The sequence below is a fragment of the Myxine glutinosa genome, chromosome 5 (genome assembly GCF_964187855.1).
Source record: "Myxine glutinosa chromosome 5, kmMyxGlut1.1, whole genome shotgun sequence".
NCBI lineage: Eukaryota > Metazoa > Chordata > Myxini > Myxiniformes > Myxinidae > Myxine > Myxine glutinosa.
In genome coordinates this window covers 13,763,817-13,907,995 of record NC_136265.1, presented here as the reverse complement: position 1 = coordinate 13,907,995, position 144,179 = coordinate 13,763,817, and the positions used below count along the sequence as shown (strand labels likewise).

The 144,179-nt window shown below is 47.9% G+C and overlaps 1 protein-coding gene across 5 annotated transcripts; it reads left to right on the top strand.

The window, feature by feature from the left end:
* The first annotated feature begins 25,286 nt into the window (after window positions 1-25,286).
* On the top strand, window positions 25,287-112,764 carry CRAMP1 (cramped chromatin regulator 1). 5 transcript variants are annotated; one of them, XM_078777600.1, is made up of 22 exons: window positions 25,287-25,513; window positions 32,651-32,904; window positions 35,649-35,869; window positions 44,335-44,488; window positions 44,658-44,741; window positions 45,132-45,180; window positions 48,616-48,701; window positions 48,903-49,026; window positions 49,191-49,272; window positions 50,583-50,825; window positions 53,699-53,843; window positions 56,283-57,064; window positions 73,906-74,044; window positions 82,580-82,842; window positions 84,745-84,819; window positions 85,172-85,253; window positions 85,752-85,838; window positions 85,975-86,123; window positions 86,245-86,509; window positions 86,600-86,749; window positions 111,108-111,253; window positions 111,416-112,764. In XM_078777600.1, exons 2-22 carry the CDS (start codon window positions 32,652-32,654, stop codon window positions 111,590-111,592), a joined length of 3,756 nt encoding a protein of 1,251 aa, XP_078633726.1. In that variant the 5' UTR covers window positions 25,287-25,513; window position 32,651; the 3' UTR covers window positions 111,593-112,764. The 5 variants fall into 5 exon arrangements, with proteins under 5 accessions (XP_078633726.1, XP_067973892.2, XP_067973893.2 ...); XM_068117791.2 differs by having other exon boundaries at window positions 25,301-25,513; window positions 73,906-74,077; XM_068117792.2 differs by having other exon boundaries at window positions 25,461-25,526; window positions 73,906-74,077.
* Window positions 112,765-144,179: the final 31,415 nt, after the last annotated feature.

The window sequence follows — 144,179 nt, the reverse complement described above, 5'->3', positions numbered from 1 at the left end:
ACAGATTCGTCACTTCCGTTGTGGTGGTTTTCATCCACTTGAAACATTTCTGGTTCCATGTATTATTATTATTGTTGTTTGAGGGAAATAGCAATTATTATTGTCAAAAGGTAAAAAAAGTTAATGTTAAAAGAAACAGGAAACCGGATCGGGAACCGGACGACGAAGAGGAAGAAGAGAAAAAAAAGAAGGCGGAGCGAGGGAGTCGGATAAGAAAGCCGAGCCGCTCCGAGTTCTGAAGCGAACTTTGTCGAACGGGCATCGCCAGCGAACTTTCGGGATTCCCGGGAAACGGATTCCTGTGGCAGAGTTGTCATCGCTGTGACCGATCAACTTGCGTGTCTGTCAGGTTTTTGGTGGTGGATTCCGAGGAGAATTATCGACGGTCCGTTACGTCTCAAGAACGGGTCGTCGGTCATTTTGACTCACGCGCTTCGCGCGTCGAGCAAGGTTTCTTTGCTTCGTCAGCCGTTTTCACCGCTTTCAGCCATATCTGGTGTGCGCGTGTGCACCGGGGCTTTTGATGATTAATTTGCGGTTCGCCGACTGTGAGCCGTGAAAGTCCATACCCGAGGGTGTGATCTCTCAGTCGCCTGGAGGGCGCCTTTGGATTTCTCAGTCGCCTTGAGGGCGCCTTTGTGCAGCTTCGGCTGTGTGACTGTACTTGCCATCAGCACGGGATTCTGGTCTCGATTGGACGTCGTTCTGGCGATCGCTGGAGCGAATCAACGTTGGCTTGAAGCCGGGAATAAGAGACATTGGGAAATGTTCTTGGTTCACTCACTGGGAGCACAGTGAGTTATATATTACGAAACTGATGGTACCATCATAGGACATATTGATTGTACTTTTGATTACTATTATTGTTGCACTGTTATTCTTGTGTGATCTTAATACAATATGTGTTTGTGAGTAACAATTGGGGTGGCTTCTCCATTGATCTTTGACATACAGAATAACACATTTTTCTGCCGTGACTCCTCTCGGGGCTCGGTGGTACACCGTGACCAGGGGGTCGGGGAGGAGCACGTAACAGAAATTGGGGGCTCGTCCAATTGGCTCGGGGGCTCGAAATTGGGATCCTTGTCCGGGATTAAATTCCCTGATAACTCGTCTGGGATAGAATTCCCTAACATTCCCAAAATTCCCGAATTTGGAATTTTTTTCTAACATCCCCAAATTTTTCAAAAAAATTGGAATTTTTTTTGTGTGAATGTTAACAGGTGTTAACTGATAGTCACCATGGTGTTTGACACGGAACAGTTTGCGGCGTCCCCTAATGAGGCACAGTTCCAAGCGTTAAAAAAATCGGAACTCTTGATATTGGCCAGATATTTTAACTTGGAGGTCCGAGTTAATATGAAGAAAGCAGAGATGCAGACATTGGTGGTAGAATCTCTGGTGGGACAAGGAACATGGACAGAGGTAGCCTTGGATTGGTTACCCGAGGAAAAAGAAAATGTGGAGCTCCGGAAAATGGAGATGCAACTGCAGAGCCAGGAAAGGTTAAAAGCAGAGGAAAGGAGAGCTGCAAGAGAACTCGAGGAGAGAAGAGCAGAGGAACGGAGAACTGAAAGGGAACTCGAAGAAGGAAAAGAAAAGGAAAGAGCAGAGGAGAGGAGAGCCGAAAGGGAGTTAAAGGAACGTGACATAGAGCATCAGAAGGAAGTTAAACTCAAGGAGCTGGAATTAATGGGAGAACGGGGAGAAGTAGCATCCATGCCGGCTGGTTCGACAACTCGTCAGAACACCTGGGATGTTGGTAAACATGTGAGGCTGGTTCCACCCTTCAATGAAAAGGAGGTAGCCAAGTTTTTTTTACACTTTGAGAAAGTGGCTCAAATGCTAAAATGGCCTGTGGGGTCCTGGACTATGTTAGTGCAAAGTGTTCTGGTGGGTAAAGCTCAAGATATATTTTCGGCTTTACCGATTGACAAATGTACAGATTATGAGGAAGTGAAGAAAGCCATTCTCAAAGCCTATGAATTGATTCCTGAAGCTTACCGGCAAAAATTCCGGAATGCCAGGAAGAGGGAGAGTGAGACCCATGTGGAGTTTGCCAGAATGAAGGAAACCATGTTTGATCGGTGGTGTGATTCGAAGGGGATTGGGAAAGACTTCGAACTGTTGCGACAATTGATCTTGGTGGAGGAATTCAAACAGTGTGTCCACGAGGACATTAAAGTACATCTGGAGGAAAAGAAGGTACCAGAGTTGTATGAGGCAGCAACCGTGGCAGATGACTATGCCTTGACACACAGGATGGGGTTCCACACACCTAACTTCCCGCCTAGAGTTCGCCAGGGGAGTTATGGTACATCCGGTGCGGAGAACGAATATTCATGTGGGCGGCCTAGAGATGACTATGAGGACAAATCTGATACCGTGACTTTTAGGGATCAGAAGACTACTTTTCCAAGACAGACTTATCTTCCGGGGGGCTCGAGGCAGACCACGAGTTTTTCCTCCGGGCCTACTTGCGCTTTTTGCAAGAAACCTGGACATTTGATGTCCCAATGTTACGCCCTGGAAAGGAAAAATCAGGAGCGGAGTCAGACTAGTACAACTCCGAATGCATTGGCAAATGCGAGAAATCATCCTTGGAGGACAGTGCCTTGTGAAGGTTCCCATGCCAAAGTTACGGCATCACAGAACGACCTTGTTCAAGAGGGTTACAAACCTTTTATTTCAGAGGGGTTTGTGTCACTGGATGGAGACTTGATTAACCAGAGACCTGTTAGGGTATTGAGGGACACAGGAGCACATCAATCTTTGACGCTTGAGGGCATTTTGCCATTGTCAGAGAAGACGGCAACTGGTGTTAGTGTTCTTTTACAGAGGGTTGGTGGCTGTGTTAAAGCCCCACTTCAGGTCATCCATTTGAGGTCTGATTTGGTGTCAGGACCGGTCACCGTAGGGTTACAAGCCACTCTACCTGTAGAGGGAATATCTTTTGTTATCGGGAATGATTTGGCCAGTGGTCAAATTTCTGGTAACCCGATGTTTGTTGAAAAGCCTAGTATGGAAAATAACACTGCACAGTTAGAGCAGGAGATTCCGGGTATCTTTCCATCCTGTACCGCGACTCGTGCTGTGGGTAGGAAGCGCTCTGAAGAGAAGGAGAAGGTACTGACGTCACGCTTTGCACAGGCACGTCTTTTCAAGTACCCTGAAACTAAGTGTCAGCACACACGAGTCATGAATGGAGGCAATGTTGGCAAGCTCTTTGTAGGTGGACTGAACTTCAAAACAAGGGAAGATGTTCTGGACTCTGTCTTTGGCCAATATGGACCGCTCTTGGAAGTGTGGCTGATAAAGGACAGGGAGACGCAAAAGTCAAGAGGGTTTGGCTTTGTTACATTTGAAAACACAAAGGATGCCAAAGATCCAGAAAAGGATTTGAATGGCAAGGATTTGGATGGTCGGACCATAACAGTAGAGAAGGCAGGCCATGGGCGTCGAGGGGGCTACAGAGGAGGAAAACGTGGAGGTAGTTTCAGGGGTGGCTATGGCTCCCGGGGTGGGAGTAGTAGTTTGGGTGGTGGCCGTAGTCGAGATTACTATGGAGGCTTCCAGAGTTACGGCAGCTCCCGAAGGGATGACCGAGAAGGAGACCGCTATTCACGTGACTACAGCGACAAGCGCTCCAACCGTGATTATTATGAGAGTTAGGAAGAGTTTGAAGCACTGAATGCTGCGGAGCAGCCGAGACAAGATTCCTACATGGATTAACCATGAACTCCACGTTCCTAAAGGCGTCCATGTAGGGAATACTTCCAGGCCTCACCACCCAACCACCATGAAACCTGGCTCTCAGCTCGGCCTCCCTAAAAAAGTGCTATAGATTTGCTTGACTTTGGATTTTTGATCACAACCCCTTAACCTTCATTCAAAAAATGAAAAATAAAAACCAGAGGTTGATCAGATGGAGTTTGGCTTTGCAAGAGTTCGGCTTGGAAATTGAGCATGTAAAGGGCAGGGATAATGTCGTTTCTGATGCTTTGTCCAGAGTGAACTAACTTTGGAAATCTCTGTCGGTTGTTTGGAAGTTTTGTTGCTTTATTTTTGGGAAATATTAATTATTGTTGCTCACGTGAATTGATGATTTGGGTGTGAGTTTTACTTTTGTTTGTTAAAAGAGTTTTTGCCTGCAAAGAAAGTTTTCACTATGCCCAAACTTTCTTTCTTGAGTGGGGGAAGTGTTACGGATTCGTCACTTCCGTTGTGGTGGTTTTCATCCACTTGAAACATTTCTGGTTCCATGTATTATTATTATTGTTGTTTGAGGGAAATAGCAATTATTATTGTCAAAAGGTAAAAAAAGTTAATGTTAAAAGAAACAGGAAACCGGATCGGGAACCGGACGACGAAGAGGAAGAAGAGAAAAAAAAAGAAGGCGGAGCGAGGGAGTCTGACAAGAAAGCCGAGCCGCTCCGAGTTCTGAAGCGAACGTTGTCGAACGGGAGTCACTAGCGAACTTTCGGGATTCACGGGAAAGGGATTCCTGCGACAGAGTTGTCATCGCTGTGACCAATCAACCTGCGTGTCAGGTTTTTGGCGGTGGATTCCGAGGAGAAATATCACTGGGCCGTTACGTCTCAAGAATGGGTCGTCGGCCATTTTGACTTGCGCACTCTGCGCGTCGAGCAAGGTTTCTTTGCTTCGTCAGCCGTTTTCACCGCTTTCAGACGTATCTGGTGTGCGTGTGTGCACCGGGGCTTTTGAAGATTAATTTGCGGTTCGCCGACTGTGAGCCGTGAAAGTCCATACCCGAGGGTGTGATCTCTCAGTCGCCTGGAGGGCGCCTTTGGATTTCCCAGTCGCCTTGAGGGCGCCTTTGTGCAGCTTCGGCTGTGTGACTGTACTTACGATCCGCACGGGATTCTGGTCTCGATTGGACATCGTTCTGGCGATCGCTGGAGCGAATCAACGTTGGCTTGAAGCCGGGAATAAGAGACATTGGGGAATGTTCTTGGTTCACTCACTGGGAGCACAGTGAGTTATATATTACGAAACTGATGGTACCATCATAGGACATATTGATTGTACTTTTGATTACTATTATTGTTGTACTGTTATTCTTGTGTGATCTTAATACAATATGTGTTTGTGAGTAACAATTGGGGTGGCTTCTCCATTGATCTTTGACATACAGAATAACACATTTTTCTGCCGTGACTCCTCTCGGGGCTCGGAGGTACACCGTGACCAGGGGGTCGGGGAGGAGCACGTAACAGGAGTGTGAGCGAGAATGCACACCGGAGTGTGAAAAAGAGTGTGCACCGGAGAGTGCGATGACTGAGTGTGAAAAAGAGTGTGCACCGGAGTGTGCGAGAACTGAGTATGTGGAAGAAGAATGCACACCGGAGAGTGTGTGGGAGGAGTGTACACCGGAGTGTGTGAGAGACGAGTGTGCACCAGAGTGTGCGATAGCGGAGTGTGTGAAAGGCACGTGTGCGCCTGGGTGTGCGAGTGTGGAGTGGGGCATGCATGGTGAGGACGCGGCTCATGCATCGACACAGACCGGGGTAGCGCGTAGTGGGACTGGTAGCGTACGTGAGCCCCTGGTGAGTTGTGTGCTGCAGGGACCGGAGGGGATCGGTGCTGCGTCGGTCTCCCAAGGACCGGCATGCACGATTCGTGCCTCTGGCCCCCGCACTTTATGGTTGGTGGCGTATGGCGGCAAGGACGATTGGCCGGGTTCAAGGGGAGGTGTTGGTTATCGGAGCCATGCACCTTGTCGGGTGCGGTGCTCCGACCGTGGCCGGCTGGGTCATCGTGTGTGGGACCATGAGGCCCTGCGCAGGGATGGAGCCCGGCACCTGGGCCCATCGATCCCTCCCCCCTTGGATCAAAAATGCCGGACGGACACCCCATACAGGCGACCAACCACCCGCATGGATCGTTCGGCCCTTCGAGGCCGAGCCGTGACAATGTACTTCCACACGGAGGGGCTCATAGCGTAGAGGACTGGGGAGTAGTGTACCCCACGTGGGGGGATGGTAGTGTCACCATTCATCACACGGGGGGGGGGGGGGGGCATGAGCATTGGTTTAGGGGGGTGGCAGTGTGAGGCCCATGGAGGGGCCAGCAATGGTTGCCTTCATGGGGCAGCGAAGCTAGCCGAAGGAGGGCTAGGATAAATGATAGGGATTTAGAAGACCTTAGGGACTGAGAATTAAGTAGTGACACCTGAACAATAGAGGGGATGTCGAGAGTTTAGGTGGATGTTAATAAAGGGTGTTCGTAGTTTAAAGGGACGACGGGGGAAGCACGAGTTTAGGGGAAAGTAGGTAGGTGGATGATGCTGTGTGGTCAGGAATTGTGTGTGGAAAATCAATGGAATTGTGTTGAGGTGTAGTGTGAATTGAATTGCATGGTGTGCAGGATAAATGGTGTGGAATGATTGGGGTGGAGTGCATGGTGCGAAGGAGTGAATGGGGGTAAGTGGAACCCATTCACGAAAGCCCGGTGGGGTAGTGTAAAGCCAGGTAGAGGGCATAGGTAAATTGCATGGATATTGACACCTGTGGTGCGGGTAGTAGAAAGTAGTGCTTTGTCGGGTGCAGGAGACAGTGAAATGGCTGGGTGAGTGGCTTAATTGGTGCGTATGGTTATTGGGGCACTCCACCACTGGCAGCTTGTCGGCCAGGTGAGGCCGCAAGTAGGCTCTGGGAGCCGGTTAGGTTAGTTTGTGAGTGGGGCACGAGGATCCATGGGAAGGACCCGGGTTGCTCAATGCCGAGGTGGGCATAGAGGGGGTAAGTGCCAGGGAGGGCCTTCCCCAGTTAGTGTAGTCGCAGGAGCAGGCAAGCTCGGGAGGCAGCTTCAGTGGCGGAGGTGCGCAGGTAGATAGACCTGCTGGTGGAACCACACGACCCAGCCCCGAAATTGTGCGAGGGCACAGTGAGAAAATTCGTGGGGTGAGACCCAAATTTGGAGGGCACCACAGTGTGGGCAATGGGAATTCGTGTTCTTCGAACCACTTAGCTTAAAGAGGCCGATTGGCAGGGTACGACCCCGGGTAGTTTAAATGAGTAATGCTATTAGAGTAGTTAGGATGTAAGAAATCCCTTCGCACCATCTTTAGCCAGTCACCGAGGAGGACGAGCTCCACACCGAGGCTCTGTAAGCCGGTTGGTAGTGAGATGCATCATGACATGGGTGAGACATTGTTGTTGTCCCATCCCTTCCTTCCTGGGAGGGATTGGGAGACGAATTTGGAGTTAGAGGGGGATATGGGAGACAAGACGTCGAGACGGATTGTAAATACAAGGGGGGCTAGGGTAGTGTAGCCAACGGTGGGGGGTACGGACGGTTAGTGACGAGTTTGCTCTGCTCGCTCTACGGCGTCCCTCGCACCGCACCAGGGATGGTGGTGCCTGGTCACCTTGTTTTTTTTTGCGTGCCACTGTGTCCTTTCCGTTTTGCTTGTTGTGCCTTGTCTTCCCTCCCTGCCCCAGGACCATTTTGGAGGCCGAACTGTGCAGCATCCATTTTGCTGCACCCTTGTCACACCTGTGCAGCTGACCTGTGCAGCACCTTGCTGTCAGTCCTTTTGCTGCACCCTTGCTACACCTGTGCAGCCAAACTGTGCAGCACTCTGCTGCCAAACCCACCTTGCTGCACCTTTTGCTGCAATTATGGACCACAAGCCTTGTGGCCTCGCACCTCTGCTGTGCAGCATCTTGCTGCAACTTACCTTGCACCTTCGGACCACTAGTTGAGTGGCACTGATGCCACGCAGTTGGACCACAGGAGAGTGGCCCTGCTGGCCAATGAAAAAGCAATTGTTTGCTATTGTGTGCCAGGAATGAAGATGTGGAAGATTAGATGGCCCTGATGTTTCACATGGTCTGTATGCCGGTCAGGGCCAGCCGGTTTTATTAGCCGTACACAGAAGATGCAAGATGCAAGCAGCAAGTGCCACATTGAGTGTTTTGATATTTCTTTCCTCCAATTATTTCCTCAAGTCCAGGTCCTGGGTCGTAGAATTGTAAATAAAGTTAAGTTCTGTGGTTGTAAATATAAGAATGTACCCACCGGCTATGTGTGTAGTTTGAAAATTCCGGAAATACTCGGGAAGTTGTGGGTGTGAGTCTGTTAGAATAGCTGCTCAACGCATTAGGGGGGAAATATCTAATGTTAAAAATGTCGCACACATGGGTCAGAATAAATGTTAGGGGGATTACACCTATGTGTCACACTAATGGTAAGGGTAAATTTGCATGCCAGGCTCTACCGGTCGTTCCACTGTTGGGGTCGACTCGGGATGAGTCTGGTGAGAGAGGGGGGTAGTGTTGCAGTTTTGCGAATAGAGGATAACCCCTCTTGTAGGTAGTTGCACCACACCATGTAGCCTCGCTTAGTTCAGTTATTTCTTATTAAATGTAAGCATCGTCTCCTTTCCTGTGTTAGTATTGTTACGGATTCATCACTTCCGTTGTTGTGGTTTTCATCCACTGTAAATATTTTTGATTCCATGTACTATTATTGTTGTCCTTTAAGGGAGATAGAGGTTACTATTTTCAAAAGGTAAAAAAGTCAATGTTTTAAATGAAACCGGAACCGGACGAAGAGGAGGAGAAGAAGGCGGAGCGAGTGAGTCGGGGAAGAAGCCTAGCTGCTTCGAGGTCTGGAGCAAACGTTGACGAACGGAGGTCACTAGCGAACTTCGGGTTTCCTGGGAAAGGGATTCTTGCGACAGAGTTGTTATCGCTGTGACAGATCAACCTGCGTGTCAGGTTTTGGCGGTTGATTCCGAGGAGAATAATCGTCGTGCCGTTAGGCCTCGAGAATGGGCCGTCGGCCATTTTGACTCACGCGCTTTGCGCATTGCGCAAGGTTTTTCGCTTCGCTTCGACCATTTTCACCGCATCCAGACGTTTATCTGGTGGGTGTGTGTGTAACGTGGATTTTGAAGATAAATCTGCGCTTCACCAATTTGGAGCCGTGAAACATCCATACCCGAGGGTGTGATTTCCCAGTCGCCTGGAGGGCGCCTTTGGATTTCCCCGTCGCCTTGAGGGCGCCTTTGCGCAGCTTTGGCCGCGTGACTGTGACTGTCATCCGAACGGGATTCTGGTCTCGATTGGACATCGTTCTGACGATCGCTGGAGCAGATCGACTTGGGCTTGAAGCCGGGAATAGAGACATTGTGGATGTTCTTCTTTTCACTCACTTGGAGCACAGTGATTTATATTGTACGAACCTGATGATACCATCACAGGAAAATATATTGGTTGTACAATTGAAATTGAGGTTTCTGGTTCCTCAGGCGAGTGAAGCGTACTTCGAGCTCTCCACGGCATCGAAGTTTAAGTGTTTTCCCATTCTTGTCTTTGTCAAATTTCCACTGGTTATTTTGCTGTGTACGTGTTATTGTGTGTTTCTGGTTGGTATTGGTTTGTAATTCGTACAAACTTGTGTGTAGTTAATCGTTTTCTGAGTCGTACCTCGTGCGCGGCCTGGTAACTTGGGGCTTCCCTCCCCCCGTTGGTGTTTTGTCGGTTTGGGTTATTTCCTTCGCTGTATTGCTTGTTTCTTTTATTTTATTTTCTCCCCCTCACCTCACCTCCCTAGACAAAGAATTCTATATTGATTCTTTCTCTCCTCCCGGACACGTGCTTGTTCGCTCTCCTCCTCGTCTCGGCTTGTACCCCGCCCCCTGTATCTCGTTTCTCTTCCGCCTCTGCTCCTTCCTTCTCAAATCCACGTTCTCGCTTGGAGACTTTTCCCAGATTGTTTTTCATGGTTTTCATGGTTCTGTTTGGATATTGTTGGAATATGTTTAAACCGCAGCCGTGATGCTGACGCCCCCCCCCCCCCCCCAGAATTTCCATGTTTTAAACGTTTCCCAGTGTGTACCCTGGTCAGAATAGGTACACCGTATCCCTGTGTGTCGTAAGAGACGACTAAAAGGGTTGGCGTCAGGAAGGGCATCCGGCCATAAAAACATTGCCTCAAAAAGAGAACCATGACAATTACAACAACATATTGGCAGGGTGCAGCCCGAAGTGGAGATCGGTTTCTGAGGTTTGGGACCTGGAATGTAGGGACAATGACAGTGAGATCAGGAGAAGTGGTGGAAGTATTGGTCAGAAGAAGAGTGGACATATGTTGTGTGCAAGAGACGAGATGGAAGGGAAGTGGTGTGAGAATGGTGAAGGGTAGGCAGGGACAGAAATACAAGTTTGTGTGGCAAGGGTGCCCGGAGGGCGTGAATGGTGTTGGTGTTCTGTTTTCTGAGGAGTTTGTAGACAGTGTGGTGAGTGTGACTAGAGTGAGTGATAGGTTGATGATGGTGAAAATGATGATTGGAAAGCTCTTGGTGAACGTCATCTCGGGATATGCTCCGCAGGTTGGTCGAAGCAATGAAGAGAAGGACAAGTTCTGGTGTGCGATAGAGAAGCTGATGGAAAACGTGAAAGATGAGGAAGTTGTTGTGGTGGGAGGAGACCTGAATGGACATGTGGGAAGGAGTATGGATGGTTTTGAGGGAGTTCATGGGGGTTACGGATATGGTGTGAGAAATGGAGAAGGTGAAAGGATTTTGGAGTTTGCTGATGGAACTGATTTGTTGATTTGTAATACTCAGTTCCAGAAAGAGGATAATAAGCTTGTTACATACACGTCAGGTGGGTCGACGACAACCGTTGACTACCTGATGGTGCGTAGGCGAGATAGGGGGCACCTCCGGGACACAAAGGTGATCCCGGGGGAGGAGGGTGTTTCACAGCACCACTTGGTTGTCTGCGACATAAGGGTGAAAGGTGCGAGGAGAGCTCGGCAGGTGAAGTACCAACCAAGAATGAAGGTGTGGAGGTTGAAAGAGGTGACAGTAAGGGAGGCATTAAAAGAGAGGCTGAGTAGGGTAGAGGATGATGTGGTTGAGCTTGAAAGTGGTTGGATGTCAATGAAAGCTAGTCTGTTGGGAGCCGTTGGTGAGGTATGTGGATGGACAAAAGGACCACCGAGGCACTCGGACACATGGTGGTGGGATGATGAAGTTGGAAAGAGGATTGACGAGAAGAGGAAGAAGTTCAAGGAGTGGCAGAAGGCGAAGGGTACGGGAGCAGAAAGAGCAGAGCATGAAAGTTATAAGGCAGCCAGGAAGGCTGCAAAGAAAGAGGTAGCAAAGGCGCAGGAGGTATGTAGGAAAATGTTCGGAGAACGCTTGGATTCGGAAGAGGGTCAGAAAGCAGCATTCAGGATTGCAAAGCACATAGCGAAAGAGAGGTGTGATGTGATGGGGGTGAGTTGCTTGAAGGATGAAGTGGGACAAATCGTTGTCGACCCAGATGGAATTAAAGGAAGATGTAAAAGATATATGGAAATGCTGTTGAATACAGAGAATGAATGGGATGGCAACATAGAGAGTAACCCAGTTTTAGGACCGGCAGAGAAGATAACTGAGAAGGAAGTTGAGGAAGCGATAAAAGCAATGAAGAGTGGAAAAGCTGGAGGGCCGACGGGAGTTGTGGGAGATATGTTGAAGGCAGCAGGAAGTTGGGGTGTGAAGAGAATGACAGAGATCTGTAATCTGGTGGTGAAAGAAGGCCGCATTCCAGTGGATTGGGAACTGAGTACCCTCGTCCCTCTATACAAGGGGAAAGGTGACCCTCTGGAGTGTGGCTCGTACCGAGCGATAAAGTTATTGGAGCATGCAATGAAGGTATTGGAAAGGGTGTTGGAGAGGAGGATAAGGAAGAAAGTGAAGATCGACGAAATGCAGTTTGGATTTATTCCAGGAAGAGGAACGACAGATGTGCTTTTCATTGTGAGGCAGTTGCAGGAGAAGTACATGGAGAAGAGGAAGAAGTTGTTTTTTGGGTTTGTTGATCTGGAGAAAGCATTCGATAGGGTTCCCCGCAAAGTATTGACATGGGCATTGAGGAAGTTAGGAGTGGAGGAATGGTTGATCAGAGTAGTGATGGCAATGTACAAAAGAGCGCGCACAGCTGTAAGGACGAAGGACGGGAACAGTGGTGAGTTTGAGGTGAAGGTGGGAGTGCATCAGGGGTCGGTACTAAGTCCACTACTATTTGTAGCTGTGATGGAGGTGCTGGCTCAGAACGTAAAGGAGGGTTTACCGTGGGAGTTGTTGTATGCAGATGATCTGGTGTTGATTGCGGAAAGTATGGATGGACTGAAGGAAAAGATGAACAAGTGGAAGGAATGTATGGAGACAAAATGTCTGAAGGTGAATATCGGAAAAACGAAGGTGATGGCAAGTTGTAAAGCATGTGGTGAGGTGGAAAGAACTGGGAAGTGGCCGTGTGCTGTGTGCAGGAAGGGTGTCGGAGTGAACTCCATTCAATGTACAAAGTGCGCTGAGTGGGTTCATCAAAAATGTAGTGGTCTGAGAGGGTCATTTACCAGTGTGGCAGCTACATTCAAATGTAAGGTGTGCACAGAGGGAGCTGCAGATGGAGGAAATGTTGAGTTGGATCTTGGAGACGGCGTGAAGCTGGAAGGTGTGAAAACATTTTGCTACCTCGGAGACATGCTGAATGGAGAAGGTGGATCAGACTCGGCAACGGTTGCTCGAGTGAGATGTGCATGGAAGAAGTTTCGGGAACTGAGTGGCGTGCTGATGAGGAGGAGAGTGTCGCTGAAGCTGAAGGGAAAGGTGTATGCTGCATGTGTGAGAAGTGTTATGATTTATGGGAGCGAGACATGGGTAATGAACGTAGAGCAGCAACGAAGGCTGGAAAGGGTGGAAATACGAATGGTTCGATGGATGTGCGGAGTATCGTTGAGAGAGAGGAAGACAAATGATGAATTGCGAAAGATGATGGGAATATTGCCTGTGATTGATGCTGTGAAGAAGAACAGGCTGAGATGGTTTGGTCATGTGTTGAGGAAGGATGAAAGTGACTGGTTGAGAAGAGTGATGGAAATTGATGTAGAAGGAATTAGAGGATGGGGAAGACCGAGAAAGACTTGGCTAAAGATGGTGGAAGAAGAAATGTGGGCAAGGGGGTTAACAAGGAGAGATGCAGAAAATATGGCAAAATGGAGAAGATTGTCATGGGGACCGCAAGGCTAACCCCCGCTCTAGCAGGGAAAATGGCCTTAAAATGCATGTTGTTGTTGTTGTACAATTGAATACTATTGTTGTTGTACTGTTATTCTTGTGTGATCTTTCATACAATATTTGTTTGTTGGTAACCATTGGTGTGGTTTCACCATTGATCTTTGACACAGAATAACACATCTTTCTGCCGTGACTCCTCTCGGGGCTCGGAGGTACACTGTGACCAGGGGGTTTGGGGAGGAGCACGTAACAGTATGCGTTGAGCATGCCAGTAAGTGTCGGCTTCGGTGCTCCTTGGGCTGGAATGCCCTGTGTTATTTTGGGCTGAAATGCCACGTGCTAGGCCTGGAACAAGTCTGGCATGCCCGAAGGAGGAGCTACAGGGGAGTGGCCGGTAAGCAGCAGGCAGCCAGTGAACGCTCAAGGGGAGTGGATAACAACAACAGCCAGAGGAGGGGCTTGGAACATTCAGGTAAGACTCTGGGGCGGGGCTATAGAACTCTGCCCCGGGGCCCCCGCACCAGTGGGCCCAGAGCTGAGTGAGAGGTGTGGTTGAGAGCCGGAGCCAGTCACCCAGTGAGTCGGAGTGAGTCTCAGTCGCACAGTCACCCAGTGAGTCGGAGTGACTTTCAGTGGCCCAGTCACGCAGTGAGTCAGAGTGAGTGAGCCAGTCTCCGAGTGACCGAGTCGGAGTCGCCCAGTCCCTCAGTCTTCGAGTGCCCCAGTGACCCAGTCCGTGTGATAGTCAGAGCTGGTAGGAGAGTGAGGTGTGATCGAGGAAGAGCACGAACTCTCCCTGTGCCCTGCTGCCTGATAACGGCGCTTGCGAATACGATCCATCCCGGGGCCACAGATGCCAACGAGCTCCCTGCACACGTGCCGCGAACATCCCAGGGACACGCCGAACGAGCTGACCGGGGCGACCGGCGCCAAGGACGCGTTTGGAGCGCGTACCTTTCCTTCCTTCTTTTCCCTGTGTGAGTGAGTGGGCCCTTGTCCGGGGATTAAGTAAGATTGACTAAGTATCTGCTCTGTTTCTCTTCTCTTTACCCTAATCACTGTATAATTGTAAATAAACCTGTGTTCTTCCTTCCATTTGACCGTGCACGTCATTTCACACCATTGGCCTAGCATCGCACGAATAAGACCGCTCAATTGGGTTCAATAAGAATTAACGGCACGAGTCACGTGACACGCAAACCACTCGGCGTATTCGATTAGCGTGGCCCATGCGAGGTCCAGCACCCGTCTTCATGGCAGCGTGTGTACCGAAGGTATGTGTGGATTCGACCCGATACCCTTCCGCACGCTCGCGACGGGGGTGGTGGCTGGAATTGCTCTGCAATCCGCCCCACGAGTATAAAGTGGGTCGTGGACTCGTGGACTCGAAGGCCCGAAGGGGGAAAAGGGTTTAACCCCCCCCCCCCCCTCTGTACGTCGACGGGATCGAGAGATCCGCAACAATATTAATCTACTTTATATGGATATAGACCGTTTTATTTTGAAAATCAATACAGAGGACATTTATAAGGATATGTCTCAAGATATTGATACATTTGATGCAAGCAATTATAAATCAGATCACAAACTATTCTCTATAAAGAATAAAAAGGTTATTAGAAAGTTTAAAGATGAATTGGGTGGAAAGATAATGAGTGAATTTGTGGGATTGAGAGCAAAGGCTTATGCTTATAAATATATTGATAATAATATTGAAAAGAGTGATAAAAAGTCAAAGGGAGTAAAGAAAAATGTAATCAAAGAAACAATAAACTTTGAACATTATTACAACTGTTTAACCTTTAAGAAAGAAGGGAATAGAAAAATGAATACAATAAGAAGTTATGAACATTAATTATACTAGGGCGTGCCCGCACGTACGTGCTTGCCCGTACGTGCGTGCAAAAAAACATGCGTGCAAACAACAACAACAAAAAAAAACTTTGAAACCACGTGGCAGTAACGACCACAGAACCCCCCCCCCCCTCTATTTACATGAAATGGTTTGGTCCATTCGCAAAGCCAAAGCGAACGGCTTGCGAGTACGGTGACCATACCTTGGGAACCACTTGTCCGATTAATTTCAAACCTTGAAAAGGCACATCCTCGGGTCCCCAGCAATATACCTGGCAAGTTTCAAGTATATCGGACCGGTAGTTGTCGAGAAACAGCGGTCGCATACAGACACACAGAGATTACTGGAATTATAGATAGATACAGAGGAGGTAAATAAGAAGGCTTTGGGGGCTTTTGAAGATAAGAGGTTTATTTTAGACAATGGAATTGATCGTATGCCTTATGGAATTGATAAGTATTAAGATAAGTGAGAAGCTAATATAAGTGTTAAGATAATTTAAGTGTTAAGATAAACATAAGAGTTATGATAAGTATAAGTGTTAAGATATACATAAGATTTAAGATGTACATAAGATTTAAGATATACATTAGATTTAAGATATACATCAGATTTAAGATAAACATAAGATTTAAGATATACATCAGATTTAAGATATACATAAGATTTAAGATATACATAAGATTTAAGATATACATCAGATTTAAGATAAACATAAGATTTAAGATATACATCAGATTTAAGATATACATAAGATTGAAGATATACATAAGATTTAAGATGTACATAAGATTTAAGATATACATAAGATTTAAGATATACATAAGAGTTAAGATAAATATAAGAGTTAAGATAAACATAAACATAAGATTTAAGATATACATCAGATTTAAGGTAAATATAAGAGTTAAGATAAACATAAGAGTTAAGATAAGTATAAGATTTAAAATATACATCAGATTTAAGATATATATCTATCCATATTATAAAAGAAAGTTTTTGTTTGTTTGTCTGCTCGCGCTAATCTCCTGAACCGTGAAAGATAGGAGGAAACCTCTAATACGTCATCTTTGACCAAACCCTCTCCTTCGACAAATACACTAAACAGATCACAAAGTCAGCCTTCTTTCACCTGAAAAACATTGCCCGTCTCCGCTCATCCCTCTCCTCCACGGCTGCAGAAACCCTCATCCACGCCTTCATCACCTCCCGTCTGGACTACTGCAATAGCCTCCTCTATGGTTCACCCTCAAAAATCACCAATAAACTCCAATACATTCAGAACTCCGCTGCCCGTCTACTCACCCATTCCCGGACCCGTGACCACATCACCCCCGTCCTTTACAAGCTTCACTGGCTCCCCATCCCCCAGAGAATCCAGTCAAAATCCTCCTCTTGACATACAAAGCCCTCCATAACCTGGCCCCATCCTACCCGGCTGACCTCCTCTCCAGACACACTCCCACCCGCAACCTCCGCTCTGCTGGTACCAACCTCCTGACCCCCTCCATCCAGACCAAATTCAGATCCTGGGGGGACAGGGCCTTCTCCATCGCTGCTCCCACCCTCTGGAACTCACTACCTCACACCATCAGAGACTCCTCCTCACTCACCACATTCAAAACATCACTAAAGACCCACCTGTTCAACACTGCATTCAACATTCAACCCACAGCATTTAACCCCTGACTATCTCTTCTCCTTCTCCCTCCTTTTGCTTTAAATATTTCCCTATTGATTCTTGTCTTTTTGCAATTGTTGTTTTCATGTATTGTTATGCATTATGTTTTCCACTCTGTCAAAGCGCCTTTGGGCTCCTTGAAAAGCGCTATACAAAATAAATGAATTATTATTATTATTATTATTAATACAAAAAATGTCGGGACAGGCCCTGGGAAGGTTTTAGGCTAGGTGGCGAGACCGGTTGCGGCCCACCTTGGCCGGGCTGGGCCCATTTCACAATTAAAAGCTGAGCTGAATTATAGTAGTCAATCTTCTACGGCCGTGAGTAAAAGCTGAATTATAGTAGTAAATTCATTCAAAAAGAACCCGGGCAATGCCGAGTGCTTTCGGCTAGTATATATATAAGATTTAAGGTATTCATAAGATTTAAGATAAATACAAGAGTTAAGATAAATATAAGAGTTAAGATAAATACAAGAGTTAAGATAAATACAAGAGTTAAGATAAATACAAGAGTTAAGATTTTTTTTTTTTTTTTTTTGTATACTGAATCGAGGCTCGTGAAAGAGCTAACTAACATTTACTTCACAAACAAATCAACCAGACAAACAAAATATATAAAAAGCGGGAGCGGAAAACAAGATGGGGAGAGAAGGTGAAGCACACAAACACAACATTTGAGAGCAGGGAGATGTGTGGAAGGGAGAGGGCTTGGGGGGAGGAGGCATGGGAAGGGGGGGGGGGGGGGGGAGGGAGAAGTATAAAACACAAGGACACCAATGACTTCCAGGACAGAAGTTGGTATTTCAAAAAAGTGGAATTGGGGTGAAATTAGCGGGGGTAGAAAAGATCAAGGTTTTGGATGGAGGAAGATAAGAGATGGTGGTGAACAGCTGTTTTAAAGACCTGGAGGGTGGAGTGGGATTGAAGAGAGTGAGGGAGTTTGTTCCAGAGGCGGGAGAAAAGAGGAATGAAGGAGTGAAGGTGAGCAGAGAGTCTTGATTTTGGCAGTTTGACCATAAGAGGGTTGCAGGCAGATCTTGTGCGACCTGTAGGAATATTTGCGGGACAGAGCCCAGAGAGAGCTGGGGGGGCAAGGCCAGAGAGGAGTCGGTAGAAGATGGAAAGACCACCAACCTGCCTGCGGTGAGTGAGTGAGAGGCCCTTGGAGTTAGCTTCATCGCGGGAGATTCCAATGATTCTGAATGCTTTGGTTTCAACAGCGTGAAGACGAGCTAGGTGTGAGGCAGGAGCACCAGCCCAGAGGGGAGAGCAGTATTCCATTGAGCTGCGGATGAAAGCCTTGTATGTGGTGAGGAGCTCAGGTGTGCCAAGGAAGGACTTCGCACGACGGAGGATGCCCAGTCGGCGACTGGCTTTGGAGGCCAGATTTGAAATGTGGTTTTCCCAGGAAAGATCATGGCAGATAGTGAGACCCAAAAGCTTGAGTGACAGAACTTCTTGGAGAGGATTATTCAGAAAGTGGATGGGAGGGTTGTCCAGTCGGTCTTTTCGGAGAGACATCGTAAGAGTGTGAGATTTGTCAGGATTGAAAGACATGTTCCACTTGTTTGCCCAGTCTGTGATTTTGTCCAGGTCTGCAGAGAGTGAGGAGGCAGCAGACTGCCGATCTGAGGGATGAAGAATGGAGCGACAGAGAGTAGAGTCATCAGCAAAGAGATACAGAGGATTTTCAAGAGAGTCAGAGAGATCATTGATGAAGACCAGAAAAAGGACAGGGCCTAGAACACTGCCTTGTGGAACTCCAGCCTGAACAGGAAGAGGAGATGAGAGAAACCCATTCAGGGCCACACGTTGACTACGACTAGAGAGGAAGTCCGCCAGCCATGCGTGGAGATTTCCATGGATACCAAAAGAGGAGAGTTTGGTGAGCAGAGCGGGGTGCCAGACCGTATCGAAGGCACGTGATATGTCAAGGGAGACTGCTCTATTTTCCTGTTTGGCATTGAGGACCTCCATCCATTGTTGAGAAAGCAGAAGCAGCATGTCCAGAGTAGAGTGTCCTGGTCTGAAACCAAATTGATGATCAGAGATCAAGCCATTGGAGAAGAGGAAAGATTTCATATCTGAAGCAATGATGGATTCCATGACTTTGCTGATAATTGGGAGAAGGCTGATTGGTCTGTAGTTGCTGGGATCTGTTTTTGCACCTTTTTTGTGCAAAGCGGTGATGTTGGCAGATTTCCAAGCAGATGGAAGATGACCTTGAGCAAAAGAGAGGGTGAAGAGAACAGAGAGAGGGAGTGAAAGAGCGGAAGAACAGGATTTTAGGACCCGTGGGCTGATGCCGTCAGGTCCAGTTGCAGAATCCGAGTCGAGGGTTGACAGAAACTTTTCCACCTTGTCAGGAAGAAAGGACGCAGAGTCCAGGAGCAGCTGGGTACGACTGGGTACGGTGGGTACAGAGAGGGATGGGTTTGGGACACAAGATTTAGAGGCAAACACAGAGTTGAGGCATTCAGCTTTTTCACGTGCGGAGTCAGCCGTGTGGCCATTTGAGGTGAGGGAGGGGATGGAGGGGGAACAAACACCAGAAACAGATTTGACCAGACGCCACCAGGATTTGGAAGAGGGAGACAGATAAGAGAGTTCGGTCCTGAGAACGGAGAGATATTGTTTCCTGGCTCTCCTGAGGGTGGACACACACTTGTTTCGGGCTTTGTGAAAGGAAATGAGATTTCCTTCCGTTGGATTTGCTTTCCAGGAGACGAAAGCAAGTTGTTTCTGGGCAATAGCCTCACCACAAGATTCTGTGTACCATGGACGGGAGGAAGGGTATGACAACAGAAGACGAGATGGGATAAATCTGTGCATGAGAGAGAGCAGTTTGCTTTGGAAGAATTCCCAGGAAGAATTTATGTCAGAGGCAGTAGAGATGGGAGACCAGTCCAGATGATTGATGGCTGCTTGAAGACCGTGCCAGTTGGCCTGAGTGAAATGCCAGACTCGTCGACGCTGAGGAGGCTCTCGGAGAATGGTCAGAGAGATGTCCACTTTAACAAGCACATGATCAGAAGAGCCAATTGGAGCAGAAGAAGAGCAGCAGACATTTTCAGGGAAGTTAGTCATAACCAAGTCCAGAAGAGAAGATGCTCCGTTGACTGAAATCCGGGTCGGGAAATTGACAGTTTGTGTCAGTCCCAGTGAGTCACAGAAGTCCTTTGCTGAAGAGCCATGGCTGGTGAGAGAGGTACCCACACCCAGCCAACTGGCATGGTGACAGTTGAAATCACCACATATGAGGAAGAGAGAGTTGGGATAGGTAGATAGAAGTTGGTCCATATTCTCAGACAGTGAGATGTAGATGGAGTCATCACTGTTTGGTGGACGGTACAACACACATATGAACAAAAGGTGGGAGCGAAGGGGAAGCCGTAGCCAAAGGTATTCCTGGGGGTGAGGTGGAGAGAGGGCAGTGCAGGGCGAGTGAGGAAGAGAGTTTTTTATAAAGATAGCAACCCCACCTCCAGGACGAGGCTCAGGTCTATCATACCGGAGTAGGGAGTAACCTGGGAGAGATACCAAGGAATCAGAGACATCATGAAGGAGGAAAGTTTCTGTTAAGCAGATCACGTCTGGTTTGTCAGAAGCAACCTGTATGGAGAGATCAGACATGTTTGAGCGAAGGCCCCGGATGTTTGAGGTCCATACTGTTAAGGAAGAGGAAGGGGGAGCATCGGATACAGAACAGGGGGGGGGGGGGGGAGCGGTAGGGTAAGATGTGGAAGAGGAGGAAGAGGTAGGGAGAGCTGTTGAACGTGTGTCAGAGATTACAGAATAGCTCGGAGAAAGGGAAGGATGGGGTAGACAAAAGGTTTGATGGTGATTGGGAGAGGCGCAGTGAGGTGTTATTTGACGAGGGGGAAGAGCGAGGCAGAAGGTTGAGGGAGATGAAGGTGAAAGTTGGAAGGGGGAAGAAGCGGGGAGGACGCTTTGAGGGGGAGGGGTGAGAGGGGAGTCTAGGAGGGGAGGAGCGAGGGAGAGTCTCGGAGGGGAGGGGTGTGGGGGGGAGATTTGAAAGGAATGGGTGATTGGGAAGATTTGGAGGGGAGGGGCAAGGGGGAAGAATTGAAAGAGATGGGTGATGGGGATGGTTTGGAGGGGGATGGGCAAGGGGGTAGATTTAGAGGGGAGGGGTGATGGGAAATGGGGTTTTGGGGTGATGGGATTTTGAAAAATGTACGATTAATGGGAAACGAACATTTATTGCAAAATGAGTTTCTTGAGACATTCGAGTCAAAAATACGTTTGAGGACGCTGGAGGGAGGATGGAGTGCTGGAGAGTTTAGGGAATGAATGAAAGATGCACTATAAGAGATGGAATTTTTTTTTGGAATGAATGGATTTGGTGAGCAAGTCGAAAGCATCCTTTTATAAAAGAAAGAAGAAAAAGATGTTATAGAATATGACAGAATACAGGTCTTCAGGGTTCAGATGAGACATTTTTTAACAACGTGATCACAAACAGCGTGGTCGAAGAATAAACGAACGAACAACTAAGAACGAATAAACGAATAAAAACGGAAGGAAATGCTTTTGGGGGTTTTTTTTTTTTTTTGAGATTTTAAAACAAGGAAGTATGGGATGAAAAGACCGTGAAAACAGAGACCGGAAAAAAATTTCAGCGTGATCGGAGAACCGCTGAGACAAAAACAAAGCCTAAAGCCAAGGTTGGACACAGTAGCCTAGTACTACACTTAGGCCTCAGATACACGATGAGAAAGACCGACGATTCTGTACACAGGTACAAAAATCCAACGCCAAGAATACTATTAAAGACACCCCAATAGGTACATACAAGACCAGTTTCGACAAAAACACAATTGTGAAAAGTTACTTACTTCGAAAGCGAGCGTGCATGGACAGCTTTGAAGAGACGAGACTCCAATCTTGCGCATGCGCAAGATAAATACAAGAGTAAAGATAAACATAAGATTTAAGATAAACATAAGATTTAAGATAAACATAAGAGTTAAGATATTTAAAAGATAAGTATAAGTGTTAAGATATACATAAGAATTAATTTTAAAAAAGGAATGTGGGGTTTAACGGGTTACCGCCGCCTTTTTACTGGTAGATAAATGATAGAACCAAGCAATAACCAAACCAAAGAGTGGAGAAAATCACAACCTTGGTATAAAAATGGAAAACATCACGATTGTGAGAAATATCAAATACGTCTTATTGAAGAAATAACGAAAACAAAAGTAGATGAAACAAATAAGTGGATACATTTAAATACAAATACGTTAGAGGAGGATGTAAAGAAAATAAACATCCTTGAATGGACAGAAAACATTGATGGTTATCAAAAGTTCAATGGAAAAATAATTTACTAAAATCTCAAAATGATAGGTGGCTCAGGAGGTGCTCAGACAAGAGCAATAAGAGAGGTTTATCATTTCATCTCTGCCCAACAAAGATACTGAAAGCAAAAACCAAGTTTAAACGTACTATTTATCAATATACTCGATGGTGATGAGTGCAATAAGAAAATTATGTTATTCCCTAAAACAAAACACAGTCTAATATTAATTGGCTCTCCACATGAGTTCAAAGAAAGTATGGGAGAAAATGAGTGGTATGAGTGTTTTAGAATCAACAAATATGAATTGGTTCTCCCATAATGAGAATGTATATAAAATGATATGTGGTTTTTAGTCCCTATGGATTTTGGTTTAAAAAATGCGTGGAATAAATGATTGGATAAAAATGGGAAAGTAGGGAAGTGGTTCATAAGTTCCAATGCATTTTCCCCATTCACTTCAATGTAAAATTGGGTGTGTTTTAGAACCCCCATTTCCCAACTTCTAGCATGTGGCACTCAACGGAATCCTTTCATCTCCTCTTCTACCTCTCAATGGAATTCTTCCTTCGAGTGAAACTCCTGGAATCCAGGATCACTGTTCACCTCCATTCAACTCTTCCTCTTTTCGACTACCTTGTGGAACCAACTTCTGTGTTCTCTTCAATCTCGAGCCTCCCTCCAGGACTTCAAGACAACTGTTCTCAACTATCTCAGGTCATCCCCAATATAAAACGATGATCTTTCTTCCCCTCTTCCCCGACCTCCCCTCTACCACCAACCCACCCCTCTTCCCCTACCTCTCCTCTCCCCCTACCACCCCTCTTCCCCTACCACCCCTCTTCCCCTACCACCCCTCTTCCCCGACCACCCCTCTCCCCCTTCCTCTCCTCTTCCCCTACCTCTCCTCTTCCCCTACCTCTCCTCTTCCCCTACCTCTCCTCTTCCCCTACCTCTCCTCTTCCCCTACCTCCCCTCTTTTCCTACCACCCCTCTCCCTCTGCCTTCCCTCCTCCCCTAACCCCCTCTCCCCCATACCACCCCTCTTCCCCTACCTCTCCTCTTCCCCTACCACCCCGCTACCCCTACCACCCCGCTTCCTCTACCACCCCGCTTCCTCTACCACCCCGCTTCCTCTACCACCCCTCTTCCCCGACCTCCCCTCTCCCGCTACCACCCCTCTTCTCCGACCACCCCTCTCCCCCTACCACCCCTCTTCCCCGCTTCCCCTACCTCCCCTCTTCCCCTACCTCCCCTCTTCCCTTACCTCTTCTCTTTCACCCTACCTCCCCTCTCCCCCTACATCTCACCAACCCCCCACTCCCCTCACCCCTACCTCCCCTCCCTTCCCTCCCCTACTTCCCCTCCCCTTCACCCCTACCTCCCCTTCACCCCTACCTCCCCTCTGCCCGACTTCCCCTCTGCCCTACTTCCCCTCCCCTCTCCACCTGCATCTCACCAACCCCCCACTCCCCTACCTCTCCTTACCTTTACCTCCCCTCTCCCCCTGCATTTTTCCCCTTCCCTTCCACCTCATTTCCATTCCCCCTTCTCCCTTCCCCCCCCTTACCTTTCCCTTTCCCCCCTTTAATTTCCCCCTCTTTCCTCCCCCCCTCCATTCCCCCATACATCCCTCTTCACCCCCTCCCTTCCCCCAACATCCCACCTCTTCCCTCTCCCCCTACCTCTCCTCTTCTTCCCTCTCCCCCTACATCCCTCCTCTTCCCCTCCCCTACATCCCTCCTCTTCCCCTCCCCTACATCCCTCCTCTTCCCCTCCCCTACATCCCTCCTCTTCCCCTCCCCTACATCCCTCCTCTTCCCCTCCCCTACATCCCTCCTCTTCCCCTCCCCTACATCCCTCCTCTCCTCCCCCTCCTCCTCCCCTACATCCCTCCTCTCCCCCTCCCCCACATCCCTCCTCTCCCCCACATCCCTCCTCTCCCCCTCCCCCACATCCCTCCTCTCCCCCTCCCCCACATCCCTCCTCTCCCCCTCCCCCACATCCCTCCTCTCCCCCACATCCCTCCTCTCCCCCACATCCCTCCTCTCCCCCACATCCCTCCTCTCCCCCTCCCCCACATCCCTCCTCCCCCCATACCCTACATCCCTCCTCCTCCCCTACCCTACATCCCTCCTCCCCCCTCCCTTAAATTCATTCCTTCCCCTCCACTACATCCCTCCTCCCCCTCTCCACTACATCCCTCCTCCCCCTCTCTCCTACGATGATCTCCTACATCCCTCCTCCCCCCTCCCTTAAATTCATTCCTTCCCCTCCACTACATCCCTCCTCCCCCTCTCCACTACATCCCTCCTCCTCCTCTCTCCTACGATGATCTCCTACATCCCTTCCTCCCCTCCCCTAAAAAAGGTCGGTCCAGTGTGTGCCAACTCCTCCAAGCACCTTGACATTGATCATTGTCGAGCTAGTCCTGATCCCTGCACCTCTTGTTGCTGTGGTGTGTTGCTCATCTGTGTAACCTCCCTCTACAACGTTAAGGTTGGTACCAGATCAACAAAACTCGCATCACTTACTCACCGACATCACTAATGAAAGCAGAAATAGGAAACCTACTTATTACGAATGCACATGGAGGGTGGTGGTAAATTGAGATAAGGAGGATGATGGAAGAGAGTGGAGTATGGAAGGATGCTTGGTGGTTGGTACGAGTACGGGGAGACAAGGGAAGGAGCATGTATCGGTATGCACAACAAAATACCACATTTGCGTACGTAATAAGTGAATGAACATGTTTGGGTTATAATGGCAATTTTATAATGGCAATTATGTTTCCGTGAAAGCGTTTAACAGGAGCTCAAGACCATTTTTAACTGCAGAAATCGATGAATGAAACATTATCCTTTGGGTAAAATGAATTGGAAGCAATCGAGCGAATTAGAATGATTACCGGTAACAAATAACAGGATTTTGAAAAGACGTTTTACACTACAAGCTACAACTACAAGTAAACGGTACTGCTGTTTTTTTTTCTCAAAAGGATCGTCGGAATTCTTATTCCCTCTTGAATGATTTTAAATGTTGTAATCATCACTTATTTGTATTTTTGCATCGTTGGATGATATTCGTTTGAAATTATCCATATGCAGTTGTTACAAACCCCGGCGGAGTTATTAGCTGCAGTGATGAAAAAAATTTTTCCCCTCAGATCTAATTATTTACTTGACGAATGCAGTGTGGAAAGCACCTTGTTCATGACGTATTCAGTGTCTCATATCGTCATATCCAAACGATGGCTCCACTAAAAGCAACTGGAGCGCGGGAGGGAAAATTTTACGCAGCAAATTGACGTCGCGTTTCCATAACGGACCTCACGAGCCACCGTACCCGCCGGTCTGTCAATCCCTTTTCACCCGAGGGCACGTGAACACGGCGAGCCAATCAGGAGCGGCCGCGGGTTGCGGCGCGGTGCGGTGGGCCTTCACCGGGGTCCGATCGCTACCTCAGTCCGGTGTTGTCACCCGCACACCTTCCATTCCCAACGTCCCTCCTCGCCTCAGTAGTCAACACCAGTCGTTCAAATCACGTTCCCTTTCTTTAATTCCAACTGCACTCGTGTCCTTTCTCCTCCTCATCAGGCATCTCCGGTGAGGTAAGACTAAGAGGTACGAACGTTCGTGACAGACGGGGAATGACACTGACAGAGCGGGATCGTTAGACGGGTCTCCCTCGGGGACCGGGGCAGGTCGGCGTGTGGGAGCACCTTTGGCAAAGGCTTTGCTCGTGTCGCAAGTGTCGGCGGACAGGTGTACCCATGGGGATAGGTGCATTGAGTTTGTACTAAAATTGAGGATGGAGGGAGGAATGCACATGACATGGTCTTCGCGTTGAGGGACTTGGGGTGGACCCTTTTGACTCTTCTTTACACTCCTCGTCGTCCCTGAGGTCACGTGCGCCTTGCGATCCACCCGGTCCGATTTCCGATTTTCTATTTTTAAAGCGGGCATCCTCCCCTCTCCAGGTAGACAATCCGTTGTCCATCTCCGAAGAACGTCCGCTCGCAGGGTCGTTTTTGAGAGTCGGGGGGGGGGGGGGGGGTTTGCCTGTGCCGGGTCTAAGGGTCGTTTTTGAGAGTCGGGGGGGGGGGGGGGGCGGTTACCTGTGCCGGGTCTAAGGGTCTGTTTTCAGAGTCGGGGGGTTACCTGTGCCGGGTCTAAGGGTCGTTTTTGAGAGTCGGGGGGGGGGGGGGGCGGTTACCTGTGCCGGGTCTAAGGGTCTGTTTTCAGAGTTGGGGGGGTTACCTGTGCCGGGTCTAAGGTTCGTTTTTGAGAGTCGGCGGGGTTACCTGTGCCAGGTCTAGCGGTCGTTTTTCAGAGGAGGGGGCGAGGGGGGAGGGAGGTTACCTGTGCCGGGTCTAAGGGTCGTTTTCACTTCGGGGGGTTACTTGTGCTGCAGCGCCGACGATCGAAGGTCTCAACCCGTCGGAGTCGCGGACATCGCGTACGTACGCAGACGGACCAGCTGTAGGAATCGGCGGAGTGCGAGCGCCGGACTAGGACGCGTCGAGGGCGGCCCCCCATCCCCGCCACGCCTCCTCCCCGGGGTCCCACCAGGTCTCTGCACCTCGGGCCGTCTCGTCCCGCACGTGTTGCATAGGTCGGCCCCGCGGGTCTCCTCATGGCCGGTTCCGGGCGGCCCCTCCCTCCCCGCAACGCCCCCCCGGGGTCCCACCGGGTCTCTGCACCTCGGGCCGTCTCGTCCCGCACGTGCTGCATAGGTCGGCCCCGCGGGTGTCCTCATGGCCGGTCCCGGGCGGCCGCCGATGGCTCACACGATCGTGGTGCCGATGCGGAATCGATGACGTAGCTTCGCCCCGGACTCGACTCGACTCGAGCGTCGGGGACTCCGGGCTCGGTTTCCTCACGTTCTCTTGTATCCCAACTGTCGGCGGCCACGCTCGGGCCTTCCTCCGATCATCAGGTCCGGCGTGTCGGGGTTTCCGAGGCTCCGGTGAGTCGCTCCGAGGCTCCTGGACGAAGCGGAGGGGAGGGACGGCGAGGCCGAGCTTTGTGCGCCGCGTCCCCCAAGCCGCTCGCACCATCATGCTCCATTGACGGTCTCCCGCTTGGGACACTCATGGTCCGGAGACGCAAGGTCGCCCTGCCCGGGGACGAGGTCAAGTCGCTCAGGGATGGGTGAGTCCGAGTCCGAGACCGTTTAATCTAAATCGAACGTTTTCTGCATTTCGAGCCTTCTCTCCGCGGACCTCCATTGCCTCTCTGTGTTCATGTATCCCCGCGGGTTCGTCCTGTCCGCCGTGGTCTCCGGACACCCTCGAGCCCCGATGTCTGTCCGCGTCGGTTACTTCGACGAGAGCGGGGAAGACTCGACAGTGTCGGGAATGGGAAAGTGAGAACGAGGGCGAAAACGGGATCTGCTCGGGATCTTGGAGAGGAACGGCGGCCATGTTAGGGCGGCTTCTCCTCCTGTGTGTGTGTCTTTCTCTGTGTCCGACGTCCCTCGCATCGCGTCCGTGTCCCGTTTCCGTCGAAGGTTTGTCCGACTCGGTGCGGACATCGTTTCCTCCCTTTTTACCGAGATTCTCGCCGAGTCCTCGGCCGCGCTTCCCGCGACGTGCTGCGCTGCGAGCGGACGGGGGACACAGATGCACAGAGAGGACAGATGTACAGAGAGGAGGACAGATGTACAGAGAGGAGGCCAGAGGTCGAGGCAGACAGACGGGGTCTTCTTGTACATCGGCTCGCTCGGCACGGAGTCCTTGTTGTACCTCGGAGGTGACCCGTCCGCTCCATAAGTAAACACCTCACAAGTTGTTTTCAAAAACCGTTCGCACTTTCACCAAAACATGGGAAACTTTGCTTCTTTCTCCTTCGCTCTCTCCGACTGCTCTCCTGGGTCCCCGAACACCCTTCTGCCTAGCTCCGGCATGGTCTCCTGCATATGGGTGAACCTTACCGTGTCATGGGTCCCCGAACACACTTCTGCCTAGCTCCGGCACAGTCTCCTGCATATGGGTGAACCTTACCGTGTCATGGGTCCCCGAACACACTTCTGCCTAGCTCCGGCATGGTCTCCTGCATATGGGTGAACCTTACCGTGTCATGGGTCCCCGAACACCCTTCTGCCTAGCTCCCGCATGATCCCTGAACACCCATAATAAACCTCATGACAAAAAAACATTGCCTCAAACAAGGAACCATGATTGTCATGGGGCCCGCAATGCTAACCCCCCTCTAGCGGGGGAAAATGGCCTTAAAATGATCATTCATTCATTCATTCACCGTGTCATGGGTACCCGAACAAACACCCTTCTGCCTACCTCCCGCACGGTCTCCTGCATATGGTTGAACCTTACGGTGTCGTGGGTCCCTGAACACCCTACTGCCAAGCTCCCGCATGGTCTCCTGCATTCGGGTGAACCTCACTGTGTTGTGGGTCCCTGAACACCCTTCTGCCTAGCTCCCGCACGGTCTCCTGCATATGGGTGAACCTCACCGTGTTGTGGGTCCCTGAACACCCTTCTGCCTAGCTCCCGCATGGTCTCCTGCATATGGGTGAACCTCGCCGTGTCCGAGGTGCCTGAACACCCTTCTGCCTAGCTCCCGCATGATCCCTGAACACCCATAATAAACCTCATTAAAAAAAAACATTGCCTCAAACAAGGAACCATGATTGTCATGGGACCCGCAAGGCTAACCCCCCTCTAGCGGGGGAAAATGGCCTTAAAATGATCATTCATTCATTCATTCACCGTGTCATGGGTACCCGAACAAACACCCTTCTGCCTACCTCCCACACGGTCTCCTGCATATGGTTGAACCTCACTGTGTCGTGCGTCCCTGAACACCCGACTGCCTAACTCCCGCACGGTCTCCTGCATTTGGGTGAACCTCACCGTATCGTGGGTCCCCGAACACCCTACTGCTAAGCTCCCGCACGGTCTCCTGCATTTGGGTGAACCTCACCGTGTTGTGGGTCCCTGAACACCCTTCTGCCTAGCTCCTGCACGGTCTCCTGCATATGGGTGAACCTCACCGCGTCGTGGGTCCCGGAACACACTTCTGCCTAGCTCCCGCATGGTCTCCTGCATATGGGTGAACCTCGCCGTGTCCGAGGTGCCTGAACACCCTTCTGCCTAGCTCCCGCATGATCCCTGAACACCCATAATAAACCTCATTTAAAAAAAAAATAGCCTCAAACAGGGAACCATGATTGTCATGGGGTCCGCAAGGCTAACCCCCTTCTAGCGGGGGAAAATGGCCTTAAAACGATCATTCATTCATTCATTCACCGTGTCATGAGTACCCGAACAAACAACCTTCTGCCTAGCTCCTTCATGGTCTCCTGCATATGGGTGAACCTCACTGTCGTGGGTACCCGAACACCCTTCTGCCTAGCTCCCGCACGGTCTCCGGCATGTGGGTGAACCTCACCGCGTCGTGGGTCCCTGAACACCCTTCTGCCTAGCTACCGCACGCTCTCGGGCATGTGGGTGAACCTCACCGTGTCGTGGGTCCTTGAACACCCTTCTGCCTAGCTCCCGCACGGTCTCCGGCATGTGGGTGAACCTCGCTGCGTCGTGGGTCCCTGAACACCCTTCTGCCTAGCTCCTTCACGGTCTTCTGCATATGGGTGAACCTCACCGTGTCATGGGTACCCGAACAAACACCCTTCTGCCTCGCTCCCGCACGGTCTCCTGCATTTGGGTGAACCTCACTGTGTCGTGGGTCCCTGAACACCCTTCTGCCTAGCTCCCGCACGGTCTCCTGCATTTGGGTGAACCTCACCATGTCGTGGGTCCCTGAACACCCTTCTGCCTAGCTCCAGCACAGTCTCCTGCATATGGGTGAACCTTACCGTGTCATGGGTCCCCGAACACCCTTCTGCCTAGCTCCGGCATGGTCTCCTGCATATGGGTGAACCTCACCGTGTCCTGTCCCTGAACACACTTCTGCCTAGCTCCCGCATGATCCCTGAACACCCATAATAAACCTCATTAAAAAAAAACATTGCCTGAAACAGGGAACCATGATTGTCATAGGGCCTGCAAGGCTAACCCCCCTCTAGCAGGGGAAAATGGCCTTAAAATGATCATTCATTCATTCATTCATTCACCGTGTCATGGGTACCCGAACAAACGCCCTTCTGCCTAGCTCCTTCACGGTCTCCTGCATATGGGTGAACCTCACCGCGTCGTGGGTTCCTGAACACCCTTCTGCCTAGCTCCCGCACGGTCTCCGGCATGTGGGTGAACCTCACCGTGTCCGAGGTCCCCGAACACCCTTCTGCCTAGCTCCCGCACGGTCTCCTGCATATGGGTGAACCTCGCCGTGTCCGAGGTCCCTGAACACCCTTCTGCTTAGCTCCGACATGGTCTCCTGCATATGGATCAACCTCACCATGTCGTGGGTCCCTGCACACCATTCTGCCTAGCTCCCGCACTGTCTCCTGTATGTCGGTGAACCTCTCCGTCTCCTGGGTCCCCGAACACCCTTCTGCCTCGGTTCCACACGATCTCCTGCATGTGGGTGAACCTCACCGTGTCATGGGGTGCATGGTTAGCCACCCCATGAACATCCCGTGGGATGTGATTCTGGAAGTTTCCTGACGCGTTCTTTACAGACACCTCTTAATGTTGCACAAGTAATTACCGCTTGGGAGATGATTGTTTTGGCCATTTAAAAAAAACATCAACTCGACAAACATGTCACATGTCACACACGTACTCAGACTTGATGTTAGCGTTCATCCCTGATAACCCAAGTTAAACGCTGCCATCACAGGTTCTACCATAGTAATCCTGGGTTCAATTCTGGTTTAAATCTGATAACCAAGGTGTTCAACTCCTATAGCCCGGGTTCAACCCTGTCAGCTCAGGTTTAACTCTGAAAATGCGGGTTCAACTCAGTCAGCCCGTGTTCAACTCTTTCATTCAACTCTTTCAAATTCAACTCTTTCCCCCCCCACCCCCCCCCCCCTTCCCACGCCTCCTGCCCCCAAGCCCTCTCCCTCCCGCACTTCTCCCTGCTCTCAAATGTTGTGGTTGTGTGCTTCCCGTTCTCTCCCCATCTTGTCTTCCGCTCCCTCTTTTTGTATATTTTGTTTGTCTGGTTGATTTGTTTGTGAAATAAATGTTAGCTCTTTCACGAGCCTCGATTCAGTATACAAAAAAAAATCTCTTATCCTCCCCCATCCAAAACCTTGATCTTTTCTACCCCCGCTAATTTCGGTCCCCTTGTGTTTTATACTTCTCCCACCCCCCCCCCCTTCCCACGCCTCCTGCCCCCAAGCCCTCTCCCTCCCACACTTCTCCCTGCTCTCAAATGTTGTGGTTGTGTGCTTCCCCTTCTCTCCCCATCTTGTCTTCCGCTCCCTATTTTTGTATATTTTGTTTGTCTGGTTGATTTGTTTGTGAAATAAATGTTAGCTCTTTCACGAGCCTCGATTCAGTATACAAACAAAAAAAAAAAACAAAAAAAAAAACTGATAACCCGTGTTCAACTCTGATGACCTGTGTTCAACTCTGATGACCCGTGTTCAACTCTGATGACCCGTGTTCAACTCTGATGACCCGTGTTCAACTCTGATGACCCGTGTTCAACTCTGATGACCCGTGTTCAACTCTGATGACCCGTGTTCAACTCTGATGACCCGTGTTCAACTCTGATGACCCGTGTTCAACTCTGATGACCCGTGTTCAACTCTGATGACCCGTGTTCAACTCTGATGACCCGTGTTCAACTCTGATGACCCGTGTTCAACTCTGATGACCCGTGTTCAACTCTGACGACCCGTGTTCAACTCTGACGACCCGTGTTCAACTCTGACGACCCGTGTTCAACTCTGACGACCCGTGTTCAACTCTGACGACCCGTGTTCAACTCTGACGACCCGTGTTCAACTCTGACGACCCGTGTTCAACTCTGACGACCCGTGTTCAACTCTGACGACCCGTGTTCAACTCTGACGACCCGTGTTCAACTCTGACGACCCGTGTTCAACTCTGACGACCCGTGTTCAACTCTGACGACCCGTGTTCAACTCTGACGACCCGTGTTCAACTCTGACGACCCGTGTTCAACTCTGACGACCCGGGTTCAACCCTGACGACCCGGGTTCAACCCTGACGACCCGGGTTCAACTCTGACGACCCGGGTTCAACTCTGACGACCCGGGTTCAACTCTGACGACCCGTGTTCAACTCTGACGACCCGTGTTCAACTCTGACGACCCGTGTTCAACTCTGATGACCCGGGTTCAACCCTGACGACCCGGGTTCAACCCTGACGACCCGGGTTCAACTCTGACGACCCGGGTTCAACTCTGACGACCCGGGTTCAACTCTGACGACCCGGGTTCAACCCCAATGTCCTGAGTTCAACCCGAGTAATCCGAGGTTAAACTTTGGTTTCAAGCAACTGTGCTAGGTTTAAACTTAATAAACCAGATTGACCTTGTTTACTTGGGTTTAACCCTCATTTGACCCTGTTAACCTGGGCTTAAACCTATCTCTCAGGGTTTAACGTTATCAACCTGGTTTTAACCCAAACATTGTGGTTGAACAAGTTTCCTCTCTTACCTTAATGCACTTAGCACACAGTTCTGTTGTCTCCTGATAACGGGGGAGAGAGATGTCCAGAGCGAGTTGCCTCCCTCCTTCCCCCCCCCCCCCACGCCCCCCCCCCCCGTTAGCCCTCGTGCGAAGGTTACTAGCAGGTTGAGTTTGTAGCACGAGTAGAATGGTAATTTGACGTTCTCTCCTGAGCAGAATGACGGTGCAAGCAGAAGATGGCATCGACGGAACACCGAAGAAATCCTCAAAAAAAGTCCCAACGGATTCTTGCAATAGCAACGGAGAAACGTTTGCGGCAGCTCTTCGGCCGGAGCCTTTGCTCCCGGCCTCTTCTCCGAACCGAGCTGGACCGTTGCCAGTCGACGCTCAACGTCTCCTACGCTCGAGTGTTCGGCCACCGGTCAAGAGGGCTCGTAGCGATTCGTCTTCAACTTTGGGGAAAGGCAGAGGTACGAATCCCGATAGGATCTGGTTGTACACATCCAGCACGGTAACTTCAGCAAAGCAAGCCTTGTCGCATTAAAAATTTCACCTCCTCAAGCTATTATCACTTATTATAACTTTTATTATTGTCATATGTTCTCGAAATGTGAAGGGTCGTGAAAGGGAACAAAGGTGTGCGTTGATCTTGGTTGTGTTTGGCGGTTGAGTTGCCACCACAGTCGTAAAGGCGACAATCTTTATTTTTGTGCGGGAGGTGGGAGGGGCTTCTGGCGATACAAACATGTTATCCACTTTGGCAGAATGGAGGATTTGTTTACTTATTCATCAATTTTTAAAGGCGAGGGGGGGATTTCGGTGCTATTGTCCTGTTATCTGCTTTGTAGAATAGGGATGTTTATTTGTTTGTTTATTTGTTTTTAGCCGCGTCGCAGACGCTGCTCATAGAGTGCCCTCTGCTGTTGTTGTTGTTGTTCTTCTTGTTCTTGCAGAGAAGACAAAACCTCAAAGCTCCACCCATTCTGGGAACCATAGCTCCACCCATTCTGGGAGAGCCTTCATATAAACAAATATCCACCATTTTATTAACTCGCATAGCTTTGAGGCCTGTTTTGTAGGCCCGTGGTGTCTTCCTCTCTCACACAGTTTTATTTCAAATCAAATTCGATATATCATTTCATTTTTCAGTCGCTAACATAGTTTTAGACTCGGTTGAAAAAAAACGGGAAGAAAATCCGATGAAAGTTGCCCTTTATAGAACGAAATGAATTCTCAAAGGCCTGTAACTTCAAGTCCATTGAGATATATTTTTTTAAAATCGCGGCATGGTCAGTCATACACCGCCCGAAATAACACGGGAATTCCCGAGATATATTAAAAATTCGTCCATTTGATGACGATCGTCACGATGAAATATTTAATTTATACGTCGTCACAATAATGTGGAGAGAGGAGCATAGCTTCATTCACGTGTCGCCACACACGGGAAATTGCCGAGATATATATTTTTAAAATCGCGACATGGTGTCATACACCGCCTGAAATAACAGACGGGAAAATGCCGAGATATATAAAAAATTCGTCGCCACACACGGGAAATTGCCGAGATATATTTTCACTTTGCACAAAAATAACATCAAGTAATCGAATCAATAGGAATGTCCTGTGCCTATAACATCGACGTTATAGGCACAGCTGCATCTAGGCATTGTGTAACATCGACGCGGCTTTTGTTTTAATTAAAACTTTTTGTACTTGTTTTATGACAAGCGATTATTCTGGTGAAGCATTCATGTTATCTTTTCTTTTTTTTTTTTCTGTATACAAGATCGAGGCTCGTGTAAGAGCTAACATTGATCACAAACTGACACATCATGCATAAAACATGATAAAGGGAGGGGGAGAACAAGATGGAGAGCAGGCACATCGGGAGATCTGTGGGAGGGAGAGGACTTGGGGGGAGGTGGGAGAGGTAAAAAAAACACATGGACACTGCTTTTACTTCCAGGAAAGAAGTCGGTATTTCAAAAAAGTGGATCTGGGGTGAATTAACGGGGGTAGAAAGGATCAAGGTTTTTGATGGGGGAAGATAAGAGATGGTGGTGAACAGCTGTTTTAAAGACCTGGAGGGAGGAGTGGGATTGAAGAGAGTGAGGGAGTTTGTTCCAGAGGCGAGCAGAAAAGAGGAATGAAAGAGTGAAGGTGAATAGAGTCTTTATTTTGGCAGTTCCACCATAAGAGGGTTGCTGGCAGATCTTGTGCGACCTGTAGGAATATTTGGGGGACAGAGCCCAGAGAGAGCTGGGGGAGCAAGGCCGGAGAGGAGTCGGTAGAAGACAGAAAGACCACCAACCTGACTGCAGTGAGTGAGTGAAAGGCTCTTGGAGTTGGCTTCATCACGTGAGAATCCAATGATCCTGAAAGCTTTGGTTTCAACAGCGTGAATCAAGAGCTAGGTGTGAGGCAAGAGCACCAGCCCATAGGGGAAAGCAGTATTCTATTGAGCTGCGGATGAAAGCCTTGTATGTGGCGAGGAGCTCAGGTGTGCCAAGGAAGGACTTTGCACGACGGAGGATGCCCAGTCGGCGACTGGCTTTGGAGGCCAGCTTGGAAATGTGGTTTTCCCAGGAAAGATCATGGCAGATAGTGAGACCCAAAAGCTTGAGTGACAGAACTTCTTGGAGAGGATTATTCAGAAAGTGGATGGGAGGGTTGTCCAGTCGGTCCTTTCGGAGAGACATTGTCAGAGTGTGAGATTTGTCAGGATTGAAAGACATGTTCCACTTGTTTGACCAGTCTGTGATTTTGTCCAGGTCTGCAGACAGTGAGGAGGCTGCAGATTGCCGATCTGAGGGATGAGGTATGGAGTGGCAGAGAGTGGAGTCATCAGCAACGTGATGGAGAGGATTTTAATCTTGTGGCAGAATGAGGCTATATTTTATTTTTTTAAAGGAGACTTGCATACACTTCTGAGACTTGTGTTTTGCCTGTATGGCAGGGACGATTTTTATTTTCTCTTGATTGAAAGTAATACGTGCAGCAGAAAAATGTGAAGCGAAGCCAGGTGCTGTGCAATTTAACCCAAGAGGTTTTTAAATTTTTATTATTATCTGTTTTAAAAACCGTATTCTTCACCTTACGATTCATTTGCGCAGTCACTGTGGGTACGGTGGTGGGGATTGCAACCAGAAATGCCAATCCATAAACTGCGTGCAATGAACCAATTCGGACCTATTGTCGCTTGCTGTTGCAGCGGAGGCGGTCGCCGGCAGCGTCGATGCAGCCGTGGTGACGGCTGGCTGCGGAACCAACACCAATGCCGGCGCAGCGCGGAAGGAACAAGGCTCGGTGGGTACGCTTGCAAGCGACTCAACAGAGGTAGAGAAGGCAGAGGGGCCTCAGAAGAAAGTCCGCAGACAGTGGGAGTCGTGGAGCACCGAGGACAAGAATTCATTTTTTGAAGGACTAAATGAGGTTTGTTGTTTTGTTGCCATTCATTTGGTTCACCTGTCCATTTTATTTATTGCCCCCACCACCAAAGTTGGATGGAGGTTATGTTTTCACCTCTGTCTGTTTGTGAACAACATATCTCAAGTTGTAGACGGATTCAGACGAAATTTGGCAGAGATGTAGCGTATGTGACAAGGACGAAATGATTAGATTTTGGTGAAGATCCGAATTCGGATTCGGCTACTATAATTTTTTAAGTGATTCTTCACCATTGGGAGATTGGGCCAAAAACGATGTACTGTATATCAGGATATCTCAAAACGTTGTGGATGGATTTGGACGAAACTTGGTGGACAGGTTGTGTATGTGACGAGGAAGAATTGATTCCATTTTGCTGAAGATCTGAATATGGATTCGGAAACGAGAATTATTTAATTTCGAAGCGATTCTTCACCATTGAGAGATTGGCCTAAAAGCGGTATAGAGCATGATATCTCAAACTGTTATGGAGGAGTTATGACTAAACTTGGTGTACGAGTTGGTTTGATGACTAGAACAAGCCGATTCGATTTTGGTTCAGGTCGGAATCCAGATCCAGCCTATCAGTAGGATACAAAACGTAAACTGTTCTGCCTGGTGGAGGTATGCGTTCTACTGAGTGCCGTTCTAGTTGGTTCACGAATTATCAAGTGACCATTATATTCGGTGTGTGTGTGTGCGCGTGTGCGTGCGTGCGCGCGCGCGTCCGTCCGCAGCATAACTACCCGATGATATCATCCGATCTTGAAGGAAACGGGTGGGAGGTTGATGTCATGGTCTAGTTGTGTCCTGCCTTGAGTGGGCGTATTGCATCCCGCACGCGCCCCGCCATCCCGCACGCGCCCCGCCATCCCGCACGCGCCCCGCCATCCCGCACACGCCCCGCCATCCCGCACACGCCCCGCCATCCCGCACACGCCCCGCCATCCCGCACACGCCCCGCCATCCCGCACACGCCCCGCCATCCCGCACACGCCCCGCCATCCCGCACACGCCCCGCCATCCCGCACACGCCCCGCCATCCCGCACTACGCCCCGCCATCCCGCACCCGCCCTGCCATGCAGCACACGCCCTCCCACACGCTCCCCTTCCTGCCACACATGCCCCTCCCTGTCACACACACACCTCCAAATCCTGATCCCTCTCAGGTGATTCACCTGCTCCTCCTAGATTTCTGCCACTTTGTTACAATTTCTCTCCGATTAATTTTATTTTCTTTCCAATGCTGATCTGATACCAAGAGTAACTTGAGACCATTTGGACCATCTCACAAATTTTGCACGTTTTATTATTATTTGTTTTCCACTTTTTATTTTCCAAAATGCAAGCATAGAGTATTGTTACGGATCGCGGATTAGATGTTATTTACCGAGCGGTGGTATTGCCGCGACCTAACAATTCCCCCCGATTCTTCCCCAACTCACCCGATTCCACCCGACGTTGACCAAGTCGCGCTATGCTAAATCAATGATTGGAAAGGACACAACGACTGGGATAGATGAAACGACACAAGGGGTACAGTTCTCAAGACCTCCGGAGGAGGATATAATTGGTGGTGGAGAAAAGGGGTAGATTACAAGGTAATGAGGTAAAGACACAGAAAAGATGGGCACTTAGTTACAGTCTTATCTTATCCCTGACAGACCACAGACAAACGGATCAAGACTGACTTACACAGGGATTGATGGCAGGGAAGGACAGGTCGGTTGATAGCACAAGGTGCACCTTGGCTCAGGGACAGGATACAGCTCAGTCTTTGGGAGGTCTCTCGGCGCTCGGAGGGTGCGTCCTTTCTCCTTCAGCTCAGCGCGCATCTGACGTCACCTCCCTCTTCCTGCGCATGCTCAACGGGGAGTGACACGCCCTCGGCTGCTTGGCTCCACCCCAGATGGGACCGGTCCGCCGCTCCCATTGGGTGCGGGGGTTACCGGGCTCCGCCCTTGACGAGGAGCTGACAGCGAGCCCCTACGTGGTAACCCCGTCGAGCACATGTTCAATGGCGGCTCGTTGGAAAGGCCTGGTGTTGCTCCCAACACCCCCTACCAACCAAGCCGGAGTGAGGACGCGCACTCCCCGCGCCGCCGCCGTTGTTGTTGTTGTTGTTGTTGAACCGTGAGGAAGAGCTGCGGGGAGGTATTGGGAGGTCCTAAACTTCCTAACGGTGCCATACAATCACATTCTGGTGCAACGAAGAGTCAGAATTAATGGAAACGAGTCCTTAACTGACATAGACTAAGAATAACTAGCAAGATGTCCTATAGTTGTCTACGTGAGATGCGGTGGACCTGGATGCAACATTTAATGGGGGAAATAGGGGGAGGTCGGGTCTACAGAGTGTTGTTTACAGAAAATGGGACTAGGGAATGGGGGATTGGGGATAGTTGGGAAGTATTGAGGAAATAGGGGAATATTTACAAGCGGATATGGATGGATGTAAATCCCATATCCGCAACATTGCACCCTTCTCTACCTCGGGGCGTCCCGACCCGATAAATTCTTACCTACGTTAGTGTGGCACTCAGATGTAGTTCCCTCTACTATGAACTCAACCCTGAGTGCGACAGTTTTACAGATGTTCACAAATGAGTAAATATGTCCCCCTGCGACGTTGCACCCTTCTCCTACCAGAAACACACCCACAGGATAACCGAATCGCGGAAAGCATCCTCAAACTAAGCATACAGCCGGTAGGGAGCATCATTTATACAACACTACACTGATATTTACACTACGATCCAGGACCTGTTCTTTGAGGAACACATGCAGATGTTATGCATAGAGAGAGAGTACGCATGCCAGCATCGATACACCAACCCACGAGTGCCCTGTGGCCCTACGGCCTTTAATAATGTGCAGAGCACCCCATACACACAGTCAGCACCATCCGGTGCACCAATAAAGTGTTCAGTAAAAACAAAAGCACAATCAAGTGTCCATGGTCACCGGTGGTTTCGCAGCCGGCCGATGTTCTGCCGCTGGTCTTGCCTTCATGGAGTGCACTTGGCCTTCTGGCTTCTTTAGAAATAAAGAAAGGCGCCAACCGCGTCCATTTCTAAATTGTGGCCGTCAGGGGGGCCAACTATAAGTGGTTCACCTGTATGGCATAGGTGCCACGTTGACCCAGAGGTCCATCAACGGGTGGTGCTTGCCCGCAAAAGAACTGCGGTCCATTGTGGGCGGCCACCAAAATTGCGGTCCATATGGTGTATCGATCCAGGCAGCAAGCAGCGAAAGTACAGGCCCACAACTGCGGAGCCAGCACCTCTCTCTCCTCTCTCTCTGCCCCAAAGCCAGAGCCTCGGAGGTGGGAGACAAAAGAAAACAAGTGAGTAAGGTGGTAAGGGCGCAAAAGTGCACGCAATATTAGGTAATGCACACTAGGGGCACATGGGAACCAGGTGAGACAGGTACGTTCCTACCGTACGCCCCCCCCCCCCACCAGGTAACCTACATTGCCCCTCCCTTACCCCTTACTGTATCCACAAAACACAACACTACCCATAAACATCTACTTTACACATCAACAAACGTCCCTACTGTCTTCCCCGTTCCTCCCATAAACCAAATTCGTCTTCTCTCCCTCCTAACCAATCAAATTTTCCATTTCCAACTCAACATCAAAATTTGCCATCTCCAACTCAACATCAAAATTTGCCATCACCAATTCATCATCAGTCCCTCCTAAGGAGGGAGAGATGGAATCACCCCAATGTCTCATCCACGTCGTGATGCGTCTCACAAATCCACACAGCAATTCTCCTTTCCTGCAACACAAACAAAGGAACACAGGTGTGGAGTCATCATCACCACAGGTAAGTGGCTGCGTATGGTGCGACAGGTTCATCAATCCTAACTATTTCCTAAATGACTTTAACAACTTTACATTACCCGGGGTCTTTCCCTGCCAATCCATTGGCCAACTTACACTATGGGTTCTAAAAACCAATTCCCATTGACCAAACTGTGGTGCTTCTCAATTTGGGGTCTCACTCCCCCGATTCATCTCCCGGTGCCCTCGCACAATTTCTGGGCTGTGACGTGTAGCTCTCCCAGCAGGTCTACCCACCTGCACACCTCCACCACTGTAGTTGCCACCCGAGCTTACCTGCTCCTCACCCTAACCTAACTAACTGGGGAAGGCCCTCTCGCACTCTCACCCCCTCAGTGCCCTCTCTGGCACGGGCTGCCCGATCCACACCCGGGATCCTCAGGCACCCACTGACACTAACGGCTCCCAGAGCCCACCTGCGGCCTCACCTGGCCGACATCCTCACAGTGGTGGAGTGCCCAAACCAACTACACACACTAACAGGCTACACGCCCAGCCATTTCCACAACACTAATGCACCCATCCACAATACCATTCTGCAACCGCACCACAAATGCCAATATCCAACCACAATTTACCTATACCCTCTACCTAACACATACACTACCCGCCCCGGGTACTCGTGAAAGGGGTCCACTCTTCCCCCATCCACACCTTCGCACCATGCACACCACTCCGTACCACTTACTCCATGTATTCCACACACCTGTCCTTGCACACCTGTGCTCTCATACTTGGTGCCGCCTGCACCCTTCTCTCCCCCAAGTGCATTCGCGCTGATCCACAACACTCACTACTCATACACTGCGCCACACACCTGTCCAGTTCTCACACAGCATCATCTCATCTAACTACTCCCCTCTGAAACTTGCGCTTCCCAGTCGTCCCTTTAAAGTATTGCGCTCCCTCGTCATTATCATCCACACTAAACTACCTGCGTCCCCACTACAGGTATCCTTGTCACTAACTAACCTTAACGTTACCTAATGTCATCTTCGCTAGATCCCTACACACAATATCCTAACCCACCCGGGCTAGTTTCCACTGCCATACACCCCCTAATCTATAGCGCATCTGCCCCCCAATCATGGGAAGGGTGGCAGGGATGCCACCCTTACCCACCGTCATACGGCGCGAGTGGGACCTTGTGGGACCACCTCATATGCGAGTCGTTGCCTGCCTGCCGGACCCCGTGCGTCGCCCCTTGCGGGGTCAGCGCGGGGCCGAACCGGCCGGGCCCCCACAGTACATTACCCCCAAGGGGCTCTCGTGCCTCCCCTGTCCCTCTAAAAACTACCCCTGTTGGTGTCGATGCATGGGTCACACTTCCGCAACCCGCTACCCATTCCATACCACCACAACCTTGCTCACTCACACCTCGCACCTCTCCCATCACCGGACCCTCTCGCTCGCACCCTCGTTCCATACCCTCCGGACCAGCCATACACCTCACTCTTGGCCTCTCACGAACATCCGGGTCTATCTCGACCCCCAAGCTTATTAAATCACCTGGCGCATCATACGCACGACCATATTGGTCACCACTTACACCGGGTCCTCTTTCTCTTCGCTTCTCCTCCATCACCTGCGAATCCCTCATCCGGTTAATGAGCACATCATCACGATCCGAACACAGACTTTGGACCAATTCTTTTACTTCCTCCTTTATCTCTTTCTTATCCTCTCTCCGTCGCTTCTTAATTTCGCTCACCCCTTCTTCCACTTCTTCTAATTTCTGCTTCACCTCCTTCATCTCCTCGTGCGCCCCCTTAAGTTCTTCCTCTAACTCCACCTTATTTTTTTCTATGTGCTCCCGCACCTCCCGCTCTTTAACCTCCATCACCTCTACCACCTTGTTCATTTTCCTCGTCAGGTCCTCATGTACCGTCTGACACTCTTTTTTAATTACCCCTACGTCCTTTTTCATCTCCTTCTGTGTCGATTTTAAACCCTCTATTACCGCTGTGTTCTTCTTTACCTGGTCCCCCAACTCCTTTTGTCCCACTGTCAGTTGTTCTACTCCCAGCGTCAACTCCTCTATACCACCTTGCAATTTTACAGTCCCCTTTCTCACCTCCTTCTCCATGCGCTCCTTACAGTGCCTCACCTTCTCGCGCACTCCTCCGACCTCCTCACTCACACCTCTTCTGATCTCTTCTCCCATCACCTGCATCTCCTGCCCAGATGCCACCCTCATCTGCTCCATTTCCTCCCTGTGAGCATCCAATTTAGTTTCTACCCCCATTCTGACCCCCTGTATCTGCTGCCCCATTTGTTTAACTTCCCTTTCCGCTTGGTCCCTCATGTCCCTCAATTTGCCTTCCATACTAGTTTCTAACCCCTCTAACCCCTTTTTCATCCCTTCCATTTGATTCTCTTGAGCGGCCATTCTGTTTTCTACCCCCGTTAACCCATGCTTCACCCCTTCTATCCCATTGTCTAACCCCTCAAATTTCTTGTCTAATCCCTCAAATTTCTTGTCTAATCCCTCAAATTTCTTGTCTAATCCCTCAAATTTCTTGTCTAATCCCTCAAATTTCTTGTCTAATCCCTCACCGGTACCCCTCGCTTCGTCCCTCATTACCCCCATTTGGCCCTCCAATCGCTCACCCAATCGCTCACTATCAGCCCTCATTTGCTCACTATTAGCCCTCATATCGTCCTTCTGCAGGTTGAGGGACGCCTGCATTTGTACCATAAATTGCTCCATGAGGGCCTGCATTTGGGCCATCCCTCCCACTTGTGCAGCGGGTGCGGCCACCGTAGCCATGTGCGAGGCGCCATTTTGCGCGCCCGCAACCTCGTGCGCGAGGACGCCATTTTGCGAACCTGCCGCCCTCACTGCTTCGCTCTCCTCATGTCCCTCAATTTGGTCCTGGATCGACCCTGCCTCACTCTCCTCTACCGGAACCCAGCCGTCTTGATCCGCCATAGCGCGACTTTCAAAATTCGGGTTTTTATTTTAAAACAAAACAAATTTCGGTTACTTGTAATTTTGAGTGCGTTAAGCGCGCTTCGGGTCCGATCTCACTCCTCGACACCAGTTGTTACGGATCGCGGATTAGATGTTATTTACCGAGCGGTGGTATTGCCGCGACCTAACAATTCCCCCCGATTCTTCCCCAACTCACCCGATTCCACCCGACGTTGACCAAGTCGCGCTATGCTAAATCAATGATTGGAAAGGACACAACGACTGGGATAGATGAAACGACACAAGGGGTACAGTTCTCAAGACCTCCGGAGGAGGATATAATTGGTGGTGGAGAAAAGGGGTAGATTACAAGGTAATGAGGTAAAGACACAGAAAAGATGGGCACTTAGTTACAGTCTTATCTTATCCCTGACAGACCACAGACAAACGGAACAAGACTGACTTACACAGGGATTGATGGCAGGGAAGGACAGGTCGGTTGATAGCACAACGTGCACCTTGGCTCAGGGACAGGATACAGCTCAGTCTTTGGGAGGTCTCTCGGCGCTCGGAGGGTGCGTCCTTTCTCCTTCAGCTCAGCGCGCATCTGACGTCACCTCCCTCTTCCTGCGCATGCTCAACGGGGAGTGACACGCCCTCGGCTGCTTGGCTCCGCCCCAGATGGGACCGGTCCGCCGCTCCCATTGGGTGCGGGGGTTACCGGGCTCCGCCCTTGACGAGGAGCTGACAGCGAGCCCCTACGTGGTAACCCCGTCGAGCACATGTTCAATGGCGGCTCGTTGGAAAGGCCTGGTGTTGCTCCCAACACCCCCTACCAACCAAGCCGGAGTGAGGACGCGCACTCCCCGCGCCGCCGCCGTTGTTGTTGTTGTTGTTGTTGTTGTTGTTGTTGTTGAACCGTGAGGAAGAGCTGCGGGGAGGTATTGGGAGGTCCTAAACTTCCTAACGGTGCCATACAATCACATTCTGGTGCAACGAAGAGTCAGAATTAATGGAAACGAGTCCTTAACTGACATAGACTAAGAATAACTAGCAAGATGTCCTATAGTTGTCTACGTGAGATGCGGTGGACCTGGATGCGACATTTAATGGGGGAAATAGGGGGAGGTCGGGTCTACAGAGTGTTGTTTACAGAAAATGGGACTAGGGAATGGTGGATTGGGGATAGTTGGGAAGTATTGAGGAAATAGGGGAATATTTACAAGCGGATATGGATGGATGTAAATCCCATATCCGCAAAAGTATTTAATTATTATTTGATGTCTAGAATTGGTTTTATCCACCTGGCTTTAACAGTGTATGCTCTAACAGTGGGAATCTTTATTTATTATCCCCACTCTTTTTGGGGGAAAAAAAAAAAACAGGGGGATATTGTAATCGGCTCTGTCTGTCTGTGTATCCGGCTGTCACGCTATCTCCTCACCAAACTTGGCAGTTGTGATCACATGGCACGAAGGTGCAAGTGCAGTATCACTTTTGGCCCCACCTCCGAGGGCGGGTAACAGGTCAAATCCCGAAAAATGCAATTATGTTTTAAATCATTTTTAATGAAACTTTGTACATGCAATCAACATTGTACTTTATTGATATAAATCTATTCTTCGGCTGCAGATCCTAAACTCGATTGTTTTGGTGGCATGTTTGAACCGGAATCCCATGTCACCTTCCCATTTTCCACCCCGAAGCATGGTAAAGACTTTGAAGCAATCCAGAACTCGTTTGCACAGCGTTACCGCAAGAAAGGCAGGCCCGCCAACATGGTAAAGAACAAGGAACAAGTCCGGCATTTCTACTACCGGACGTGGCACAAGATCTGCAAGTACATCGACTTTGATAACGGTAAACATCGGTAATTGTATCTTCCCCCACCTCCCACTCTCCTCATCGGTGGTGTATTGTGAACCGCTTCACAGAATTCCCCCAACGGGGTTGTCTTTTTCCGATTACTGCACAGCGTTTGATGCACTTGAATTGTCAACATCTAGACATCTACTTCCTTTTCTCTCAGTGTTCTCTCAGGATCTCAAGAAATCTTCACAGGAGCTCTACGGACTGATTTGCTATGGGGAGCTGCGTAAGAAGATCGGAGGATGTGAGTCGTCCACTCGGCTCCGTGTTCACGCGAGATTCGGTGCCATTCATCCTTTGTGATGCGCAAAGAAAATGAATCGCCATTAATGGGCAATGCTTCTTCTTGCTGCGGCTATCTGGGCCTTCGATGATTTGCAATAACTTTTAGCCTCGCAACTCTCTTGTTGCTGATAGGCCGTGACAAGCGTGATCGTAAAGACCAATCCTGACACAACACCACTACAGACTTGCAAATGGCAGCTGTTGGCCAAAGGTGTCAGCAAAGTTAAATCGAAGTAGAGTAAAAATAACACAATAGATTTTTCTTTCTCCAAAGGAGATTGCTGTATCGCTTTGTACTATCCTTCTGCTCTTTGCTCCTCACAGAGTGTGATTTGTGTGTGCACTCCAGGCATGGATGATAAGAAAGCAAGCAAGCTGAACGAGCTGATTCAGATTGGGTGAGTATTCCAAAGCGGCTGGCCCTCTCTCATCAAATGGCAAACAATTTTGGTGTTTATCCACGTTAGTGCTGATTTGGGCCAGATTACAGTTAGTCTAGTAGGAAGACTAGGTCCCCCTGCACCCCCCGGAGATATACTTCTAATCAGTGTTTCTAGATTGGAAAAAATGTGTAGAAAATGACTAGCTATGGCCCCAAGCTGAAAAAATGTCCCACATACCATTTTTATGCAAATTACTGCTGCAAATTTTATGCAAAATTATGCAAATTCTATGCAAATTTTTGATGAGGAGTAGAGTTGAGGGGTCTTTGAGGGCTTCATCGAGGTGCTCTCGGTTGCAAGACTGGGTCATTCTGAGAAGCACAGCAGGGTCAGAGATCATGATGTTCTCCTCCTCAGTGAATCTCTCCATCAACAGCCTCTCCATTGCCTCACACACTGTTTTGAGGCAAAAGAGGGACTTTGCGTAGGCCTTTCCACTGAGAACACCTTTGAGAGATCCACTTGTTACTAGTTGTGCCTCAAAGAGAATCTCTGCATATCCAGAACCACGCATCTTGTGTCCAGTGAGCATCCCGATGTAGTTCATGGATGTGTGGAAGGGTCCAATCGTTACTACATGACTAGCAAATTCATTTGGCCAGCGCCAGATGATGGGAAGGGCTTTCATGCAGACACCCAGATCAAATGTATTCAGGACCCATCTCTGACCCACCTCAGCAGTTGCTGCCTCGGAACGCTTCAGTAGCTCACGAACAACTGCGTTGTCTGTGATCGGTCTGTGCCTGGTGCCTGCATGGCATGGCAATGGCCTGGCAATGGCCTGCAGCCTGTGCCTGGGCTAGGGGGTTTCACCTCTGCAACTGGTTCTCCCCCACCCAGCAAATCAACAGTCGACTACTGCACGCCTATCCACCAACCGATCACAGACAACGCAGTTGTTCGTGAGCTACTGAAGCGTTCCGAGGCAGCAACTGCTGAGGTGGGTCAGAGATGGGTCCTGAATACATTTGATCTGGGTGTCTGCATGAAAGCCCTTCCCATCATCTGGCGCTGGCCAAATGAATTTGCTAGTCATGTAGTAACGATTGGACCCTTCCACACATCCATGAACTACATCGGGATGCTCACTGGACACAAGATGCGTGGTTCTGGATATGCAGAGATTCTCTTTGAGGCACAACTAGTAACAAGTGGATCTCTCAAAGGTGTTCTCAGTGGAAAGGCCTACGCAAAGTCCCTCTTTTGCCTCAAAACAGTGTGTGAGGCAATGGAGAGGCTGTTGATGGAGAGATTCACTGAGGAGGAGAACATCATGATCTCTGACCCTGCTGTGCTTCTCAGAATGACCCAGTCTTGCAACCGAGAGCACCTCGATGAAGCCCTCAAAGACCCCTCAACTCTACTCCTCATCAAAAATTTGCATAAAATTTGCATAATTTTGCATAAAATTTGCAGCAGTAATTTGCATAAAAATGGTATGTGGGACATTTTTTCAGCTTGGGGCCATAGCTAGTCATTTTCTACACATTTTTTCCAATCTAGAAACACTGATTAGAAGTATATCTCCGGGGAGTGCAGGGGGACCTAGTCTTCCTACTAGACTAAGTGTTTCCAATTGCCTACCTGCAAGAACTGCTACATGCATGCATACACGACTTGCATGACGTACACACATGGTAGTCTCATTTTGATGACGATATACTTTCAATGGATTCGTTTTTGTTTTGAAAATACCAGTTGTGCCGACTTGTCACTTTGCTGACGGGTTTAATCATGAGACAGTATGTTGTACTTCACAAACATTTGTCCTTGTGATTATTGTTACAGCGCAATTAAACCAAGATCATTGAAAAACGTCCACGGCAAGAAAAATAGCTCTTCTTTGATCTTCCCTGAAATTTTGCTTTTAATACAATGTATTTTAAGAGATATTAAACAATAAAGATTGCGAATCCATGAACACAGTTCGCCGCCACCGAGAGCGAGATTTCATGAGAATGTGACGTCACAGCTCCGGTACAGAATGCACGACGCTGGAGTGTCAATGAGAGGAAAATGTAGTAAAAGCCTTTTCCAGATACCAAATATGGATAAATATCCAGAGAAGAGAGTTGGTAAAGAAATGGCTTCACAATACAGGAACTGGTCACACTGTTGACAAATTTTCTTTCGGAATCCACGGAATAGTTTGCAAAGATCGATTCGGATACGACGTGAAAATGAAGACATTGGTAGAAGATGTGGATTGTGTATCCAATCATTTTTCAACATAAAGCTCCGAAAACTGACGAGCCGAGGCAAGGGCTGATAAATGTGACACGGGAAAGGTAAACAATGTTACGGCAGGTGTTTTCTTGGACGTTCTGTATATACATGCGTAGTATCAAGGTAAGAAAATGGAACAATACCTGTTCTCCAAAGTATCAAGCGCCAACTCGCCCGACTCCTTCCACGTCAAGGAATTGATGAAAAGAGCAACCAAAACACCCGGGTTCACCGTGTGCTCGACCCCAGGAACTAGATTTGCACAAGAACAGTCTTTTTCGTTCAATTTATCGCATAGCACATCCCAGTCCTGACGAGGCAGCATTCCCTTGCTGTACGCAAGATGGCATCGACCTTCACAGTATCCGCATTCACACCTGTCCAATTATTACCTGCCCACATACTTCACACCGTCACTTTGTTCCTCTGAAGTTGATGCAGTTTGAATATTATTTCACTCTGTTTCAAAGAATGTATTTCTACTCCAGCAGAAGAATCCATTGCTTTGGTGAGGTGCATTCCAGTAACGGTCAACCCAGTACAAGGGATTTACACCTGGAACCAAGCAAAATGAACAGTGCTCAGATGAGAACGCCAAACAGACCAATGGTTTGATCAATATTCTGGTGTTAGTAAGGTATACATTTATGCCTTTTGACATCTATGGCCTTGTCGGTTACAACTACAACGGCACTCGGTAGAGCACATACCTCCACCAGGCTGAACAGTTTACGTTTTGCATCCCGATGATAGGCCGAGTCTGGATCCGGACTTTAACCCAAATCGAATTGGCTTGTTCTTATCACCTACCCAACTCATTCAACAAGTTTTGTCATAATCCGTACACAACTTTTTGAAATATCATGTTGTATATCCTTTCGGCCCCATCTCTCAACAGTGAAGAATCACTTAACAAAATATAAAAATTTTCAAATCTGGATCTTCACCATAAACCATTCAATTTGTCTTTGTCACACACCCAATCTATCGACCTAGTTCCATCCGAATCTGTTCATAACTTTTTGAGATATCCTGTCAATTACCTGATTTGGTTCTGCCATCACCTGCCTTCTCTGAACTGATTTTGCTGGGCCGGTGGATTTTCTATTGTATATCGTGTTGTTATATTGGCAACTAAAGTGTGCTTGCTTTCCTGTGTCGTAGTGCCACGACGGTGCGTTACAAGGGACGGAACCTGCGGATCAAGATGCCAATGTGTCGATCCCTCAAGAAGATCTGTGATCCTTATGGTGCGTGTCTTTCCAATATCCTTTTGGACAGTCCACCTTTCCACTCCCCACCCCACAACGTACTGCATTTATGACTTATAAGATCTTGGTATTTGGTCTTTGAGTGCCGTACCGAGAGACCTCAATTAATCTTTTTCTGTGGGGTTTTTGAAAATGTCATTGAATTCACTCGATTTGTTGAGAACTTTCTGTGTGTCTCAGGAGCAAGTGATGATGAAGATCAGAAGCCATCAAAGCTTCCCCCCAAAGTGTGTCTGGAGCTGCTGCCAAAGACAAACAAGGCCTGGGCACATGTACAGAACACGGCCCACAATCCTCGCCTTAGGTCAGACCTTCACCACGTTCACCCTTCTTTGCCCAATATCCTTCGTCTTTATACTCGAGCATATTTTTCCATGTTTCTGCACCAGTTGTTAGCTAAACGGTCGCCTTTTCAATTGTACTTGATCTTACTTTTGAACCCACTGCAATATGCTAACCCTTTGACAGAATGATTGTGGAGCTACATCGGAAAGTGGCGAGCTTGATCGCGTTTCTGCGGGAGAAATGGAGCCCCAGAGCAGCCAGACTTGTATCCTTTTCCCTTGTCGAGTGATGTAGTAAACTATTTCGTTATTGGAAGTGGTATTTTAGAGCATCAGACGTTCCATTTCTCTTCCTGGTCTTTTTCCTCCCTTTGGTGCAGTCGGACCCCGCTATTCATGGGGGATACGTTCCTGAGGAATGCCGCGAATTGTAAAACCGCGAATGGCGGGGCATTGTTTCAATGGAAAAAGGGGGAGATTGGTTCCCTAGGCGTGAAAATCCACGAATAGAGAGGGACATACCGCGAATGGCGAGGCAAAATCCGCAAATGGTGAGGCAAATCTCGAGAATGCCGACGATAATCCTCGATGGTCGATGAAAGTCCTGGAAATGGCTAGACAAAACCCGCGAATGTCGGCGATAATCCCGCAAATGGCGAGGCAAATCCCGCGAATGTCGATACTCCGCGAAGGTCGATGAAAACGCGAAGCACATGCAGCGAATGTATAAGTAGGTCATGCTCGGGGCCGGCTCGTAGATGTTGTTTTGCGTACGGCCAGCTGCTTTGTGCATGGCTGGTGAAAGATGGGTTTTATAAATGGCAAGCTGGCAGCTCGTGGAAAAAAAATAAAAAAAATTGCGCCCTCAAAAACCGCGAATTCGTGGGACACGGCTGCGAATTGAAAAAAAAATCGCGAATTCGCAGGACATGGCGCGAATATAGGGGAAAAAAAATCATGAATTCACGGGACATGGCGCAAATAGAGAAAAAAAAAAATCGCGAATTCGTGGGACATGGCGCGAATAGAGAAAAAAAAAAATCGCGAATTCGCTGGACATGGAGAAAGAATAGAGAAAAAAAAAATAGGGAATTTGCGGGACACTTTCGTGAATTGAGAAACAGGTCGCATTTTATCAACCGTGAATACGCGGAACCCGCAAATAGTCGAGTCTGACTATTGCTCTTCTTTACATGTTCCGTAGTTTGGGGTTGGTGGCTCGAATTGCTGGCATGTAAAGTTGGACCAAGTCTTAAAATAATTCGCTGGCCAGACATGACCGTCAATGAGAGTTGGTTAGGGCAGGAATTTGAAATTGGTCTGGGTGCCAGCGATAACTCGCCTAGTCTTCATCGTACGATCATTGATGGCTACCAGCAAATGAGAGCAGATAGGTATACAGCATAACGTCCATCCGAGGGACGGAGCACTCATTGATGCAAAGCGCTGCCTGCAAAGTGCCAATCTGACGGTTTTAGTCGGATCGGTAGTAAAACTCAGGCTAAACAGTTCAATGGCAACCTCTACACCATTCTGATGTACCCCAGGAGTGCCGTACTTAATTCTGCACAAATAGCGATCAAACCTCTCCGAAGGACTCCAGAGGACATCCTTGGATGTTCAACCTCCGACACTGGATGTACAGCACTCGGAGCTTCGACTTTATCCCCCAAAAGAGGCGGGCGTGACCCTATTGGCTGGTGTAGCACGTATTGTACACACTAAGGCCCTGTGTACCGTGCATTGGCACCAGGAGGGACGCGCAAGGCATGCACCTCACCGTGAGGGTCATCACGTCGCTAAAATGACATCCTGCAAGGTAAAGGTGTTATCGTATTTGTTTTGGGTTCTTTGATGATGCTTTTGCTTCACATTTTTCTTCTGCCTCTTCTGCTTCTTTTTTTTAAATTACCACAATGACTTTCATTGATCTTTTTTTGCACGTGTATGTATCACTGCTGATGGTGTTACTTTTGTTTTTTCATTCTTTCCGTCGTGGCAGTAAAGGCATTGGTGGTGTCATACCTGGCCACATATGGGGAAAGGGAGGAAAGGATGGGGGCAACCATTTACATGAAATATAACTTTCTTCAGGGTTGTTAAATCTATTCATGCATCACATCATAGTCACAACATACAGTTGCACCAAAAGCTCTTTTTAAATTTTTTAAATTCTTCAGATGTCGAAAACAAAACGGCTTGGTGTGGAAGGGAGGGTTAGACAAAAGGCGAGGAGTGAGGTCACGGGACGTGTAGGTGATGTTTAATGTCTCCTTCATGCGTGTATTCCATGCTGCTGTAGTGCAGAATACTGACGAGCCTCTTTCCTTGTGGTATGCCAGGCTGTAGTAGTGTAGAATACCAACAAACTTCCTTCCTTATGGTCTTCCAGGCTGTTATAGTGTGGAATAACAAGCTTCCTTCCTGCATGTCTTCCAGGCTGTTGTAATGTGGAATATTGATGAACCTCATTCTTCATGGTATTCCAGGCTGTTGTAGTGTAGAATACCGACGAGCTTCCTTCCTGTGTGTATTCCAGGCTGTTGTAATGTGGAATATTGATAAACCTCATTCTTCATGGTATTCCAGGCTGTTGTAGTGTAGAATACCGACGAGCTTCCTTCCTGTGTGTATTCCAGGCTGTTGTAATGTGGAATATTGATAAACCTCATTCCTTATGGTATTCCAGGCTGTTATAGTGTAGAATACCGACGAACTTCCTTCCTGTGTGTATTCCAGGCTGTTGTAATGTGGAATATTGATAAACCTCATTCCTTATGGTATTCCAGGCTGTTATAGTGTAGAATACCGACGAACTTCCTTCCTGTGTGTATTCCAGGCTGTTGTAATGTGGAATATTGATAAACCTCATTCCTTATGGTATTCCAGGCTGTTATAGTGTAGAATACCGACGAACTTCCTTCCTGTGTGTATTCCAGGCTGTTGTAATGTGGAATATTGATAAACCTCATTCCTTATGGTATTCCAGGCTGTTATAGTGTAGAATACCGACGAACTTCCTTCCTGTGTGTATTCCAGGCTGTTGTAATGTGGAATATTGATAAACCTCATTCCTTATGGTATTCCAGGCTGTTATAGTGTAGAATACCGACGAACTTCCTTCCTGTGTGTATTCCAGGCTGTTGTAATGTGGAATATTGATAAACCTCATTCCTTATGGTATTCCAGGCTGTTATAGTGTAGAATACCGACGAGCTTCCTTCCTGTGTGTATTCCAGGCTGTTGTAATGTGGAATATTGATAAACCTCATTCCTCATGGTATTCCAGGCTGTTATAGTGTAGAATACCGACGAGCTTCCTTCCTGTGTGTATTCCAGGCTGTTGTAATGTGGAATATTGATAAACCTCATTCCTCATGGTATTCCAGGCTGTTATAGTGTAGAATACCGACGAGCTTCCTTCCTGTGTGTATTCCAGGCTGTTGTAATGTGGAATATTGATAAACCTCATTCCTCATGGTATTCCAGGCTGTTATAGTGTAGAATACCGACGAGCTTCCTTCCTGTGTGTATTCCAGGCTGTTGTAATGTGGAATATTGATAAACCTCATTCCTCATGGTATTCCAGGCTGTTATAGTGTAGAATACCGACGAACTTCCTTCCTGTGTGTATTCCAGGCTGTTGTAATGTGGAATATTGATAATCCTCATGGTATTCCAGGCTGTTGTAATGTGGAATATTGATAATCCTCATGGTATTCCAGGCTGTTATAGTGTAGAATACCGACGAACTTCCTTCCTGTGTGTATTCCAGGCTGTTGTAATGTGGAATATTGATAAACCTCATTCCTTATGGCATTGCAGGCTGTTGTCGTGAATGAATGATATTTTTCCTTCACAAATGTGCATGCATGTATATTTATAAACACACGCAGTGGAAGTGCTGATCCAAACCACACCAGATAGAGGGGAGATTAGCTTCCTGTAATCCCGGCCTAGACTTATGCACTCGCCTGCGTAACAGTCGTAACTGCTCATTATTTTTCTAGCTTGACTCTGTGTTCTCCCTCGTCCCCCCCCCCCCCCCCCCCCTGAAAATACCCCATTCAGTGCAAAGAAAATGTGTGTTTCAAACCAGGAGAGCTAGTCGATAGTGATCTGGTTCACTTTTTAGCAATCCTGCAGGGGCTTGACGTACCTGCAAAATAAGAAATGCAATGAAAACCATCTTCAGAGCAGCGTTTCTCCTAAAGGGAATCAGATCCATCTCTAAGAACTTTCAATCTATTTTGATAAGAAAAACTCCATACATTGCTTGAAAAATTACCTCATAAAAGGAGGTCACACATTGTCTCTCTGAAGAATGGTTTCTCTCTTCATTGCTTTGACACAGATGCTGTGCTCCCATTGTCCGCTATAGTTTGTTTTTGCTTATAATGGTCGAATGAGTGAGGGGACATTATATTATGTACACAACAGCACCATTGTGACTCACCTGCCCCCACCCGCTCCCCAAATCTCCTGGTAAGCACAGGCCTATTCAAACCCCTTTCCCCTCGTGCAGACATAATATGTAGATGTGCTCTTCGCTGTTGAGAGAGAGCATGCGTGCATCAGGAGCAGGAATCGCATTACCTTCCCATTCTGAACCTACCATGTCACTGAGGCCCAGCTACTGGAGAAAGATTGTTACATTGGCCTTTACCCTGTCTCTACTCACCCATTGTGCAGGACAGCGGTGGTGTCGGGAGTCCTGTCAGTGTTGCGAAAGTCCTGAAGCCACCCCGACCCCCTCCTGTTGCCGAGGGGCAGGTGGATTCCGTGAGCCCCGATGGCGATAGTACCGTGTCATCTCCTCCTGAGGAGATTTGCAGTGGTGAGGCCATAGATGTGATCGTTCTTGCTTTGGTGTGCTCATCCTTGTTCTCTCTCTCTCTTTCTTCTTACTTTCTCTAATTCTCTAAACTTTTTATCCCCACACTTTTTTGGGGGGAAAGGTGGGTGGGGGGCCTGTTGGGGTTGAGGGGGGACTCGGGGGGTGGGGGAAGCGGGCGATATTGCAATTGGTTCCATCTCTCTGTCTATCCGTCATGCTATTTCCTCTTAAACAGTTGTGCAGAAATGCACCAAACTTAGTAGTTTTGATCATCACATTCAAGAAGGTGCGAAAGAGTATCGGAGGTGGGGTCAAAAACCAAAAAATGCAATTACAGGCACATTTTAAAGGAAACTTTGTCCATGCAACGATCATTGGGGGACACATGACATATGTAACTTTTTTTGGATTTGACCCCTGGTCCATGCCCCAGGGGTGGGGAGTTGCGTCACTGGGGTCATAACGGAACATATTTTAACTCAAAATTTGATCTCGTCATTTCTGATGAACCTTTTGCCATCTTTTCAACTTTGCTTTAGGTGGGAAGCGTGGGGATTTGCGATGGTTCGTCATCGACTTCGCTCGAGTTGTATTTGCTCCTAATTTGTGTCAATCTGATGACCTGGATTGCCCTGAATCTCACTTTGGCTATAATCTTGATTTACTTACCATATTTTATTTCAATGTATGCACTCTAAAGTCTCATGCCAAACATTCCACTCGAGTTCATTCTGAAATTTGTTTTGTATTGGCATTTATTTAACTAGATGGTATTCATATAATACTTACCCTGTGCAGTCAAATTGGTGTGAGCCAACTCTTCTGTTTTTGAAGGGTTTTTTTCTTTGGTCCAATATGGCTGCCAGACCATGTGAGCGATGACATCATAAATGTATATTCTCTAATATAATTGTTGTGTAGATCATGCTCAATAAATTTCAAACTGATCAGACTAAGAGTTTTCTTGTATACAGAGTCAAGGCTCGTGTAAGAGCTAACACATTACGCACGACACACTTGAACAGGCACAGACCCATAAAACGTACAATAAACAAAGGGAGCAGGAGACAAGAGGGGGAGTGAGAGGAAAGCACACAAGCACAATAACAGTAGAGAACAGTGACGTCGGTAGATCTGTGGAGGGGAGAGGGTGGGTGGGGGGAGAGGGCCGGTGGGGAGGGCCGGTGGGGCGGGGGAGGGAGGGGAGAGAAGGGGTACATGTTATAAAGCAAATTGACACAACTAGGAATTTCAGGAAAGAAGTTGGAGTGTTGTCCCTGTCAAATTATGACGTCATAATTAAGGTACCAATGACGTCATCGGTAACGACACTTATTCGCCATGCGGAGTTCTTTACAATGAGCCATGTTTCAATTTTCTCCATGAAGTGGTTTTGGAGATATAGAGGTGCAACATTTTTCGATTTTTCCAAGATGGCGCCTGTACCACGTGACATATGACATCATAATTATCATTAAAAATTGTACAGGCCGAGGCGCTTCTACGATCAAAATTTCGTGTCTATCGGACTAACAGTTGCAGAGAATTCTTTTTTCATACTGATGAGATCAAGCGTTGTACTTGTCGAAATATGACGTCATAATGGAGATTTGTTATGTTACGAAGCTTTGCATCATCTGACGTTTCACAGGACACTGAGTAAACGTGATTAGAAGATTTAATAACACGAGGTTGAACTTTTATCTATCCTAGAACACACAGAGAAACAGTACATGAGATGATTCCTTGACTTTGGAACAACATTTCTTCATTTCGGAGATTAGAGAGTGTGACTGCAAGGGAGTGCTTGACGTCATCATTAACATATCTTATTCTCCATGGGGAGTACTTGACAATGAGCTTTGCCTCAATTTTTTCCATTGAGCTGTTTCAGAGATAGAGGTGTAACGTTTTTCCAAGATGCCGTCCGTACTACTTGACCTATTTCGTCATAATTATGAATAAAAATTCTACAGGCGGAGGCGCCACTATGGTAAACTTTCATGTAAATCAGACCAACGGTAGCCGAGAAAATGAATTTTAAAAATGCAGGCACACCACACGTCCCCAACCGAATGCCTTCCCCTGCTTTTCGCTTCGCGAGCGCAGGGTAATTAGGGGAATTTGGGAAAGTTAGCACAATTCTTTGCCATCATGTGTCTGTCTTGAACATGTGCACTTGTGACCTCCAGCCTTCAATATTCTTTGTTCATAACATTGTTCCGAGTCAGGGTTCGAGTACGGACGAGGTCCATGGGATGGTTGCCGGACCCGCCACTCGCCCTCCCTCATTTGGCCCAAGATAAAGATTTCTCATTTGTCTTCTGTTTCACACATTTATAGGGTCTTGCTCCTTGCTACCTTTGTATTGTTTGTGGTTTTGCACGTGACCAGTTGACTCTTGGTGGTACTTGCTAATTTCAATGTTTTTCTTCACAGTTCCACTGAAGACGTCAACAAACTTCTGTTCGACACCTCCATGGCCATCAGGGGTTCCCTCGACCTCTGCAAACTCACCCTTGCCTGTTCCTCCGAGATGGGACGCAGATGACAACTCTGTGTCGGATACAGCGATGCGCAGCCTGCCGTCTGGTCGCAATGTGTCCAATCCTGTAGATAGCGATGATTGCGAGGGTTTGCCCAGTGAAGGAACAGTAATGTCTCCAGGTGAACAGTGGCCTAAAATCAACGACTACTCTAATTGCGGTCCTAAAACATATTTGGAAGTTCAAGGGGAGACTTGGACTAATGAATGTGAAACACAAAATACAAGGGTGATTGCTGGACTTGCAGAGTGTGCTCACAATCAGGAAGTAGGGGCCAAGAAGGTTTTGGGCGATTGTGGAGTGGGGGTGAGTGAGGATGTTGTTGAGACTGGAAGTGGCACAGGGTTCCCACCCAAGAAGTCCAAGGAAGAAGCGGCAATAGAATTTGCAAATAATTTGCGTGAAGAGGGCTGGGGGGCAACCATGGGACCTCTCACCATTGCCGAAGTATACCTCATGCTTGGCAAACCGTCCAAACTGCAGCTGGACTATGACTGGCCAGAGCTTGGGGGTCTGAGTATGACTCGGGTGAATGGGCAATGTTCAGAGACTGTTTCTTCGACACCACTCTCACCTTTAGATCCCACGGGTACGGCAGAAGCTTGGGATCCAACCTTACGGACTGGGTTGAAGCAACTTTTGCAGTTGGCTATCCTGCAGGCTAACGTAGCAACTGTAAGTACCCTCGCAGATTTACGGGTGATGTGTTGTTGTCAGTCTATGGTGGAGCTATGCTGAATTTCATATTACCGTTGCTCTCAAAACGCTTTATGAGAGACACGGTAGTACATTATTTATGGTAAACTAAGCTCTATTTTGAAAAAATGAGAAAACTCCAATGCAATTCATCAATTTTTGCTTCACATTCTTGAATTAGAAAGGCACTCGGTGGAGCGCATACCTCCGCCATGGCTGAACAGTTTGTTTTGTATCCCACTGATAGGCCGGATCTGGATTCTAACATGATCCAAAATCTAATCGGCTTGTTTGTGTCACCGAACCAGCTCATTCACCTCGGTTAGTCATAAGTCATCCATAACTTTTTGAAATATCATGTTATATATCGCTTTTTGCCCAATCTCTCAATGGTGAAGAATCACTTAAAAATTAAACAATTCTTGTATTCAAATCCAGATTCAGATCTTCACCAAAATCGAATCTCTTTGTCCTTGTCGCACGCACAACCTCTCCACCAAGTTTAGTCCAAATCCGTCCACAACTTTTTGAAATATCATGTTATATATCGCTTTTTGCCCGATCTCTCAATGGTGAAGAATCACTTAAAAATTAAACAATTCTTGTATTCAAATCCATATTCAGATCTTCACCAAAATCGAATCGATTCTTTCTTGTCACACACCCAGTCGATCCACCAAGCTTCGTCCAAATCCGTCCATATCGTTTTGAGATATCCTGCTATGTATCGTTTTTGCCCCATTTCCCAATGGTGAAGAATCGATGAAAAAATTATACAAGCTGGATTCGGATCTCCACCTAAATCTAATCATTTCGTCTGTGTCACACACAAGCTCTCTGCCAAATTTCGTCCGAATCCGTCCACAACTTTTTGAGATATCCTGTTCACAGACAGACAGACAGGGGTGAAAACATAACCACCATCCACCTTCGGTGGCGGAGGTTATAAATACACCATGAAGCAATAAATGTACTTGTCAACCTTGAACCAAATCTTTTGTCAACCTCGAATGAATTGCAACAAAAAGTATATCTGCTGTTTATTCTCCTAAATATGTCCTATATCACAAACAAGAATTATTTAGGGATCTTAAAAGGGGAAACCTGTGAAAAGCACTGGAATATAACCCCCACCCAAAAATGTAATTTTCCCACATTTCAGCCTTCTTTAAACATGTTCGTTAAAGCCTTTCTGAAGGTTCCAGTGGACTGTTAGATACGGATTGTTATTGAAACTCTTGGCAAGAAGTTCGAGTTTGAAGGTCTGAGAGACAGTCCCAGCCGATAGGTAAACTAGAACGACACTCTTCGACGTCACGACGTCGACCGATATGCCTCCGCCCACATTATGACATCATTATAATACTTGTACCAAGTTTGACTTAAATCCATTCAGCTGTTCTCAAGTTATCACATTTTTACCTGACATGACCTCTGACCTTTGAGCTCCTGATGCCATGAACCAATCGGTTCATCTTTGCATCATATATGCGTATACGTGGACTTCCGCTTCTGGTTTCTCCGGCGAGGAAGCGTCCTTCGAGCTCTCCACGTCATCAAAGTTAAGTATTTTCCCATTCGTGTCTTTGTCAAATTTCCACTGGTTATTTTCCTGTGTTTTTTTTTTGTTTGTTTGTATACATAATCGAGGCTCGTGAAAGAGCTAACATTTATCACACAAACAAATCAAATAGACAAACAAACAAAGTACATAAAAAGCGGAGCGGTAGACAAGATGGGGCGAGAAGCGGAAGCACACAAACACAACATTTGAGAGCAGGGACATCGGGAATGTGTGGGAGGGAGAGGGCTTGGGGGGAGGCGGCATGGGAAGGGGGGGGGGGGGGGGTGGGAGAAGTACAAACAAGGACACCAAGGACTTCCACGAAAGAAGTTGGTATTTCAAAAAATTGGATATGGGGTGAAATTAGCGGGGGTAGGAAAGATCAAGGTTTTGGATGGGGGAAGATAAGAGATGGTGGTGAACAGCTGTTTTAAAAACCTGGAGGGAGGTGTGTGTGTGTGTGTGTTTGTGTGTTTACTGTGTGTTTCTAGTTCGTTTTGGTTTGTAATTCATGCAAATTTGTGTGTAATTAGTCGTTTTTTTGTTCGCGCCGCGTGCGCGACCTGGTCCCTCGAGGCTCCCTCCCCCTGTCGGTATTTTGTAAATTTAAGTTCTTTCCTTCGCTGTATTGCTTTTTTCGTTGACTTTCTTTTCTCCCCCGAACATCTTACCCTTTGTCTAACGTTGTAAATACAAATATATATATATATATTTTATTTTCCTTCTCCCCTCGCAGTCCCCGCCCATGACCATGTGCGTGTTGTCTTGCCGCGCCGCCTTTATCTCCTTTTTCTTCTGCCTCTCCAGCCAATACTCACCTTTCCAATTCTAGTTTCTACCATACTCATTCAACCCTTTCTCCTTCTTTCTCAGATCCACGCCTTCACTTCATGGACTTTTTCCAGATTGTTTTTCACGGTTTTGTTTAAATATTATTTAAATATGTTCAAACCTTCCCCTGCAGTGTTTTAATCAGTGGTGTATTACAACGTGCTGTTCTTCCAACTTAAAAGGCTTTTTCAATTTCCTCATCAAATCATTCCATTAAAAAAAAAAATCAATTTCTTACAGTTCTTCCTCTCTACATTCTCGAAACTCACCTCCATTCCACCCCTCCTCTAACATTTTCAAACGGATCTCTGACTTGAAAATCACAATAAACCCAGTTTGTAATAAAAGCTTGTTTGTCATTAATCGTCCACTTTCTAAACTCCCTCCTCTCACCTCCCATCCTAAACTCCCCCCTCACCCCTCACCCCTACCCTCATAAACTACCCCCTCACCCCTCCCTTTCAATTCTCCCCCCCTCGCCCCTCCCCTCTTAAACGCTCCCCCTTGCCCCTCCCCTCCTAAACTCCCCCCTCGTCCCTCCCCTCCAAATCTCCCCCCTTGCCCCTTCCCTTCTAATCTCCCCCCTTGCCCCTTCCCTTCTAATCTCCCTTCTCCCTGCTCCCCTTCAAAACTCCCCTTCAAAACTTCCCCTCACCCCTCCCCTTCAAATCTCCCCCCTCACCTCTCCCCTTCTAATCTCCCCCCCCCCCCCCCCCAAAAAGACCATCTTTCTCCACTTCTCCCCTCTTCCCACTCCTCCTCAAAGCTGCCTCCTCCCCACTTTCTCCCCCTTCCATCTCATCCCTCCACCTACTCCAACCTTCTGCTTTGCTCTGTCCTGCCTCAAACACCTCCTCACTGTGTGCCTCATCCCATCACCATCAAACATTTTGTCCTCATCCTTCCCTTTCTCCTAGCTCTTCTGCAATCTCTGACATACTATCAACAACCCTCCCTACCTCCCCCTTTCATCCCTCATCTTACCCTACTCCTCCCCTCCCCTGTCCTGTACCCGATGCTCCCCCTCCCTCTTCCTTAATGGTATGGACCTCAAACATCCAGGGCCTTCGCTCAAACCTGATTGATCTCTCCATACAGGTTGATTCTGACAAACCAGACATAATCTGCTTAACAGAAACTTTCCTCCTTCAAGATGTCTCTGATTCCTTAATATCTCTTCCTGGTTACTCCCTCCGGTATGTGTTACGGATTCGTCACTTCCGTTGTGGTGGTTTGCATCCACTGTAAATATTTCTGATTCCATGTACTATTATTGTTTTCAAAAGGTTTGTTGTCCATGAACTGTTTTCAAAAGGTAAAAAAGTTAATGGCAAAAGAAACAGGAAACTGGATCGGGAACCGGACGACGAAGAGGAAGAAGAGGGAGAAAAAGAGGGCGGAGCGAGAGAGGTCGGACAAGAAGCATAGCGGCTGCTTGGTCTGGAGCAAACGTTGGCGAGCCAGAGTCACGAGCGAACTTTCAGTTTTCCGGGAAAGGGATTCCTACGACAGAGTTGTCATCGCTGTGACCGGTCAACCTGCGTGTCAGGTTTTGCGATCGATTCAGATGAGAATCGTCGCCGTGCCGTGCGCCACGAGACCGGGTCGTCGGCCATTTTGACTCGCGCAGGACTTGTGCTTCGCTCGCGGTTTCGTCTCTTTTCGACCATCTCCACCGCATTCAGACGTCGATCTGGGGCGTGTGTGTGACGTGGCTTGTTGAAGGTTAATTCGTCCATACTCGAGGGTGTGATCTCTCAGTCGCCTGGAGGGCGCCTTTGGATTTCCCAGGTGCCTTGAGGGCGCCTTTGTGCAGCTTCGGCTGTGTGACTGTATTTGCCATCCGCACGGGATTCTGGTCTCGATTGCACCTCGTTCTGGCGATCGCTGGAGCGAATCAATTTTGGCTCGAAGCCGGGAATAAGAGACATTGGGGAATGTTCGTGTTTCACTCACTTGGAGCACAGTGAGTTAAATATTACAAAACTGATGGTACCATCATAGGACATATTGATTGTACTTTTGAATACTATTGTTGTTGTACTGTTATTCTTGTACTCCCTCAGTACCATTAGGCACTGATGGTACCTAACCCGAACAATCTTAATACACTATTTGTTTGTGAGTAACAATTGGGGTGGCTTCTCCCTTGATCTTTGACATACAGAATAACACATTTTTCTGCCGTGACTCCTCTCGGGGCTCGGAGGTACACCGTGACCAGGGGGTCGGGGAGGAGCACGTAACAGTATGATAGACCTGAGCCTCTACCTGGTGGTGGGGTTGCTATCTTTATCAAAAACTCTCTTCCTCACTCGCCCTGCACTCTCTCCACCACACCCCCAGGAGTACCTCTGGCTTCGGCTTCCCCTTCGCTCCCACCTTTTGTTCATATGTGTGTTGTACCGTCCTCCAAACAGTGATGACTCAATTTACATCTTGCTGTCTGACAACATGGACCAACTTCTATCCACTCATCCCAACTCTCTCTTCCACATATGTGGCAACTTCAACTGTCATGCCAGCTGGCTGGGTGTGGGTACCTCTTTCTTCAGCCACGGCACCTCAGCAAAGGACTTCTGCGACCAACTGGGACTTCTTTTATTTCTTTTTTTTCTTTTTTTTTGTATACAAGATCGAGGCTCGTGAAAGATCGAACATTAATCACACAAAAAGGCAACCGACACATAAAACAAAATAAGGGGAGTGGAACACAAGATGGTGAGAGAGGGGGAAGGACAAAAACACAACATTTGAGAGCAAGGACATCGAGAGGAATGTGGGAGGGGGAGGTGGGAGAGGTATAAAACACATCAACACTGCAAGGACTTCCAGGAAAGAAGTTGGAATTTCAAAAAAAAAGTATCTGGGGTGAATTAGCGGGGGTAGAAAAGATCGAGGTTTTGGATGGGGGAAGATAAGAGATGGTGGTGAACAGCTGTTTTAAAGACTTGGAGGGAGGAGTGGGATTGAAGGGAGTGGGGGAGTTTGTTCCAGAGGTGGGAGAAAAGGGGAATGAAAGAGTGAAGGTGAGCAGAGAGCCTAGATTTTGGCAGTTTAACCTTAAGAGGGTTGCTGGCAGATCTTGTGCGACCTGTAGGAATATTAGGGGGACAGAGCACAGAGAGAGCTGCGGGAGCAAGGCCGGAGAGGAGTCGGTAGAAGACAGAAAGACCACCAACCTGCCTGCGGTGAGTGAGTGAAAGGCCCTCGGAGTTAGTTTCATCGCAGGAGATTCCAATGATTCTGAAAGATTTGGTTTCAACAGCGTGAAGCCGAGCTAGGTGTGAGGCAGGAACACCGGCCCAGAGGGGGGAACAGTATTCCATTGAGCTGCGGATGAAAGCCTTGTATGTGGTGAGGAGCTCAGGTGTGCCAAGGAAGGACTTCGCACGACAGAGGATGCCCAGTCGGCGACTGGCTTTGGAGGCCAGCTTGGAAATGTGGTTATCCCAAGAAAGATCATGGCAGATATTGAGACCCAAAAGCTTGAGCGACAGAACTTCTTGGAGAGGATTGTTGAGAAAGTAGATGGGAGGGTTTTCCAGTCGGTCTTTTCGGAGAGACATAGTAAGAGTGTGGGATTTGTCAGGATTGAAAGACATGTTAATTTGATCTGATCTGTTAACAACACTGATCCAATCTGTCAATTTTCCGACCCTGATCTCAGTCAACGGAGCATCTTCTCTTCTAGACTTGGTTATGACAAACTTCAAATGTCTGCTGCTCTTCTCCTTCAATCGGTTCCTTGATCATTTGCTTGTTAAAGTGGACATCTCTCTGGCTGTTCTCAGAGAGCCTCCTCAGTGTCGATGAGTCTGGCATTTCATTCAGGCCGACTGGCACAGTCTTCAAGCAGCCATCAATCATCTTGACTGGTCTCCCATCTCAACTGCCTCTGATATCAACTCTTCCTGGGAATTCTTCCAAAGTAAATTGCTCTCTCTCATGCACAGATTTATCCCATCTTGTCTTCAGTTGTCATACCCTTCCTCCCGTCCATGGTACACTGGGAATCTTGTGGTGAGGCAGTTGCTCTGAAACAACTTGCCTTCGCCTCTTGGAACAAGTGTGTGTCCACCCTCAGGAGAGCCAGGAAACAATATCTCTCGACTCTCAAGACTCTCAAGACTGAACTCTCAAACCTGTCTCCCTCCTCCAAATCCTGGTGGCATCTGGTCAAATCTGTTTCTGGTGTTTGTTCCTCCTCCATCCCCTCCCTTACCTCAAACGGCTTCACAGGTGACACCACATGTGACAAAGCTGAATGCCTCAACTCTGTGTTTGCCTCAAAATCTTATGTCCTAAACCCATCTCTGTCTTTACTCGCCTTACCCAGTAGAACCCAGCTGCTCCTAGACTCTGTGTCCTTCTCTCCTGACAAGGTGGATAAGTTTCTGTCAAACCTCGACTCTGATTCTGCAACTTGACCAGACGGCATCAGCCCATGGGTTCTACAATCCTGCTCTGCCGCTCTGTCTCACCCTCTCTCTGTTCTCTTCACCCTCTCTTTTGCTCAAGGTCATCTGCCATCTGCTTGGAAATCAGCCAACATTACCTCTTTCCACACAAAGGTGCAAAAACAGATCCTTGCAGCGACAGACCAATCGGCCTGCTTCCAATAATCAGCAAGGTCATGGAATCCATCATCGCTTCTGACATCAAATCCTTCCTCTTCTCCAATGGCTTGAACTCAGATGATCAATTTGGATTCAGACCAGGTCATTCTACTCTGGACATACTGCTTCTGCTGTCTCTACAATGGATGGAGGTCCTCAACGCCAAAGAGGAAATCAGAGCCTTCTCCCTTGAAATATCACGTGCCTTCGATACGGTCTGGCACCCAGCTCTGCAAAGCCCCAACTTCTTTCCTGAAATTCCTAGAAGTGTTCATTTGCTTTATGGTGTACTCCTCCTCCCCCAGCCCTCCTCCTTCCACAGATCTACCGATGTCCCTGTTCTCTACTGTTGTTGTGCTTGTGTGCTTCCCTCTCTCTCCCCCTCTTGTCTCCTGTTCCCTTCATTGTATGTTTTATGTGTCTGTGCATGTTTTCATGTTCAATGTGTTATTTCTTACACGAGCCTCGATTCTGTGTACGAAAACAAACAAACAAACAAAAAATACCAAATTTGCTCAAATTCCCATCACTTGTTTACAAGTTGGCGTGGCAACATAAACTTTACTTAACATGACCTCTGACCTTTGACCTGTTCACTCCAAAGTATAATCAGTTCATCTTTGCATCATATGTATGGTATACCTAATACCTATACCAAGTTTGTTCAAAATCCTATCACTGGTTTACGAGTTGGCGTTGCAATATATTTTTTACTTAACATGACCTCTGACCTTTGACCTCTTGACCCAAATATCTAGTCAGTTCATCTTTACTTCATTATACATACCTGCACCAAGTTTGACAAAGATCTATTCAGCGGTTAAGTTGTCGCGGTAACGAAGTAATTGTGACTTAACATGATCTTTGACATATTGACCCCAAAATCGAATCTGTTTATCTTTGCATCGTAATGTATAATTATACCAACTTTGGTGAAAATCCCATGACTGGCTCACAAATTAGCTCGGGAACAGAATTTTTACCTGACGGGACGTCTGACGTTTGACCTTACACCTCTTGACCCCAAGATCGAATCAGTTCATCTTTACCTCATTTATACATACCTGCACCAAGTTAGACTAGGATTCCTTCAGCCGTTCTCTAGTTATCAACAACAACAACAACAACAACATGCATTTTAAGGCCATTTTCCCTGCTAGAGCGGGGGTTAGCCTTGCGGTCCCCATGACAATCTTCTCCATTTTGCCCTATTTTCTGCATCTCTCCTTGTTAACCCCCTTGCCCGCATTTCTTCTTCCACCATCTTTAGCCAAGTCTTTCTCGGTCTTCCCCGTCCTCTACTTCCTTCTACATTAATTTCCATCACTCTTCTCAACCAGTCACTTTCATCCTTCCTCAACACATGACCAAACCATCTCAACCTGTTCCTCTTCACAGCATCAATCACAGGCAATATTCCCATCATCTTTCGCAATTCATCATTTGTCTTCCTCTCTCTCAACGATACTCCGCACATCCATCGAACCATTCGCATTTCCACCCTTTCCAGCCTTCGTTGCTGCTCTACATTCATTACCCATGTCTCGCTCCCATAAATCATAACACTTCTCACACATGCAGCATACACCTTTCCCTTCAGCTTCAGCGACACTCTCCTCCTCATCAGCACGCCACTCAGTTCCCGAAACTTCTTCCATGCACATCTCACTCGAGCAACCGTTGCCGAGTCTGATCCACCTTCTCCATTCAGCATGTCTCCGAGGTAGCAAAATGTTTTCACACCTTCCAGCTTCACGCCGTCTCCAAGATCCAACTCAACATTTCCTCCATCTGCAGCTCCCTCTGTGCACACCTTACATTTGAATGTAGCTGCCACACTGGTAAATGACCCTCTCAGACCACTACATTTTTGATGAACCCACTCAGCGCACATTGTACATTGAATGGAGTTCACTCCGACACCCTTCCTGCACACAGCACACGGCCACTTCCCAGTTCTTTCCACCTCACCACATGCTTTACCACTTGCCATCACCTTCGTCTTTCCGATATTCACCTTCAGACCTTTTGTCTCCATACATTCCTTCCACTTGTTCATCTTTTCCTTCAGTCCATCCATACTTTCCACAATCAACACCAGATCATCTGCATACAACAACTCCCACGGTAAACCCTCCTTTACGTTCTGAGCCAGCACCTCCATCACAGCTACAAATAGTAGTGGACTTAGTACCGACCCCTGATGCACTCCCACCTTCACCTCAAACTCACCACTGTTCCCGTCCTTCGTCCTTACAGCTGTGCGTGCTCTTTTGTACATTGCCATCACTACTCTGATCAACCATTCCTCCACTCCTAACTTCCTCAATGCCCGTGTCAATACTTTGCGTGGAACCCTATCGAATGCTTTCTCCAGATCAACAAACCCAAAAAACAACTTCTTCCTCTTCTCCATGTACTTCTCCTGCAACTGCCTCACAATGAAAAGCGCATCTGTCGTTCCTCTTCCTGGCATAAATCCAAACTGCATTTCGTCGATCTTCACTTTCTTCCTTATCCTCCTCTCCAACACCCTTTCCAATACCTTCATTCCATGCTCCAATAACTTTATCGCTCGGTACGAGCCACACTCCAGAGGGTCACCTTTCCCCTTGTATAGAGGGACGAGGGTACTCAGTTTCCATCCACTGGAATGCGGCCTTCTTTCACCACCAGATTACAGATCTCTGTCATTCTCTTCACACCCCAACTTCCTGCTGCCTTCAACATATCTCCCACAACTCCCGTCGGCCCTCCCGCTTTTCCACTCTTCATTGCTTTTATCGCTTCCTCAACTTCCTTCTCAGTTATCTTCTCTGCCGGTCCTAAAACTGGGTTACTCTCTATGTTGCCATCCCATTCATTCTCTGTATTCAACAGCATTTCCATATATCTTTTCCATCTTCCTTTAATTCCATCTGGGTCGACAACGATTTGTCCCACTTCATCCTTCAAGCAACTCACCCCCATCACATCACCCCTCTCTTTCGCTATGTGCTTTGCAATCCTGAATACTGCTTTCTGACCCTCTTCCAAATCCAAGCGTTCTCCGAACATTTTCCTACATGCCTCCTGCGCCTTTGCTACCTCTTTCTTTGCAGCCTTCCTGGCTGCCTTATAACTTTCATGCTCTGCTGTTTCTGCTCCCGTACCCTTCGCCTTCTGCCACTCCTTGAACTTCTTCCTCTTCTCGTCAATCCTCTTTCCAACTTCATCATCCCACCACCATGTTTCCGAGTGCCTCGGTGGTCCTTTTGTCCATCCACATACCTCACCAACGGCTCCCAACAGACTAGCTTTCGTTGACATCCAACCACTTTCAAGCTCAACCACATCATCCTCTACCCTACTCAGCCTCTCTTTTAATGCCTCCCTTACTGTCACCTCTTTCAACCTCCACACCTACATTCTTGGTTGGTACTTCACCCGCCGCGCTCTCCTCGCACCTTTCACCCTTATGTCGCAGACAACCAAGTGGTGCTGAGAAACAGCCTCCTCCCCCGGGATCACCTTTGTGTCCCGGAGGTGCCCCCTATCTCGCCTACGCACCATCAGGTAGTCAACGGTTGTCGTCGACCCACCTGACGTGTATGTAACAAGCTTATTATCCTCTTTCTGGAACTGAGTATTACAAATCAACAAATCAGCTCCATCAGCAAACTCCAAAATCCTTTCACCTTCTCCATTTCTTACACCATATCCGTAACCCCCATGAACTCCCTCAAAACCATCCATACTCCTTCCCGCATGTCCATTTAGGTATCCTCCCACCACAACAACTTCCTCATCTTTCACGTTTTCCATCAGCTTCTTTATCGCACACCAGAACTTGTCCTTCTCTTCATTGCTTCGACCAACCTGCGGAGCATATCCCGAGATGACGTTCACCAAGAGCTTTCCAATCATAATTTTCACCATCATCAACCTATCACTCACTCTAGTCACACTCACCACACTGTCTACAAACTCCTCAGAAAACAGGACACCAACACCATTCACGCCCTCCGGGCACTCTTGCCACACAAACTTGTATTTCTGTCCCTGCCTACCCTTCACCATTCTCACACCACTTCCCTTCCATCTCGTCTCTTGCACACAACATATGTCCACTCTTCTTCTGACCAATACTTCCACCACTTCTCCTGATCTCCCTGTCATTGTCCCTACATTCCATGTCCCAAACCTCAGAAACCGATCTCCACTTCGGGCTGCACCCTGCCCATATGTAGTTGTAATTGTCATGGTTCTCTTTTTTGAGGCAATGTTTTTATGGCCGGATGCCCTTCCTGACGCCAACCCTCTTAGTCGTCTCTTACGACACGCAGGGATACGGTGTACCTATTCTGACGAGGGTACACACTGGGAAACGTTTAAAACATGGGAATTCGGGGCGGGGCGGGGGGGGGGGGGGCGTCAGCATCACGGCTGCGGTTTAAACATATTCCAACAATATCCAAACAGAACCATGAAAACCATGAAAAACAATCTGGGAAAAGTCTCCAAGCGAGAACGTGGATTTGAGAAAGAAGGAGCAGAGGCGGAAGAAAAACGAGATACAGGGGGCGGGGCACAAGTCGAGACGAGGAGCGGAGGAGGAGAGCGAACAAGCAACGTGTCCGGGAGGAGAGAAAGAATCAATATAGAATTCTTTGTCTTGGGAGGTGAGGTGAGTGGGAGAAAATAAAATAAAAGAAACAAGCAATACAGTGAAGGAAAGAATCCAAATCGACAAAACACCGACGGGGGGAGGGAAGCCCCAAGTTACCAGGCCGCGCACGAGGTACGACCCAGAAAACGATTAACTACACACAAGTTTGTACGAATTACAAACCAATACCAACCAGAAACACACAATAACATGTACACAGCAAAATAACCAGTGGAAATTTGACAAAGACAAGAATGGGAAAACACTTAAACTTCGATGCCGTGGAGAGCTCGAAGTACGCTTCACTCGCCCGAGGAACCCGCGGTCTCTCGTTATCGCGGTAACGAAAAACCTCGGACGGACGCACGGACGGACAGCCGGCCGGACGGAGAACCTGAAAACATAATGCCTCCGACGACTTCATCGGCGAAGGCATAAAAATAGGACCATGGATCCTGAAGCTCACCTGGATCAGGAGCAAGTCATCGATGACATAAAAAAAAAATCTAAATTTTGTTTATGCACAGAATCTGATCATGTGATTGGTTGAATGTGAATGGAAGCCCTCTTGAATCGCTGATTACAGCGATATATGTTTACATGTCATGTTTTTACAGGTTACAGGTAATGTTTTTACAGGTTAGAGGTTATGTTTTTACAGGTTGCAGGTCATGTTTTTCCATGTCATGTTTTTACAAGTCATGTTTTTACAAGTCATGTTTTTACAGGTTGTTTTTACAGGTCATGTTTTTACAGGTTATGTTTTTACAGGTTGCAGGTTGTTTTTACAGGTTACTGGTCATGTTTTTTTTAATGTTTACAGGTCAAGGCTTTGCAGGTTACAGGTTATGTTTTTACAGGTTACGCATCATGTTTTTACAGGTTACATGTCGTGTTTTTACAGATTACAGGTCATGTTTTTTGCTGAGGGTATGACTGTGCTGTTGATGCACCGCCCCCTGTAGGTTAGGGCAGATTTTTTTTTTTTTTTTTTTTTGCGTTTTCGGCCTGATTTCAACCTGTTAATAATGAGCGCAGATTTTGATGCAGTCAATCGTTATCGTTTTGATGCAGTCTTCGTTAGGCATCAGATATGAAGCTTATGACCAAGTTTCTTTCAAATCGTGTGTTTGGTTCAAGCGATAATGACTGAAGTGTTTACAGACTTACTCACTGACGGACTGACTTACCTACGGACACTGCTCTATCGCATAAACTCACCAGATGAAAGTGCAGGTGAGTGAAAATGCAATCCTGAGATACGTACTGATTACATACTATTCTTGACGCATAATAACAAAAGTCACCAAGTTAGGAATGATGCTTGTATAATTATGTTATAAATGATGAATTAAAAAAATGCTGCAGTGCTTTGACACTGTACAAACTAATTAAAAAGTGAAAATATAAATATTGAACAACATTAACTGGCATGACGAGTGATGGTAAGACATTGTAGCAAATTGCAGGCAGAATACTGGGAACCTTCACAACACTGAGAGCTTTCAGAATACAATAGAGTCTGCGGACAACTTGGCATTGAGCCATGTACATGTTATATTATGCAAGATAAGCATTGATCTGCATCAAAGATGAGTAGTCACCAATGATCTCTCTGCCGCTGGAAAATCCTCTATCTATTTGCTGATGACTCCATCCTCATTCGTCAGATAGGCAGGCTGCAGCCTCTTTCCTCCTCTCTTCAGACCTTGACAAAATCACAAGATGGACAAACACTTGGAATATGTGTTCCAATCCTGCCAAATCTCACACTCTCACTATCTTTCTCCAATTCCCCCATCCAAAACCTTGATCTTTTTACCCCCGTTAATTCATCCCAGATCCACTTTTTTGAAATACCGACTTCTTTCCTGGAAGTCCTTGCAGTGTCCATTTGTTTTATATGTCTCCCACTCCCCCCCCCCCCACCCCACCTTCTCATGCCCCCACCCCCCAAGCCCTCTCCCTCCCAGATCTCCCGATGTCCCCGTTCTCTACTGTTGTACTTGTGTGCTTCCCTCTCTCTCCCATCTTGTCTCCCTCTCCCTTTATTATATGTTTTATGTGTCCGTTTGTTTGTTTTGTCATTAATGTTAGCTCTTACACGAGCCTCGATCTTGTATACAAATAAAAAAGGAAGGCCAATCTGGCAAGCCCTCCTCCACCACCTCCCATATACTTTCTTAACAATCCTCTTGAGGAAGTTCAGTCATTCAAACTCCTGGACTCACTATCAGCCATGATCTTTCTTGCCGACTGGGCATCCTCTGTTGTACAAAGTCCTTCCTTGGCATACCTGAACTACTATTCACCTACAAGGCATTCATCCAGAGCATGATTGAGTACTGCTCTCCCCTGCCCGCTGGCTGGCCTGCCTCACATCTTGCTCAGCTTGACACATGGAATTCAAGGCCTTCAAGATCATTGGAATCTCCCGTGATGAAGCTGAGTCCATGGGCCGATCACTTCACCATCACAGACAGGTCGGTAGTCACTCTGTCTTCTCCAGCCTCCTTTCTGGTATGAACCGACTTCCTCTGTTCTCTATGTGCTTTGCTCCCCCCCCCCCCCCCCGTTTTCTGCAGGATGTACTTGGTCCATTGTTACGTGCTCCTCGCCAAACCCCGGTCACGGTGTACCTCCGAGCCCCGAGAGGAGTCACGGCAGAAAGATGTGTTATTCTGTGTGTCAAAGATCAATGGTGAAACCACACCAATTGTTACCAACAAACAAGTATTGTATTAAGATCACACAAGAATAACAGCACAATAACAATATTAATCAATTGTACAACCAATATATCATTCCTATGATGGTACCATCAGTTTCGTACAATATAACTCACTGTGCTCCAAGTGAGCGAAAATAACATTCCCAATGTCTCTGTCCCAGCTTCAAACCAAAGTCAATCCACGCTCCAGTGATCGTCAGAACGATGTTGTATCGAGACCAGAATCCCGTTCGGTTGACAGTCACACTGCCAAAGATGGGCAAAGGTACCTCAAGAGGCGACTGGGAAATCACACCTTCGGGTATGGATGTTCAACGGCTCCCAATCGACGAACCGCAAATTCCCACTCAAAATCAACGTTACACACACACACCAGGTTACGTCTGGATGCGGTGAAATGGTTGAAGCGAGGGGAAAAACCTGGAGCGATGCGAAATCAGGCACGAGGTAAAATGGCCAACGGCCCGTACTCGAGACGTAACGGCACTCCAACGATTCTCTTCGGAATCAACTGCAAAACCTGTCACGCAGGTTTGTCTGTCACAGCGATAACAACTCTGTCGCAGGAATCCCTTTCCCAGGAAACCCCAAAGTTTGCTGGTGACACCCGTTCGCCAGCGTTCGCTCCAGACCTCCAAGCAACTCGGCTCCTTCTCCGACCTCACTTGCTCTGCCTCCTTTTCCTCCTCTTCCTCCACTTCTTCCTCCTCTTCTTCTTCCTCCGGTTTCCGGTTGCTTTTTAAAACACTAACGTTTTTTACCTTTTGAAAACAGTAACCTCTATTTCACTTAAACGATAACAATAATAGTACATGGAACCAAAAATGTTTACTGTGGATGAGAACCACAACAATGGAAGTGACGAATCCGTAACACCATCATCAACCATCTTCTGGTTAAACTATCTAAATCCAGGATCACTGCTTACCTGCACTCATTTGTTTCTCTCCTTCCCCCTCCCCCAACCTGTTGAATCAACTTCCACATCCTCTTCAATCTCATTCTTCCCTCTAGGTCTTCAAGACTGCTGTTCACTGCCATCTCAGATCATCCCCAGTCCTAAATCATGATCTTCTCTACCATTGCTAACCCCACCCAAATTTTTCAAATATGCTGGATTTCCCATTGTAGAGGATCATCAAGGCTTTCCCTCCTGCAGCTACAACATCATCTGTAGAAGCTGACTGTGCATCAAACACCTTGGCATGCTCACGGAAGTGACTGCTTCTCTTGAATTTATTGAGAGAGGCTCCTTTCCCGATCCCGTAAAGACGAGATGTTGTGTCGCATCCAAGGACAGTGTGGTGGAAGAGGATGTGTTTGCATATGTCTGGACTAAGCTGTTCCTGGACCACCTTGATGTTCCAGATGTGAGGGTTCTTTGTGTTCTTCTTAGGCTCTGGGCGGAAGAACAGGTCATGAGACCCTAAGCTTGCATGGCAGCACAGTAGGACGAGGAGGTCTGTGTCATCACTGAGGAGCACACTGTTGGTGACCATGGCAGACTCCGCAGCCCTCTGCACAACGAGGAGATCGGCATCTCCTGAAGCATAATGTGTCTGACCGTTCTTCTTCTCCAGCTCTTCATTCAGCATGTTTTTTTGCTTATCCAGGAAATTATCCTTCTTCATGGTGACGCAAATGTCACGGTTGCACCAGCATATCCCCTGGATCGTCTCTGGTGTGTCATGTCCTTGGTGGATGTGCCGTCGTAGTTATGAGACATGACAATGGCTTCTTGATACTTCTTTGCCAAATACTCAGTGTACTGATTGCAGATATCTTCGTATGTGGCGCCACTTGACTTGGTAAACATGCATGCATGGTCAGGGAGTTGGGGAAGGTACAAATTTGCTAACTGAAGTAAAGTTATATTCGTGCAATAAGAGTGCAGAGAATCTAGATTGAGCAGGTGCCTTCGTATGCTTTCCCACAATCCAAAAAAAATAAAATAAAATACTGATTTCAGGACTTTCCCCTCAAGATTTCTTAAGACTTTGTATGTGTCATAAGAGGACACCTTCCTAGGTATGATGCAAGTGAGAGAGCTTTTGATGCACGTTGTTTAAGGTCATGGTACACAATGCCTGTACTAGTAGCCATCATGTCTTGCCTATGCAGGTCCCTGATTATCTCTGAAATATCACATGCTTTACAAAGCCAATCTGAAACCTACAAAGGTAAAATTTGGTTTTCCAAGGATTACATCGAGCAGTTCTCACTTTTTGAACTCTCCCTTTCTTTTTAGGTCAGAGATGAACCATTTGTAAAGAAAAGAATGGCAAGCTATAGTTGTCATTTGAATGAGTACCGGTAGTTGAGAAAATACTCAAATAGAAAAAGAAACAAATCCCATGTTTGTATCCATCTTTGTTTATCCTCTTTGCACAGTTTCACACTTTGCTTATTTTTTTTCTTTGTACGCAGACCCAAGATCCATCTGGGTTGACTTTGCTGTCAAAGCAAGGAGCGGAGGGGTCTGCGCACGGCGGCTCCCAACGCAGCCCAGGAAGTGCTCGAGGAGCCGGTGGCCGGGCCGCGAGGAACCTGACCGTGTCTTCTTCAGGTCGGTCTTCGCGTCGCGCCGACATTGTGCTTTGTAAGTATATGGGTCTTGAGGCTTGTGTGCCTTTAAGCACAGCAAATAGATGCTGACACTTTGCAGAGCAGAGACAATTGCATCACACTACAGTGGATGTGTGGGATTTAGAAAGGGCTTGAGCAGGTTTGATTCTGGTCAGTCAGTGAGGGAATGTGACAGTACAGAGGTGAGGCGACTGAGACAATATGAAAGGGTACCCCACCACAATTGTCAGAGGACTGAGAACACTAATGTGTAAATTGTGATTAATAGCAAATCCTCCATCTTGTCATCCCAGTGAAAAATGAGACTTAGAACTTGTAGATTCATCTGTGATATGGAGAGTCAAGTTGCTCAGCAGCAATATGGTTCATCAGGACTTGGTTAGGGTTAGGCCCACCCCAGGCCCACCTCAGTGTCACCACCATCAAGCCCTCTCCAGCACCGCTGTGAGGCAGTGTTGGGCTCACCCTCATACCCCAACCCCACTCCCGCAAGGGAATGCGGTGGCGAACTCCCTCCCTCTCCGAAAACACAATCACCTTTCTCAGGCCTGACCCAAACAACAGCCTGGGTCCCGAGGGGCGAGGGACCAAACTCCTTTCAAAAGGCGGAGCACCGGTGCATTGGGATCTACCATGTGCGCCAAGCCACCACCACCTGAGGAGCCTCCCCCGCCCTGCCTCGGTTCCTGGCACTCATCACCAGCGCTTTACGTGATGTGCACCCATCATCAGGATGCTCCGGCATGTTGTGGTTCGGTCTCAAAGATTGCCTGGCATGCTGAGAAAGCGATGTACTGAACGTTCGGGTCGGGAGCAAAATGCAGTACTTGTGTGCAAACCCACGGCCGAATATGAGGACCATGGCTCGCCAACCCCTGCCGGCCGCCACAATATATGGGTGGGACAAGCACACCAAATCAGAAGTTGTAGACAAACGAAGTCCACGCTTTTCTCATGTGGTGGCTGTAGCTGGGTCAGGGCTCCACAGGGTATGAGATCGAAGCTACCAAGTTGGCGGGGAGCATACAGGGCAAGCACCTGGAACCTGGCCCATTTATGTTTTTTTGTTTTGCTCTTGTTTTGTTATTGGTCAAATATACAAGACAGAACACCAGGAATTGAAAATGCAATAAATAATGAATTTAATGAAAATAATGCAGGCAATGAAAGAAATGAATGTACGGTAAACTAATTCCTATATCGAGGCGCCTCCCCACGGACTCGTATACAACACAAGGGGAAAACTAAAGTAAAAATGAATAATGTTCCTGCTGGCCGGCACTTATCTTGCTCAGGATGGTGTGAATTGCCACACGGCACACCGAGCCGTGACGCGGCGGCAAAACTCCTTCCTCCAATTGCTCCACGCTCCACCAAGCTCCGATGTTTCTCAGGTGCACACTGCACGGAGCACAACCGTCACGAGCCAGCACCAAGAGAGCGAGAGTTGCGTCCTCCTTTCACGTAGCCTGGAACGGAGAGAGAAAAATACGTCCGTTTTCACCGCAGCCAGGATCAGAGAGAGAAGGCGAATGCAACCGCCTGCAACCAAGCTCAGAATGAGAGAGAGCAAAATGGCAGTCTTCGCCTTTTTGCTCCAGCACTAGAATGTTCAACGATGACGTCACGTGCGCTCCAATCACCAAGCGCAACACGATCACCCCATCGTTTCTTAACCAATCGTCCTTCGGGGCGTGGCTTCACGGCCACACTTGTCGCCCATCAAGAAGTTTCAGCTCGGTGGGGTAGTGGTGTCCGGATCCTGTCGGCAATCGCGTTATTTTAATTATGTGCGGATCGCATGGCTGGCCGAATAAATGTAATAAGAACAAAGGGAAAAAAAGCACAGGGGCATTTACACACTGGGAATTTATCCTTATGCCCTATCTAATTAGCATAGCTCCACCCCTCGCATGGAGACACATAACGCTTACACGGGCATCTGGCCCTAACTTAGATACATCGAGGTGGCTTCACGGCATACGGAGCACGCTAACCCTACACAATTCTATCTCGACTTAGCTATTTCATTACCTACCCCCACACACGTAACAATACTTTGGTACATCACGGGTGGTGATGGTTGTGGTCAAGTTTCATCAAAATTGTATGTGTAGTTTCAGAAAAGAAAGCAAATACCTATTTTGGGGGGTCAAACCTGGACCCACTTTGGACCCCATAAACCTCCTTTGGCTTTCATTTTCTTAGTGCCGTGAACAAACTTCGGTACATCACGGGTGATGAAAGTTGTGGTCAAGTTTCATCAAAATAGTGTTTAGTTTCAGAGGAAAAAGCAAATTCCTATTTTGGGGGGGTTAAACCTGGATCCACTTTAACCCCCGGTAGACCACCTAAGATCCCAATCTTTATTTTAATGCCGTGAACAAACTTGAGTTGAAACATTTTCAATTATCATTTGTGCCAAGTTTGGTCACAATCCCATCAGCAGTTTCGGAGAAGAAGTTGCAAGTGTTTACTGACTGACTGACTGACTGACTGGCGGATGACGTGCCATCCCATAATCTCCCCGGGACTATGTTCCAGGTGAGCTAACCAGGAGGTATTGTAATTGGCTTTCTGTCCATCCGTCCGTCACGCTATCTCCTCCTCAGCAGTTGTGCAGAAATTCACCAAACTTGCTAGTTATGATCACCACATGGCACAAACATGCAAGGGCAGAATCATTTTTGACTCTGCCCCAGGGGTAGAATAAAGTAGTGTCCTACTCTGACTAAAGGTATTTTAAACAGTATCACGGTGTTTTACACCAATTTCAATGGTTGCTCGAAGACATGGCAGCATGTAGAATCATACTAACGTAATCATAAGACTTTAACAAACGAAAACATAACTGTTTTGGGGTGGGGGGAGGGGTGTCAACCCTACCCTACCCTACCCTACTCTACCCTACCCGACTGATTATGGACCAAATTTGGTACGATGCATCAGGACAGCAATGTCTCATGGTGTTGCACTCTCAGTCCGGATGCACTCCTGACGAGAAGGGCTGAAAGGCGGCTTTTGCCCCAACTATTGGTATTTCATTCAAAAATCCTCTCCTCAGAAACCGCCAGACAGATCCCGCCTAAACTCGCCCACGAGGCATCGGAATCATGCACTAATCTTAAGTTTTGCTGCTCATGGTCGTATCTCCTCCAGAAAGGCAGCCACGGCCCTTCCCCAAATCCCTCATGTTCACACCTACCTGAGTCATACAGACCAAATTTGGTACAATACTTCAGGACAGTAAGGTCTCATGGTGTTGTGCTCCCCACCTGGATTGCCTGAGCTGATTAGTGAGTGTCTGATTTGTGGTTATCCCATGATGGCCAAGAATTACAGCAACACGGTTGTATTGCAACATCGCTGCATCGTCTCCATCAATGTTATTGGACGAGAAGCGACTGCAAAAGACTGATCTTATGTAGGCTTTCAGGTAGATTTTGATCTTTCTCCATTTTATTCTTCTCCAACGTTATAAATGTAAAATGGAGTTTATTTACAAAAGTTGAAGTTGTTCACTGAATACAACACAGTGGACAGTTGGCCCTGCTGATCTCCTCGGTACTGCTTAAGCTAACCTGAACAGCTGTTGCAACTAAACAGCTGATAACCTAACCCATCCATAACAGAGGGCTCTCTGACTGTTGGAAATTTTTAAAGAAATCCGTTGTGAATTCTGTACAAAAGGACCAAGGGCGTGAAGACCGAATGGAGTTTAACTTGATGCAAGGTTCCTCTTTTCTTTTTTCTTTTTTCTCTTTTTTTTTTTTGTATACAGAATCGAGGCTCGTGAAAGAGCTAACATTTATCACACAAATAAATCAAACAGACAAACAAAATATATAAAAAGAGGGAGCGGTAGACAAGATGGGGAGAGAAGGGGAAATACTCAAACACAACATTTGAGAGCAGGGACATCAGGAGATGTGTGGGAGGGAGAGGGCTTGGGGGGAGAAGGCATGGGAAGGGGGAAGGGGATAGGAGAAGTATAAAACACAAGGACACCAAGGACTTCCAGGACAGAAGTTGGTATTTCAAAAAAGTGGATTTGGGGTGAAATTAGTGGGGGTAGAAAAGATCAAGGTTTTGAATGGGGGAAGATAAGAGATGGTGGTGAACAGCTGTTTTAAAGACCTGGAGGGAGGAGTGGGATTGAAGAGAGTGAGGGAGTTTGTTCAGGAGGCGGGAGAAAAGAGGAATGAAGGTGAGCAGAGAGTCTGGATTTTGGCAGTTTAACCATAAGAGGGTTGCAGGCAGATCTTGTGCGACCTGTAGAAATATTTGGGGGACAGAGCCCAGAGAAAGCTGGGGGGGCAAGGCCGGAGAGGAGTCGGTAGAAGACGGAAAGACCACCAACCTGCCTGCGGTGAGTAAGTGAAAGGCCCTTGGAGTTGGCTTCATCGCGGGAGATTCCAATGATTCTGAACGCTTTGGTTTCAACAGCGTGAAGACGAGCTAGGTGTGAGGCAGGAGCACCAGCCCAGAGGGGAGAGCAATATTCCATTGAGCTGTGGATGAAAGCTTTGTATGTGGTGAGGAGCTCAGGTGTGCCAAGGAAGGACTTCGCACGACGGAGGATGCCCAGTCGGCGACTGGCTTTGGAGGCCAGATTTGAAATGTGGTTTTCCCAGGAAAGATCAAGGCAGATAGTGAGACCCAAAAGCTTGAGTGACAGAACTTCTTGGAGAGGATTATTCAGAAAGTGGATGGGAGGGTTGTCCAGTCGGTCTTTTCGGAGAGACATCGTAAGAGTGTGAGATTTGTCAGGATTGAAAGACATGTTCCACTTGTTTGCACAGTCTGTGATTTTGTCCAGGTCTGCAGAGAGTGAGGAGGCTGCAGACTGCCGATCTGAGGGATGAGGAATGGAGCGACAGAGAGTAGAGTCATCAGCAAAGAGATAGAGAGGATTTTCAAGAGAGTCAGAGAGATCATTGATGAAGACCAGAAAAAGCACAGGGCCCCGAACACTGCCTTGGGGAACTCCAGCCTGAACAGGAAGAGGAGATGAGAGAAACCCATTCAGGGCCACACGTTGACTACGACTAGAGAGGAAGTCCGCCAGCCATGCGTGGAGATTTCCATGGATACCAAAGGAGGAGAGTTTGGTGAGCACAGCGGAGTGCCAGACCGTATCAAAGGCACGTGATATGTCAAGGGAGACAGCTCTAATTTCCTGTTTGGCATTGAGGACCTCCATCCATAGTTGAGAAAGCAGAAGCAGCATGTCCAGAGTAGAGTGACCAGGTCTGAAACCAAATTGATGATCAGAGATCAAGCCATTGGAGAAGAGGAAAGATTTCATATCTGAAGCAATGATGGATTCCAAGACTTTGCTGATAATTGGGAGAAGGCTGATTGGTCTGTAGTTGCTAGGATCTGTTTTTGCACATTTTTGGGCAAAGCGGTGATGTTGGCTGATTTCCAAGCAGATGGCAGATGACCTTGAGCAAAAGAGAGTGTGAAGAGAACAGAGAGAGGGAGTGAAAGAGCGGAAGAACAGGATTTTAGGACCCGTGGGCTGATGCCGTCAGGTCCAGTTGCAGAATCAGAGTCGAGGGTTGACAGAAACTTTTCCACTTTGGCAGGAGGAAAGGACACAGAGTCCAGGAGCCGCTGGGTACGACTGGGTACGGTGGGTACAGAGAGGGATGGGTTTGGGACACAAGATTTAGAGGCAAACACAGAGTTGAGGCATTCAGCTTTTTCACGTGCGGAGTCAGCCGTGTAGCCGTTTGAGGTGAGGGAGGGGATGGAGGGGGAACAAACACCAGAAACAGATTTGACCAGACGCCACCAGGATTTGGAAGAGGGAGACAGATAAGAGAGTTCGGTCTTGAGAACGGAGAGATATTGTTTCCTGGCTCTCCTGAGGGTGGACACACACTTGTTTCGGGCTTTGTGAAAGGAAATGAGATTTCCTTCCGTTGGATTTGCAATCCTTCCGTTGGATCCGGATTCCTTCCGTTGGATCCTTTGGACTCTTGCTAAGAAGAAACTGCGAGTCATGTGGTGTGGGTAGATAAACATGGATACCATTTACTGGAAGCTTTGGAAGCGCTGCCAGTTTTCACAGGGTCAAAGACATGGAGGGTGTGATGTGGGATGGTACATGATACCGCCCGGATCTCGTTTGAGATTCAGGTGATCCGTCAGTTTCTGCATCGACAGGTATTCAGTGTTGAGCATTGATTACAGTGGTTTTCAAAGAGATAGTCAGGAGGAAGCAGTGTGTTGAGGGATACAATAGATTTTAACATCCTTTACAGTGAGGACCACGTGTGATAGTCGTGGCCAAAAATATTGGCACCCTTGCATTTTTTTCAAAAAAACTCACATTTCCTCGAAAAATACGTTGAAATTGACAAAAGTATTTGGTCTCCACAATTCTATATTTCACTGTTAATATTACAGAACCTTTGTTTTTGATTCATAACTTAATATATCCTTTTAAATCAGAAAATAAAAAGAAATGGCATTGACAAAATTATTGACATCCAAGACTTAATATTTGGTAGCACGGCCTTTGGACAAAATAACTGCAGTCAAGCGCTTCCTGTAGCCATGAATGAGCTTCCCACACCACTATACTGGCAGTTTGCCCACTCTTCTTGTGCAAACTGCTCCAGTTCTCCCAGATTTGAAGGGCGCCTTCTCCCAACTGCTGTTTTCAGATCTCCCCACACGTGTTCAATGGGATTTAGATCTGGACTCATTGCTGGCAACTTCAGAACAGTCCAGCGTTTTGTGTTGAACCATTCCTGGGTGCTTTTTGAAGTGTGTTTGGGTCATTGTCCTGCTGCAAGACCATGACCTTCGACGGAGACCCAGCTCAGCTTTCTGACACTGGGTTAAACATTGCACTCCAAAATGCCTCGGTAATCTCCTGATTTCATGATGCGATGCACACATTCAAGGCACCCAGTGCCAGAGGCAGCACAGCAACCCCAAAACATCACTAAACCTCCTCCATGTTTGACTGTAGGGAAGGTGTTCGTTTTTTTGAAGGCTTCATTTTGTTTTCTGTAAACATAGACATGATGTGCTTCACCAAAAAGCTCTAATTTGGTCTCATCTGTCCACAGGACATTCTCCCTGAAGAGTTTGGCGTGTTCAGGTGTGTTTTGGCAAACTCAAGTCTGGCTTTCTTATGCCTCTCTCTCAGCAGCAATGGGGTCCTCCTGGGTCTCCTACCATAGAACCCCCTTTCATTGAGTTGGCGATGGATGGTGCGAGTTGAAACTGTCGTACCTTATGCCTGAAGGTCAGCTTGAATCTGTTTGCCAGTTGATCAGGGTGCTTTCTCCACCATTCGAACAATCTTCGATCAAGTTTTCTCGTGCGGCCACGTCCAGGGAGGTTGGCTACAGTGCCATGCGCCTTAAACTTCCTGATAACATTGTGTATGGTAGACACAGGAGCATGAAGGTCTCTGGAGATGGACTTATAGCCTTGAGGTTGTCCATGCTTGGCTACAATCTTGTGTCTAACTTCCTCAGACAATTCTCTTGTTTTCTTTATTTTCTCCATGCTCATTGCGGTACACACAGTGGTACAAAACAGCAGAATGACTCCTTTTCTCCATTCAGACTGGTTGAATGAGTGATTTTTATATTGCAGGCATCTGCAACTCACCACACCACAGGTGAGTTCAGTTCCAAAGTAAAGGAGAATCACCTGCTTGAAATCTAATTATTTCTAACAACTTCTAAAAGGTGCCAATAATATTGTCCGGGCCATTTTAGGATTTCTGTGTGGAATAACCTAAGATTTAGTAATTTTGTTATTAGCTTTTTTGTTTTGTTCCACTGCAAACCAAAGAAATACAAATGTGGATCCCAAAATATTTTTTAATTTCAACAATTTTCCGGATGAAATGATGCATTATTTGATAAAAGTGCAAGGGTGCCAATATTTTTGGCCACGACTGTATGCTCACCGCAGATCAGACGCTGACAGGCCGGCCCGTGGATCATTCTTGGCACTGTCCTTGCGGATATACAAGATATTCATCCCATTTTGTGTCGGTCGAGAGGATCCCATAGTGATTGATTTTGCCAATGTTTTTAAATATGAAGAGATTGATTTGTTGATTGGAGTGCAGAATCGTTGTTTGCTTTGGATCATGTAACTCCCATTTAAGGACTGCCGTTTCGTCATTGTCCCACATATCTCACGGGCTCCTGCCATGATGTGTAACTGCAGAAGGGCACGATTTGTTTGATCCTGCTCTCGTTTGGTTATGGCAGCACCTCGAGTTTGTGTTTGACCTAGTAGCTGCACTCAGTTTTCCTTTTATGGGGGGGGGGGGGGGGGGGGGGGGCTCTAAACTTATTTCTTTACTTCCTTTGATTTTAAAACTCGAAATATCACCCCATATACGCACAGCTGTTCACCATGAAGTTAGGTCCTTGTTGGACTTGTATTGCAACAGCTGCTCAGTCTTTGCACCAATCTTGTGTGTTTAGTCTTTGTACCGACATGGTGTTTTGTACTTGTCTACGAATTGCAGGTCCCAAGCCGCATGCGAGACTCGGCGGCCTGGCAGCATCCGGGACCATCACGCCGACAACACCTGAGGCCGCTGGGTTGACGGTACCCGCGACTGGAGAAGCGACGAGACAAAGCTTGGCCTCCGACGGGGAGCAGAGAGATAACGGGGTCGTGTTCCGTATTCCCGCGCCACCTCTGTCGGCACCCCTTCAGCTGATTGGCTCCTCTTGTGAAAACCGTGACGCTGAGATGGCTTTCCGGCAGCAGCTTGACTCAATCAATGTAACTTGATGCTCATTCTTTCAATGGATAGAAAGTTGGAGAACCTCAGCAAGTCTAATGATATATATATATATATATATATATATATATATATATATATATATATATATATATATATATATATATATATATATATATATATATATATATATTTACATATATATACATATATATATATATATATATATATATATATATATATATATATATATATATATACATATATACATACATACATACATACATACATACATATACATACATATATATATATATATATATATATATATATATATATATATTTACATATATATATATATATATATATATATATATATATTTACATATATATATATATATATATATATATATATATATATATATATATATATATATATATATATATACAGTAATCCCTCGCTATATCGCGCTTCACTTTTCACGGCTTCGGTACATCGCGGGTTTTTCTCGCTAGTATATGTAAAATTATATATCTGATTTTCCATTATATCGCGGGATTCTGCGGCCTATAGGTATTTTTATTTTTTTAGATTTTAATTATTTTTGCAGTAAAATAAGCATTTTCTAGCCTAAAAAATTAATAATAATATAAATAAAAATATAACACATTAATTAAAACCTATATTAAAAGAATATTACAGTAAATCAAAATAAAATACGCATTATAAATGAGTAGACAAAGAATCGCGCATTTTGAAAGTCCCGTATTCTGGGGGTAATTAACTTGTCCATGATTCTGGGGGTAATTAACCCATCCGTAAGGAGGGTTCTTGGACGGTTCTTCGCTACTTTAAGTAATTTGCAAGGTTGATGCCAAACTGTGTCCTGCAGTTTAATGATCAATATGGTTTTAAGAGTCATCATACTTTGGGTAACCTCTAATTTACAATAACTTATGTTTACAACTTAGAGACACATGATCATGATGACGATTTCGATGATGTTGTCTAAAGCTGCAATTAAATTAAGTCGCTGAGTAACATGAATGACCGAGGTTGTGGAGGATGGGATTTTTCGGTCATTACCTTTTGATACAGATGAGATATCTGCTTCATCACTGCATCAGATCAGGAATAACTACCCTCACCTCCTCTCCACCCCCCACTGCTTCCTACAAATTAACCATCAGGAAGCTGCTGCATATGCAAGAGGAAGCTAATGCATTTCTTATTAATTTTCAAAATTAATCATCATCTCTATTTTGAATAGCTCATGAAGACTTCTTTATGCTTAGGCCTCAGGTTTGATTAAAGGCACTTTTGTCAATTATTGCCTTTTGCTTTCAAAAACACAATTTGCATCAATGTAAATACTTTGTTGTACTGTACTTGTGTCGTTCCATGATCATATGTGTATGTTTGTTTGTTAATTAATTGCAATTATAAAAGAACCTGCATCAATGTACTGTACAGCTATATATACACGTACAAATATTTTTCTAATACGTAAGGACTAAGGATGGGTCTCAAAAGTGTGTTTAAGAGTGTAGAAAGGGTTCATAAGAGCGTGGGAAAGGTTTATAAGAGTATGGGGAGGGTTTTTAAAGGCTTAAAATATATTAAAATAATAAAATTAATATATGGTTTCTACTTCGCGGATTTTCACCTATCGCGGGGGGTTCTGGAACATAACCCCCGCGATAAACGAGGGATGACTGTATATATATATATCCCTAAAAAAAATGATGAAGATTCTGTTAACAGTAAAATGTTAATTTAATCTATCTATGATGAACGATTTAATCTTGGGGCAGTTTGCTTCTGCTCCCACGTGTGATAACTATCTCTCTTTCCTCTAAATATCTTTTGAATGTACTGTGTGATGCAAGAATAAGTTAAGTTCATCGATCGATGTAGCTTCTTCTTTCCCCGTGTTTTCCAGAAACAACCCGAGATGTACCTACCCCAGCAGAGAAAGATGCGGAACCGTCCATTGCGCAAGCCGCTAGTCGTGCAGGTGTGCTACGTAGAACCACCATAATGGTCTCTCTCTCTCTCCCTCTCTCTGTCTGTCTCTCTGTCTCTCTGTCTCTCTGTCTCTCACTCTCTCACTCTCTCTCTCACTCTCTCACTCTCTCACTCTCTCTCTCACGCTCTCACTCTCTCTGTCTCTCACTCTCTCCACATACCCCTCATGTTAACAAACTCCTTCCCTTTATACATGAACTGTTCCCCAAGTATAAATATATTCCTTTGAAGGATTGACGTCTTTAAGGGATTTATTTACTTACTAGTGAGTTACCTCACTAGTAAGTAAATGCCAAAACACCTGTGCCACTTTGTAAATTGTAATTATTATTTTATTTTAGCGCACACTTCTCCCTCGCCCTACGGGACAGCCCACGCGACACATGTACGAGCTGTCCATCATTCCCAACTCCTCTGCGGCTGGTAAGCACCGTCGCATCAGTCATACTTTGTTTTGGGTGAAGTCCGATCAGATCTCTCATAAGGTACTGGTCTGTGGGGCTTGTGGTGTCACTGAAGGACATCCTATGAGGTTAAAGTTCAAATGAACAGTATTAAAGGTAGTTTCTATGAATTTGTGATCGTGAATCCCTGTGGGAATTAATTATTTCGGTTTCCACACACCTGTCCTGGAATCTCAGAGTTGATGTCGCCTGTAGCTAATGTTTGGCACCATTGCCATCAGTTACAGTGAACACTGGCCAGATAATCAGGAAGCTTTAATTGGAATCCCCTTCAAAAGTCTGATAACTCTGATGCAACTCCTCCCTCGCAAAACACCAAAATGATACTTTGCAGTCGGATTCTATTCAGTTGGTAATGGAAGCGAAACTGTGGAACTCGAAGATAGGTACCCTTACTTCCTCTGAGTTAACCTGCCATGTGCTCCACGAAGATGTATTGTGTGGTTCTGCCATACAGGTACTGGAATGTTTTCGCCAATCCTGCCCCACGACTCCCACGTACCAGAGTCGTTGAAGAAAGGCGAAGAGGCAGACAACCTTGCTTGTGCGTAGCATTTTATTTAATACTCCTGCATTTTATCAAACATGATCAGAGTCCTGAAAAATAATTTGAAGAGTGTTCGGTGAATGACTCTCAGCACGTTCCTTTTCCATCACTTGCGTCTCACATTCTGCAACAGGTTTCATCAATCTTGCTGCAAAATCGGCAGGCATACTGCCATCCTCTCCACAACGCATCCCCCCTCTGGCCGACTCGCTCGACAAAGATGACACCGTTAAGGGGTCTGTGAAAGTAGCCGATGGAGGAACACCTTCAGTACTGCAGCCAGTAAGGACTTGGTTTGATGGCATGGAATATAGAGGAAGTATTAAGGAGAGAAAATGAATCCTTGGGATTTTTGATTGCTTGCTGCACACATGCCGCTGACTAACGCATTTGACCCACTCAGATTGTACGACGCAGCCGCCGAGTGCCCTTGGTCACACTGGCCCTGCGCGATACCTCCGAGCTGGGCGGGACGGCCGATGCAATCATCGAAGAGGGGGAGAGCGACGAGATTCCAAGTGAAAGCTGTCGTATTGCCCCTTCACCTCCCCACGTATCCACGCTGCTGGACATCTCTCTCCCAGCTACCCCCGAGGAGGGCATTTCGCAGAGCGGCACTCCTTGCCATGTCAGTGATGCCATCATTGAAATTGCCATTAACTCCTCAGGTAGGGTCAGCATGAACGGAACTTGTCTTCCGATCATGGATCTGTCGGTGTTAGTTTTGCAACTAAACTTTCTCTCTTCCTCATGCTCAGGAGTTGGACAAACCTTGCTTTCTCCACGCAAGATGAATGGAGAAGATGTGGATCGGTCACTGATGGAGCTTCCAAGTACACCTTGGCTCAGTTCTCCCCCACACGACCCCCAGTGGTACTCTGGAGACATCTCGCTTGGTGGACTTATTTGTGAGTTTGCAAAACGAGCTGCCTCTCTTGAGCTGCAGATTCTCCTATTGATTACAGTTGGACGCTACTTTATCGCGCGGCTACATTCCACTGGATCACGTGACTAGATCACGTGATCGGCAGAACGCGATGCAAGCGTAACATAAATGAATGGGTATAATATTTGTTTGGGTTTTAGTTTTTCATTTGGTTTTGAAGTAGATGACGTTATATGACGTTATATGTTATATGACGACGCTTAAATCGGTGCTTTTACATCCAATGATCCATGTAACCAAATACAAATAATCATAAATGTTACGCTGCAACAAATAAGGCAATACAATCGGTAAATAATGGACAAAATGTGACTAAGCTTTGGCCAAAACATTTGATTCCAATGCAAGAAGTCGTCTATAATTTGCTGGCATACATTTCTGGTTCCGAGATCAACAAAGCGATTTAAAATAAATAGCCCTGTGGGATGACTGACGGTTATTTACCCACGGTTTCTGAGAAGATTTTAAAATAAATTACCTGAATTTGAGTCGAAACCCCCCTTTTCAGCCTCGTATGGAGGCGAATCTGGATGGGGGAGCACAACCCCATGAGACCTTAATGTTCTGTTGTATCGTGCCAAATTTGTTCCATATCGGTAATGTAGTTTGGAAAGAAAATGTTTTAGTCAATATGAGGGATTAGGGGGGGAAGCCTGTGGCCCCCTTGCTATTGGGAGATACGACCATGGCGAGAACAACTTAACGTTAGGGAATGGTCACGATACCGCATTGCCAATTTGGTCTGGATCCGGTTATCGGTTTCTGAGAAGAAGATTTTTGAATAAAATACCAATATTTAGTGCAAAACCCCCCTTTACCACACATTAAATGGGTGGATCTGGATGGGGAGCACAAACTCATGAGACCTTGCTGTCGTGATGTATTGTACCAAATTTGGTCCGTATCGCTCAGGTAGTTGTGGATAAGATTTTTCTAGTGAAAATGAGGGATTCTGAGAGGGAGCCCGTGGCCCTATTTTCGGGGGAGATTCGACCATGAGTAGCACAACTTAAGGTTCGGGCATTGTCCAGATGCCTTGTGGAGCATTTGGTCTGGATCTGTCTGGCAGTTTCTGAGAAGATGTTTGAATGAAATAGCAATATTTGGGGCAAAACCCCCTTTTGCCACCCATTAAATGGGCAGATCTGGATGGGGAGCACAACCCCATGAGAGCTTGCTGTCCTGATGCATTGTACAAAATGTGGTCCATATCAGTGGGGCAGTTTGTGAGTTGTTTCAGTCAAATGTTAACATACAGTACGTACGTACGGTCGGACACGGGGACCCACTCTGAGGTTATTTCTCCAAAATAACCGAAAAATGAGTACAAAATTTTACACTTTTATTTATGCGATCAAACAAATTGTTTAAAATTTGAATAAGATTTTGTCCCAATTGAAGAACACTACACTTTCCTGCACACACAACATGGTGAACCAGGAAGAAAGACTGAAGAGGAGTGCGATGAGCATCCCACTCCTTAGTTTCAAGGCCCCTGAGCTAGTCCGCATACACAAGTGAAATGGCAACTCGCCAGCCCCGCACGCCATCGATGTCGAAAATGTTTCAAACGAGTTCGTGCGAGTTCCATTGAAAACCGATGCAAATATGCACGATCAAGGGGTGTTTTACTCTTCTCCTTACCTCTTTCACCTGTCATTACACTACCGGTCAAAAGTTTAGGTACACCCAACATTTTTTGTTATTTTACTGTTTAATGTGCAAACAACAAAACAACAACAGGCATTTTAAGGCCATTTCCCTGCAAGAGCGGGGGTTAGCCTTGCGGTCCCCATGACAATCTTCTCCATTTTGCCCTATTTTCTGCATCTCCCCTTGTTAACCCCCTTGCCCGCATTTCTTCTTCGACCATCTTTAGCCAAGTCTTTCTCGGTCTTCCTCGTCCTCTACTTCCTTCTACATTCATTTCCATCACTCTTCTCAACCAGTCACTTTCATCCTTCCTCAACACATGACCAAACCATCTCAAACTGTTTCTCTTCACAGCATCCATCACAGGCTCTATTCCCATCATATTTTGCAATTCATCATTTGTCTTCCTCTCTCTCAACGATACTCCACACATCCACCGAACCATTCGCATTTCCACCCTTTCCATCCTTCGTTGCTGCTCTACGTTCATTACCCATGTCTCGCTCCCATAAATCATAACACTTCTCACACATGCAGGATGCACCTTTCCCTTCAGCTTCAACGACACTCCCCTCCTCATCAGCATGCCACTCAAACAAAATGTTTTCACACCTTCCAGCTTCACGCCGTCTCCAAGATCCAACTCAACATTTCCTCCATCTGCAGCTCCCTCTGTGCACACCTTGCACTTGAATGTAGTGAAACCGGCCCATGTTTATTAACTATCTACAATTTGTCATTAATTTATGATTGGAACACCTGTATCTATTGGACTAGTTAGAGGGATTATTGGAATAGTTAAGGGATTCTTGGGATAGTTAAGGGATTCTTGGAATAGTTAGAGGGATATTTGGAATAGTTGGAGGGATCATTGGAATAGTTAGAGGGATTGTTGGAATAGTTAGAGGGATCATTGGGATCGTTCGCGGGATTATTGGGATAGTCAGAGGAATTATTTGGATAGTTAGAGGAATTATTGGAACAGTTTGTGGGATTATTGGAAGAGCTAGAGGGATTATTGGGATAGAGGAATTATTTGGATAGTTAGAGGAATTATTGGAGCAGTTTGTGGGATTATTGGAAAAGTTGGAGGGATCTTATGGGATAGTCAGATGAATTATTTGGATAGTTAAGAGGAATTATTGGAACAGTTTGTGGGATTATTGGAATAAGTAGAGGGATTATTGGGATAGTCGAATTATTTGGATAGTTAGAGGAATTATTGGAGCAGTTTGTGGGATTATTGAAACATCTAGAAGGATCATGAGAACATCTACAGAGATAATGGTAACACCTGGAGGGATCATTGGAACAGTCAGAGGGATCGCCACAACATCTGGATGGATCATTGGAACACCTGAGGAGATCATGGAGCACCTGGAGTACAGGTGTTTTGTTCAAGTTATGTTTGTTAATCGAAACGTATCTCCAGTGCTCGATAAACTTTCTTCAAACTGCAAGTTTGTCATTTTTACCCCAAACACCTCGCAAAGATAATTTTCCTTCACCCGGTGCAGGAGCAGGATAGGTGGAAGATCCACGAGACAATCAGGAAAAACAATGTTGAAGTCGAGCTGTTCCAAAAAGGAGCAATTTAACATCTTTGGTTGATCAAACTACTCCGTGAGTGTAGTTTGCTGAGAAAAGCAGGTGTTGAAGGATTTATAAGCAACCTGAAGATAAATGAAGGGACATGACGCATCACCTGCATCTTCCAATATCAGTTGAGTTTGGTAATTATTTGAGACATAATGACCAAATTCTCCGCAATCTCGTTCAAACTGCAATGTCGGGAGATGTGGATGTTCCATCGACACAGGTACATGGTACACTATGTATTATAAACAAGCAACAAAATTAAATAAAATGGTCACGTTACTTGCAACTGACGATAGTTCTCCTCTACACCCCTCTTGCACTAACATGGTTAGGGGACTCTTAACGGCAGGTATCCTTGGAATAATAGTTCCACGGTGTCTCAGGCTCGTAGCTTGCACGTATGGGATGTGTCGTATATTGAGAGATGGTGGACAAAATCGACTTGATGTCTCACGATCTCAACTTGAGACCCCCCTGTGGCATCATGAGCCACACACGGGGTGGACAGTACAAACGCGTCGACCCAAAATCGTCCGAGGGGTTCGAACGGCCAGAACCTTGAGACACGCACACCTGTCGCTCCAGCTGTCTCTGGTTGTCCCTAAAGGGCACGTGCTCAAAGAACCCGTTGACTGCAGGAAAGCTGCAAAACTGGTATCGATCGATCGAATGTAAACTTTACAGCAACTTGGTACAACCGAAGTGATAACGATCATAAATAGTCAATCTTCTACAGCCACGAGTAAAAGCTGAATTATAGTAGTAAATTCATTCAAAAAGAAATAAAAATGTCGGGACGGGCCCCGGGAAGGTTATAGGCGAGGTTGTGAGGCCGGTCGAGGCTGCCTCAGCCGGGCTGGGCCAATTTTGCAATTAAAAGCTGAGCTGAATTATAGTTGGCAATCTTCTACAGCCGCGAGTAAAAGCTGAATTATAGTAGTAAATTCATTCAAAAAGAACCCAGGCAACACCGGGTGCATTCGGCTAGTCGTCTTCTATATATGAAAATTTTTGTTTGTTTGTTTGTCTGTATCCTCATCTCCTGAACGAGCCGGGCGGGACGGCCGATGAAAGATAGGAGGAAACTTCTGAAATAAAAAATTTCGGGACGGGCCCCGGCCCAATAAGACAACACAACAAAACAACATACATTTTAAGGCCATTTTCCCTTAAAATTTTCCATTTTCCTTTTTAAAAATTATTATAAATGTATTTAAAACGTCAGACAAAAGATAAGATGTTTGTGGGAGGTACGGAGAGAAAAGAAAATCAAAGAAACGAGGAAATAGTGAAGGAAAGAACTTCTATTCAGAAAATACCGCTCGAGTGGGGGTTAGCCTTGCCATTGTCCCCATGACAATCTTCTCCATTTTGCCCTATTTTCTGCATCTCTCCTTGTTAACCCGCTTGCCCGCATTTCTTCTTACACCATCTTCAGCCAAGTCTTTCTCGGTCTTCCTCGTCCTCTACTTCCTTCTACATTCATTTCCATCACTCTTCTCAACCAGTCACTTTCATCCTTCCTCAACACATGACCAAACCATCTCAACCTGTTCCTCTTCACAGCATCAATCACAGGCTCTATTCCCATCATCTTTCGCAATTCATCATTTGTCTTCCTCTCTCTCAACGGTACTCCGCACATCCACCGAACCATTCGCATTTCCACCCTTTCCAGCCTTCGTTGCTGCTCTACGTTCATTACCCATGTCTCGCTCCCATAAATCATAACACTTCTCACACATGCAGCATACACCTTTCCCTTCAGCTTCAACGACACTCCCCTCCTCATCAGCACGCCACTCAAACAAAATGTTTTCACACCTTCCAGCTTCACGCCGTCTCCAAGATCCAACTCAACATTTCCTCCATCTGCAGCTCCCTCTGTGCACACCTTACACTTGAATGTAGCTGCCACACTGGTTAATGACCCTCTCAAACCACTACATTTTTGATGAACCCACTCAGCGCACATTGTACATTGAATGGAATTCACTCAGACACCCTTCCTGCACACAGCACACGGCCACTTCCCAGTTCTTTCCACCTCACCACATGCTTTACCACTTGCCATCACCTTCGTCTTTTCTATATTCACCTTCACACCTTTTGTCTCCATACATTCCTTCCACTTGTTCATCTTTTCATTCAGTCCATCCATACTTTCCGCAATCGACACCAGATCATCTGCATACAACAACTCCCACGGTAAACCCTCCTTTACGTTCCGAGCCAGTACCTCCATCACAGCTACAAATAGTAGTGGACTTAGTACTGACCCCTGATGCACTCACAATAAAAAGCGTGTCTGTCATTCCTCTTCCTTGCATAAATCCAAACTGCATTTTGTCAATCTTCACTTTCTTCCTTATCCTCCTCTCCAACACCCTTTCCGAATACCATAATGCCATGCTCCAATAACTTTATCGCTCGATACGAGCCACAGTCCAGACAGTCACCTTTCCCCTTGTATAGAGGGACGAGGGTACTCAGTTCCCAATCCACTGGTATGCGGCCTTCTTTCACCACCAGATTGCAGATCTCTGTCATTCTCTTCACACCCCAATTTCCCGCTGCCTTCAACATATCTCCCACAACTCCTGTCAGCCCTCCCGCTTTTCTACTCTTCATTGCTTTTATCGCTTCCTCAACTTCCTTCTCGGTTATCTTCTCTGCCGGTCCTAAAACTGGGTTACTCTCTATGTTGCCAACCCATTCATTCTCTGCATTCAACAGTATTTCCATATATCTCTTCCATCCTCCTTTAATTCCATCTGGGTCCACAACGATTTGTCCTGCTTCATCCTTCAAGCAACTCACCCCCATCACATGACACCACTCTTTCGCTATCTGCTTTGCAATCCTGATTACCGCTCTCTGACCCTCTTCCAAATCCAAGCGTTCTCCAAACATTTTCCTACATGCCTCCTGCGCCTTTGCTACCATTTTTCATTGTCGCCTTCTTGGCTGCCTTATAACTTTCATGCTCTGCCTTTTCTGCCCCCGTACCTTTCGCTTTCTGCCACTCCTTGAACTTTGTCCTCTTCTCGTCAATCTTCTTTCCAACTTCATCATCCCATCAAGACGCCACTTTTGGACCTATTTCCCAAAATTGCTTTAAACCTACATTTCGCACGAGAAAGATGCATTGAAGCACAATATTGTTACTGATCGCGGTTTAGGATGTTGTTTGCCGAGCGAAGGCTCCGCGACCGAACAGTTGTTCCCCGACTCACCCGATTCACCCAGAACTTTGGCCGTATCGCACCGCAGCTGCCCAATCTGGAAAGGACTAAAACGACGAAATGCAAAGAGGAAAAGGAATCAAACGAGAAGACGGACAGAAGAGTAATTGGATTTATTATACACACAAGCAAAAAGAAAGCAGTCACGTTTATTTACAACACATAAGACGCAGGTGACACAGTGCAAATACTAGCTTATACAGACTTAATTAACCCAGGGACAGAACAAACAAAACAAACTCACGTACACAAGAAGGGTGGAAAGGCAGGAGGTGGATGGCTGGAGGGAGAGGAAGGTCCAAGGGGGTCCTGCAGCACGATCGGCGCGTTTAGCAGCCGCCGTTCCTTCGCGGCCCTGCTCAAAACCGCCGTCCAGGCCCCAAGCGGCTGTTGGGTGTTGTTGCTGCTGTGGCCGCCGCTTGCTTTGCCAGGACTCGTCTGACTCGTCTGGTCCAAACCCTCAACTCAACAACACTCTTGCACGTCTCCCTGTCCAACCACTCTTTCTCTCTTGGTCCAACCACTCTTTCTCTTTCTTGGTCCAACCACTCTTTCTCTTTCTTGGTCCACTCTTTCTCTTTCTTGGTCCACTCACTCCTCACCACCGACTCTTCACCACCGACTCCCCAACGCAACCACTGACCACCGACCGCCACTTGCGCGCGCGCCTTTATAGCGCCTCTGGCGATCAAGCCGCCGGCCTCCAGGACACGCCCATCGGTGTGCTCACCTCGGCCCTGGTTGGTCACGCGACCCTCTGGCTCCGCCCTTGATGATGACGGGCGGGCACGCCCCTCTTCCCCGACCCGAGCACATGTTCAATGGTGGTTTTGGAGGGGATGTAATTGGCAATCGAGGCTTGGCAATGACGAAAGGGGATGTGAAAGGAAATGGAGATTTTGGGGATGGGAATGAAAGGGGATCTATTCTCTTTCACTGGTGCAATGGAGTACTTCAATTAATGGGAGACACAGCCTTACCCTAAAACACAGAATAAGATATAACTATCGAACAGGGGTATTCTATTATTGGCTGACGTGTATGCTTGTGGACTAATTATGGGATGCCCTTTCACCTTTACACAGCTCCGGAGGCAGGGGGCGCAGAATAAACAATAATAATAATAATAATAAAGCACACAATCAAAAAAATATACAGTCCTCATATCCGCAACACTGCACCCTCCTCCTCTTAGGCATGACCCGGGCCTACAACTTTTATTTAGTGTGACACGTAGGTGTAGTTCCCTCTACTTTTAACCTGACCCTGAGTGCGACAGTTTTAAAACATAATTAAATGTGTCCCGCTGCTCCATTGCACCCTGCCTAACAGACTTACGCCCACAGTTAACCGAATTGCGGAATTGTCTTCAAACTATACACTGACGGTAGGGAGCATTATTTACAATGACGCTATTTTTATTTACAAAACTAACCCAGGACCTGTGATTGTTCTTTCTGGGGGGGGGAGACAGTCTGCTCTGCATCGACGCACCATTAAAGCACCCAAAAACGCACCAATACAAGCACCCTCAAGCACCAATCGGTGCAGTCACCATAGTTCATCAGTGTTCAATGCATGTTCAATAAAAATAAAATCAACAACCCCTAACCCTGCAGGTGATCTCTTGCTCTTCGGCTCCCTCTGCTGGTTATTATTATTTGGTCTTCCAGATGTTGTCATTCTTTCATTTTCTTACTGGCGGCCTATTTGCAATAAAGTGTGCCCAATGTGTCCTTTTTATTTTCTTTATTTATGGCCCACAGGGCCGACTACGTGTGGTTCACCTGTGGGGCATCGGTGCCCTGTGGCCAAGGTCCGCCAGCAAGATTTCGGGCCCTCATGGCCGGTTCCAGCAGAGGGGCCATGCCCCAACCCATGGGGTCCATAAGTGGTGCTCGGCCACAGGCATGTGGTCCATAATGTGGTGCATCGATGCAGACAGCTGGTTCTGGGAATTTCGGGCGCACAATGGCCGACCCACGCACGCTCCCCTCGGCGCCCAATGGCGCACAGGTCATGTGGGAGACAAAAGAGACAATTGAGCGAGGGGTAAGGTCACAAGGGTACACATCAATAAGGCAATGCAAGGCGAAATGAAATGCGTACGGAGGGCGAAGTGAGAAAGCTCGTCCCTACCGTACGTCACCCCCCTGTCACCTACACTACCCTTGCCCTTACCCCATATTTACAAAATCTACCCATTTACAAATTCGTCACTACTGTCACGTCTTCCCCATATTTCTCCTATACCAAACTCGTCACCACAATCCCTCTATCCAAAATTTGCCATCACCCAATTCGTCATCAATCCTCATAAGGAGGAAGAGATGGACAACAAAGCACAATGTCACACCCACGTCATGATGCGTCTCACATCCAAAACATTTGCATTAATGAAAAATAATAAAACATGGCATGGTGTGGAGTTACCTCATCTCAGGTGAGTGGATGCAGATGGTGCGAGGAGACTCCAATCCTAACTATCCTCTAAATGACCTTAACACACTTTACACTACCCGGGGTCTCTCCCTGCCAATCCATTGGCCAACTTACACTATGGGTTCTAAAAACCAATTCCCATTGACCAAACTGTGGTGCTTCTCAATTTGGGGTCTCACTCCCCCGATTCATCTCCCGGTGCCCTCGCACAATTTCTGGGCTGCGACGTGTAGCTCTCCCAGCAGGTCTACCCACCTGCACACCTCCACCACTGCAGTTGCCACCCGAGCTTACCTAGCTCCTCACCCTAACCTAACTAACTGGGGAAAGCCCCTCCTGGCTCTGTCACCCCACTCGGTGCCCTCTGGCACTGGGCTACCCGGGTCCGTCCTCCGGATCCTCGGGCCCCATCCACAACAACTACTACCGGCTCCCAGAGCCCACCTGCGGCCTCACCTGGCCGACATCCTCACAGTGGTGGAGCGCCCAACCAACTACACACACTAACAGGCTACACGCCCAGCCATTTCCACAACACTAATGCACCCATCCAAAGACCATTCTTTCACCTGCACCACAGATGCCAATATCCAACCACAATTTACCTATACCCTCTACCTAACACTTACACTACCCGCCCCGGGTATTCGTGATGGGGGTCCACTCTTCCCCCATTCACACCTTCGCACCATCCACTCCACTCCATTGTTTCCACCATGCTCATTCCACCACCATCCATTCCAATACTCCATACCATTTATTCCATACACCTGTCCTCCATTCACCTGTCGTTGCACACCTGTGCAATCATACCCGGTGCCACCTGCACCCTCCTCCTCTTCCTGGACCATTTGGTCAACACAACACGCAATCACCACTACTCCCTCATACACTGCTCCACACACCTGTTCAGTTGCACACCTGTGCAATCACACCTGTTCAATCACACCTGTTCAATCCTCACACACTGCTCAATGCACTTGATACACCTCCAACACTCACACGGCATCATCTGAACTACCTGTTGCCCTGCTAACTTAGTGCTCCCCGTCTTCCCTTTAAACTAAGCACATACCACGTCGTTATCATCCACACTAATCTACCTGCGTCCCCACTACAGGTATCCTTGTCACTAACTAATCTTAACGTTACCTAATGTCATCTTCGCTAGATCCCTACACACGATATCCTAACCCACCCGGGCTAGTTTTCACTGCCATATACCCCATAAGCTAGTGCTCCTTTGCCCCCCTCTTTGAGGGATGACAGAGTTGCCATCCCACCACCTGGGGGGCGTTCCCACTATCATCCCCCCCAGTCCTCTGACGCTACGAGCCCCCGTCGCAAGAGGTACTGGGTCCTGCCTCGGCGCCTGCTCGCCGGCATAAGGTCTTATCCGGTCGGCATGGACGATCCGAGGGGGGGCCCGTGGCCCCATTTTGATTTTAATGACCACGTCACAGATTTGCGACAGGACGACTCCTGGGCCTTGCCAGGGGGAGGTGAGTTTTGGGCAACTTCCCCTCCGCCTCCGGGGATTAAAGAACCAAATCTTCATCCCCGGAGCGTATTGACTCCCCTGGCTCCGGTCGTCGTACCTGCGCTTCATCTTGGCCCCCGCCAGATGGAGCTGGCGGCGGGCGAAGGCATGGACCCGCTCCATGCCTTCCTCCAGGTGATGTGCATAACCCTCCCTCGGCGGTGTGTCCGTGGTGTCTGGCACGGGACCGCATAGCAAGTCGGCGGGAGCCCGTAACTCCCGCCCATACATAAGCAACGCTGGACTGCATGCGGTGGCCCCGTGCTGGCTAGTTCGGTAGGCCATCAACAGGTACGGGAGATGTTCGTCCCAGTCATCCTGACGGGTGGTGGTGAACAATGCCAGTTGTTGGATCAATGTTCGATTGAACCTTTCCACCATCCCGTCAGATTGTGGCCGCAAGGGCGTGGTCCTGGTTTTCCGAATTGACAGGAGTCTGCACACATCTTTTAGCAATTGACTTTCAAAATTTCGACCCTGATCGGTGTGCAGCTCCTGTGGAATCCCGTGCCGACATACAAATCCTTCCACGAAGGCCTGCGCTACCACCCCTGCTTCTTGGTTGGGGAGGGCATAGGCCTCCGGCCACTTGGTGAAATAGTCCATTACAACGAGGATATACTTATTACCTTGGCGGGTGCGGGGCAGCGGTCCTAGAATATCCATAGCCACCCGCTCAAGGGGGGCCCCCACCTGATGTAATTGAAGGGGGGCCCTCATCCTCCGTGCTGGTCCCTTTTTGGCAGAACAGGCGTCGCATCTCCGACACCAGTCCTGTATGTCGCGCCCCATATTCACCCAATAGAACCTCCGGCGGACCCGAGATATTGTCTTTGTCCTGCCCAAATGGCCGCCGGAGCGGGTACCATGCACCTGTTGCAATATGACGTTCTTGAATTTGTCAGGGACTATCACCAGCCAGGAAGTTCTATCAGAGGGAACCTCCACCCACTTGCGATATAAGATGTTGCCTTTCAACTCCAGGGTCTGCCACTGAGCCCAATACGCCTTTGTTTGCGCCCCGAGGGGGGTGACCTCTTCCCCCTTTGGTCTTTGCCCCAATTTGACCCAATTGAACACCGGCCCCAGGACAGGATCCTCCTGCTGGGCCGTGCTCCATGCCAAATCTCCAAATTCCTCGTCCGCGGTTAGTGGCAAAATTGGCCCTCTCACCCGGGTTGCCCGGACGACGAGAATCGGGGCAGAATCGCCCAATTGCTCCCTCTCCTCGTGTCTCGCACAAAATTTGCAGTTTTCCCCCAGACAAGGACGCCGAGAGAGTGCGTCCGCATTACCATGGGCCTTCCCGGCCCTATGGGCCACATCAAAATCGTACTGCTGCAACTTTTCCAACCACCTTGCAATTTGGCCCTCCGGTTCCTTGAACCGAAGGAGCCATTGCAAGGAGGAATGGTCAGTTCTAACCAAAAATTTCCGCCCGTACAGGTACGGGTGGAAATGGTTCATGGCAGCCAGCATAGCCAATAACTCTTTGCGAGTGACGCAATAATTTCGCTCGGGCCTACTTAAGGCCCGACTATAGTAACCAATCACTCTCTCCACGCCCTCCTGTGTCTGAGACAAAACTGCGCCCAATCCTTCCTGGCTCGCATCCGTGTCCAGGGTAAATGCCCCGTTGCTAGTGGGGTAAGCTAGAAGGGGTGCGGATGTTAGACACCCCTTCAATTTTTGGAAGGCCTCGTGGCACTCCCGTGTCCAATTAAATCGCGTCCCCTTCTCCGTAAGCCGGTGGAGGGGACGGGCCAACTCCGCAAATTTCGCCACAAAGCGCCGGTAGTAGGAGCAGAGTCCCAAAAATCCCCGCACCTCCTTGATGGTACGTGGTGCGGGCCACTCCTCTACCGCTTTAATTTTGTCTGGGTCCGTTTTTACCCCCTCGCGGCCGATCACGTGACCTAGATAGGCCACCTCTCTTGCAAACAAAGTGCACTTACTCGGGTTCAGCTTCAACCCTGCCTGTCTGAGGCACCCGAACACCTGGTCCAAATTAGCTACTGCCTGGGGGAACGTTTTGGCATGTACTAGGACGTCATCCAGGTACACCAGGCATGATTGCCATGGCATGCCGCCTAGTACATGTTCCATCAATCTTTCAAAGGTGGCGGGGGCGTTACACAAACCAAACGGCATCACAGTAAACTGATACAGTCCCTTACCTGTGGAAAATGCCGTTTTCTCCTTCCCTGCCCTATCCATCTCCACCTGCCAATACCCACTCTTGAGGTCCAAAGTTGAGAACCAATTTGAGCCCGCAACGGCATCGAGGGTGTCATCAATCCTTGGCAGGGGATATGAGTCCTTGAGTGTCACGTTGTTTAGCTGGCGATAGTCCACGCAGAACCGCGTGGTCCCATCCTTCTTTTTGACCAGCACAACAGGTGACATCCAAGGACTTCCCGAGGGCTCGATCACACCTGCGTCGAGCATTTTTTCAACCTGCTCGTCAGCTTCCGCCCTCTTGCTCCAAGGGAGCCGTCGGGCGGCCTGACGAATAGGCCGGGCCTCACCGGTGTGGATCTGATGTTTCACCAGGCCCGTACGTCCAATATCCTCGGTGGACAAGGAGAAGAGGTCCAAATGGGACCCAACCAGTTTGTGTAAGGCCTCCCTCTGGGTACCTCCCAACTCTACACTACTACGATTTACCATCTCACAAATGGGATCGGGCCAATTCCTAGAACTTATTGAAGGCTCCCCCTGGGGCCGGCTCGGCTGGACGTTCTCGCCCCTCACTGACGCGACTTCTCTAACTGGGGTGCAGCCAGCTACCTTCGTGCCCCTCACTATAGTGCGTGGTTCTGTGCTAATATTAATTACTCGGACGGCCACTACCGGCCCGTCCGTTTTTACAAGGGTACGGCCCACGATTAAACCAGGTATGGATAGCGCTGCCACCGGTTCGACCAGGCCGCAGGATTCCTGCCATGTCGGGCGAGCTGACCATCGGGCCGGCACGATGGCCTCGGCCCCCGGAGGGATGGTCACGGCCTCAGGAGCCTCCAGCTCCACCCTCTCGGCCGTGCTCACCCCCTCCAATGGTAGTTCTTCCACTCCCCATCGCAGGATCCCCCGACTCAAGTCGATTTTACAACCGCTGGCAGTCAACAAATCCAACCCTATTAAGCATGGGTCGCACACCTCCGCCACCCAAACCTCTATCTCTTGCTTTACCGATCCCAACTTGAGGGTCACAAAACCACGCCCTATGATCGGAGCCGTTGCCCCGGTAGCCAACTGCAAACTATGATTTTCCAGACGCTGGATTTTACCCCAGCTGTCTGCACTCGAATTAAGGACCACGGGGCTGATGATCGTGGCGCTGGCTCCCGTGTCCACCACAGCGTCTACCCCCACGCCGGCAATTTTGCACCGAATTGTCAAACTACCCGTCCCAATTCAGCCACAATGAATGACCTGTCGCGTCAACGAGGGCTTCTCCCCATCCCCTACTGCCGAACACCGCCCTGCATGCCCGGCACGTTCTAGTTTCCCGGGCCCTGGCGGGGGGGTGTCTGAGGTCGGCTAGGCCGATCTATACGGGGCGGAGTTGAGGGCATCGGTTGGCGGGAAACGTCCCGGCGCGGAGCTCGACACTCCCATGCACGGTGACCCATCCGAGCACAATTATAGCACCTCACCTGGTAAGGTGCTTGCCTCCGGTATTCCAAATTCCCCCCCCTGTATGTCCGAATTGGGGTACTCTGTCGGGGACTACCGGGTGCCACCGCTGGGGCTGCCTGCCATGGTCCAGGTCCCGCCAGGCGCCGATCCACTAACCTCCGGACCATGCTCTCCAGGTCAGGGCCCCCTTGGGGGGCCGCCCCCCATCACGGGCCCCATCTGACGCACCGCCACTGCGTGGCGCTCGCCTCCCCGGGCCAGGGGCCTCGCTGCTTCCCAACGGGCTGCAGCATCGGCCGCCTGACTCATGGTTTGCGGGCGCCACATGGCGAGCTGTTGCCGGAGCTCCAGATCCGGAAGGGCCTGAATAAAGTGATCCAGCGCCAGGCTTTCCTGGGAACTCGCCGCCATGTCCGCGTGTGCAATCCCGACCGCGCGGCGAATATCGTGAGCAAGTTCCCCGATGGTCTCCTGGGGCTTGCGTTTTCGCTGCGCAAGTTGGGCTTTAACAAGCTCGCTTTGCTGTTCAATGCCGAACCGATTAATTAATGCCGCACGGAGAGCTGGCAGGGTGAGAGCAACCGGTGGTAAAGCCGTCAGCACCTCCGCCGCCGCACCGCGCAGTGCCCCCACCAGGTGTACTCCACCTTCGTCCGGATTCCAACCGTTGCCTTTACACACGTACTCAAACTGCGCCAGGTACGCCCTCAAATCACTCTTGCCGTCATACGGCGCGAGTGGGACCTTGTGGGCGCCCGAAGGTCGGACCCCGCGCGTCACTCCTTGCGGGATCAACGCGGGACCAACCCGTTCGGGCTCCCACAGTACGCTATTCCCGGGGGGCTCCCGCGCGTCCCCCGTCCCTCCAAACACTACCCCTCCTGGTGTCGATGCCTGGGTCGCCCCTCCGCAACCCGCTACCCACGCCATACCCCCACATCCTTGCTCACCAGCACCCCCCTCACTCCCCATAGCCAAACCTCCTTGCACACCTCCCCTGTCCATCCACTCCGGACCAGTCATACATCTTACCATTGGTCCCTCACGAACACCCGGGTCTACACCACCCCCCAAGCCGACTGAATCTCCCCTCACATCATATACATTGCCACTCACCTCCGTACCTCGTCGTCGCACCTCCTCTGCCACCTGCAAACTTTTTATTTGGTTAGTGAGCACCTCATCATGATTTGAACACAGACCTTGTACATATTCCATGACTTCCTCCTTTATCTCCCTCTTAGTTTCCCTCCGTCTCTTCTTAATTTCACTCACCCCCTCTTCCACCTCCTCTAATTTTTCCTTTACCTCCTTCATCTCCCGGTGCGCCCCCTCTATCTCTTCCTCTAACGCCACCTTAATCGTTTCTATGTGCGTCCTCACCTCTCGGTCCTTCGTCTCCATTACTTCTGTCACCTCCTCCAACTTCTTCGTCAACCCCTCATGTACCATCTGACATTCCTTTTGTGTTGCTATTAATTCGTTTTTAATGTCCTTTTGTGTCACTTTTAAACCCCCGATGATTGCAGTGTTCTTTTCCACTTGGTCCGCTAGTTCCCTTTGTCCGACTGTCAGCTGTTCTACTCCCTTTGTCAGACCCTCTATGCCCCCCTGTAACCTAGCCATATTATTCCTCACCTCTTTCTCCATACGCTTCTCACCTCGCTTTACCTCCTCGCGTAGCCCCGAAACCTCCTCACTCACACCTCGTCGTATCCCCTCTTTCATCTCCTCCATCTCTTTTGTAGATGCCACCCTCATCTGTCCCAATTCATCCCTCTGAGCATCCAATTTGGTTTCTAACCCGATTTGCACCTCCTCTATCTGGTTCCCCATTCGTTTGATTTCCCTGGCAGATTGTTCCCCTATTTCCCGCAATTTGTCCTCCATCCTATTTTCTAACCCCATTAACCCATTTTTCACCTCTTTTATCCCGTTGTCTATCCCCTCAAAATTATTGTCTAACTTCTCACCGGTACTCCTCGCTTCGTCCCTCATTACCCCCAATTGCTCACTCTGAGCATCCATCCGGTTCCCCATTCCTAAAATTTGGTTTCTCATCCCCCTGTTCTCTTCCCTCTCCTCATCCGCCTTGACCATGAAGGCCTGCATCTGCTGCATGAATAGGCCCCAGTTCATTGGTGCTGCGGCCGCTGCTACGGTCACGGGCGCGGCAAAATTTGGTGCCGCTACACCCACGTGCGCGAGGACGCCACTTTGCGCGCCTGAAGCCTCGTGCGCGAGAGCGCCATTTTGTGCGCCTGATACCCCCTCAACCACATTGCCAATGTTCTCCTCCTCCCTTTCATCCACATACATTTCCCCGAGGTCCTGGGTCGATTCTACCCCGTCTATCTCTCCCACCGGCATCCCGTCGCCTTGACCAGCCATGGCGCGATTTCAAAATTCGGGTTTTGTAAAACAAAAGCAAATTTCACCGCAGCTTGTAATTTTGAGCGCGTTAAGCGCGCTTCGGGCCTCGAATCTCACTCCTCGACACCAATTGTTACTGATCGCGGTTTAGGATGTTGTTTGCCGAGCGAAGGCTCCGCGACCGAACAGTTGTTCCCCGACTCACCCGATTCACCCAGAACTTTGGCCGTATCGCACCGCAGCTGCCCAATCTGGAAAGGACTAAAACGACGAAATGCAAAGAGGAAAAGGAATCAAACGAGAAGACGGACAGAAGAGTAATTGGATTTATTATACACACAAGCAAAAAGAAAGCAGTCACGTTTATTTACAACACATAAGACGCAGGTGACACAGTGCAAATACTAGCTTATACAGACTTAATTAACCCAGGGACAGAACAAACAAAACAAACTCACGTACACAAGAAGGGTGGAAAGGCAGGAGGTGGATGGCTGGAGGGAGAGGAAGGTCCAAGGGGGTCCTGCAGCACGATCGGCGCGTTTAGCAGCCGCCGTTCCTTCGCGGCCCTGCTCAAAACCGCCGTCCAGGCCCCAAGCGGCTGTTGGGTGTTGTTGCTGCTGTGGCCGCCGCTTGCTTTGCCAGGACTCGTCTGACTCGTCTGGTCCAAACCCTCAACTCAACAACACTCTTGCACGTCTCCCTGTCCAACCACTCTTTCTCTCTTGGTCCAACCACTCTTTCTCTTTCTTGGTCCAACCACTCTTTCTCTTTCTTGGTCCACTCTTTCTCTTTCTTGGTCCACTCACTCCTCACCACCGACTCTTCACCACCGACTCCCCAACGCAACCAACGCAACCAACGCAACCACTGACCACCGACCGCCACTTGCGCGCGCGCCTTTATAGCGCCTCCGGCGATCAAGCCGCCGGCCTCCAGGACACGCCCATCGGTGTGCTCACCTCGGCCCTGGTTGGTCACGCGACCCTCTGGCTCCGCCCTTGATGACGACGGGCGGGCACGCCCCTCTTCCCCGACCCGAGCACATGTTCAATGGTGGTTTTGGAGGGGATGTAATTGGCAATCGAGGCTTGGCAATGACGAAAGGGGATGTGAAAGGAAATGGAGATTTTGGGGATGGGAATGAAAGGGGATCTATTCTCTTTCACTGGTGCAATGGAGTACTTCAATTAATGGGAGCCAATTAATGGGAGAATAAGATATAACTATCGAACAGGGGTATTCTATTATTGGCTGACGTGTATGCTTGTGGACTAATTATGGGATGCCCTTTCACCTTTACACAGCTCCGGAGGCAGGGGGCGCAGAATAAACAATAATAATAATAACTAGAACTGCCACTTTAAAACTGCTGGCAGTGATGACCGGTTTACTCGCACCCACTTTTGATGCAACCCCACTGTTGATACAACCCCACTTTTGATACAACCCCACTTGTGATACAACCCCACTTTCATTGGACATGCTTTGACACAACCCCCTTGGATACAACCCCGACACACACACACACACACACACACACACACACACACACACACACATCCCCCCTACCCCCTCCCACACACACACCCACACCCCTCCCCCCACATGCACACCCTTCCAAACACACACACACCCACACACACACATCCCTCCCCCCCCCCCCCCCCACACACACACACACATCCCTCCCCCCACACACACACACACATATCCCCCCTACACACACACACACACACACACACACACACACACACACACACACACACACGCACACACATGCACACACACATACACACATCCCCCCTACACACACACACGCTTATTTTTCAAGATAAGCAGGTTGCAAGGTCAGACATATATATGGTGGCGGCCATCTTGGATTTTGACGTGGCGACCCAATTTTCGATAGCGTTCTTCCTTGTGCCTAGATCCACCCACACACCAAATTAGAAGTTGCTACTTCGCTTATTTTTCAAGATATGCAGGTTGCAAGGTTCAGACATACATGGTGGCGGCCATCTTGGATTTTGCCGTGGCGACCCAATTTTCAATAGCTGGAGCATGCGCAGATGGGTTGCACTGCGATGCCACTGAAAAGCGACTGAGAAAACCGCGCATGCGCAGATCGCGGACATGATTCATTTCGATTTATATCTTTATTTAATTTCCGAAAAGACGTCTGAATTCGAAAATCGCGTGATGACGTCACGACGTAAATGCATTTCTTCATATAACTTCAGATCGGCTGGATGGATTGTGACGAAATAAACGGCATCGTGTAGGGCATTTATTTGCGCAAATTTCAAGACCAATTACGACCATGACAGCCATTTCCTTCTCGCACAGCACCTTACGTAATATGTGGATGGATGTTTGCATATGCGCAAATGGGCCATTGTATTTTCGTGTATTACGTACGCGCCTTGATGGGCTTACTTTCAGTGAAATACGATCGAGTTAAAAATAGTCAGAATTTGAGCAAATCTGTTCCATTTGTTTGATAATATGCCTCATCTATTGACAAATCTGCAATTATAATTTTTTTTGAAGTTCAAATGACCGCGGGAGATCGCGTTATCGTGAGCACGTTATGGAAAGACAAAATCGTGTGTTTCTTCTTCTTCTTCTTTTTTTTTTTTTTTTTTTTTGTATACAAGATCGAGGCTCGTGAAAGAGCGAACATTAATCACACAGAAAGACAAACCGACACATAAAACATATAACATCGGGAGCGGTAGACAAGATGGGGAGAGAGGGGGAAGGACACAAACACAACATTTGAGAGCAGGGACCGAGAGACATGGAGACATCGAGAGATCTGAGAGAGGGCGAGGGCTTTGGGGGGGGGGGGGGCATGGGAAGGGGGCGGTGGGAGAGGTATAAAACATATGGACACTGCCAGGACTTCCAGGAAAGAAGTTGGAATTTCAAACAAGGTGGATCTGGGGTGAATTAGCGGGGGTAGAAAAGATCAAGGTTTTGGATGGGGGAAGATAAGAGATGGTGGTGAACAGCTGTTTTAAAGACCTGGAGGGAGGAGTGGGATTGAAGGGAGTGAGGGAGTTTGTTCCAGAGGTGGGAGAAAAGAGGAATGAAAGAGTGAAGGTGAGCAGAGAGCCGAGATTTCGGCAGTTTAACCATCAGAGGGTTGCTGGCAGATCTTGTGCGACCTGTAGGAATATTTGGGGGACAGAGCACAGAGAGAGCTGGGGGTGCAAGGCCGGAGAGGAGTCGGTAGAAGACAGAAAGACCACCTACCTGCCTGCGGTGAGTGAGTGAAAGGCCCTCAGAGATAGCTTCATCGCGGGAGATTCCAATAATTCTGAAAGCTTTGGTTTCAACAGCGTGAAGCCGAGCTAGGTGTGAGGCAGGAGCACCGGCCCATAGGGGAGAACAGTATTCCATTGAGCTGCGGATGAAAGCCTTGTATGTGGTGAGGAGCTCAGGTGTGCCGAGGAAGGACTTCGCACGACGGAGGATGCCCAGTCGGCGACTGGCTTTGGAGGCCAGCTTGGAAATGTGGTTTTCCCAAGAAAGATCATGGCAGATAGTGAGACCCAAAATCTTGAGCGACAGAACTTCTTGGAGAGGATTGTTGAGAAAGTAGATGGGAGGGTTGTCCAGTCGATCTTTTCGGAGAGACATAGTAAGAGTGTGAGATTTGTCAGGATTGAAAGACATGTTCCACTTGTTTGACCAGTCTGTGATTTTGTCCAGGTCTTCAGAGAGTGAGGAGGCAGCAGACTGCCGATCTGAGGGAAGAGGAATGGAGCGGCAGAGAGTGGAGTCATCAGCAAAGAGATAGAGAGGATTTTCGAGAGAGTCAGAGAGATCATTGATGAAGACCAGAAAAAGCACGGGGCCCAGAACACTGCCTTGGGGAACTCCGGCCTGAACAGGAAGAGGAGATGTGAGAAACCCATTCAGGGCCACACGTTGACGACGACTAGAGAGGAAGTCCGCCAGCCATGCGTGGAGATTTCCATGGATACCAAAGGAGGAGAGTTTGGTGAGCAGAGCGGGGTGCCAGACCGTGTCGAAGGCACGTGATATGTCGAGGGAGACAGCTCTAATTTCCTGTTTGGCATTGAGGACCTCCATCCATTGTTGAGACAGCAGAAGCAGCATGTCCAGAGTAGAGTGACCTGGTCTGAAACCAAATTGATGATCAGAGATCAAGCCATTGGAGAAGAGGAAAGATTTCATATCCGAAGCAATGATGGATTCCATGACTTTGCTGATAATTGGGAGAAGGCTGATTGGTCTGTAGTTGCTAGGATCTGTTTTTGCACCTTTTTTGTGCAAAGCGGTGATGTTGGCTGATTTCCAAGCAGATGGCAGTTGACCTTGAGCAAAGGAGAGGGTGAAGAGAACAGAGAGAGGGTGAGATAGAGCAGCAGAGCAGGATTTTAGGACCCGTGGGCTGATGCCGTCGGGTCCAGTTGCAGAATCAGAGTCGAGGGTTGACAGAAACTTTTCCACCTTGTCAGGAGGAAAGGACACGGAGTCCAGGAGCCGCAGGGTACGACTGGGTATGGTGGGTACAGAGAGGGATGGGTTTGGGACACAAGATTTAGAGGCAAACACAGAGTGAGGCATTCAGCTTTTTCACGTGCGGAGTCAGCTGTGTAGCCGTTTGAGGTAAGGGAGGGGATGGAGGGGGAACAAACACCAGAAACGGATTTGACCAGACGCCACCAGGATTTGGAAGAGGGAGACAGATAAGAGAGTTCGGTCTTGAGAACGGAGAGATATTGTTTCCTGGCTCTCCTGAGGGTGGACACACACTTGTTTCGGGCTTTGTGAAAGGAAATGAGATTTCCTTCCGTTGGATTTGCTTTACAGGAGACGAAGGCAAGTTGTTTCTGGGCAACAGCCTCACCACAAGATTCCGTGTACCATGGACGGGAGGAAGGGTATGACAACTGAAGACGAGATGGGATAAATCTGTGCATGATTCATACGTCATAACGTCGTGCTTTGAACAATAAAGACTTATAGCTTCGCGACCGTACATCCAATCATCTTGAAATTTTGCACACTTGTTACTCTTCATGACTTCTACTACAGTATGAAGTTTCACGTCGATCAATAAAGCGATTCAAGAGATATCCTTTTTTTTTTTTTTAATCGTTTAATTAACGATATCTGCCAAACCACGTGACCTATCGCAAATTCTAAAATGACATTTTAGTAGACTGACATGCTGAACAGACCTGTGAAGTTTCTCCTCGATTGGATCAAAAATGAGGGAGGAGCTACGTTTTAAAGGTTCATGCTTTAAACCGTCATAACTCTGAAACCATGTGTCGGATGACGTCGCCCTCGCTGACTTTTTTGTTCGTCATGGGCATGCGATTCTGCGTGCAAAGATTGGCCTCGATCTGTTCAGCCGTTGCAGAGAAAAAAGGGTTTTCGTGTTTTCACGAAAAACAAGATGGCGGCCGAACCACGTGACCTGCGACGTCATAATTACCATTAAAATATTCTACAGACCGAGTCCCTCCTATGGTGAAAATTTTATCTCAATCGGCCCTATTATTGCAGAGAAAATGTTTTTTAAAGGAAATTAAAACTGAAAATGGCAATCGCACTGATGTCGGATGATGTCGTGGCCTGGGAGGACAAAATGGTGTGTTTCTTCTTCTTTCAACAATAAAGACTTTAGCTTCGCGACCGTACATCCAATCATCTTGAAATTTTGTACACTTGTTCCACCTGATGAGAGCTACATTGCATTAAAAATTCAAGTCGATCCATGCAGTGGTTCAAGAGTTACAAGCTTTTTAAAATTTAACTTCCATTATTTATTGCGGCCAAACCATGTGACTTAAAAAAACGTCTCAAGTAACGATTAAACATCCCCCCATGAGGAACATTTGTGTAAAGTTTCCACTCGATACCTCCACAAATTATGGAGGTGATTCCATTTCTAGTTTGAGATTTGAAAACGTCATAACTCTGACACCACGTGTCGGATGACGTCGTGCTCGCTGACTTTTATGTTTGTCATGGGTATCCGAATACGCATGCCAAGTTTGGGCTCGATCCGTTCAGCCGTTGTGGCGAAAAAGGGTTTTTTGTGTTTTTTCACGGAAAACAAGATGGCGGCCGAACCATGTGACGTATGAATTCGAAAATTTTCGCATTCTGAGTTTTTTTTAACTAAGCATCTGGGGGAAAAATCTCTTTTTCGGGGGAGAAAAACTGTGTTTGACGAATTCTAACCTCTTAACGTTAGCATTTTTGATATACTCAATACACATGTTTTTTGTTCCCATTGCAGAGTTCTTTAGAATGAGCCATTCCTCAAATTTTTCCATTGAGCCGTTTCGGAGATACAGAGGGGCAAAGTTGAAGGTGTTTTACAAGATGGCGCCCATACCACGTGACCTATGACGTCATCATTAGCATTAAAAAATTCTACGAGCCTAGCCGATCATTTGATGAAAATTTCCTGTCAATCCGACCAGCGGTTGCTGAGAAACTTAATTATGAAGTTTTCGGAGGTGCAAAATAGGGTGGAAGAATAATAATAATAATAAGAAAAACTCTAGCAGTAATAATAGGTTTCTCTCCATTTCATGAAGAGTAAACCTAATAATAAAGCACACAATCAAAAAAATATACAGTCCTCATATCCGCAACAATATATTATCAGTCGATAAGCAGATATATCTTTGGTAAGAGTTTTGCTCACATCTTGTGTTCATTTTGCACATTAAACACATTATGTTGGGTGTACTTGAACTTTTGACCAGTCGTGTATATCAAAACCTTCGAATGACTCTCTCTCGAGGTAATGCTCAGAAAAATTTTCAAATCTATTTTGAGCCTTGGTAATTGGAGCGGAAGGGGTTTGGGGAAGGGGCCAGTGTGAGAGAATATACACCGAAACAAACAAGGGAGTTCATGAAATTAGACCACCTTACCCGGCGCAGTCTCAAGAAACAAGGACATGGGCGGGGTCTGTGAGCAGCAAATTTGATTGGTCGTGAAGATGTAAAATGCCGTAATATTTTATCCAGGGACTGCTAAATGGAATGCACAAAGTGCAGAACAGGGCGGGGGGGAACACATAGTGTGCAAACCTCTCACGTTAGGACTCCTCCCACCCCTTCATTCCCCCTCCCCCCTTCTACTGATGGGTCATAAACAGCAACCAGGGGCATAGTTCAAAAACACCTAATTACTCTAGCTAATCATTACCAAACCCTCCATTTTACATCCTTGCAAGTTTGGCAAATATCCCATTAACTTGTGCAGGCAAGCCCATGTGACATCACGTGTTTGGGTATTCCTGATTGGTTGTGAAAAGCACGTGATACTTTGCAGCCAATCTTGGGCAAGACGTCTCCAAAGCAATTTCTGGGAGATTCATTGAGGTTTCACATCCAGTCTACACATTGACATCATTCGTCCCCAGCAGCCTTTAGCAGGATATTAACAAGGCTGTGTCGCTAAATTGATCGTCAAACTAAATGTGGACTGCATCATTTATGTGCTGCTCAATCTGCAAGGCAGCTTAGCTGAACAAATGTGCGAGCGAATGAGCAACCAGAATCCTCTTCCTCCTCCTGTCGAGCTCAGGCTCTCCAATGAAATCATGAGGGTGACACGTTCCTCATCATCGATGTTCTTTTGGCGCTTGGTTTTTGGAAACGTGCAGGGATACGTTTTCAACGAGGTTTATTCAAGTTTTTGCCTTGAAACATTGCAGTTGTAATTGCATTAAGTACTTGCAGCTTTTATGTTGTTGGATATCAGACGAAGAGTTGTTGTTCTTTACTTTAGACCTGAATGTTGTTGTTTTGCCACAACAGCCGGCATGGTCTCCCCGGACAAAGGCCGACGCGCCGGCGCTACGAGTTTTACGGGCGCACCCGCGGCGGTGCCTCCCGTATCGGCCCACGACGGAAACCCTCACGACCTCTTCCTCTCTACGCGATACCTTGCAGATGGGGCCGAGGTCCGTTGATGACTGCAAAGAGAAGCTTTACACCGGCATTTCATTTCCTTTTGTTTATGATCACTACGTAGTCGGCTTTTAGACCGCTCGGCTCGTTTGGTTTCAAATTGATCGAGCCCTCGATGTTCAGCACGAGCGAGCACTTCTGTTTCTCGCACCCAGGTGGACACCCAGCTGGCCTGCATGATGAGCGAGAGCAGCGTGGACTACGTATCTCGATTCACGGACCTGGCACGAGCCGTTTCGGCCGCTCACACCACTCCCGTACGCGACGTGGCCGCCGCAGAGCCTCCGCCGTGTCCAGGGGAGCTTCAACCTCCACCCCGCAGTTCACTGTGAGCTTCCACCTGCTCTTGCCAAGCTTTTCGGAGATCGGCTAACAAGACGCTGCTGGATCAGAATTTGGTACAACCTCTGCGAGAGTACGCTGGACCGGACGTTTGATGTGCTCTTGTTTATGTTTGATGCGTGTTTGATTATCTCAGTACCTCAACCGAATGTGATCAGGTTAAATGTACCGGCGTTTGCTTTCAGTCTCCAGCAGGGCAGGTGGCATTCACTCCTTTGAGATGAACGTTGCTCATCGATTTTCTTACTTCTGGACAAAGGCCTTCTTCCAACGTTGATTGTTGTGGCCAAGACGATTTCCACCAATGATTTTGCAGATGACTGCGCAACCCTTTCTTGGTGGCAAAACTATTTTCAGCATTATCATTCTGGTCCACAAACGGCGAATGGACGCACGAGCGCGTTTGTTTCGAAGATCCACCGCAAATCCGCCACATTTGCCCGATTCGTGCGACATCAACCAAGCGATCTTGCATTTGCTTTTATTTATTTATTTCCCCCAATACTCGTAGCATTTTTGAGAAATGTGAATCGTTTGTTGCGCCAAATGTAACTTTTCCCTACATCCGAAATTTTAGTCGTCCTGGAGATTATTTTTTCGCTCTGTTGTTTATTTTCTCTTGGTCCCAAAAGGACGACCACGGCTAAAGCATTTGAAGTACGCGTTGGGATCGCACACTTATCCATGCTGATTGACAATTGGTGCAAGTTCTGCAGGAGCCGCCCGGTCGATGTCGGAGCAAAGCGATTTCTCGGACCCTCTGGTCGCACGGTGTCCTGCCGGTCCACGGCCGATCGAGCCCTTCGACGTACTTCCTTCGTTAGGAATCGCACAACCTGATGGCGTAACGATGTGCTTTCCTACTGATGTGTTGGCATCACCGCTCTCACGCTATCTTTTGATTGGGAACCCGCAGCGTACGTTCAAGCATTTTGAATCTGGATCGCTGAACACACCTATTTATTTTTCCGTCCATGCTGCTGTCGAGCTTGTACATACAGTATCTCAGCCTTGTATATAAAATTCCTTCCATTGGTTTATCCCATTTTGTACGTTTGTACGGTTTTTGTATAACTTTACACTGCCTTGAAGGAGGTGTACGAGCTGTGCTTCCTGGCGTAGAACTAAATTAAGTGAATAAAGGAGGTGAGTTGGGAAAGGTGCTTCTGTCGCTTCCGATTCCTCGCTATGTCGTTCATCCTTGGCACCATTTCTAACATTTGGTATTATAAACCACTCTTTCAGCTCCCCACACCCGACACGCTTACTCTCCCTGCCTCTCCTTCTCTTTTTTTTTTTTTTGTGTTCAGCGTCAAGGCTCACGGAAGAGCTAGAACACAGGACGGATCAAGACTCCACATGACAAAAGGAACAGCAGACAGAGCAGTGGGAAATGCCAACAGCAGGGCAGGTGGAAATTGACAATGAGGGATGTGCAGGTAAGGTTGAGGGGTAGGGGAAAATGCAGGGGGTGGCTAAGAGATACAGAAGCAAACTCTCAGGAAGGAAAATTTTAAAAAGGAAATTTGAGTTGGGGGGCGGAGGGAGGACGGGGCGGTTACCAAGGGTAGAAAACATGGTGAACTGCTGTTAGGATGAGGGACTATCTGAAATGTTGGTGAACTGCTGTCTTGAAGACAGTATTTCGGTATTTTCACCAGGTGGTTGATGGTGGTCCATGTGTACCCTGCAGAAACCTGTGGATGACTAGGAGGAGGACAAAATACAGTGAGGGCAGAGGGAGCAAGACCAGAAAGAAGGCAATAGAAGTGCAATGGGTAGGGGAAAATAGACTCTGCTTCATCGCGAGAGATTCCAATGATCTTGAAAGCCTTGGTTTCCACGGCATAAAGCTGAGCAAGATGTGAGACAGGGGAGCCACTGCAGAGGGGAGAGCAATACCCCATCAAGCTGTGGGTGAAGGCCTTGTAGATGGATAGGAGCTCAAGTGTGCCAAGGAAGGATTTGTACAACGGAGGATGCCCAGTCAGTCACTGGCTTTGGTGGCCAACTTTGATATGTGGTTTGCCCAAGATATATTATGGCTGAGAGTGATACCAAGGAGTTTGAATGACTGAGCTTCCTCAAGAGGATTGTTGAGAACGTAGATGGGACGATTTGCCAGATGGTCCTTTCGGAGAAAGATAGTGAGAGTTGTCTGGATTGTAAGACATATTCCAAGTGTTTCACCAGCTTGTGATATTTTTGAAGGTCTGAAGAGAGGGAAGAAGCTGCAGCCCACTTGTCTGAAGTATGAAGGTTGTCACGGCAGAGAATCGAGTTATCAGCAAATAGATATTTTCCAGAGAGTCAGAGAGATCATTGATGAATATCAGGAACTCTGCCTTGGGACATTCCAGCCTTGACAGTGAGAGATCATCATTTCGTATGCAGCCTGTTGCTGCTGGTTACATCATTGCTGGTAGCACAGCTGTACTACTGATGCAGCGTCCCCTGTTTCCAGTAAACGGGTACTCATTTTACCGACCTCGGGTTGTAGGATGAGTTAACACACCTGGTGTTATTCAAAGACACGGCAAAGGTTCAAACTCAAGACCCTAACATCTTTAGCCAGCCGCCTTAACCATTAAGCCAGCGCCATGCTAGAAGAGGAGGATTCTGTTGAGTGCCACACCATTGGCTATGAGAATAGAGGAAGTTAGTAAGCCATGTGTGGAGTTGACCTTGGATGCCATCGGCAGTTTTTTTGTTTGTTTCCCCCTCTCCCCTTCCCCCACATTCTCTTCAATCGGTCTCTGGTGTGTCAAAATGGAGCAAGGCAGGATTCCTTCTCACAACTTCCGTTCCACACCTTAACTTTCCCTTCTTTTTTTTCTCAATAACATGCCATTCCCTTCTCCACATTTATTAATTTCCTCCCTGTGGCTACGTATTATGTGGATTGGAGCATTAGAAAAGCGTCGTTCCAGTTCCTTTCCACTTTAATTACCACGATGCAGAAACTCCCAGGATAATGAAACAACTTTGAGGGTGAACATTGATGTTGACAAATTGTGCAGGTGTTAAAATTGTCGTTTAATGCGTGCATGAATCCTCGGGCCTGGTTATCTCCTCCCTTCGGAAAAAAAGACGAGGGGATATTGTAATCGGCTCTGTCTGTCAGTCTGTCACGCTATCTCCTAAAGGGTTGTGCAAACATTCTCCAAGCTTGGTAGTTATGATCATCACATGCCAAGGAGATGCGAAAGCAATATAAGTTTTGGCTCCGCCCACTGGGGTGTGGTCAAAATGTGAACCAAAAAATGCAATTCTTTTTTCTTTTTGTATACAAGGTCGAGGCTCGTGAAAGCTAATAATCACACAAAAAGTCAAACCGGCTCATAAAACATATGGGGAGCGGTAGACAAGATGGGGAGAGAGGGGGAAGGACACAGACACAACATTTGAGAGCAGGGACATCGAGAGATCTGTGGGAGGGAGAGGGCTTGGAGGGAGGTGGGAGAAGTATAAAACACATGGATACTGCAAGGACGTCCAGGAAAGAAGTTGGAATTTCAAAAAAGTGGATCTGGGGTGAATTAACGGGTAGAAAATATCAAGGTTTTGGATGGGGGAAGATAAGAGATGGTGATGAACAGCTGTTTTAAAGACTTCTTTTTTTTCTTTTTTTTTGTATACTGAATCGAGGCTCGTGAAAGAGCTAACATTTACTTCACAAACAAATCAACCAGACAAACAAAATATATAAAAAGAGGGAGCGGAAAACAAGATGGGGAGAGAAGGGGAAGCACACAAACACAACATTTGAGAGCAGGGAGATGTGTGGAAGGGAGAGGGCTTGGGGGGGAGGAGGCGAGGGATGAGTGGAGGGATTCCTCACCTGGAGGGATGAGTGGGATTGAAGAGAGTGAGGGAGTTTGTTCCAGAGGCGGGAGAAAAGAGGAGTGAAGGTGAGCAGAGAGTCTTGATTTTGGTAGTGTTACGGATTTGTCACTTCCGTCGTTGTGGTTTTCATCCACTGTAAGCATTTTTGGTTCCATGTACTATTATTGTTATCGTTTAAGTGAAATGGAGGTAACTGTTTTCAAAAGGTAAAAAATTCGTGTTTTAAAAGAAACCGGATTGGGAGAAACCGGAAGAAGAAGAGGAGGAAGAAAAAAAAAGGCGGAGCAAGTGAGGTCGGGAAGAAAAGCCGAGCTGCTTTGAGGTCTCGAGGAGACGCTGGCGTACGGGGGTCACGAGCGAACTTTCGGTTTCCTGGGAAAGGGATTCCTGTGACAGAGTGGTTATCGCTGTGACAGATAAACCTGTGTGTCGGGTTTTGCGGTTGATTCCGAAGAGAATCGTTGGAGAGCAGGTACGCCTCCAGTATGGGCCCTCCCACCGTTTCGCCTCGCTCCCGCCATTTCGCATCGCTCCAGCCTTTTCACCTCGCTCCAGCCATTTCACCGCACCCAGCCGTTGGCCTGGTTTGTGAGTGTAACGTGGATTTTGATTGGGAATTTGTGGTTCTCCGTTTGGGAGCCGCTGAACGTTCATACCCGAAGGTGTGATTTCCCAGTCGCCTTTTTGGTGCACCTTTGCGCCTCTTTGGCAGCGTTGACTGTCAGCCGACTTGGATTCTGGTCTCCATTCGACATTTTTCTTGCGATCACCGGAGCGTGGATCGACTTTGGCTTGGTGCCTGGACAGTGACTTTGGGAATGTTCTTTTCGCTCACTTGGAGCACAGTGAGTTATTGAATAAGAAACTGATGGTACCATCATAGGAATTATATGGTATTTTTGTGGTGCAATTGAAACATATTGTACTTGTGCTGTTATACTTGTGTGACCTTCATACAATACTTGTTTTTGGTAACAATTGGTTGGTGTGGTTTCACCATTGGTCATTGACACACATTATAACACATCTTTCTGCCGTGACTCCTTTCGGTGCTCGGAGGTACACCGTGACCGGGGTTTGGGGAGGAGCACGTAACAGTAGTTTCACCAGAAGAGGGTTGCAGTCAAATCGTGTGCGACCTGTAGGAGTACTTGGGGGACAAAGCACAGACAGAGCTGGGGGTGCTGGGCCAGAGAGGAGTCGGTCGAAGATTTATATATATATATATTTATATATATATATTGTTGCGGATCTCAGCGCCGGCCTTTTCCCCTTACCAAGGGGGGATTAGTCCCCTTGTCTTCGACTAGCCGACGGGACCCGGGACCTATGACGTCCTTCCCGGACAGCGTTAAATCGGGTTTTAGGACTAAGAATTCGCTATTACCTAAGTACTAACGCTGCCCAGAAACGAGGAAATACGCCCCGCCCGAATCACGGGTGTTGGTGGATACGCCGAGCGGTAGCGAACCGTGACCCGAGCCGTTATCAATGACTAAACCCGATCCAAGCGGTCCGTAATCGTGCCACACTTACCCAATGGAGGAAATCACTGAAACGGTCAAATTTGGAAGAAAGGAATAACACGATTTATTTACACTTTGTACAATAAGAAGAAGAAGAAGAAAACACAGTGCAGCCTTAAACAGTCTTAACTTATCCCAAGACAAATGGGCCCGTTCACTCTCAGACACTCACACGGGGTTTGCAGTTGACCAGGTCGAGGGTCCAGAGATGGCGTCCGGGCAGCTCTTCCTCCGGTCCCCAACTCGCACCGTGAAGAAGATGGATAAAGACGGCAGGAGCTCTCCACGTGTCGTTTTCGCGCACGGGATTATTACAGGGCGAACGGTAGGGCTGGCTTTGGCGGTTACACTTGCGGCTGCGGCCGCGTACATAATAAGCGAATAGTTCAATATGCGCTTCTCAATCAAGGGCTCTCGACACTGTCGTGTGCACGCCGATCCTCTGAGGTCTCCTCACACGAGTGCTCCGGATCAGTTCTCTCCAACACAGTTCTCTCTCAACTCGAGCGCCTGCCTCTCCCTTCTCATAACTCCAGACTCGACTCTGTTCAAGCGCCTCTCCCTCCTCATAATTGAGGTGGGGGCCTCGCGCCAAGGGTTTTATTGCCACGCCCTTGGAACCCTCTGGAACTTGCTAGACGCGTCTTGCCACGCCCTATCATGCCATGCCCTCCGAGCCCTGGTTGGCTGTTGCTCTTACCGCCTCTGATGTGCTGCTTGTCGCGGCCACACCCCAACCCCGCGCTCCTCCCTCTTTTCAGGCCTACCTCGTGGTACCCGACTAGTTTCGAGCAAAACCAAGGGCAGCGAACGCTGCTGGTAGCCAAAGCGTAACGAACTTGAGGGATGCCAAATGGGGCGCGGGATTGAGTTTGCCCATGATGTAATTGGAGGGTGGCCGCAAAATGAAAAGGACCGAAGCTCATTTCTTTACACAACGCAGATATCACTAGGGAAATGGCCTACTCTTACACATACTATGACATAACTAATACTCTACGTGGGCCTACGTGTTGCTTGTGGACTAACTATGGGGGGCAAACCTTTAACCTTTAATGATGTTACATGTACAATCTCAAAACCTCAACAATATATACAGTATATATATTTATTTATATACATTTATTTATTTATTTATATATATATATTTATTTATATATATTTATTTATGCTTATTATATTGTTGCGGATCTCAGAGTACAGTACTCCCGTTAGCAAGGGGGGGGTTAATCCCCTTGTCTTGTTAAGCTGGCCGTCTCCGGTCCTGGAACTATCCCGCTCCTTTGCGGGGTGAGATTGGCCAGGGTGATTGGTCAACGGTTTCCCAAATACCTTTACCAATCTCTCCGCAAGGCAGGGAGATGAGTCCCTGCTCGAACCGCGGATATGATGGTAATTGCCGAGCGGTTTAGCAATCCACGATCCGAGCCGTTAACAAAAGGACTAAACCCGATTAAAAGCGGTTGGCCAAATCGTGCCACAGGTACTCAATTGGGGACAGGACGCAAGCGATCGGATGAGAGGAACCAAAGAATAAGAAGGGTGAAGGAAGAACAAATATGATTTATTAACTACACTAAAAGAGGAAACGAAAGAAGGGAATATACAAGAAGAAGGAAATAAAAGGACATAGGGCAAGCTTATCTAAACAGTCTTAACTTATCACGACCCCAGGACAAACAGACAGACTCACACGGAATGGTAGCTGGTAGGGGAGGAAGGTCCAGGCAGATGGTTCCAGGCGATGGGATCCGTCCAGGCTCCGGGTCCGCGGGCGAAGAACGGCAGGCAGCTTCGCGTATCGTTGGCGCGTGGCCGGACCTTACATATGCGAGGGGCTGGAATGCTGTATACGTATAGCGTGCCGAACGCTCTCAAAACCAAACGGCAGTTCGTATCAAACGATCCTCTGCGCAGTTCCTCATCAAAGGGCTTCCCTCGCGCAGTTTTCTTGGTGTTTGCCGATCATTCGCTCATCTCCCCCGCATCTTCCGAAGTAGTCCGCGGCGGCGCTTTTATTACAAGCCTCACGTATCAAGCAGCGTCCGCTTCGCTCCGCCTACTCATGAACACGCCTCGGCCCAGATTGGTCGTGAGGGTTCATTGGTACCTCCCCTCGTGACGCGTTGATGGGGCCACGCCTATGTTCCTGCCGCTCCTCCCTTCTTCTCCCACTCTGCCACGTGGCTTATGGCGGCGGGCAGGAACAAACCAAAAGGCAGCGATGACGGCAATACGATTGTGGCAGCATTGGGAAGGACAAGCCCCATTGAAGGTGCTATTGGCACTTTGGAGAGAGAGAGATTGGGGATAATTGAAGGGGGCCTAGGTTATTTGATTAATACAACGCAGATTCAACTATTGGAAACAGATCCTTACCTGAAACATACTAATGAAATAACTAAAGAAGAAGCCTATGGTGTGCTACGTGTTGCTCGTGGCCTAACAAGTGTGCGACCTTTGACCTTTACACCAAAAATGGGAATATTTTCAGGGGATTATTTATAAGGGAATATCACAGATATTTACAAAGTGGAGGGTTCTAAAAACCACAAATATATATATATATATATATATATATATATATATATATATATATACACATACATACATACATACAGTATATATTGTTGCAGTTTTTAGAACCCTCCAGTTTGTAAATATTTGGAATAATCCCTTATAAATAATCCCCTGTAAATATTCCCATTTTTGTGTAAAGGTCAAAGGTCGCACCCTAGTTAGGTCATATTGCAACACGTAGAACACCATAGGCTCTTCTTTAGTTATTTCATTAGTATGTGTTCTAGTTAAGGATCTGCTTCCAATAGTTGAATCTGCGTTGTATTAAATAAATAAGAGTAGGCCCCAAAGTTCCTTTCAACATCAGTGCGAGTGGTCTTCTATCCCGCAAGCCGCCATAAGCCACGTGGCAGAGTTGGAGAAGAAGGGAGGAGCACCAGGAATGAGGTGTGGCCCACCAACGCACCATCAAGGGGCGGACCGGTGAGCCCTCACGACCAATGAGGGCCGAGGCAGCTCACCGATGGGCGTATCCAAAAAGGCAAGCGGCTTAATACGCGATCGGCCAATATATGCGGGCGCGTGGGACTACTTAGGGAGATGAGTGATACGGGAGAGGATGGCAGACGCGGAAGACCCGAGAGTGGTGAAGGAGTCCCTGCTTGCCGTTGTCACGGACCATTGGAGGCGCACAACTGGCCGAAGGCTAAGGGTCAATTTATTACGTACGCCGCATCCCAGTCTTCTCCCCCGCGATATAATTGTCCGCTCACGCTAAACGCCACGCGAAGCTGCCGGCCGCTCGTTGCCGCGGTACGAGTGAACACCCGGAGCGTGGACCGGAGCGCGAGGTCGGAGCCGGACCTCACCGCCTACCATCGACGCCTACCTACCACCTGTCTGGACCCTTCTCTTCCTTCCCACCAGCCCTGCCATTCCATCCTTTCGTGTAAGTGTGTTTGTTCTGTCCTGGGAGTGATAATATAAGAGTGTATAAGGTTGCCCGATGTCCTTTTATTTCCTTCTTTTGTATATTCTTGCTGCCTTTCGTTTCCTCTTGAGTGTTATATAATAAATTCTGTGTTCCTTCTTATTCTTTGGGTTTCCTCTCATCCGGTCGCTTTAGTCTTTTCCCAATTGAATACCGGTGGCACGATATGAGAACCGCTATAATCAGGTCTAGTCTTTGTTAACGGCCTGAGTCGTGGCTCGCTTCGCTCGGCGTGTCCATTACAGCCGCGGCTCAGGTGGGGCTCATTTCCTCGCTTACCGGAAGGCGCTGGTAATAAGGTAATAGGAGCAATTGGCCTACCACCCTATTCAGCGCTGACCGGAAGTGACGTCATAGCTCCAGGACTCGGACGGCCAGCTTAATAGACGAGGGGATTGACCCCCCCCCCCTCGGTAAGGGGAGTGCCGTAACCCGAGATCTGCAACAATTGGTGTCAGGAGTGGGATAGGACCCGAACCAAATTTCTTATAACATAAAAAAAAAAAATTGGTCAAAATTAGGAGCGGCCGAAATTTATTATTAACAACCAAATTATAGTCGTGCCATGGATAGTCAAGGCGATTGGATGCCGGTAGGGGAGAATGAGGAGGTAGAATTGACCCAGGACCCCAGGGAAGAGGTGGGAATAATGGAAGAGGAGGTTGAAGAAGGTGTGGTAGAGGGGGTTGCAGGCGCGCAAAATGGTGGCACCTCGCACGTGGTCGCGGCAGCACAAAATGGCAGCGCCGCGCACATGGCTGCGGTAGCCGAGCCCGCGGCGCCAGTGAATATGGACCTTTTCATGGCGCAGATGATGGGGTATATGGCAAAAATGGCTGAAAAATCCAGCAGAGAAATGGAACAAATGATTGGAAAGGAATAGTGAGCAATTGGGAAGCCAAATTGGGAAGTTAAGACAGCAAATTTGGGGGATTAGAAAACCAAATCGGGGGATTGAGAGACGGGGTGAGTAATTTGGAAGATAGAATGGGGGAGCGATTAGACAGTAAATTTGGGGGGCTAGGAAGCAAATTGGAGGACGTAAATGGCCGAGCCCGAGAAATCAATGAGGGGTTGACGAGGGGGCAAGCCCGGTATGAAGTAAGAAAGTGTGAGAAGGAGGTTAACCGCGGGTTGGGCGAGGGGGTCGCATTTGTGCACGACGAGGTAGCGCGACTCGAGGAGCGCGGGGGAAGCGAGTTGGAGCAAGGCACAGCCGGGTGGACCGGGATAGAAATCGCGACTCGGGGTGTGAAAAACCCGACGGCCGCCGAATTGGACAGGGCAAATTCATGTGCAGTGGTGGAAAAAGAAATTAGAATTGGAAAAGGAACCGAACCAATAGTGGAAATTGGAAAGACGCCGGACTTAGAAAACCACTGGCAGGAGGAGGGAATGGAAAATGCACAAAGTCTGTATTCGCATCATGATGCCGTGCTTAATCCTTATAAAGATTTGCAGGTGTTGGAGCGAGGAGGAAGAAGAGGCGCCAAGGTGAGTCGGTTGGTATATGGGGCGAAGAGATTTTTCGGCAAAGTGTTTGTCGCGAAAAGAATTTTCGCGCTTGGGATCGCCAAAGCACCCGGGCGTTGGTGGAAGGTCGTTGGTGTGCTGCGGTACGAATGGCGCGCGTGTGAGGAAAAGGTGTGTGAAGGTGAACGGCGCGCGTGTGCGGATGGCGCCGGAGCGCGAGTGTGTTACAGTGAGTGAGAATGAATGCACGACAGTGTGATTGTGACACGGAGAGTGAGATGGATGGAGAGAGTGTACGGGGATGCACACCTGAGTTGGTGGTGGAGCGTGTGCTGGGTGTGCGATAGGGGATTGCACACCCGTGGGTAGGTGTGCGCTGAGTGGGTATGTGCGAGTGTACACCCACGAGTGTTACGGAGGAGAGGTGTGTAATGGAGGTGTGCGTGAAGATGGAGTGTGCGAGCAGCGAGTGGTGTGCACCTGAGTGTGGAGCGAAAGAGAAGGCAAGAGAAAGTGCAATAATGGAGTGTATGGAGACACCTGGATGTGTGAGTGTAAAAGGGGTCGCGTATGCGTGTGAGAATGCAATCCGAGCATCGACGTTAACCGGGACAGCGTTCAGGCCGGCGTTTAGCCGACGCGAGCTCTCGGTGCGTGGTGTTCGTTGTGTGCTGCGGGAGCCAGCGGGGATCGGTGTCGCGTTACTCCTGCTCGGAGCGCCGTGCACGATTCGGGCCGGGCTCCGCCGTGCACGATTCGGGCCGGGCTCCGCCCTGCACGGTCGAGTCCGCGCTTTGCCAGGCAAAGCGGGCGGCCCCGTTCGAGGGGAGGTAGGAGGGGCCGGTGCGGCACCCCCTTGTGGTGGCGGTGCTCCACCCGGGCAAGGCTGGGCCATCGCGCTTGGCAGCGCAAGGCCTTGCGTAGGGATGGTGCCTTGAACCTTGGCCCGAGCAAACCTCCTCCCCTGAATCCGAATGCCGGACGGACCCAACCTGTAGAAGACAGACCACCCGCATGCATCGCGTGGCTTTGCGAAGCCGAGCTTTGAAAATGCATTGACGTACCGAGAGGCTCAGAGTAGTGACTGGATTAGCAATAGTGATGATGGCAAATGGTGTATGGTGTAGAGGGATGGTAGATTTACCATCCCTCACATCGTATTTTGGGGCAAAGGAGCTATAGTTTTATGGGGTATGGCGGTGAAAACCTAGCCAGGGAGGGCTTGGATAATGTTAGGATTTAGAAATGACCATAGGTAACTGTAGATTTAAGTAGCGACATGATACCTGTAGAGGGGACGTAGAATAGGTTAGATGGTTGATAACGACGAGGGAGTGCATAGTGTAAGGGAAGACTGGGAGCACGAGTTTCAGAAGGGAGTAGTCAGCTTAGATGATGCTATGTGTTTGTGGTGAGCATGATGATTGGCATGATATTGAGTGAATGGTCCTGGAGGAAAGGAGGGTGCAAGTGCCACCAGGTGTGTTGGCTTGCAAGGTGTGCAAGTGAAGTACAGGTGAATGGAGAATGGTTGCATGAAATAGATGGCATGGAATAAATGGAGTATGGAATGGATGGTGTGGAGTGAGTAGTGTGGAATACGTGGAGTGGAGTGTATGGTGCGAAAGGGTGAGTGGGGACAGGATGAACCGCTTCACGAGTACCCGGGGAGGGTAGTTTAAAAGTAGGTAGAGGGAGTAGGTAAATTGTGGTTGGATATTGGCATCTGTGGTGTGAGTAGTTGCACAGAAGTGTTGTGTTGGGTGCATTAGTGGAGTAAATTGGCTGGGCGTGTGGCCTGTTAGTGAGTGTGATTGAATGGGCACTCTGCCACTGTTAGTCTGTCGGCCAGGTGAGGCCGCATGTAGGCTCTGGGAGCCAGTAGTGTTCAATGGGGCCCAAGGATCCGGAGGACGGACCCAGGTAGCCGACGCCAGAGAGGGCGGTAGTGGGGTAAGGGAGCCAGAGGGCCTTCCCCAGGTAGGTTAGTGTGAGGAGCAGGTAAGCTCGGGAGGCAACTGCAGTGGCGGGGGTGTGCAGGTGAGCGGACCTGCTGGGAGCACCACACGACCCAGCCCGGAAATTGTGCGAGGGCACAGGGAGTAGAATCGGGGGAGTGAGACCCCAAATTGGTGAGCACCACAGTTTGGTCAATGGGAATTTGTTTTTAGAACCACATAGTGTAAAATGGCCAATGGTTTTGCAGGGAAAGACCCCGGGTAGTGTAGAGTGTGTTAAGTCATTTAGAAGGTAGTTAGGATTGAAAGTCTCTTCGCACCATCCGCATCCACTCACCAAGGTGACAGGACTCCACACCACCGGTTTGTGCAAATGTCTGGTATGTAAGACGCATCATGACGTGGGGGTAACATTGTGTTTATGTTCCATCTCTTCCTCCTTAGGAGGGATTGATGAGGAATTGATTGGTGGCAAATTTGGTTTAGAGGGATTGTTGACGAATTTGGATTAGGGGAGATATGGGGAAGACAAGACAATAGAGACAGAATTTGTAAATGTGTAGATTTTGTAAATACGGGGTAGGGGCAAGGGTAGATTAGGTGACAGGGGGGGAACGTACGCTAGCGACGAGCTTTCTCCACTCGTTCTCCAGCGCACCTCACTCTGCATTGCCTTGTTTTGCTGTGTACCCTTGCGATCTTGCCCCGCTACTTGCTTGTCCTCCTTCCCCCACTCACGGATTTGTTCATTTTGGGCCCGAGGGGAGTGTGCAGGTGTTCGCATTTGTGTGCCCGCGCCCTCGCTGCTGCCTGCCTGGACCGGTACCCCACTTATGGACCGCACGTCTTGCGGCCTAGCACCATATGGACCACAGGTCTGTGGCCGAGCACCACATTCATGGACCCCACGTTTTGGGGCCTGGCACCTCTGCTGGGGACCGGCCATTGTGGCCAAAGAGATCTTGCTTGCGGACCACGATAAAGGTGGCACCTAAGCCATGCAGGTGGACCACCCTTAGTTGGCCCCTGCTGGCCATAATTTAAAAAGTGGACGCGTTTTGTGCCCTTTTAGTACAAAATAGGCAGCAAGCAAGAAGTCATCAGGAACATCGGCCCAGCAGCCAAGAACATCGGCCCAGCAGAGAAGACGTCACAAGTCATCTGCTGATTATTCTTGAAATGTATGACTGTGCACCGGATGGTGCTTTTTGTGCATATTGGTGCTTTGGTGCTTTTTTTTTGCATATTGGTGCTTATTGGTGCTGGTGGTATCGGTGCAGTGCAGTGCATGCCTTTCCTCTTATCAAAACATATTTTGTTTCCCAAAAAGACAGGTCCTGGGTTCGCGTGTAAATACCAAGTAGTGTCTTTGTAAATAATGCTCCCCACCTAGTAAGGGCATTTTATGAGATATTTCACAAATCTGTTAACTAAATTGTTACCAAAAAATTTCTTCACCAATATGTTTGTAAAGGTGTTTAATAACATGTGTTAAAATGTTGAAGTTCAACTCCCGTGGGAAACCCAGAAAAAAAGCTGTTGAATTCGGGTACCGAAAAATTATTTTCGAGAATTTTTTTTTTTTAAATCGGCCCTTAAGTAACTTATGAGGGGTCAAATAAGGGTTTTTCATGATTCTGAGTTGATTGTTAACATTTATATTTACACTTTTACATTTACACACAAAGTAGCTTTTATTTCACATACATATATAATACTCAAGAGTTATTTCTCATTCACAATGTCAGAAGTTTCAACAGTCATTGTCTATGTCTTCTTCAGACTCAACAACATCATGACTGCAGTTTCTGCATGTAATGCCATTACAGACTCCACAGGCCGAGATGCACGTGACCCCATTCTTCTTGCAGCTGCATCGCCGGTTGCTGCAATCTCCATGACAATTACAGCTCGTGAACTGCAATAGCTCCTCAGGAGCCGTGGGGTCCAGTGTTGGAACTGGCTCATACCCATGCACACCTATTGTCCATCCATAGTCACTGGGGTTCAGAGACCCCACCACCACCGCTGCCAAGATCACCCACTGGTCACCCACCCACTGGTGATCACCCACCCCGCTGCCCAGAGTGTGTCACCTGGAGTGAGGAGTGGCTGATCATGAGCCAGGGAGGAGGAAAGCTCAGCGAGGGGGAGAAACATGATCGCGTTCGTTCCTATCTGTTTCCTGTTCGTAAATGGAATAATCTTTACTTCAGTTTCTCTCAGGATCTTAGCTTTGTCGAGTGCCTTCAACTTCACCCGGGGGAAAGCTGCTGTTGTCTGTGGATCTGGCAAAGGTGGTGCCGGAGAGGTGACTTCGATCCAACCCATTGAGTGAAAGGGAGTGTTTCCGTGAATAGAGACAATGTTTAAATCTATATTGTCTCCAACAAACTGAGTGACTGCATTGTTTGTTTCCCCAACCTCCATAAAGACCACCTGATCATTACTTGACAATTCACTTTCACTGGCTGGCACTTTGGCTGTCATCACTGATTGATCCACAAGCGCAGCATCAACCGCAACCTCATCATTGATCTGTTCATCGGTTTCCTCCACAATGGTGTCAAGAGTGCCAGAAGTATCTGGAACATCATCTCCACTCCTACTATTAAGGAAGCAGTATTTGTAGTTTTGTGTCTCCGTGTAAGACTCAGTGTATCCCAGCCGGTGGAACTTGTTGAGCATCCATTTTGACCCAAATCTATGATCAAGTTGTATGGCAAGCCCCATTTGGTGTGGCAATACTCCAGACTGAGGTCGACAGGCCTTAATAAAATTCTGCCCCCAAACGGCAACTCTTTCGTCTGTCTTGACAATCGGTCTCAAGAACATCTGAAGGCTTGCAGGAACAAGTGTCAGCTGACTATCGATGTCAGTCATACTGTGTGTGGTGGGGTATGACTTTGGACCTAAATCAATCAAGGCAATATCATTGGATATGAACTTGAGTGCCGTCTTTATGATCTGAGTCTTCTCATCTCCATGGTCAAGATTAGCATGATGCGCTCGCAGAATATTGTCGGTGCCATCTTTGAGACAGAGTACATCTGCCCTTCTTTCCTGTGTTGTGAAATACAAGGTGTCTTCGTATTTCTCTAGAAGTTTTATCTTTAGCCAATGCTTTGAATAAGAAAGGCTCTTCTCTGGTGACTGATCAAACTCCTGCAGCTTTTCATGGACTTGGTCCATGTTCATTACCCCATGCTCTAATTCTGAGTCTAACCATTCGCAGAATTCAATAAAAACTGCCTCTCGCTCCTCATCAATACTCCTCTGTCCTCTCTTCCTTTTTCCTTCCTCATCAGTCTTGGACAAACTGTCACCTCTCGCAAACATAAGTTTGCATCGCAAATGGTACAGTGTTTCTTCTGCTACCAAGTCGTTGATCCCTTCCAGGCGTCCAGTGACTTCAGTGCCCCAGTCATCCCCACGACTCCATGCTGTCTTCAGCAAGCTTGCCTTCAGTGTATCTGCAGTCAAATTATCTGGCACTCTGTATTTCTTTCTAGCTTGTGCTGGATTATTTTTGTAGAGCTGGGCTGGTTGGTTGCAAAGAATGCATACATCCTTATACAGGAGGTCAACTGACTGTGATCTTCTAGAACTGCAGCCAGTTGATGAACTGAACTCACAAGTAGTGCGTCTTCTCTTCAACTTTGATGACTCTTTCTCTGCCTTTGATGCTTGAGCTGACTTCTTGGTGGTTGCAACAAAGTTGTTGTACAGATCATTTTTACACTTCTGGTGGTACCTCAGTTTTCCTTCCTTTTGAGCCTCCTTCATACGTTCCACAACAGTAACATTTTCGACAGTTTCTGCTTGTTTCAATAAAGTTGAGTATCCCTTTGGAGTTGCCTGTATGAGCCTTTCAGCTGGTGTATCCGAGCGTGCACAGATGAAGCAATTGAGCACAGGTGGAGTAACGTCTTCATCCATATTGCTAGACTCCATGTCCTGCAAAGTAGAAAATGAGATATATTTAGAAATTATTTTTCCACAAAGGAGTGTCTGTGGTGAAATATAAATGTTAACAATCAACTCAGAATCATGAAAAACCCTTATTTGACCCGTCATAAGTTACTTAAGGGCCGATTAAAAAAAATAAAAATTCTCGAAAATAATTTTTCGGTACCCGAATTCAACAGCTTTTTTTCTGGGTTTCCCACGGGAGTTGACCTTCAACATTTTAACACATGTTATTACTTATTACACACCTTTACAAACATATTGGTGAAGAATTTTTTTGGTAACAATTTAGTTAACAGATTTTCATATGTTTCCCTTACTAACCGTCAATGTTTAGTTTTGAAGACAATTCCGTGATTCGGTTATTCTGTGGGCGTGAGTCAGTTAGATAGAATGCAACGCAGCAGGCGGGACATACCTAGTTGTTTTAAAAATGTCGCACTCGGGGTGAAGTTAATAGTAGAGGCTGACCACACCTGAGTGTCACACTAAGTTAAAGTTCTTTCGGGCCGGGACGGCCCTGAAGGAAATGAGGGTGCTGTGTTGCGGTTTTTAGAACCCTCCACTTTGTAAATATTTGTAATAATCCCTTATAAATAATCCCCTGTAAATATTCCCATTTTTGTGTAAAGGTCAAAGGTCGCACCCTAGTTAGGTCATATTGCAACACGTAGAACACCATAGGCTCTTCTTTAGTTATTTCATTAGTATGTGTTCTAGTTAAGGATCTGTTTCCAATAGTTGAATCTGCGTTGTATTAATTAAATAAGAGTAGGCCCCAAAGTTCCTTTCAACATCAGTGCGAGTGGTCTTCTATCCCGCAAGCCGCCATAAGCCACGTGGCAGAGTTGGAGAAGAAGGGAGGAGCGCCAGGAATGAGGCGTGGCCTACCAACGCACCATCAAGGGGCGGACCGGTGAGCCCTCACGACCAATGAGGGCCGAGGCAGCTCACCGATGGGCGTATCCAAAAAGGCAAGTGGCTTAATACGCGATCGGCCAATATAAGCGGGCGCGTGGGACTACTTAGGGAGATGAGTGATACGGGAGAGGACGGCAGACGCGGAAGACCCGAGAGTGGTGAAGGAGTCCCTGCTTGCCGTTGTCACGGATCATTGGAGGGGCACAACTGGCCGAAGGCTAAGGGTCGGTCAATTTATTACGTACGCCACATCCCAGTCTTCTCCCCCGCGATATAATTGTCCGCTCACGTTAAACGCCACGCGAAGCTAACGGCCGCTCGTTGCCGTGGTACGAGTGAACACCCGGAGCGTGGACCGGAGCGCGAGGTCGGAGCCGGACCTCACCGCCTACCATCGACGCCTACCTATCACCTGTCTGGACCCTTCTCTTCCTTCCCACCAGCCCTGCCATTCCATCCTTTCATGTAAGTGTGTTTGTTCTGTCCTGGGAGTGATAATATAAGAGTGCATAAGGTTGCCCGATGTCCTTTTATTTCCTTCTTTTGTATATTCTTGCTGCCTTTCCTTTCCTCTTGAGTGTTGTATAATAAATTCTGTGTTCCTTCTTATTCTTTGGGTTTTCCTCTCATCCGGTCGCTTTAGTCTTTTCCCAATTGAATACCGGTGGCACGATATGAGAACCGCTATAATCGGGTCTAGTCTTTGTTAAATGCCTGAGTCGTGGCTCGCTTCGCTCGGCGTGTCCATTACAGCCGCGGCTCGGGCGGGGCTCATTTCCTCGCTTACCGGAAAGCGCTGGCAATTAGGTAATAGGAGCAATTGGCCGACCACCCTATTCAGCGCTGACCGGAAGTGACGTCATAGCTCCAGGACTCGGACGGCCAGCTTAATAGATGAGGGGATTGACCCCCCCCCCCCCTTGGTAAGGGGAGCGCCGTAACCCGAGATCCGCAACAATATATTTATTTATTTATATTTATTTATTTATTTACATGTTTATATATTTATTTATACTTATTTTATATATATATATATATATATATATATATACAGTATATATATATATTTTTTTTTTTTTTTTTTTTATTTACATGTTTATATATTGATTTATTTATATTGATTTATATATATATATATCTATATATATATATATATATATATATATATATATCTATATATATATATATATATATATATATATATATATATATATATATATATATATATATAGTCACGTGAAAAAGTAAGTACACCCCATGTAAAGTTTTGACTTTTTCAACATATTTCAACATACAGCTATTTGATTTTCATTTCAACAATATTGATAGATAAAGGTGATATAATATAACAAATATCATGAAACATTTACATTTTGTAGTCCATTGTATAATTTAAATAAACATAAATGCAAATTTCGCACGTGGAAAAAGTAAGTACACCCCTACATTTATCTATTTTCAAATACCTAAAATTAGAATCAGGTGCACAAGCTCAGGTGCAAATGATTAGAACATCGTTAGAGAAGATGTTGAAGGAACCTGTCTTATTTAAACCTCAGACATTTAGTTTGGTTTGCTCTTTGTTGTTGAAGTGTGTGGCCTCACCATGCCTAGATCAAAAGATCTCTCTGAGGCCTTCAGAAAGAAGGTTATAGATGCCTACGAGTCTGGAAATGGATTTAAAAAGATCTCCAAACAATTTGAAATCAATCATTCGACTGTCCGGAGGATCATCTACAAGTGGAGAAGATTCCAAACAACTGCCAACTTGTTCAGGCCAGGCCACCCCAGCAAGTTCAGCCCGAGAGCAGACCGCAAGATGCTGAAAGAAGTCTCTAAGAACCCCAGAATGTCATCACGGGACCTACAGGTAGCTCTTGCCACTGTTGATGTCAAAGTGCACGAGTCTACCATAAGAAAGAGGCTGCACAAATTTGATCTACATGGGAGGTGTGCCAGGAGGAAACCTTTGCTGTCCAGAAAGAACATCAGGGCAAGACTAAAGTTTGCCAATGAACACCTCGGCAAAGACCAGCACTTCTGGAACAATGTGCTCTGGACAGATGAGTCAAAGGTAGAGCTATTTGGCCACAGTACCAGAAGACATGTTTGGCGAAAACCAAAGACAGCATTTGACCACAAGAACCTGATACCAACTGGAAAGCATGGTGGTGGAAATATTATGGTTTGGGGCAGCTTTGCTGCATCAGGGCCTGGGCAGCTCACAATCATATAATCCACTATAAATTCTTCATTGTACCAGAGGGTGCTTGAGCTTAATGTGAGGCCATCTGTCGGAAAGTTGAAGCTCAACCGCAGGTGGACCTTGCAACATGACAATGACCCTAAACATACCAGTAAATCCACCAAGGAATGGCTGAAAATAAAGAAATGGAGGGTTCTGGAATGGCCAAGTCAAATCCCGGATATAAATCCCATCGAGATATTGTGGGGGGGATTTGAAACGAGCGGTGCATGCAAGAAACCCATCAAACATCGCACAGCTGAAAGAATTCTGCCTGGAGGCGTGGGCAAAAATTTCTCCCAGTCGATGTCAGAGACTGGTAGACAGTTATAAGAAACGCCTACTTGAGGTTGTTTCTGGCAAAGGGGGCAATACCACCTATAAGAGCCAAGGGTGTACTTACTTTTTCCACATGCGAAATTTGCATTTATGTTTATTTTAATTATACAAATTTTTTGTTTGTTTGTTTTTTTGTTTTTTTGTATACTGAATCGAGGCTCGTGAAAGAGCTAACATTAACTTCACAAACAAATCGACCAGACATACAAAATACACAAAAAGAGGGAGCGGAAGACAAGATGGGGAGAAAAGGGAAAGCACACACACACAACATCCGAGAGCAGGGAGATGTGTGGAAGGGAGAGGGCCCGGGGGGAGGAGGCGTGGGAAGGGGGGGGGGGGGGGAGGGAGAAGTATAAAGCACAAGGACACCAAGGACTTCCAGGACAAAAGTTGGTATTTCAAAAAGTGGAATTGGGGTGAAATTAGCGGGGGTAGAAAAGATCAAGGTTTTGGATGGGGGAAGATAAGAGATGGTGGTGAACAGCTGTTTTAAAGACTTGGAGGGTGGAGTGGGATTGAAGAGAGTGAGGGAGTTTGTTCCAGAGGCGGGAGAAAAGAGGAATGAAGGAGTGAAGGTGAGCAGAGAGTCTTGATTTTGGCAGTTTAACCAAAAGAGGGTTGCAGGCAGATCTTGTGCGACCTGTAGGAATATTTGCGGGACAGAGCCCAGAGAGAGCTGGGGCGGACAAGGCCAGAGAGGAGTCGGTAGAAGACGGCAAGACCACCATCCTGCCTGCGGTGAGTGAGTGAGAGGTCCTTGGAGTTAGCTTCATCGCGGGAGATTCCAATGATTCTGAATGCTTTGGTTTCAATAGCGTGAAGGCGAGCTAGGTGTGAGGCAGGAGCACCAGCCCAGAGGGGAGAGCAGTATTCCATTGAGCTGCGGATGAAAGCCTTGTATGTGGTGAGGAGCTCAGGTGTGCCAAGGAAGGACTTCGCACGACGGAGGATGCCCAGTCGGCGACTGGCAATGGACTTCAAAATGTAAATGTTTCATGATATTTGTTATATTATATCACCTTTATCTATCAATATTGTTGAAATGAAGATCAAATAGCTGTATGTTGAAGTATGTTGAAAAAGTCAAAACTTTACATGGGGTGTACTTACTTTTTCACATGACTGTATATATATATATATAGTTATTTATATTTATTTATTTATTTATATATATATATATATTTATTTATTTATTTACTTATATATATACATATATTGTTGCGGATCTCGGTCGTCGGCTCTCCCCTTATCAAGGAGGGGTTAATCCCCTTGTCTTTGTATCTGGCCGACCCGAGTCCTGGAAGTTATACGCTCCTTCCGGTCGGTATTAGGTAGGGTTATTGGTCAATTTAGTCCCAAATACCTAATTACGAACACCGACCGCGAAGCAGTGAAATAACTCCCGCCCGAACCACGGCGTTAGTGGACACGCCAAGCGAAGCGAGCCCCGATTCGGGCCGTTAACAATGACTAGACCCAATTCTAATCGGTTCCTAATCATGCCACATTTACCAAATGAGAGAAAAGAGGGATGCGATCGGATAAGAGGAAACCAAGAAACAACAACAACAACAACATGCATTTTAAGGCCATGTTCCCTGCTAGAGCGGGGGTTAGCCTTGCGGTCCCCATGACAATCTTCTCCATTTTGCCCTATTTTCTGCATCTCTCCTTGTTAACCCCCTTGCCCGCATTTCTTCTTCCACCATCTTTAGCCAAGTCTTTCTCGGTCTTCCCCGTCCTCTACTTCCTTCTACATTAACTTCCATCACTCTTCTCAACCAGTCACTTTCATCCTTCCTCAATACATGACCAAACCATCTCAACCTGTTCCTCTTCACAGCATCAATCACAGGCAATATTCCCATCATCTTTCGCAATTCATCATTTGTCTTCCTCTCTCTCAACGATACTCCGCACATCCATCGAACCATTCGCATTTCCACCCTTTCCAGCCTTCGTTGCTGCTCTATGTTCATTACCCATGTCTCGCTCCCATAAATCATAACACTTCTCACACATGCAGCATACACCTTTCCCTTCAGCGTCAGCGACACTCTCCTCCTCATCAGCACGCCACTCAGTTCCCGAAACTTCTTCCATGCACATCTCACTCGAGCAACCGTTGCCGAGTCTGATCCACCTTCTCCATTCAGCATGTCTCCGAGGTAGCAAAATGTTTTCACACCTTCCAGCTTCACGCCGTCTCCAAGATCCAACTCAACATTTCCTCCATCTGCAGCTCCCTCTGTGCACACCTTACATTTGAATGTAGCTGCCACACTGGTTAATGACCCTCTCAGACCACTACATTTTTGATGAACCCACTCAGCACATATTGTACATTGAATGGAGTTCACTCCGACACCCTTCCTGCACACAGCACACGGCCACTTCCCAGTTCTTTCCACCTCACCACATGCTTTACCACTTGCCATCACCTTTGTCTTTCCGATATTCACCTTCAGACCTTTTGTCTCCATACATTCCTTCCACTTGTTCATCTTTTCCTTCAGTCCATCCATACTTTCCGCAATCAACACCAGATCATCTGCATACAACAACTCCCACGGTAAACCCTCCTTTACGGTCTGAGCCAGCACCTCCATCACAGCTACAAATAGTAGTGGACTTAGTACCGACCCCTAATGCACTCCCACCTTCACCTCAAACTCACCACTGTTCCCGTCCTTCGTCCTTACAGCTGTGCGTGCTCTTTTGTACATTGCCATCACTACTCTGATCAACCATTCCTCCACTCCTAACTTCCTCAATGCCCATGTCAATACTTTGCGTGGAACTCTATCGAATGCTTTCTCCAGATCAACAAACCCAAGAAACAACTTCTTCCTCTTCTCACGCATCAGCGTCAGCATCACGGCTGCGGTTTAAACATATTCCAACAATATCCAAACAGAACGATGAAAAAACAATCCGGGAAAAGTCTCCAAGCGAGAACGTGGATTTGAGAAAGAAGGAGCAGAGGCGGAAGAAAACGAGATACAGGGGGCGGGGCACAAGCCGAGACGAGGAGGAGAGCGAACAAGCACGTGTCCGGGAGGAGAGAAAGAATCAATATAGAATTATTTGTCTAGGGAGGTGAGGTGAGGGGGAGAAAACAAAATAAAAGAAACAAGCAATACAGCGAAGGAAATAACCCAAACCGACAAAACACCGACGGGGGGAGGGAAGCCCCAAGTCACCAGGCCGCGCACGAGGTACGACTCAGAAAACGATTAACTACACACAAGTTTGCACGAACCACAAACCAACACCAACTAGAAACACACAATAACACGTACACAGCAAAATAACCAGTGGAAATTTGACAAAGACAAGAATGGAAAAACACGCAAACTTCGATGCCGTGGAGAGCTCGAAGCACGCCTCACTCACCCGAGGAACCGGAAGCTAAAACCAGGAAACCAAGAAAGAACAAGGCAATTTATTACAAATGTACAGAAAGAAGAGGAAACGAAAGAATGTACAGGATAGGAAGAGGAAGAAGCAGTTGCACAGGGCAGCCTTATTCTTAATACCCAGGACAAACGTACACACTCACACGGGGATTGTAGCTGGTGGATCGTCACCAGCGCATCCAGGCTCCAGTCGGCTCCAGTCCAAGCTCCGATCCAGCGGACGAAACCCGGCAGGCAGCTCCGCGTGTAGTTGAACGCGACCAGACAATTATATAGCGGGGGGAAGCTGGTGCCCTATTGCGTATGTAATATGTGCACTATACAAAGGCGCCAAACGCCCCCTCTCCAATGTACTCCTTTGATAAGGTCGTCCTTTCATCAGCGCCACTGCATCAGTCTCAGGTAGGTTCTGTCACCATCAGCGCTCTCTCCCATCAGTCATTTCTTTCACTACAACACGCGTTCTCCCCGTAAGTAAGTGAACTTGCAATCACGACAGTCCTACGCGCAGTCCTGTAAAAGGGCTTTGCGTTCGCTTTTAAAACTCACCAATCGATCACTCCACGAGCCCCAAAGCCACGACTGTCGGCGATGTCACTTCAGCCCTGGTTGGCTGGTTAAGGCTTACCGGCCCCGCCTTTGACGGCTGGATGACGTGGCCACACCTTCCTGGCGCTCCGCCCCCTCTTTCCGGGCCTCACCGCGTGGCTTATGGCGGCGTTGAGCGAGCGCTAAGGCAGCTGCTGCTAACAAAGGCGCGGAAAATTGGGAGAGCCATAGGGCAGACTGGAGGGCGCACTTAATGGCATGGCTTGGAGAGGGAGGCTGACAAAATGGACGGAATGGGCCTACTTCTTATTTGATTGACACAACGCAGATTCAACTATTGGAAACATGGCCTTACCTATACACATACTAATGAAATAACTGAAGTCCTATGGTGGCCTACGTGTTGCTTGTGGCCTAACTATGGGGTGCAACCTTTAACCCTTTAATGTCATATTTACAAGAATGATGTCATATTTACACGTGTGTGGGTTCTCAAAACCGCAAATATATATATATATATATATATATATATATATATATATATATGTATATATATATATATATATATATATATATATATATATATATACATACATACATACATACATACATACATACATACATACATACATACATACATACATACATATACAATATATATATATATATATATATATATATATATATATATATACATATATATACATATATATACAGGGTGAGTCAGAAGTAGTGTCCGATTTCTGTTTATATATATAAGAATATATATTATTATTATTATTATTATTTTCTGTCAGTTGATTGTTTGCCATTTGTATTACAGTGTACAAGAAGGTAAAAATAAATGAATGACATGTTTATCTAACCATTTATTCGGGGGGAAATTATTACGGAAGTGTAAGTGGATCCCGGAAAGTGGATCGGCCGTCGCGGTCCGATCGAGTGGCCGGCACGCTCCCCAGACCTTACACCTCCAGATTTCTTTCTTTGGGGGCTCATGAAAGACCTTGTTTATCGTGAAAAGCCTCGTACCATTCAGGAATTGAAGGCTCAAATCACTGAGAAGTTTGAGGAAATTGATATCGAACTCTGCAAGCGTGTGTGCCACTCTGTGCCTGCTCGGCTGCAATTGTGCATCGATCACGAGGGAGGGCACTTTGAAAATTGCAAGTAAAACAGCTTGGTACACTTCCGTAATAATTTTCCCCCGAATAAATGGTTAGATAAACATGTCATTCATTTATTTCTACCTTCTTGTACACTGTAATACAAATGGCAAACAAACAATCAACTGACAGAAATATATATATATATATATATATATATATTGTTACGGACCGCGGATTAGATGTTATTTTGACCGAGCGGTGGTGTAACCGCGGCCGAACAGTTATTCCCCGACTAAAACCCGATTCAACCCAAAAGTTGGCCGTATCGCGCCACAGCTACTCAATCGGGAAAACTCTAAAGCGACCGAATGCAAAAAGGAAGAAGACGTACAGAAGAGTAACGGGATTTATTATTTACCCACACAGGCAAAAAGGAGCAGTCACGATTATTTACAGGGACATGAGATGCAGGTGACACAGTGAATTCCTTATACAAGCTTAATTACCTACCCAGGACAGAACAAACAAAGACACTGACTCACGCGGGGAATTGCAGAGTGGATTGCTGGAAGGAGGTGTGTGGCTGGAGGGGGGGGGGGGGGGGGCGGCACGGAGCTGGCTGGAGCTTGATCCCGCACGGGACGTCGGGCTGGACCTCGACGGCCGCTGATGCCACCGAGCCTGTCGTGTGCGCGGAGTCACGGGTCGGAGCTGCTTGTCTCAATAAAAGCGCATCTGCTCTGGCGACCCAGCTCTTTCTTTGGACTCAGTAAAAGCGCAACTCTCTGACGACCCAGCTCTTGTCTCCTCCCTCCTTGTCTCAACTCCTTCGGGAATGCCCCGCCGGCGGGTTATATAGGCCCCGCCCCTCAACCTTTGCGAACCTCCCCCAAACGCTCTTCCTCCGCCCTCTCAAGCCAAACCCCTTGTTCATGGTTGGTCGAGTGGAGCTGGCTCACTCCTCCCCTCTCTGACGAGGTGGGGACCCGCCTTTCTTCCCCAACCCTGCCTCGTGGCCAATGGTGGTTGAAGAAAAACCGCCCAAAATGCAGTTGGCCATCGAAATGAAATGAAAGGGGACCTATTCTTATTTCACTTGGTACAATGGAGTATTTAAGTTAATGGGAGACACAGCCTTACCCTAAGACACATAATAAGATATAAGCTATCGAACAGGGGCATTCTATGATTGGCTGACGTGTATGCTTATGGACTAATTACCGAGACGCCCTTTTTACCTTTATTCAACTCTGGAGGCAAGAGGGGCCATATCCAACCAATGGTACACAGCAGTTTACCACAATCCAATACACACAATCAAAAAAATGCCATCCTCATATCCGCAACCCTGCACCCTCCTCCTCTTAGGCACGACCCGGGCCTATAACTTTAATTTCGTGTGACACGTAGGTGTAGTTCCCTCTACTTTTAACCTGACCCTGAGTGCGACAGTTTTAAAACATAAATAAATGTGTCCCGCTGCTCCATTGCACCCTGCCTAACAGACTCAAGCCCACAGTTAACCGAATTGCGGAATGGTTTTCAAACTACACACTGACGGTGGGGAGAATTATTTACAATTGACGCTACTTTTATTTACAAAACTAACCCAGGTCCTGTGATTGTTCTTTCTGGGGGGGAGACAGTCTGCTCTGCATCGACGCACCATGAAAGCACCCATAACGCACCAATACACCCCCAAGCACCAATCGGTGCAGTCACCATTGTTCAATGAATAAAAATAAACCAACAACCCCTAACCCTGCAGGTGGTCTCTTGCTCTTCGGCTCCCTCTGCTGGCTATTATTATTTCTTCCAGTTGTTGTCACCTTCTTTGCTGGCGGCCTATTTGTATTAAAACTTGCACCCAACGTGTCCTTTTTATTTATTTATGGCCCACCAGGCCGACTACGTGTGGTTCACCTGTGGGGCATCGGTGCCCTGTGGCCAAGGTCCGCCAGCAAGATTTCGGGCCCTCATGGCCGGTTCCAGCAGAGGGGCCATGCCCCAACCCATGGGGTCCATAAGTGGTGCTCGGCCACAGACATGTGGTCCATGATGTGGTGCATCGATGCAGACAGCTGGTTCTGGGAGTTCCGGGCGCACAATGGCCGACTCACGCAAGCTCCCCTCGGCGCCCAATGGCGCACAGGTCATGTGGGAGAAAAAAAGGGGAAAGACAAATGAGCGAGGGGTAAGGTCACAAGGGTACACATCAATAAGGCAATGCAAGGCGAAATGCGTACGGAGGGCGAAGTGAGAAAGCTCGTCCCTACCGTACGTCACCCCCCTGTCACCTACACTCCCCTTGCCCTTACCCCATATGTACAAAATCTACACATTACAAATTCGTCACTACTGTCACGTCTTTCCCATATTTCCCTTATACCAAATTCGTCTTCACAATCCCACTATCCAAAATTTGCCATCACCAATTCATCATCAATCCTCATAAGGAGGAAGAGATGGAACCTCAAGCACAATGTCACACCCACGTCATGATGCGTCTCACAATCCAAAACATTTGCATCAAAAATAATTAAACATGGCATGGTGTGGAGTACCTGTCACCTCAGGTGAGTGGATGCAGATGGTGCGAGGAGACTCCAATCCTAACTATCCTCTTAATGACTTTAACACACGTTACACTACCCGGGGTCTTTCCCTGCCAATCCATTGGCCAACTTACACTATGGGTTCTAAAAACCAATTCCCATTGACCAAACTGTGGTGCTTCTCAATTTGGGGTCTCACTCCCCCGATTCATCTCCCGGTGCCCTTGCACAATTTCTGGGCTGTGACGTGTAGCTCTCCCAGCAGGTCTACCCACCTGCACACCTCCACCACTGTAGTTGCCACCCGAGCTTACCTAGCTCCTCGCCCTAACCTATCTAACTGGGGAAGGCCCCTCCTGGCTCTGTCACCCCACTCGGTGCCCTCTGGCACTGGGCTACCCGGGTCCGTCCTCCGGATCCTCGGGCCCCATCCACAACAACTACTACCGGCTCCCAGAGCCCACCTGCGGCCTCACCTGGCCGACATCCTCACAGTGGTGGAGCGCCCAAACCAACTACACACACTAACAGGCTACACGCCCAGCCATTTCCACAACACTAATGCACCCATCCAATCACCATTCTTCCACCCGCACCACAGATGCCAATATCCAACCACAATTTACCTATACCCTCTACCTAACACTTACACTACCCACCCCGGGTATTCGTGATGGGGGTCCACTCTTCCCCCATTCACACCTCCGCACCATCCACTCCACTCCACAGTTTCCACCATACTCACTCCACGACCATCCATTCCAATCCTCCATATATGCTCCAGACCATTTATTCCATACACCTGTTCTCCATTCACCTGTAGTTGCACACCTGTGCAATCTCACCTGGTGCTACCTGCACCCTCCTTCTCCCTGGACCATTTGGTCAATACAACACTCATCACTATCACCATCACTCAAACACTGCTCCATCCACCTGTTCAGTTGCACACCTGTGCAATCACACCTGTTAAATCACACCTGTTCACCATACACTTCCAATACTCACACGGCATCATCTGAACTACCTGTTGCCCTGCTAACTTAGTGCTCCCCGTCTTCCCTTTAAACTAAGCACATACCACGTCATTATCATCCACTCTAATCTACCTGCGTCCCCACTACAGGTGTCATTGTCACTAACTAACCTTAACGTTACCTAATGTCAATCTCTAGGGCCCTACACACGATATATCCTAACCCTCCTGGGCTAGTTTTCACTGCCATCAACCCCATAAACTAGTGCTCCTTTGCCCCCCTGTGGTGTGAGGGATGACAGAGTTGCCATCCCACCACATCGGGGAGGTCCCACTATAAATTTTGCTCGTCCAAATCCAACAAATCAAAAATTTGCCAATCATCTGCCAATCACTGTACTTTTCTAAATTTAGGATCAAAACCACTATCACTATTATTATCATCAGTCTTCTCACTAGTGCCTCTCGGTGCGCCAATTCACTTCCACAGCCCAGCTTCGTAAAGCCGAGCAATGAATGCGGCTTGTTTGGTGCCGGCGGCTGGATACGTCCGACACTCGGTGCAGGGAAGGACGCTTACCCGGGCCGAGATCCCACGCACCCCCTCGGCATGGAGCCATCCAATTGCCCGATCTCGACCTGCCGGAGCGCCTCAACGAAAAGGGGTCGCCATGACGACCCTTCCTATCAGGCTGCCTGTTCCGCCTAGCGGAGCACGGACGCGGCCGTTCCAAACGCGGCCCAGCGTGGATCACGTACGGCGGTCCTTTCGAACCTGCCGTGGTTCGGATCCCCGCTGGTCCTCGCGGCACGCGAAGCTGCCCGACGCGCACCGAGGGCCCGATTCGGCTAAATGTCGTTCTAATCGCTACCCCGGTTACCGTCGATGCCTCACCTGCATGCTTACACGCATACGCTACCCCTTTCACCCTCACTGAGCTCGGTGTTCCAATGCCGCCCGTACACCCCGCATACTTCGTCATTGCATTCGTTCTTTCGCTCACAGACTTGGTCACACACCTGACCACCGAACACCTTGGCACACACTCGTCACTCGCACACCTCACCAACACACCTCTTCGCGCCCCCTTCTCGGTCACCTCCTCTGTGACAATCACAGGTGTGCTCTCACTCGCACACCCAACCACGTGCCTCACTACTAATTCCAGCCTGAAATCCCATACACGCTCTACCATTCCAGGTGTGCTTCCTTCCATTCCAGGTGTACTTCCTCGCTCACCTGTCACAACCAACTCACGCTCCGTGTCACTCTCACTACTCTCACCTCCACTCTTGACAGCGCACTCACCCTTACTCTCGACAGCGCACTCTTTCCTCACGCACCCGTCCGTTACACACCTTTCTCGCGCATCCTCTTGTGCACTCTCTTTCGTTACTTCCTCCGTAACACTCACCACAGGTGTGCATTCTTTCGTTACATCCTCTGTAACACTCCTCACTACGCGCTTCCATGTGCTCCCTCGCACACGCGCTACAACCAACTCACTCTCGACAGCACACTCACTCCTCGGCGCGCACTTTTTCCTCACACACCCCAGAGTCGGACATTCTCGCACACCTCTTCTTTCCACACACTCCGGACCAGTCATACACCTCACTATTGGTCCCTCACGAACACCCGGGTCTAAATCAACCCCCAAGCCGACTGAAGCTCCCCTCACATCATATACATTTCCGAATATATCGCCACTCACCTTGACACCTCGTTTCCGCACCTCCTCTGCCACCTGCAAACTCTTTATTTGGTTAGTGAGCACATCATCACGATTCGAGCACAGACCTTGTACCAATTCCATTACCTCCTCCTTTATTTCCTTTTTAGTTTCCCTTCGTCTCTTCTTAATTTCACTCACCCCTTCTTCCACCTCCTCTAATTTTTCCTTTACTTCCTTCATCTCCCTGTGCGCCCCCTCTATCTCTTCCTCTAACGCCACTTTAACCGTTTCTATGTGCGTCCTCACTTCTCGGTCCTTCGTCTCCATTACTTCTGTCACCTCTTCCAACTTCTTCGTCAACCCCTCATGTATCATCTGACATTCCTTTTGTGTCGCTATTAATTCGTTCTTAATGTCTTTTTGTGTCGCTTTTAACCCCCCGATTATTGCCGTGTTCTTTTCCACTTGGTCCACTAGTTCCTTTTGTCCCACTGTCAGCTGTTCTACTCCCTTCGTCATACCCTCTATGCCCCCCTGTAACCTAGCCGTATTATTCCTCACCTCTTTCTCCATACGCTTTTCACCTCGCTTTACCTCCTCGCGTACCCCCGAGACCTCCTCACTTACACCTCGTCGTATCTCCTCTTTCATCTCCTCCATCTCTTTTGTAGATGCCACCCTCATCTGTCCCAATTCATCCCTCTGAGCATCCAATTTACTTTCTAACCCGATTTTCACCTCCTCTATCTGGTTCCCCATCTGTTCGATTTCCCGGGCGGATTGCTCCCCTATTTCCCGCAATTTGTCTTCCATCCTATTTTCTAACCCCATTAACCCATTTTTCACCCCCTCTAACTGATTCTCCTGGGCAGCCATTCTATTTTCCACCCCCGTTAACCCATTCTTTACCTCTTTTATCCCGTTGTCTAACCCCTCCCCGGTACCCCTCGCTTCATCCCTCATTACCCCCAATTGCTCACTCTGAGCCCTCGCTTCGTTCCTTATTTGCTCACCCATTTTGGCTTCCAATCGCTCACTATCAGCCCTCAATCCCACAATTTGGTTTCCCAACCGCTCACTGTTAGCCCTCGCTTCGTCCCTCATTACCCCCCAACATTCTGTTTTCCATTTTGTCACGATCAGCCCTCGCTTCGTCCCTCATTTTGTCCATATAGGCCCCCATTTGCAGGAAAAAAAGGTTCGAATCCACCAGCGGCACTGCTACGGTCGCGGGCGCCGTGGCCATGTGCGAGGCGCCATTTTGCCCGCCCGTAACCTCGTGCGCGAGAGCGCCATTTTGTGCGCCTGATACCCCCTCAACCACATTGCCTATGTTCTCCTCCTCCCTTTCCTCCACATACATTTCCCCGAGGTCCTGCTTCCACCCCGCTTATCTCTCCCACCGGCATCCCGTCGCCTTGACCAGCCATGGCGCGATTTCAAAATTCGGGTTTTGCTTTAAAACACAAATTTTCAGCAGCTCGTAATTTTGAGCGCGTTAAGCGCGCTTCGGGCCTCGTATCTCACTCCCCGACACCAATTTGTTGCTGTAATAACACAATTGGTGTCCAAAATTTGGGCTAAATAAATTTAGTCCCAGGTTCGAATCCCAACTCCTGACTACCAATTTGTTACGGACCACGGATTAGATGTTATTTTGACCGAGCGGTGGTGTAACCGCGGCCGAACAGTTATTCCCAGACTAAAACCCGATTCAACCCAAACGTTGGCCGTATCGCGCCACAGCTACTCAATCGGGAAAACTCTAAAGCGACCGAATGCAAAGAGGAAGAAGACGTACAGAAGAGTAACGGGATTTATTATTTACCCACACAAGCAAAAAGGAGCAGTCACGATTATTTACAGGGACATGAGACGCAGGTGACACAGTGAATTCCTTATACAAGCTTAATTACCTACCCAGGACAGAACAAACAAAGACACTGACTCACGCGGGGAATTGCAGAGTGGATTGCTGGAAGGAGGTGTGTGGCTGGAGGGGGGGGGGGGGGGGGGGGGGGGGGGACGGCACGGAGCTGGCTGGAGCTTGATCCCGCACGGGACATCGGGCTGGACCTCGACGGCCGCTGATGCCACCGAGCCTGTCGTGTGCGCGGAGTCACGGGTCGGAGCTGCTTGTCTCAATAAAAGCGCATCTGCTCTGGCGACCCAGCTCTTTCTTTGGACTCAGTAAAAGCGCAACTCTCTGACGACCCAGCTCTTGTCTCCTCCCTCCTTGTCTCAACTCCTTCGGGAACGCCCCGCCGGCGGGTTATATAGGCCCCGCCCCTCAACCTTTGCGAACCTCCCCCAAACGCTCTTCCTCCGCCCTCTCAAGCCAAACCCCTCGTTCATGGTTGGTCGAGTGGGGCTGGCTCACTCCTCCCCTCTCTGACGAGGTGGGGACCCGCCTTTCTTCCCCAACCCTGCCTCGTGGCCAATGGTGGTTGAAGAAAAACCGCCCAAAATGCAGTTGGCCATCGAAATGAAATGAAAGGGGAC

Coding starts and splice junctions, on each gene's coding strand:
- CRAMP1 (XM_068117790.2), top strand. CDS start 26,998: ATGGTCCGGAGACGCAAGGTCGCCCTGCCCGGGGACGAGGTCAAGTCG. Junction 85,254..85,751: donor TCCCAACTCCTCTGCGGCTG/GTAAGCACCGTC, acceptor TCTGCCATACAG/GTACTGGAATGTTTTCGCCA. Junction 86,510..86,599: donor AATTGCCATTAACTCCTCAG/GTAGGGTCAGCA, acceptor CCTCATGCTCAG/GAGTTGGACAAACCTTGCTT.